The 130,878-nt window shown below is 38.6% G+C and overlaps 5 protein-coding genes across 11 annotated transcripts in view; 3 read left to right on the forward strand and 2 right to left on the reverse strand.

Moving 5' to 3' along the window:
• Positions 1 to 30,223: 30,223 nt before the first annotated feature.
• Positions 30,224 to 32,321, reverse strand: LOC136750013 (protein NATD1). Its single transcript, XM_066704720.1, has 3 exons — positions 32,081 to 32,321; positions 31,716 to 31,834; positions 30,224 to 31,330 (listed from the first exon to the last, which is right to left on the reverse strand). Exons 1-3 carry the CDS (start codon positions 32,271 to 32,273, stop codon positions 31,214 to 31,216), a joined length of 429 nt encoding a protein of 142 aa, XP_066560817.1. The 5' UTR covers positions 32,274 to 32,321; the 3' UTR covers positions 30,224 to 31,213.
• A 4,834-nt stretch (positions 32,322 to 37,155) lies between these two features.
• On the reverse strand, positions 37,156 to 44,612 carry dhrs7cb (dehydrogenase/reductase (SDR family) member 7Cb). The gene is made up of 7 exons (XM_066704719.1): positions 44,473 to 44,612; positions 42,621 to 42,777; positions 41,783 to 41,895; positions 40,236 to 40,446; positions 39,836 to 39,928; positions 38,934 to 39,089; positions 37,156 to 38,312 (listed from the first exon to the last, which is right to left on the reverse strand). Exons 2-7 carry the CDS (start codon positions 42,772 to 42,774, stop codon positions 38,101 to 38,103), a joined length of 939 nt encoding a protein of 312 aa, XP_066560816.1. The 5' UTR covers positions 42,775 to 42,777; positions 44,473 to 44,612; the 3' UTR covers positions 37,156 to 38,100.
• Positions 44,613 to 45,347: 735 nt separating this feature from the next.
• On the forward strand, positions 45,348 to 57,692 carry LOC136750014 (splicing factor U2AF 65 kDa subunit). 3 transcript variants are annotated; one of them, XM_066704722.1, is made up of 11 exons: positions 45,348 to 45,515; positions 46,794 to 46,974; positions 47,541 to 47,629; positions 48,229 to 48,380; positions 48,708 to 48,824; positions 49,302 to 49,440; positions 49,606 to 49,685; positions 53,790 to 53,912; positions 54,608 to 54,694; positions 55,389 to 55,631; positions 55,909 to 57,692. In XM_066704722.1, the coding sequence occupies exons 1-11, from the start codon at positions 45,467 to 45,469 to the stop codon at positions 56,038 to 56,040; spliced, it is 1,392 nt and encodes a 463-aa protein (XP_066560819.1). In that variant the 5' UTR covers positions 45,348 to 45,466; the 3' UTR covers positions 56,041 to 57,692. The 3 variants fall into 3 exon arrangements, with proteins under 3 accessions (XP_066560819.1, XP_066560818.1, XP_066560821.1); XM_066704721.1 differs by having other exon boundaries at positions 45,349 to 45,515; positions 47,526 to 47,629; XM_066704724.1 differs by lacking the exon at positions 45,348 to 45,515 and having other exon boundaries at positions 46,885 to 46,974; positions 47,476 to 47,629.
• Positions 57,693 to 58,653: 961 nt separating this feature from the next.
• Positions 58,654 to 121,400, forward strand: mprip (myosin phosphatase Rho interacting protein). Of its 3 annotated transcripts, XM_066704727.1 has the most exons (25): positions 58,654 to 59,706; positions 71,375 to 71,452; positions 72,427 to 72,492; positions 78,230 to 78,381; positions 80,680 to 80,764; positions 81,471 to 81,645; positions 84,664 to 85,120; positions 86,707 to 86,836; positions 90,632 to 90,739; positions 93,205 to 93,261; positions 95,198 to 95,266; positions 95,684 to 95,773; positions 96,533 to 96,642; positions 97,056 to 97,572; positions 98,359 to 98,496; positions 100,439 to 103,264; positions 106,762 to 106,909; positions 107,507 to 107,624; positions 109,781 to 109,940; positions 110,507 to 110,620; positions 111,459 to 111,545; positions 112,112 to 112,274; positions 112,717 to 112,799; positions 114,602 to 114,667; positions 120,396 to 121,400. In XM_066704727.1, exons 1-24 carry the CDS (start codon positions 59,584 to 59,586, stop codon positions 114,632 to 114,634), a joined length of 6,087 nt encoding a protein of 2,028 aa, XP_066560824.1. In that variant the 5' UTR covers positions 58,654 to 59,583; the 3' UTR covers positions 114,635 to 114,667; positions 120,396 to 121,400. The 3 variants fall into 3 exon arrangements, with proteins under 3 accessions (XP_066560824.1, XP_066560822.1, XP_066560823.1); XM_066704725.1 differs by lacking the exon at positions 114,602 to 114,667 and having other exon boundaries at positions 58,655 to 59,706; XM_066704726.1 differs by lacking the exon at positions 114,602 to 114,667 and having other exon boundaries at positions 58,655 to 59,706; positions 84,667 to 85,120.
• Positions 121,401 to 124,228: 2,828 nt separating this feature from the next.
• The window catches only part of LOC136750016 (transcription factor 20), a 16,133-nt gene continuing 9,483 nt past the window's right edge, over positions 124,229 to 130,878 (forward strand). The window contains exons 1-4 of one of the 3 annotated variants that reach the window (XM_066704730.1): positions 124,229 to 124,482; positions 125,255 to 125,325; positions 126,037 to 127,364; positions 127,524 to 128,749. In XM_066704730.1, the coding sequence (XP_066560827.1) occupies positions 125,297 to 125,325; positions 126,037 to 127,364; positions 127,524 to 128,749 (2,583 nt within the window). In that variant the 5' untranslated portion in view covers positions 124,229 to 124,482; positions 125,255 to 125,296. Of the gene's footprint in view, positions 124,483 to 125,254; positions 125,326 to 126,036; positions 128,750 to 130,878 lie in introns of all 3 variants that reach the window. The other 2 variants (XM_066704728.1, XM_066704729.1) reach the window with 2 other exon arrangements.

The raw sequence follows: 130,878 nt of genomic DNA on the forward strand, positions 1-130,878 counted from the left end.
TGTTGCAATCTGAAATACTTGTAGCTCTTCATCTGGCTTTCAGTTTCCGATTTGGTTCAATAATGATGTATCATCTACTTAAAGGAAACACCCCAAATTAGAATGTCTGCAAGTAAAATCTCCCTTTTATCTTCCCCTTCAATTCATCATCCATTCTGCACAGCTTTGTTTAACAGAAAAATCAGTCTGTTTTGGAATGCACCAAAGGACTTGCTTGCTCGATATTTATTACTGCGCCTGTCTTTGTCCTATCAGTGGCTTAAAGTAAATACATATTGATGTACAAAAAACAAAAAACAAAAAAAAACATAGTATGTGGGCAATGCAGCAAGAATGCTAAATAGCCAATACTTTTACTGCAATGCTTTAGATGGATTCAGTGGTATGATTTCTCAAATAGTTGCGTGGTCACAGCATGCCTAACTGAAGATGATCATCAGAAATACCTGCTTATCAGAGACCTCTAATTAACGCTTTTGCACCTTTCTGCTCCTTTCGTTTCTGTGCAATTTCACTCACAGAAACAGCTTAACCAATCAGCATTCTAGGCATACCAGATTTAACCATTCTTTTCCCTATTGTGTATTGAATTTGTCCTCCATTTCAACATAGAAGATGTCCTTCTCCGCCAGGTTAATTCATTTTAAAAATACCATCGAGGTCACAGAGACATGCCTGCATACGATATGTTGTCAAATACAATGCTCGCCCAGTTGTTTATTAAACATGTTCAAAATCAGAACTACAATACTGACAACATGCTTCCTGCTTCAATCCCCTTCTTTATATTTTAACAGGTGAGCGTACTAACAGGGATGAATTGGTGGGGATTGTGCAGCGCAGAGAGACAGACTGCAGGCTAATTTGGAAGGCCTAGCTAATCACCACTAATACTGCATTAGGGCTGCTGTATCATGACTTCATTTCCATTGTGAAAGGTAATCATCTTACTCACGTTGAATTCCGGCAAGAGTGAACACTTCTTTAGTTAAAACGCAGGATTAACACATGGATGATCCTTGAGCCCCCACTTCAAGCAGCTTAAGGAAAAGGTTGTTCCAATCCTTAAGAACTAAAGATGACTGGTGTGTACATTCCAGGTCAAGCCTGCTCTTTGGGAAGCTGGTACGTGTAAAGAGGACACATCTTCATTTGTCGCTTCTTTCCAAAGTGGCAGATTCCTCTGACAGGTGGCGGTCGGAGATTTGTGGCTCGGCTCTTGTGAACTGTCAGTCTATTTTCGATGACATTCGATTGTTAATCGGTTCGGCTCGTTTAGCAGTCACACCTCACATTTGCATTGGACTGTTCATCGAAATTAAGTACCCCATCCTAAAGCAGCCTGTGACAGTGGCCCAGATGAAATACAACGAATCACTGAAGGAAGTACACCACCTTTGGGAGGGAATGTGACAGTCTCCCTGTGCCAGTTTGCAAGTTACAACCATGGGAACAGCTTTAAAGAGGTCAGACTAAATGAGAATTAATCAAGGAGAGAGGAATTTAGGGCCTGATTTTACATAACTTGACCCAAATCCCATACCTACCATGGCTCCAAAAGAAACAAATTAATGGAAAAACATGAAGGTATTTTCTTACTCTTGGGATTGAAGACCATGAAGCTTTGTGTAAAATATTTTAGCTTTTTTAAATTCTAAATAAGCTCAATACAGTAAACATTTTGTGGCCACATTAACTGTATTGTCTGCACTTTTTAGCTCACTGTACCAGGATATATGCTTGTATTTTGTACTGATTGTATTACTGCACTTTGTTATGCTTTGAAATGTTTCTTATGCCATCTGTAAGTGACCCTGGATAAGGGTGTCTGCTAATAAATAAATATTCTTAATATTTGTACACATAGGTATACAAAAAATAATATTAGTAGAAAAAAATGTATCTTTATCCTTACTCTGCTACATAGGAATCATGGCAAAACTTTACACTTTCCAATATCTTGGATTCAAATCTATTGCCTACTCATTATCTTTGTTTTGACATGTGATAAAATATCAGTATCCTAAGAACTTATTTTTGATATCTTTCAGATGTTTGGATTCATGAACAATGCATTCATACACATTTACACATGAAAAGTGTACCTTCGATTATCCGATTCCAAATGTTGATGAGAAAACATTTTTTAGTTGTGGTCTCGGACAGGATATTTATGAGCTGTGACTTATCTACACAGATATCATCAGAACGACACCAGTAAGTATCAAAGAGATAATCCCTCACCGGAAGCATCAAGTTATTAATAGTGCGTTGTTTTTTATGTGTGGTTTTTTTTGTTGGTTGTGTGTTTTTTACTGGTTGTGATTTTAGAGCTACAGAGTAAAAATCTGCTCTATATAAAAGCAGCCATATGAATTTGCATTTCTAGGTCATCCCTTCCGCTATCTTTTCAACAGAAAGAAACGTGCTGTGTCACCCCACAAAGGGCTACATTGTTGCAATGTCCCATAATCAGATTTTCAACCATCTACTATCAATATCAATTTATGAACACTGGTGCCTGAATGGATTGACTTCCCTGATGATCTTTAAATATTTTTTTCTAATATGTATATGTACATATATATACACTCACCTAAAGGATTATTAGGAACACCATACTAATACTGTGTTTGACCCCCTTTCGCCTTCAGAACTGCCGTAATTCTACGTGGCATTGATTCAACAAGGTGCTGAAAGCATTCTTTAGAAATGTTGGCCCATATTGATAGTATAGCATCTTGCAGTTGATGGAGATTTGTGGGATGCACATCCAGGGCACGAAGCTCCCAAAGATGCTCTATTGGGTTGAGATCTGGTGACTGTGGGGGCCAGTTTAGTACAGTGAACTCATTGTCATGTTCAAGAAACCAATTTGAAATGATTCGACCTTTGTGTGCATTATCCTGCCCATCAGAGGATGGGTACATGGTGGTCATAAAGGGATGGACATGGTCAGAAACAATGCTCAGGTAGTCCGTGGCATTTAAACGATGCCCAATTGGCACTAAGGGGCCTAAAGTGTGCCAAGAAAACATCCCCCACACCATTACACCACCACCACCAGCCTGCACAGTGGTAACAAGGCATGATGGATCCATGTTCTCATTCTGTTTACGCCAAATTCTGACTCTACCATCTGAATGTCTCAACAGAAATCGAGACTCATCAGACCAGGCAACATTTTTCCAGTCTTCAACTGTCCAATTTTGGTGAGCTTGTGCAAATTGTAGCCTCTTTTTCCTATTTGTAGTGGAGATGAGTGGTACCCAGTGGGGTCTTCTGCTGTTGTAGCCCATCCGCCTCAAGGTTGTACGTGTTGTGGCTTCACAAATGCTTTGCTGCATACCTCGGTTGTAACGAGTGGTTATTTCAGTCAAAGTTGCTCTTCTATCAGCTTGAATCAGTCGGCCCATTCTCCTCTGACCTCTAGCATCAACAAGGCATTTTCGCCCACAGGACTGCCGCATACTGGATGTTTTTCCCTTTTCACACCATTCTTTGTAAACCCTAGAAATGGTTGTGCGTGAAAATCCCAGTAACTGAACAGATTGGGAAATACTCAGACCAGCCCGTCTGGCACCAACAACCATGCCACGCTCAAAATTGCTTAAATCACCTTTCTTTCCCATTCAGACATTCAGTTTGGAGTTCAGGAGATTGTCTTGACCAGGACCACACCCCTAAATGCATTGAAGCAACTGCCATGTGATTGGTTGGTTAGATAATTGCATTCATGAGAAATTGAACAGGTGTTCCTAATAATCCTTTAGGTGAGTGTATATATATATATATATATATATATATATATATATATATATATATAATGCTAATACAAACAATCAATAACCAGCTATGGATGGTATAATAAAATTGACAGGTACATTAGGATCAGTACATATATAGTATATATATGATTATGAGAGAGCACTGGCCCTTAACATATATTCCCTTATTCTGCTGGGTGTGCCTAACCTTTGTAAAATCCAAATTGAATGTCTAGCATTGCTAAAATGATAACACTATTCCCATAATTATGATATTTCTTAGTCACACATGCAAGTCAAATGGGTTAAACATTTTGAGACCTATGGAGATTTGACTGATATGGGCTCCCGTCTGGAAAACCCAGCTGCATGCTGTCCAATCTGAAATTATGTCAGTGCTCTCAGCCTACGAGTATTTGTCAATTGCACAACACCGTCCCAGTGTAAAAAGCCATGCACAGACATGAGTCCCATGTTTTGAAACATACTGACTGACATAGCACATCCTACTTTTAGTCTGAATTCATACAAGTCCTGAGAGAGGACCAGGCAGAGAGAGGTGGACTCGGAATAATTGCTGAAGGCAAGAAACTGCTATGGGAATTCAAATATTTAAAAAGAAGCAACACCTGAAAGTAACAAATGAAAGAAAGAGCAAAAGTAAAAGTTTGTTTATCTGTGATGAACGGAGACTCACCAGAAACAAAAGTAATATAGCGAAAAGGTTTAATTGGAAATCCAAACAGCTGTGGAAACACGCCGCACTCTGGACTCTGATGTAAATAAAGAATTACAATAATGAATGTGTCGAATATGTCAAAACCACAGTATCCAAAATGGCCAGCGCAGAACATGGCTATTTGTTTACTGGCAGAAATGCAACAAACTAATTCTGTTTGAGCCAGGAGAACTTTCTTTGGAAACTTGTGAAAAAAATAAGTAAAAAATAAACAGTTTACATATATGACCTAGCTTAGTCTTTAAAGGTCCTGTATAAGTTGTTTATTTGCAGGTGGCCATTCAAAACACACAACAGATCTAACCAGGATTCTAAAGCAAAGAAGACAAAATGGGACATATTAAAAACTGTTAAAGAAATATTCATGAATAGGTGAATTATTATTATTATTATTATTATTATTATTATTATTATTATTATTATTATTATTATTTATTAGCAGACGCCCTTATCCAGGACGACTTACAAAATAAGTGCAATACAAAGTGCAAAAATACAGTGCAGTTCAAGGCATAGAACATTACAAATTCCAATTTACATATTACAGTGCAATTCAAACCATAATCCATTTTAAAAAATCCAATTTACACAAGAGTATACTTGGTGCAGTGTGGTGGAGACAGCGGTAGGTGAGGGTCAGTGTTTTGAACTGAATACATGCCGGTATCGGGAGCCAGTGGAGGGAGTAGAGCAGTGGAGTAGCGTGTGCGAATCGTGGCAGAGAGAATACCAGACGAGCTGCAGAGTTCTGGATGAGCTGGAGCAGTTGCAGTAGTTGCAGGCAGACCAGCCAGGAGGGAGGGAGTTCAGGTGGGAGAGGACCAGTGACTGGATGAGCAGCTGAGTCGAGTAGTCGGTGAGGAAGGGTCGGATCCGGCTTATGTTGCTCAGGAAGAATCTGCAGATGCGTGTCAGCATGGTGATGTGCTGAGTGTAGGAGAGCGCAGGATTGAGGGTGACTCCTAGGTTCTTAGCAGAAGAAAAGGGAGAGAGTGTGTCATAGATTCCAAGGGGGAGATCAGATTTGGAGAGGCTGAGCTTGAGGTGGTGCGAGTGCATCCAAGCAGAGATAAGCAGGAAGAGATGTGAGAGGGGATGAGGGTGTTGGATGAGGGAAAAGACAGGAAGATCTGGGCATCATCTGTGTAAAAATGGTAAGAGAAACCATGGGATGCGATGAGGGGGCCCAGGGAGTGAGTGTAGAGAGAGAACAGGAGCGGGCCCAGGACGGAGCCTTGGGGAACGCCTGTGAGGAGAGGTTTGGGGGTGTATAAAGAACCTCGCAATGTCACTTGGTAGGACCGGTCGTTGAGGTAGGAGGAGAACCAGGTGAGAGCAGTCCCAGAGTGGAGGATGGCGTGATCGACAGTGTCAAATGCTGCCCAGATCAAGGAGGATGAGGACTGAGGAGAGGGAGGCCTCCCGAGCACAGCTGAGGGAGTCAGTGACTGCCAGGAGAGCCGTCTCAGTGGAGTGAGCTGTGGAGTGAATTAATTCATATTTATTTAATAGTTTTTAATATGCCCCATTTTATCCATATTCTTTCACTTTCTGTTGATGGGGCAATGAATGGGGCAATGATACTTGATACTTGATACTTTTGTAATATACCTTTAATTTCAGGGCTGCAGGAGGGGGATATCTGCAGGAGACAGCCTGGTATTTATCTCCGATAGTTATCAAGATTGAATCTGGACTCCCCTTTGATTTTCCACTTAATTTCGCTGAGTGTTCCCACAAGGTTGCTTCGCATTCGCACGATCACTGATCCGCTGATGCTCTGGGCTTGAGAAACACTCTGTGCCGACTGCATCGTGCGTTTCTGCACAGCCCTGTTGAGTATTACCTGCTACATGTCTGACCTGATTTTTTTTTTTTTTACTGATCCAACCACATCTGGTATCATTGCTTAATAAGACCCCGTGCATTGTAAATATTTGGGATTACAGACCACTTTAGGAAGAAGAGACATTATGTCAAAGCCGTCTGTTATTGCTGGTAATTCTGTCTGCATTTGTTCTCCAAATTTACCACCATGAGATTAATGAACAGGACATGTGGAGCTATAATCTGGGCACTGTCTTTCCTAGATTTACCTTTTTACTGAATCACATGTCTCAACATATACAGCTGTGGAAAAAATTAAGAAACCACTCCAAGTTCAGAAATCAATGTTAAGTGGTCTCTTTATTTTTTCCAGAGCTGTATATATATATATATATATATATATATATATATATATATATATATATATATATATATATATATATGCCGCATCCTCCTCCCTATGTTTCTGTGGGGATGGAAGCAAAACATTGGATTATTAAAGCATACACTCAATGTCCATTGTGTATTTGGCCTTCCTTTCCTCTGTTCTTTGTCTATGGATTACAAAATAATGTATGATTTGATTGAATATCTATGAACCTGTTATTCACATCAAATTCAACCTTAGCTTGATGCATTTGTTTGCTAGTCACATCCATCTCTGATAGCTACATATATTGGCAAGATATTTTTTACAATTCTACAGCCCCACTATGTACAGATGACTGCCGATGCCACTAGGTGTCTGAAGGGGAGAACAAAAACCTTCCGACACAATGCACAGACACACCAAACAACAATACAGGGGATTAGGAGTGTGTTCAAATACACACAGACAGATTTGGTAGAATTGAGATTGCAACGCAACAATATTAACACTAATCCTTTAAGAAGCCCCCCTCCCCCAACAAAAAAAAATCTCAAACCAGAGGGAGTGATGGAGATTTCACGATGAGCTCCCTCAGAACAATTCACAAAGCCAGAAAAGAGCCACAATAACTTCCACCTGTCACCTGTCAGTCAGTTCATGTGCAAGTACACGGTATTGAGATCTTGGTTGGGAGTGGAATATCTCAAGTCATTGCTGTTTCTTCAATTCAGCAACTGAGTTACCAACCAGGGGTGAATAACTCCTGTGTTTGAACACACAGTGAAGCCTGAAATTAAATCTAATGAACACCCAGATAAAATAAACCTTTAGTCTCACATTAAAGGAACACATAAAAAAGCAAGCGGGTGCTGGGGAGACACACGGCGTTTCATGAACACTGCCCATGTAGGTCACCCACGGTGGTGCTGTTTAATTGCCAGGCCCCCTCCCAGAGGCACTGACAACAGCAAATAGCTCAAGACTGATGACCCTTTTCATATTGTTTCGTCCCCAGGGCTTTTTCTTCATTGTTCTTAATTGGAACTGATCAACGTGTGGTCACTCAGCTGGATCAATCCACATCTCATTTGCTTCACTTTTCTCATAATAATGAGTGAATGCAAAACAAAAGCAAAGATAATTCTACCCCCTTTAAAAAAAAAAAAAAAGCACTCGGTGTAGACATACTTCAGGCAATGTCCATGGCTCTAATGGAATTAAACCTAAAAAACCTAAAAAAAAAATTATTTCTTCTGAGACACTGGCCCACTGTATGTATTAACTGTGGCTCCAATAAGTAGCCTATTTCTGGATCAGGTGTACAGCTTATGATATTACTTGTAATACGATTTGCACCTCATTTTGAAGTGACTGATAATTTGGATTTAACCCACGTGTCATTAGTGGTTTCTTATTCTGTTCCCCAGGCCTGCTTTACAGTATCTCAGAGCATTTTTTAATGTATTTCTGAATTATCTTTCTGATCTTATTTTGAAATGGAAATTGTGAATGATAATTAAAAAATAAAAAGGTTCAAAAACAATCCTGGCATGAAATCTAGGTACAGCGTGAAAACAAAGGAGATCTTGTTTCAATCATGAGACAGAGTAAATTACTATACTGAATGGAAAGTATTATATAAAGCAGGTGCAAGTGTATATATGCAAATAGGCTTGTACGAATTCTGAAAGAGAGACACCGTCCTAATCATCTGTAACCACATTCCTGTCCACACTTAGAGGTAGGCATTATCAGTGGTGCTGATAAAAAATAAACTAGTGTTTCATTACATTTCTGTTTTTAAATGACTGGAATATTTGCTGTTTAGAAATGGGTTTCCCAACCAATACAGAGGACTTAGTTTACAGAAATCTTTTTTTTTTCACCCCAAGGCCTACTGCAACTGACACTTTGTGCAATTTGTCACTGAACTCTGGACCCTTCCTATAATTCGTGGAAGATAAATTATGCTTTTGAATCAGTCATTCTTCTCCTATATGTGACAATGATTAGTGAATCAAATACCACTGAAATATCCAGAGGATCTCAGAAAAAATAAACGCAATACATTGTCATCACGTCCACCTTTTGTTGCAATTGCTAGGTTCCATTTCTCCAATAAATGACAAAATAAATACATACAAAACTAAATAAATAAATAAATAAATAAATAAATGGATGGATGGGTTGCCAATTCCAGTCCTGGGGAAACACAGCCCAGCAGGATGTATAGGTCACACATAGATCATTAATTCCCAAAGTCTTGGAACAAAAGTAATTGTTTTATAAATTTAGCAAGTAATTTGTCCAATTGAGTCAAGAGGAGCCAACCCCGGTCCTGGAAGCCAGCAGAGTGGTCATGTTTCTATTTCAAATGATCTCTAAATTACTTACCCAAACAAATCACCTGCTTCAGTGGTCCCAGTGAGGTAATTCCACGTCTTTAGAAATTGATGATTTAGGGGTGAGATTTTAAACTGCAGGATCAAGCCTCTCCAAAATGAGGACTGCGACACCCTGATTTTGCAGTAATAACCATTCAAAACTTTGTTAATGTTTCAGACAATACATAATTATACAAAACTGTTAAATGCGTATTTACAACACATGCAGTACAACTAGCAGTATTCAGTGAGTATTTAGCAGTATGTGTACATCAACCATGCAAACACATATACTAACCACACTGAAGTGGATGAAAACATTCAACAGAAAACCTTGATGACAGATATTGTTTTAGTGTAACTTCCAAATGAAATCTATACAATATTCAGAGTTGTAAAAAAAATCATCCTAACCTTATTGTTACATTGTTTCAAATGGGATTTTCAAGACTGTCTAATGTCAGATTGCAAATATGAGTCAAAATGAGTTAATTCTAACAGCCAGACTGGATGTTATTCACCACAGAAACACTCTTTACAAGAAATGTCCATCAGTACATTCACTTGTAATCTCATTGTTTTCTGGGTTTGCAGACAGAAGGAATGATTCAAGATCGGAGGCCAATTATTTACATTAAAACTACACACTTATATAACACATATCACATGGTTTACTATATAAATACACAGTGTAATGCATGCAGAATCCTGTATTTTAATACCTATTCTTCAGAAATGCCTTTTTAAAACTTTGTACTTTCATTAAGTATGCAATAATTGCAAATACATAAGGAGTGTGACATTATATTAAACAAATAAAATAAACAATACAATTCAACTCAAATATTGTTTTATTTTTGAGTGATGTCTGTTTACACATTCTTTGCTATAAACCCTTTTTTGTGCAAATGTAATGTATTTGTATTAATTACTTTTCACTTTATTTCAAATTGAAACCAAAATGTATACAATGAGCACCAACTGCAACTATCTGACTGAAAGAGGCACTTAATACAGGGCAGGGTAGCCATGTGCTCTTCAGCGGAGACCAGCTGTAGATAATGTTCCTCCTCAGAGACCCTACACCATCTGACAATGCAGTGACATATGCTCGAGAATCCCAATGGGTACCAGTTTTTCTTTTTTTTCCAGTTTTAAGACTCTGCTGTTGAAATCATCAAGCAATGACACTATTTTGTTGGTGCTTTTCTTTGTTTGTTTGTTTGTTTGTTTGCCTTTCTGAAAGTGTTGCATTTTAAATTGAGGCACAACAACATCACAACATCACGGTGCTAAAAAAACATTACACCTCAGCTCCTTGGCATTGTCTCTTTAGGTAATGCACTGCCTGCTTCTCAGTATTCTCTTTCACTGTTGGTTCCCAAACATTTACTTTGATAACCCATTACCTTGATGGATTCCACAGTAAGTAAGTTAAGAGCAATCACAAATTAACCAATAACCATTTCCCATTGCCTCCCTTGTTTTGCTGTTGATTCCAGTTCTTCTTACTAGTTAAAGACACCATTTCCCATTTACCTTTCACGATTTCATCCCCCCTGCATTTTTAAACAATTCCGTGTTTCAATTTGAACAAGCAATGAGAAAGACATTAGGTTTATACATGTAATTCATTAAACGCACAAGGCAACATCAAGATCATCATATCACAAATAGGCTTCCTTATTACCTTAGTCATTAAATGCTGAAAAATAGCATGACTTGATTTCTGTGGGGGGTTGTGAAAGAGGGATTAGTAATGAATACACCAATTCAATACACAATTCTGATTCTATAATGTATATACATGTAAAAGCACAGCTATTCTATATTAATAACTACAAATATGGTATTTTATCAAACCAGGCACAATTAGTAATAATGTATATAGTAAAGGTATCAATAAAAGTTTAAAATGTATATAATTGAATGAGAGATTAGTTATTTAAACTAAATCCCAGAGGATACTTTTAGAACTGTATCAAAATAAATTCAATAAAATATAGAATGAGAGAAAGCATTTTGCACTTCTTTTGCCATTATGTAAGAAGTGATGAAAAAAATACCCTTTTCTTCTGTATGGGTCAATACTGACCTGTGCATCTTGTACAAGAGACAGGGCAGCATCTGCTTAAAAATAATTGACACAAGTATGAATTAAATACCATAAAATATACGGTACGTTTTACATCAAAGGCCGCTTCAGACACACCTGCAAATATTTGAAGCCCGGACTTCCCATTGCCAGGTTGTAACCCACCAATCGATCTCCCTATTCATGTCTTAAACTTCCCCTCTTCCGCTGTTTTAATTTCTGACATCGGGGCAAGCCGAGTCTAAACAGCCCCGCAAGTGTTTGCAAGGATGACAGCTTGTATGTCTAAAGCCCAAGGGAGGCAACGCTCCCGATTGTTAGTAGGTTTTGTTCTTGGCTGACATGCCCCAGTACCGCTTCTTTATGCAGACACTAACAGGTTGTGGATCACTGATCTGGAAAAGAGTGCGGAGCAACTGTCATCTTTTCACTGTCAAACAAAGTTGTACGGAATTCATTTTCTACACATTAATATTAAATGTGACATTTTTCATATTCAACCTTCTTTTTGTATAATGCTCATATATTATGTATTTGTTAAAGCGAATTCATACATGTCTGGAGAGGGGTAAACCCGGGTTCTTTCTTTCTTTCTTTTATAATGTAAAGGAAAGTGTGCACAGGGTTTGTCACTCTCCCACTACACAACATCTAAGTATGGAGTACAGGGCCCTCAAAATAATATTATGATTGTGCCTACAATAGTCAAGTCTTCAAAGATTAATCACATGCACATCGGTTCTGCATTGCCTGAAAAGATAACTTTGTAAGATAGGAAGGTATTCCTTGTAAATTATATTTTCTCCGATAAACAGTACAAAATAAAAAGATCTGGGTATTAAAAATGGAGAATATAGATCCCAGAGTAAACAAATAAACAAACAATGCTCTGATAAAATGTACAACCTTTTTTTATATATAATTATGTATTTATTGGCAACCTATAATCACTAAAGTATACTGCGCTCTAGACAACACAAAGTAAACAAGATCTGCCTTTGATTACATCAGTAGAGGTTTGTAAGTGCACATAGCAAGCACTGCTCTTGATTAACAACTACAAATCATTTTATTAAGAAATACACATTATAGGGCCTTATTAAAAATTTCAATTAAATACAAGACACAAAAGTAAACAAGAAAACAATAGTCCAATCTCAGTTTAGCTATTAATTACTGATACCACTCATACACTTTATAAAGGCCGATTATGGCAGCTCACCATCTGAAAAATCTTTACCAACATAGAAGCCACATCAAAATAGACTTATTCATTCCTTTAGAAGGCCCTGTCACGTAGACAGGCAAATGAGAAAACAACATTGTGACTCGGCAGACTCACAAAGATCGTGTTTCTTTTTCAGATTTTACAATTTCATGACTAGGATCTAGAACATGCACTTGTCTCAACATCTGTCCAAAACAAAAGAATGATAAGGTTTACCACCAAAATGAATGACTACCTGTCAGCATTGATTATTTAGCCACTAGATCCCCCCATGGCTTTAATGTGTTACTCACAGTCCTTTCCAACAAATGCAAATTATGTACAGAGAAATTACTTGGTTTATCATTGGAAGAAAGAGCAGTTTCAACATACAAGGCATTGCACTGCATTCAGATCATCATATCACTATTGTTATTGAAACACATTCACCACCTGATTTATTAAGTTGTATCCATCAAAGATATACATATTTCCAATAACAGTATACTAAAGATATTGCTGAATAATAATTAGGGGAATCTCCTTTTTAAACTACATAATAAAATACTAGTCTAATTGTCAGCCATGCAGGATGCAAGTCCTAACAATGCGAGTATGTCCGTGGCAGCAGATCCATGGGGTCAGCAGAAGCTGTGCAGAGGGCTCGATATGAGACATCAATAGGTTAATAACTCAAAGAACACACAGTGAGATAAACGGTACATCCTGATCTTTGCTGATAATACAGCAGGACTCTCCATAGGACTGTTATAATGAGCGGGTGTCGAGGGAACGGCAGAGATCAATGAGAGCCTGGCTAAAGTCATAGGGGAGAATAATCTCCACTGTTGAACTGGATCAAGAGAGACCTTAAAACAGCAGAAGGTGAAGACATTACAAGAGGTTGCGATGGTATGTGGATTAGGCCAGGCAATTGATGTCCACTCAAGCCAATGGATTCTGTTTCTTCCAAACTGCGGCTTTTTACTAGATTGAGCTGTCCAAGGAATTACACTACACATAGATGTGTACAGTAAATGCACTCACTGCATTACCTGAACCAAGGGAACAATCCTCCCTTTACTGATAATAGATTGTAGCATATGCCTCACAGAGCTGGTTGGTTTGTGCACCATGAGTAATCAGTGCATCAGACAGCAGTGTAGAGGCAGCCATGGTGGGACTCCAGCGTGTCTCTGTGGAGAGAGGAGATCCTTCCAGAAGAACAACCATCTCTGCAGCACTCCACCAATCAGGCATGTATTGTAGTGTGCTCTAGATAACACAAAGTAAACAAGATCTGCCTTTGATTACATCAGTAGAGGTTTGTAAGTGCACATAGCAAGCACTGCTCTTGATTAACAACTACAAATCATTTTATTAAGAAATACACATTATAGGGCCTTATTAAAAATGTCTAATTAAAAATACATGTTTGTTTATTCACAAGAATTTCAATTAAATTTCAATTAAATACAAGACACAAAAGTAAACAAGAAAACAATAGTCCAATCTCAGTTTAGCTATTAATTACTGATACATGTCCACGGTATGGACAAGACCCCATACATTGACCAACACGACCACAGCAAGTCGCAAAGCTAGGAGTGTATCACAGCTGGATCACATCCTTTAGCTTATTTACACTGTATTCACCTGGGATGCTGCAGATCATGATTGCAAGGTCATTAATTGATTGCGAATGAATATGTGCAAGTTCATGACCAGCAACTGGCTCCCTAGGATCCTCAAAAAAGAAAAAAGGATGAGATTCTTGGATCGACGAGCAGCTAAAAACCTTTCATATATTCCTCTATACAGTAAACAAAATAAGATAAGTCAAAAATATGTGGAGCAAACAGGAATCTGAAACATGCTTAAAATAACATGAATCTAACTATATGTTTAATAGGAAATATGTCTAAACTCACATGTTTTGACTTTAAGATGGTGTTTGTAACATGTTGTTTGTTTCAGACACAGAAATATAGCCTGTGCTCACGACTTGTATAACTCCCCACTGTTATATAGCCGTTTAATGTCTGCATCAAATCAGGCACTCCAAAATCACTGCACCCACGCTAAATGTTTTTGAATTGCTAAGGCAGGTAATCCAATTTCTTAAAACAGGGGCATTTTAACATTCTAATTATCCATCGGCAAACATTATAATGACTTTATTACTGATTACGCACTAATTGGCAAGAGCCAGTTCTGAAAGCTGCTGTTCTTCCACACTCCTCCCCGGATGTCTCACTCTCTCTCTTTTTTGCCAACAACCTCACGAGCAGGAGTTAATTTTGTCTTTAATTACTCGCCATATGGCTTTTTTCCCAAATTACTGCTGTTCATTATTCAGCATTCCTCAGGGCAGAGGGTGTGTTCTCGGGCTCAAGCCTCTTCCTCCCTGCGTTCTGTCGCTTCTGGCACGTGTGCCAGGCGCCTTGCTGACTGTGTTGATGTGTGCAGATGCCGCCTCTTCTCACCTGCTCTCCAGTGTCACCCCCACACTGATAATGTCATCACAACACGCCTGCGAACGCATGACCAGATATGCAGATTTTGTTAATGAATGGCACTCTCTCTCATTTTTTTTCTTCTCTTCTTCCAATTCACAAAAGACAGCCCTCTGTTAACTCCTCTAATGAGGTCCTTAAGCACAGCCTTGGTGGTGCAAAATATGGCTCCATTAATGGACAGTCTTGGAATAGAACTTGGAAACTAACCGAATACTTCACACTATTTCCCCCATTTTGTGCTGATTTCCCCTCAATAGAGTCAAAGTTAAAATGACAAAAAACAGTTATAGTCAAAGACAATGTTTTTTCTAGTCAGTGGAAATGCTGAAAAAAAGAAAAAAAAAAAAAAAAAACAACTTCTGATTCCAACATATTATTAGGCAGGTGGTCATAATGTTATGGCTGATCGGTGTATGTTTATACAACCCCATTTAGCCTAGCTAGAATGATGAGAGATTGTATTGTATTTCAGATTGTGAACAAGAAGACTAGGTCCAGAAATTAAACCTGCTAACTCTGGAGTACACCTACAACACCAGCTTGTATGTTACATTAGAAAAGGGAACCACAGAACTGGAAAGACAACTATAATCCTGTGTAAAGTGACTATGGTCACATTCCCCATGGCACCGGATTAAAACTCAAGAGATATACAAGTCCACAGTTTGTTAAAGCTCAAAAAAAGTTGGCAGTTTTCCCAAAAATGAAGAGAAAAGCCATTTGATTAAGAGATGGGGTGGGGGGTAAAAAAAAATATTCTAAGGTTCACAATTACTAGACTTTTTTAGAAAGCTCTCTCGTTTGATATTTCTTAAATCTAAAGCTGTTTAAAATTGACCTTTGCTGCTAGATCATAAATAAAACTACTCCCAACTACTCCCTAGGCACCAATTAGTAATAAGGGTACTTTTTCCTCACCCCCAGCCTCCCCAGGTTTGCAGAAAGGGGTAAAAACAGATGTGGTCTTTGGCCCTGTGTTTATACACAGTTGCTAATCCAAACCTTGGCCCTGCTCCCCTGCAGTTATTTGATCAGTTATGTCTCATGTGTAAAGAGTACTTTGCACTGAATTACTTAAAAAAGCAAACACAATAGAAATCAACAGTATTAAAAAAAGATATTTTGATGTCATGCAATTTGGGGATGAAAAGAAAAAAAAGATTCAGATCTAGCATTAAAAGGAAAACGTGACAGTTTTTCTGACCATTTTAATTTTGTAATGAGAGAATGTTTCTTAGAATGCAATTAGAACTTGATCCAAGACTGCAATATTGAAAATACTCTGCTTTATGGTGTTATAAATAGCATTGGCACTGTTTTCTCCTTGAGGAACAAAGAGAGAACATTACAAAATGTTGTTGTAAGCACTCCCTCCTTTGATTTGGTTGACTGACCACATGTTAATTAAAATTATTTCTTTGGAGTTGGCAGATTAGCTCTCAGAATTCATGAACTACTGTTTTCCAGGACATATAATCCTTATGGATTTGTTTTCCTCTGTTCAATCTTCTCCTGGCTCAAGCCAAATAATTAAAACATAATAATGATTTTATTCAGAGTAATTACTACACCACCATTTACCAGGCACAAAATCACTGCCATTCAGTGAGTGATAAGAACTCACAGCACAATACGTTTGATCAATATTTAATATCTACTGTTTCCAGTCTCACTTAAACTTCATTAATAACACAGGAAATAAGTTTAGAAAAAAATGTATTTTTTAAGGATTTTTTTTTCCAGATTAACTGACTCCTGCTAGCATTTGTCAGAGCTGCGCAGATAATTAAATCAATACTCTAGTTACCAGCATCTAATGACGATAGTGTTGCTATTGGCTAGGACTATTCATCAGAACAGAATGCACTAAAGGTATTTCCAATACCAATCGACAGAGTGAAATATTATTCCCAATTTGTAGTCTTTTTTTTTTTAACATACTCTTTCAAGCTGCGATGGATAGCGATCAGCCTAGCAATGTCTCAATTTCACACTGGGTATTGATGTTTCAATGTTGCCACGCCTTGTAGGACAATATATGACTTTGCAGAGATGTCACATAAGAGTCAATGCTAGGAGTAACTGTTTTAGTAGCTATACTCCCGGGATCTTTTTTTTTTTATTTCCCAGATGGGTACTGTACTTTCTACTACCCTCCTAAACTCAACATGTAGAGGATTCCTCCAAGGACCAATTTTAATGCTTAGTAAGATTCTCAAAAATATGTTATGTATAATTGTCCATCTTTACCATGAATTCACCAACTATTACTCTATTTGAACACATACTGTGACACTTGTTTTTATCTGTAAGCTCGATATAAAAAAACATTTAAATATACAGCATCCTACTGGGTACCAAACAGATATCTAAAAAATTAATAAACAAATCAAATAAATCCCTATGATGTTAATGTTTATATCAATCACGTCAGCGACTTGATCCTGCTAGTGAATAAAAACCAGGGACTGAGGAGTCAATCACATTTCTTATTTAATCTGTGCCCACTGTATGTGAGGATACCAATTTTCACAAGGCAAGAAAATGGAGTTACTGTAGCCACACTGTTTCCCGCAGGATCTAATGGTAGGTATTAATGACAAGTCAATTAGACTCCTGCCACATCTTCTTGTCAGAGTCTGAGTCAGCAGGCACCTGGAAACATAACTCGTACCCAGAGCTTGGTTGCGCTTCCTTGTCCAAATGTGTCCTTCACAGACACTTTTGCAAATTGAACAAGAGTGCCTACATTCCTAGGACAACGATGCATAAGCTGTGAAATCAGGAGGTGCCAGCTGTGAGATTTGAAAATCTTAATTTAGTTCAAACAGAAGGTGCAACTGCTTTCCTCAGCCACAATACCCAATATCTAATGACAGGTTTTTTAATGACCTCCAGGTACAGTTCTTTATCCTCTGTAATGAATTCTGGGCCATTATAGGGTCATTGAAAACATCTCCCCATGACTACTTCTCTAGCAGGTCAATAGCTAATTTGTGTGACTCTGACTTCACACAATAAAAAGCAGAAGATAGTAGTAAATACAGGAGGAGGAATTGTGTATTCTTTGGTTTTTCACATTGGAGACTGAAAGTCATTTTCAGACTGAAAGTTTATCTTGAAAGACTGAACAATATTTCTTGTGATTAACAAGACCTTTTAGTCCTCTTCAGGGCCAAACAAGAGACGTTAATATATGTTGGATTATATTCATCAAGTTTAATTGCTAACAATGGAAGACCTTACCCTATAGCCACGATTGAATGGAACATTTATTTCTCCTGGAAAAAGGGAATGTAATTTTGAAAATCAGTTGTTTTGGAGCTCCTAATGAGATCTTGACAAAAACGATTAAATAGAGAATAAACCAAACAATTCCTTGAACAGATCTTTCTCCACTTTCTATGCTTTTCAATCTTCCATCTGTATTCAGAAACACACAGGTCTTAAGATAAGTTTGAAGAGATCACAGCTGGTGACTCAATTTTATCCCCCCACTGCTTTTTCACATACTAACTTGATATTTTAAAGCCCAGCATACCTTTTGCTTTCCTGTGAAAGCAGTAACAAACCTAGGTTTCATTTGCTCCAAGACAAACTGCTCGAGTTCATGAGCACATTTTGTACAGCACATAACAGTTTAACAGGGCATTAAAAAGCGATCGAGATGTGTAAAGGGCACAGTATACTGCCTGGTGTGTCTTGGAGCAGTAACGTTAGGCAGCCAGCCAAAAATTTTTTTTAAATAACAAATAAAATAGAGGTGAACTGGTCAAAGGGTCAAGGCATTTGCCTGCAGTAATAACTCGGGACCTTCACTGACTCCCAAAGCTGCATTTAATTCCCTGTTTACCAAGAGCACCTTCTGTTTCATTAGCAGCCCCCGCCCACTGCCTATAATCATTAGAATTTAATTTTGGTGAGGGGACTGCTTTGCCTGTGTGCAGTGCAGCCAATCGTTTGAAGAATGAATAACAGTCATTTTTATTAACCTAAAGAGCAAAATACCTAAATACCACCTCCGTGACTGCCACAGCATTAATATTGTTGCATTCAAATAGTATTGGCACTGCTGGCTTTCCACAGTAATTTAATTGAATAACGTTTGTCACAGAGGCTACCATTAAGAAAAAATAAATAATAAATACAAATAATTGTGAAATCGATTTTTTGGATATGCTTTTCAGCTCAATGGTTTCTTTGTGAATTAATCACAGTATTTTTTGGAAACTGAAAATAACGGCCGATTTAAACTTCAGCTCTTGAGAAGGGGTGGCATCATTTACCGCAATTCGATTGTCAGCTGATAAATTAATTGTTTCAGGAATGAGCAAAAATAATATCCATTTGACTTGCATTGTAAGTACCAAAGTATTAGTAGGAAAGAATTCTGGTCTCAGCTGTGGCACTTTAGAAAGCAACATGTCATTTTTGCTATGATACTTTGATTATTTGATAGAGCCTACTACACAGACTTGCCTATATGTTCTCTGAAAGTAGTTGCCTGATGATAGTTTATGTCAGAGTCCTTTCAACTTCCTATTTCTTTTCATTTATTTTAAGTGGATGCTCACAATAAATTCTCAGGTTGCAATTAATTTAGGGGTGGCTTTTATATTGCTTCCCACTTCACCGCATTCCCTTTTACTCCAGCGGCATGGCTGTTCAGACAAGCGCTCCCGTATTATATTGATTACGCATCATATTGGCATCCTTCAGCAAACACATGGGTATGAGCTTACTGAAGCAATCACACAGGCTGCATGCATTTTTAATGAGTCAACCCCTTGGAACAGACAAACCGACAGAACCAAGATACAGAGAGGAAATAAATTCTGACGAGCCAGATCATTGCCTTTCCACAGCAGTGTCTATTTCACAAATACCATTCAAAAGTACTATTGTGGAAGCAAATCAAGAGATGTTTTATATAATCCCAGGTTGAGCCTTGGTTAGGTCACGCTCTCACGTAGAAAACAAGAACTATGTGCTGAAGGACTGCTCACCAACTAAGGCAAGGATCCACTGGCCAGCTGACGTTGGCTATTGAGCCCCAGTCGATTACATTGATTGATAATGACAAGTCTTATCAATACCAGGGAATAATCTGGAGCTTTATTAACATCTCCAATTAGGCAAATAGAGAGGGACGAGATCAATGTGATATGCTCTTCCATGACAGAGAGAAGGACACGCGATGCAATGGGAGTGACTGACAGCTAGCGGAATGAGAACTGTGTAACTGACTGGGCTTAATTAACAGACGTTTTAATCAGTCCTTAACAAACTCCATCATCTGTCTCGTTAAGATGAAGGCATGTACCCCAGCTGCATTTACTGTTTTATTTATGGGTTTATTCAATGCATTTATTGCTCCAGGTCTGAAAATGAACCATCATTTATCAAACTACGTGCCTACCCTTAAAATAATACGCAGAACTAACATATTGAACATATAACAGCACTGAAAATAGGAAACAGGTAGAAGTGAGTTAGGATTATTTTAACACTACTTCTTTCCATTTGAGGTACTAGCACAACAATTCTGTAGATTCTACCTTCAAAAGGTGGTCAGCTATGAGGACATGCCCTTCTAAATTCTGGAAATGTAGATTCTTCACATATTCTGTCCAGATTTTATTTGGATTTTATATTGGCGGTTAATACTTCCTTCTGGGGAGATTACAATAGGACTCACTTTTGTGCCACTGCACTCAATTAAATACAGCATAATCCTTTTTAAAAGACAATTACTTGAATATTACCAGATTTGCAAAGGAACCGTGTAAACAAATGTAGAGACGGACTATTGCTTATGGCAGAATAATAATAGGTCCACAATTCTGAGAAAACAGATGAAGTTCTCCCAGGAGAAAACAGGTGGTTGCGACCTTATTGGATATCCCCATCGTGCTTCCTATTTATACTGCAGGGCCCAACAAGAATCTATCAAAGATTACTGATTGGATCAGAGGTTAGCTTTACTTAAAGAGGATTAGGAATTAGAGGTTTAATGGGAGAGTAACTAAATAAATCCCAAATATTGACAAAGAAGACTCACACAGCACCATTCCAGAGGTTTAAGCTTCACTGCGTTTCTGATGTTTAACAAGAAAATGTGGGAAAAGACACTCAATGCCAGCTTTTTCTTGACATTTGTGTCAAAAAGCAATTTAAACCAAGAGTGATCCCTGCCAAAACCACAAAATGCCAGAGCGGGCGCCGGCTTGCAGAATAAAGTCCAAAGCCTTTGATGTTCAGGGGCTTTAAACCTAATTTGTTATCTCAATCAAACCTTATAGAGCGCAAATTTGTGTCACAACACGCTCACTACACAATCTTCCAGTGTTACCATAGAAAGGAACATCACTTATAGAACGCTAAAAAGGGAAATCCAAGGATTGACATACCTTTGTACGACCACCTAAATGTGTTATGAACTCTACAACTACATCCTTAAAGGTTAAAAACTACAAACTGTAATAAAACAAAAAGAATAACCAAGCAGTTCGCATTACACCCTTCCTACATTCAAAAGGGCACTAGATGACAGTGCAGCATATCACAACATATGTCTACAGTATGAATGCATAGCAAAAAAGTAAGGTCAGCATCTCATTCCCTGGTCCTGCATACTTATATCCCCAAATCATTAAAGGGATGCATATTTGTACAACATGACAGAGAAGGTTTTTAAAGAAATTATATATATATATATATATATACACTCACCTAAAGGATTATCAGGAACACCATACTAATACTGTGTTTGACCCCCTTTCGCCTTCAGAACTGCCTTAATTCTACGTGGCATTGATTCAACAAGGTGCTGAAAGCATTCTTTAGAAATGTTGGCCCATATTGATAGGATAGCATCTTGCAGTTGATGGAGATTTGTGGGATGCACATCCAGGGCACGAAGCTCCCGTTCCACCACATCCCAAAGATGCTCTATTGGGTTGAGATCTGGTGACTGTGGGGGCCAGTTTAGTACAGTGAACTCATTGTCATGTTCAAGAAACCAATTTGAAATGATTCGACCTTTGTGACATGGTGCATTATCCTGCTGGAAGTAGCTATCAGAGGATGGGTACATGGTGGTCATAAAGGGATGGACATGGTCAGAAACAATGCTCAGGTAGGCCGTGGCATTTAAACGATGCCCAATTGGCACTAAGGGGCCTAAAGTGTGCCAAGAAAACATCCCCCACACCATTACACCACCACCACCAGCCTGCACAGTGGTAACAAGGCATGATGGATCCATGTTCTCATTCTGTTTACGCCAAATTCTGACTCTACCATCTGAATGTCTCAACAGAAATCGAGACTCATCAGACCAGGCAACATTTTTCCAGTCTTCAGCTGTCCAATTTTGGTGAACTTGTGCAAATTGTAGCCTCTTTTTCCTATTTGTAGTGGAGATGAGTGGTACCCAGTGGGGTCTTCTGCTGTTGTAGCCCATCTGCCTCAAGGTTGTACGTGTTGTGGCTTCACAAATGCTTTGCTGCATACCTCGGTTGTAACGAGTGGTTATTTCAGTCAAAGTTGCTCTTCTATCAGCTTGAATCAGTCGGCCCATTCTCCTCTGACCTCTAGCATCAACAAGGCATTTTCACCCACAGGACTGCCGCATACTGGATGTTTTTCCCTTTTCACACCATTCTTTGTAAACCCTAGAAATGGTTGTGCGTGAAAATCCCAGTAACTGAGCAGATTGTGAAATACTCAGACCGGCCCGTCTGGCACCAACAACCATGCCACGCTCAAAATTGCTTAAATCACCTTTCTTTCCCATTCAGACATTCAGTTTGGAGTTCAGGAGATTGTCTTGACCAGGACCACACCCCTAAATGCATTGAAGCAACTGCCATGTGATTGGTTGGTTAGATAATTGCATTCATGAGAAATTGAACAGGTGTTCCGAATAATCCTTTAGGTGAGTGTATATATGACTAACCATCCATTAAGCAAAATAAAAAATCCACATTAAGAACAGTTTTATCTCTTCGATGTCCAACCTAAAAAACAAAATACTGTGAAGCAGATTTTCAATATTTAATAACAGAAGTAATGTTAGCTTAATTTTGTTTATAAAGTACATCTACTTATTCCATAATACTAGATCAAATGAAGTATTTATTAATTACAAATTATTTGACCGAGTTCTGGACAAAACTATTATGAAGACATGGTTTCCCCTACCGAAAAAAGATTGGGCAAACTTTGCTACTGAAGTTAACCTCAGTAAATTTGTCCTCTTATAGAAATCTCAAGTGTGATAATCACATTTGAATTGAATTGTACATTAATTAAAATGGGTAGTTATCAACTGACTTCCAAAGCAGTCCTGTTATAGGAGGCTTCAAGCTAATGTTCCCTCAACCTGCCTCCCAAGTTAAATTGTTTTATGATTGATGATGTTCATCCTCAAAGAGCCTCATTCCTCTTGGTGCCATCTGAAGTAGCTTTTGCTTGTCCTTCACTGAAGAGTTGAACTTACTCTGTAAGCTACTGCCCAATCCTGCAATCTGTTGAATACTAAAATAAACTTGGCAGGGTTAGCTGGGAGCTAGTATTAGAAGCTTTTCACTGCTAACGCCTGTAATTAAAGAACAAATCCATGGATAACGTTCGAGCTGGCATAGTAGAAAGACCTCCATCAACAATCACACTATTGACTATTGTTGCGGATAAAGGATGATAATCAACAATGAACATGCACTGACAAAGCATGCTTCTGCAGGCTGTGATGATTATGTGGAGATTAATAATGTTAATGACTGTGATGTTAATATGGGAACTGATAAGGCCTTAACGTTGCATCCTGGCTAAAAAACCTTGCCACTCAGATAATTTATGAATTTGTATAAAAACCTGACAAGTACTTACGCAGATCCAGATAAATAGCACAAAAGCCCATTTAAAAAAGTCTTAGTTTTAAATTTTCTCCCAGTAGCATAGCAATAGCCTTAACAAATGAATAAGGCTCGATTTATTCGATATTGCCCAAGGGCAGGCAAAGCCATTCCACTGGAGAATTAAACAGGCTACATTACCCCTGAATTTTCCCTTAAATGCATAGAAACATTAGATCAAAAGTCATGACACTCACTTTAACAAATCTTGCAAAGCCGAGTAATTAGAGGTATCAAAAGATTAACTATCCAGTAAGTTGATATTGGATAATTACCGTGGAAATGAGTGGGTAAGCAAGAGGAGCAGTGGGTATTTAGAATAGTTTCATTTTCCCAACCTGCCTAGATATTTCCATTCTGTCATATGGGCAATCTGAGCCTCAAAAAACACCTACAGATTAATACAAAAATATTTCACACAGCAAAATGAGATCAAATTAAATGGAGTTGATCAAACACACAAGTGGGACTTCCTGTGCCGCTCTAGTGATCTCTCTTGAAGTTGGACGGATCAGTGTTGTTTTTGCCCTCCTCAGGAGATTATGAAATTGCTGGACTGCATACCATACCTTGACCCACAAAGACAATTTTCCCTTGATTAGAATCAAAGCCCTTAAAGCCACTGTCATTCTGCAGAGAGAAATCTTTTTAAGAAAGATTATTCGGTGCTCAGTGAGGTTTTACAGGGGATTAAAGTGGGCTCCGGCTACTAGATTAAAATGTAATCTGCTAAAAACTTCAACCAATCTTTAAACACGGGCAGAACAATGGCTTTGAATGCGAGCACGCACCACGGTTTGTCTGGACTTCTCACAGGTCGCAGGTCTACGCTGTTCAATAGTTTTACACCATAACGCCACGTCAAAAAGGCTGACTTTTCAGTTCTTTCCTCATAAACACTTTCTTGTATCATTTTAATGACTTTATTCTCACACTGATATGAAATGAGAAATCCCATCAAGCAGAATATGTGAAGCAGGTCCATTAAAAAAAAAAAAAAAATTAGGAAAGACCTCCCAAAGATGCTTCCACAGATCTCACCTTTGACATGGTGTTTGTAATCTTTAGAGATGGATTCTTTGTGCTTCTTTAGTCCATCTCCGGTCTGTTCTTCTTGCAATGCATTTAGCTCATTGCCATTTTAACATTTTCAGTCTTTCCTTTATGTCCTTACTTTCGTGTGATATTGGATCCATTTATGTATTGTTCTATCTCTTGTTATTCCAAGCATACACCTTGTCATGCTTCTTAGTTTGGAGTTTTACATCCATCCATACATGCATATAATATTGATTTCAATTAATAAATGTTCACACACACTCTCAGAAAGAAGGGCTGCTAAATGGGTGAAGCTGATGAAGAGCTGAATGATAGGAAATTAAACCAGGATGTACAAAAGAATCATTAACTTGCACTCCACACACCCCGCATAAATCATGAAGCCATCAATCACCCAGGCCTTTAAATATTAATAGGTGGTGTGCACATCTTCACAAGCAATGTGGCCCATGTTTAATGTTAATGAAGAACATGGAAAAAGTCCACATAACTCCTTAACCTTGATACTGGAGTTCTGTCCTACTGAAAACGGTTATATTGGAATACAGCACAGGGGCAACCATGGTAAATGCCTTGAAACACAGTAAACCACAGTAAGTGCAGAACACCTAAATGACCAAGAGTGTAGATCTGGGTTGAATGTAAACCACCAATCTCAATGCCAGAAAGTGTTTGTGGCCCCAGTGGGTAGAATTTAATTTTCAGACAAACATAGAGCAACTATCTGAAATTCTGGGTTGGTTGAGCATCTAGGTTTAGATGTAATCTTGGGGTTTCATTTTGGCTTTTACCCTATAACTGACTCAACAACACAGAGGTTAGAATTTGGGATAATGGCCATTGCTTCCAAATAAAAAATGACAAAATGAGGTTTATACCCCATATTGCCTTGCCTCCTCTCTTTAATTGGTGGCTGTAACAACATTACAGAACATCATGACTTGCAATTGAATTCTGGCTTCTAGTGACAAGGCTTATTCTGACTTTATTTCTATGTTCTATGCTTTTTAAATTACTACCCAGTGGCCTTTTATGAAATAAACAGATGCCACTGAAAAAAGTCACTAGTGCTGCATTATGCATCAGCAATGCAAGCATTCAAGACATATATTTCAATACATAATTCATACGCATCATTTTAATGAGTCTTTATCATCTGATAAAAAGACCAATACAGTAATATGCCTATCAGATAAAATAGTTACTTAGTAAAGTCAATGTTCATTTAGAATGATCACTCACGTAGCATATTCTATACAATTACCATGTCTTTAATGGAGCCTTTTCCCATAGTTATTAAGGGGCCATTTAACTCCAATTAGCCAGCAATGGTGCTTAGCAAGTGTGTTAGAGTGGAACCCTTAAAAGATAATATCTGCCTGAAGATTTATATGTGTACATTTTAATTTCAGATGATGACATCAGGCTACAGCTATGTAACAAAACACAATACGGTGAGTAGGAAAGCTTAAATATAATCGTGCAAATATAGAGCACTGACAACTTATTTTTTCCATCACCACATTTGCGTTCATTTAAAACATCTTAAATGACAGAAGGATTACATCCCAATGGGGGGAAATGACCCAAAGGATTAATATGCAATAGACAGACAGCTGTATTTCCATCTTTGGCTGCATTAAAACAGGACCCAACCGTCACTGTGATTTGCATAACAACGGTATAACAGGCCTTCATTAAGAACACTACAGTTCATAAAGACCTAGTTATGTATATATATGCTCTGTTTATAATGGGAATGGTATTGTCCAGCCATTGCACAGAAGCCTGCTCTGACTATACAACAGAAACACCGTGGATGTCTATCTGCTGCCTAAAGGAAAGAGTTACAGCTGTTTGCCGCTTTCCCAGATAATACCTAGCTCCAAGCCTCAGCGATATATTCTCAGTTAATCTTTGCGAGATATTTTAAGGGCAGCTCCTACTAATCTTGTGTCTTTTTCCAAGAAAAAGAAAAAAAAAAAGCTTTATTTTTAGAGGCAGTGTACTCACAATAGCAGCTTCTGCAACTTACAAGATGATTTCACCAAATGATGAAGAAGATTTCAAAGATCAAATCCAGGGGTAGAGTTGCTGAAAACCTCATCTCTCACAATCGCCAAAGGTTTTCATTTCCACATTCCCTTGTAGTGCACAGAACCCTTGATCCTTTTCAATTAAGCAAAACTCATTAGCAGAGGACTTTCACTGAAACTATTACAGTGAGGGAAAAAAGTATTTGATCCCCTGCTGATTTTGTACGTTTGCCCACTGACAAAGAAATGATCAGTCTATAATTTTAATGGTAGGTGTATTTTAACAGTGGAGAGACAGAATAACAACAACAAAATCCAGAAAAACGCATTTCAAAAAAGTTATACATTGATTTGCGAAATAAGTATTTGACCCCTTCGACTTAGTACTTGGTGGCAAAACCCTTGTTGGCAATCACAGAGGTCAGACGTTTCTTGTAGTTGGCCACCAGGTTTGCACACATCTCAGGAGGGATTTTGTCCCACTCCTCTTTGCAGATCCTCTCCAAGTCATTAAGGTTTCAAGGCTGATGTTTGGCAACTCGAATCTTCAGCTCCCTCCACAGATTTTCTATGGGATTAAGGTCTGGAGACTGGCTAGGCCACTCCAGGACCTTAATGTGCTTCTTCTTGAGCCACTCCTTTGTTGCCTTGGCTGTGTGTTTTGGGTCAATGTCATGCTGGAATACCCATCCACGACCCATTTTCAATGCCCTGGCTGAGGGAAGGAGGTTCTCACCCAAGATTTGATGGTACATGGCCCCGTCCATCGTCCCTTTGATGCGGTGCAGTTGTCCTGTCCCCTTAGCAGAAAAACACCCCCAAAGCATAATGTTTCCACCTCCATGTTTGACGGTGGGGATGGTGTTCTTGGGGTCATTCCTCCTCCTCCAAACACAGCGAGTTGAGTTGATGCCAAAGAGCTCGATTTTGGTCTCATCTGACCACAACACGTTCACCCAGTTCTCCTCTGAATCATTCAGATGTTCATTGGCAAACTTCAGACGGGCCTGTACATGTGCTTTCTTGAGCAGGGGGACATTGCGGGCGCTGCAGGATTTCAGTCCTTCACGGCGTCGTGTGTTACCAATTGTTTTCTTTGTGACTATGGTCCCAGCTGCCTTGAGATCATTAACAAGATCCTCCCGTGTAGTTCTGGGCTGATTCCTCACCCTTCTCATGATCATTGAAACTCCACGAGGTGAGATCTTGCATGGAGCCCCAGACCGAGGGAGACTCACAGTTATTTTGTGTTTCTTCCATTTGCGAATAATCGCACCAACTGTTGTCACCTTCTCACCAAGCTGCTTGGCGATGGTCTTGTAGCCCATTCCAGCCTTGTGTAGGTCTACAATCTTGTCCCTGACATCCTTGGACAGCTCTTTGGTCTTGGCCATGGTGGAGAGTTTGGAATCTGATTGATTGATTGCTTCTGTGGACAGGTGTCTTTTATATAGGTAACGAGCTGAGATTAGGAGCACTCGCTTTAAGATCTTTAACAGCTCGTTACCTGTATAAAAGACACCTGGGAGCCAGAAATCTTGCTGATTGTTAGGGGATCAAATACTTATTTCCCTCATTAACATGCAAATCAATTTATAACTTTTTTGAAATGCATTTTTCTGGATTGTTTTATTGTTATTCTGTCTCTCACTGTTAAAATACACCTACCATTAAAATTATAGACTGATCATTTCTTTGTCAGTGGGCAAACGTACAAAATCAGCAGGGGATCAAATACTTTTTTCCCTCACTGTACATCATGTATACATTTCCATATGCAACCAGGGAGTTTAAATTCTTATGCTTTTCATTTCTTTAGAGGTATTATTTTGTTTGTTTTGTTTTGCTTTATTGCAAATAGGACCAAACTTTGAAAGAGAGTTCCTTGATTAACTATATACACCCATTTTTTGATTTCCTAGATTTGTTTTAGATTATGTGTATGACGTACACATTTCTTGTTATTCGAATTCATGAATACATTTATTTAAAGAAAATGAGATTATAGGGAGACAAACTCTGACTAACATGCAGCAGTAGCTATTTTATTCACTGATGCTTTATACATTCATTGTAATTTGATTGAACTACACATTAGACAGCAAAGCAATCTGTGACTTACCATAACTGGGATGAGTAATCTGTATGCTATCTGATAGAGAAGCTTTACAAATTCAATTGTACAGCAGTTCAATGATTATTATATTAAATAGGTTTGATTTACCACCAAGAGCCTGTTAAAATAGTGTAATTGGATTAGAGGTTCCAAACTTAAATCATATTTAATTAGGAACACAAAACAGTGCCCTGACAATATTCACAATCAACAACGAGGCTGTGGGATAGCAAAGGTACCAAGACCTTACAGTGTTACTGAAGGTAAAGAAATGTCCAGAACAAAACCGCGATGCGTTCAAATTCAGCCAGTGTTTGCTTTGGAGAATAATCCTACCATCTCACTGTGTTCATCATCTCAAGCAGGTGCCACTCAGTAAGACAATGTTCATTTTAATGACCACATTATAAAGCCATTACATTTCCCTGCATTAGTTCTTATCATTAAGAACCACAAGCCTGTTTCAGGGGCTGTCATAATTAAATCTCCCCTGATCTCTGCTATTTTGGCCTGAAAATGCATTAGCAAAAAATAAATAGAAAAAGCAAATTAAAAATAATACAGGTTAGTGTATATGCAGATCAGGGAAAGTGTGCCCTGACAGCAATATTAATAATAATTACATTGTAGGTATCTAAGTTTTTAAAACTTAACGGCTTGAACACATCACAAAAAGGGTACCATACTGCCACCTTCTGGTGAAGAGTCTCAAAACAGGTCACAAATGGCTGCAGTCGAAAGTAGACACCCTTAATTTGAAATTCATTTGAATCCACCAGGATTACAATTTATTGAAGTGACTTAAAACAAGGGGCTGGATTAAATTAAAACTTTGACCCAACCGCTAATAGCAAACTACAAACCTGTACATATTAGCAGTTACATTTATGATTAGAAGAAAGTGGCATCTTACGCAAAATGAAGCCGCTGAGCAGTTTTGTAGTTTTCTATTAGCAGGTGGGTCAAAGATTTGATTCAATCCAGCCCAAGGTATGTAAACTTTACATGAGTTTCAACTTCAGCTGTTAATGAAACCTGAATGTTGAGAAATAGGTTGCTATTGCAGCATGTATGTTTTTCTAAGTCAAAGTTGCTGAAAAGCTTTCACTTTACTTACATGACCTTTAATTGGATGTATGCTGCTGTGCCAGTCTAGTAGTGTTTATTAATTTGGCAGACAACGCAGTTTAGAAGCATACAATACAATCAATACACAAAGTTTATTTACAGTAACAGGCAAATGCATTAGTACATATACAAAGAGTAAGAGGGGGCAGTTTATTTTGAAAGCAAAGAAAACCTGACAAACTGAGCACACACACAAAATCTCCCTGATATACTCATATTTCAGTAAAGTAGCATGATCTCAATGAACTGATTCCAAATCAATAACACAAACAGAACCAAACCAGGATTTGATTTCAGCAGAAAGAATATTTGTTTTTATAGTAAAACAGATTATTGTCATGTGCTGTAGGCTACTAAAGTGTACTAGGTTTGTATCTAGTCAACATTTAGAAGTGGTGCTCATGAAATATACACAAAATAAAAAATCCGGTTATTAAATCTGAAATGGGGACTTCGGTAATTTGTAGAAATCAAATGTGAGAGACTCACAATCTAGCAATAAACTCTAAGTGTGTGTTTTATTTGTTTGTAATTACAGATAAGTAGTATTTTTAGTTTGTTTGTTCATTTATTTGGCAATTAACTTTTTAAAGTTCATTTCACAGAAAGGCTCAGGGGCTTTCATTTTGAAAACATCTCCCACAAACTGTTACTGTAAAGGGATTCGCTCACCCAAGCTGCTCACAGGTTAAGAGCAGTGCCGGAAATGAATGGCAATCGTTTTAAACATTTGCTGGCCTTGTGGGACTATAAACAGAACATGTTGCAATTTCAGGCTTAGTAAGATGTTAACAACAGCTGGTGATAAAAGGCACTGATTTAAATGTAGTGCCTTCCCTTGGAAATAGGCTTTTTTCCCAGGCATACTTTGCATATTTTTGAAAAATCACTTCACAATTACAATACTTAAGACATTCAAATCCTTTAAAAAAAATAGAAAATAAATAAAAACAAAGTAACACTGCTAATATACAGATAAATCATGACATAGTATCAGAATTACAAGTTGTTTGCATTCATAGATCACACAGATGCATACATCAACTGATCAATCAATTATGTGATCCCTGTATTTAGGCAGTGGGTTTTGCTCTACAAATGTTTTTATATACCAGCAGGATAGCTGTGCTTTTAGGTTTTCTTCAACCACAAAGTCCATGGCAGCCTGGGGTAAAAAAAAAAAAAAAAAAAAAAAAATCTGATTAATATGCATTTTATTACAACTATTTTGGAAGTCTCATGTATGTATGTATGTATGTATGTATAGTATAGTATGATTTAAGCATTGTGCACTATTAGGATATTGTACTAAACAGTCCAATCTCTATGCAGCACTGATTTCAGATCTCATTGTGCATCAGAACCACAAGACTGTATCCTCTGACACACCACTGAGTTGCTGAGATTGTCCCTTTCAGTTTGTATCCTTACAGGGCTCTTGCTGGAAAGCTAGGCGAGGGAACAACTGGAGCTCTCTGGAAGTGTCCAAGGTAGGCTTTTCTGTTTCTGGTAACTAAGCCATTTCTAGGTCGTGTGAATGCGGTCAATACCTTAGCCAGGTGTGCTGCGATGCCTCTGCCTCTGGCCTCCACTGGGACCCGAGTCTTCAGCAGATTGACCCGCCTCTCCCCGGTGAACTCGTAGCACAGCACTGCTTTCTCTGCCACCCCTGTGGAAAGGCAGGCATCAGCGGGGCAGACCGCTTGGAATATGCATGCTGTCGTACACCATCGTATTTGTATGCATGATTTAGTTTAAGAAACTAAGCCGTCTTCACTGACACCTGAATTCATTTATTTCATTAGACACAAACAAGGCCTCCTGCTGCGGTCTCTGCACCGAGCTAAAGTGGGGAAAGCGCCCGTGTGACACCGAGGTCGGTCGGTCGGTCGATCGTTCGGCGCGGCGCTCTTACCCTGTTCCTCCAGGCTTACGGTGAAGCACCGTTTGTGCCGCTCATGGGTCACTTTCGGGTTGCTTTGAAAAGTGGCAACACTGGAACATTTGCAAAGTGGAAACCTCCATAATAGTGTGTATTTGTACCGATTCGCCGTCGATAATAAAGTTTTCGTTGCCATGAAGACGTGTGTACTGGGCAGTAAGATCATCTACACATTTGTCATCCACGAAGTCACCACCAGTCGGTGCTGGAGCTCAAAGCAAGGCATGAGACCAAAGTGTTTTTAATCGGGGAAGAGCCAAGCAAAAGTGTGCTGAACATGACAAACTGTGGCATCCAAGATACCCCTAACAAAGCCAAGGAATGGTGCTGAAAACCCAAGCAGAATTTGAAATGCAGATTCAATCGGCTCCACAGGTGTAATAAAACCTAAAACAACTTATGGAGTTAATAGCTCAGCAATGTAGAGGTGTTGGCATGAAACCCAGAGCACTCAGTCATTCCCAAGGACCAAGCCCCTGTGCTAAAGATAAGCCAATGCATTGAAGCAAAGTAGTGGATATGATGATCTCTCATCAGGACTGACATATTGTGCAAGAGATTTCAGATCAGATACATCAGTAATCCATCCCATCAGGTAAACTGCACCTGTAGTATTAAGACCAGTGTGGTCTAGACTTCAGAAGTGTTTCAGCCCACTATCCTCTGACCGACCTCTTCAAAAACTGAATGAGCACAGATTCAGAACGTTAAAATGTTATTATTATTATTGGTTTGATTTCGAATGTGTTATAAAGTGACCTATTCCAGCATAAAAAGGTTGGGCAGTTACACAGGTTTACACTGACCACACTGAGCCTGCTAAAGGAATCATCCTAGTCAGTCAGTTTTTCAGGATTATGTTTTGCTATCTTTTGAAAAATGAAATGCTTCCTGTGATTCTGTAAGCTGTCTGTCAATAGCAAGTGCTCGTTCCTAAATTGTCCTATGAATATACTTCTCCACACAGGTTTACCCCAAATCCTGCTTATCAATTGCAAACCCAGTACGTAATATATATATATATATATATATATATATATATATATATAAACAATCCTGATTTTGTAAGCCTTTGTCAGAAAAAAATCAGTCAAAGCTTGTTAAACAGATTATTATCTTTATATATACATCTCTATGTGGTTGGTGTATGTGTTTATGTTATTAATGTGTGTGTGTGTGTGTGTGTATTATTGTGCCACCATGTGGAGTAGGACACGATGCCATGGCTCTCAGACAGAAACTGAAAGCAAAATTGAACTCCTCTATGAGTCTACCTAAACACATGAAACATATCCCTCACTACACAAATACTGATAATAAACACACTTAGGACAAACACACTAGCAACCAAACACAGTCCATCATCCAAGGTCAATCCAAAGTTCACAAAGCAAAATCCAAGTATGCAGTCCTTTTTAAGTAGCTGTGGCAGTCGAGCACCCTCCTACCACAAAAGAACACAATCTGGATTTATGAAAGACCCGTGTCATCTATCTGTCTAATAGAAACCTGAAATGTGATCCAAGGATCCTATCCAGTCTGTTTTTAAATGTTCACAAATTTTCAGCTTCTACCACATCGCTGGGGAGTTTGTTCCAGATTGTGACAACTCTCTGTGTGAAGAAGCGTCTCCTGTTTTCCGTCTTGAATGCCTTGAAGCCCAATTTCCATTTGTGTCCCCGGGTGCGTGTGTCCCTGCTGATCTGGAAAAGCTCCTCTGGTTTGATGTAGTCAATGCCTTTCATGATTTTGAAGACTTGGATCAAGTCCCCACGTAGTCTCCTCTGTTCCAGGGTGAAAAGGTTCAGTTCCTCAGTCTCTCAGTAGGACATTCCCTTCAGACCTGGAATAAGTCTGGTTGCTCTCCTCTGAACTGCCTCTAGAGCAGCGATATCTTTCTTGAAGTGTGGAGCCCAGAACTGTACACAGTATCCAGATGAGCTCTAACTAGTGCATTGTCTGAACATTACTGCCCTTGTTCTCAATTCTACACTTTTGACAATATACCCAAACACTCTGTTTCCCCACATTGTTTGGATGGAGAAAGTGAGGAGTCCATGTAGACTCCTGGAGGTGGAGGTCTTTCTCCTGCATTACTTCATCTAGTTCTATTCCTCCCATAGTGTAATTATAGTGGATATTTTTGTTACCTGCATGTATTACCTTGCACTTGTCCACATTGAATTTCATCTGCCAGGTGTCGGCCCACAAATGAATATTATCTAAGTCCCTTTGAATAGCCTGTGCGGCCAAGATTGTATCTGCTGAGCCACCTATTTTAGTATCATCTGCAAATTTGACAAGTTTGCTAACTATCCCTGAGTCCAGATCATTAATATAGATTAGAAAAAGCAAAGGCCCTAGTACTGATCCCTGTGGAACGCCACTAACAACCTCACTCCAGTTAGAAGCAACTCCTCTAATCGACACCCTCTGCTTCCTATACATCAACCAGTTCATAATCCATCTACTTACATTACCCTGAATGCCTCCAGCTTCCAATTTGAGGATCAGTCTTTGTTGTGGAACCTTATCAAAAGTATTTCATATCATATGCTTTCACATGATCTACAGCTGCAGTTGCATGTTCAAAAAATTCTAATAGTAAGACATGGGGCCCGATTAAATCAAAACTTTGACCCACCCGCTAATAGCAAACTACAAACCTGTACATTATAGTGATTAGCGTTTTCTATTAATGGGTGGGTGAAACTTTTGATTTAATCCCAGCCATGATCTGCCTCGTCTAAACCCATGTTGACTATCTCCAAGAATATGGTTTTCATTAAGATTTTCTGTCTAATCATTTTCTCCAACATTTTACAGGTGATGCAGGTGAGACTGATTGGTCTGTAATTTCTTGGCTCAGTTTTGTCCTCTTTCTTGTGGATTGAATGACATTTGCTGTCTTCCAGTCACTTGGCACATCCCCTGTTCTAAGTGTCATTTGGAATAATTGAGTTAGCGGCCTATAAATAATTTCCTTTGTAGAAATTAGACATTTTTAGAAATTCTTAAACAGAAAACATTGGGGACCCCATTGAAAGAAGTCTGCAGCAAATCTAGTGGGTATTTACTAGTTGATTTATTTAAAAATTAAATCTGTATATAGACATACCTTCCGTACATGCTCATGTGCAGATATTCAGGCCCTACTGGAGTGTTTGTTCCAGGTCCATCTAATTTCTTCCATCATGAAAAGTTCACTTAAAACTTAAGTGCTTTCTCATTCCAAAGTACCGATCTGGGAAATGAAAAATCAATCTTGTGTGGAATTAGGTTTGTGCCCGATGTTTTCTGCATCCAAATTGGAAGTGACCTGGCCACATAAGCCCACTTGTTGAAGTGGCATTTAATTGCATTTAATCGTTGCATGCCTTGGGTTTGATATAGATCGATTGATCTGTGCTCTGGCTGTGGGAAGCCTGTGGGACCCTTGCAATTGAGTGATAACTTTATGATGGCTATGAATTGACACTAATGGATTGTCTCCCTTTGAATCTCCCTTTCAGATGCAGGTTTTGGCAGAAGAGCTCCATAGGCAGATATTACTGTTACTGTCTGCTGTAGATGAGCTGGTCCAGTGCCACCCAACTGTGTAGCTTGTTATATTGTAAATATAAATAAATAAAAACCTAGCTACCTGCCTTTTGAATCCACTCAGACATGTACCATATGCTGCTATAATAAAGACTTCTAACTGTTGCTACCTGGACCCTCCCCCTTTCACATTACAGCTCTGTAGGCTAATACATTATACATATACAATTATTGTTCCTCCTCCTATATATAAATGCAATGTTCCCAGCTGCACTATCAATTGCCTTTGGTTTTAAGTTTAATTGTATTGTTGAAAGTGTGGAGTTGGAACAATTATGATCCTTTTTTTTTTTTTTTTTGTATTGCTGCAGTGGCATTTGTAATCTGCATTAGCCTTATATGAATATAAAATATTTTAGCCTTTAAACTAATAAGAATGCAGTACACTGGATGTATTCTAATGTCATGTTTTGTGCACTTTTATTAATGCGTCCAAAGGCAATGTGTTTTGCTGACTGTTGTGAATTGTAATAATTATGGAGACTGCAAATCCAGACGTATAATTGATTTGTTTTCCTTCCTAGTCGGTTCCCTTCACTTGTATTGAGTAGGACAAGTATTTTTAAAATGATTTTGTCTTCAGTGTATTCAGCGTCAGTATTTTTCTGACTTCGCTTCGTGTGTGCGACTAATTGGTTTTATATTAAATGCGTTATTGGCTGTTTAATACGACGTGCGGAATGTAAAAGTTGACCCCTAAGTAATGGAAGAGGAGTAAAGTGGTCAATCAAGACAAAATGTGGAGAAAATGTATTAATATTCAAATTTGGTGATGTTTTTCCATTTGTAGTCACAAGATGTCGCCCTTTCAGTGTTTAAAACCGTTTGTTGACTGTTGCAAAACGGCCATCGCCCAAAAATACGGTTTGTTCTCACTCATGTTTCTGTTGAGTGCTTTTGCAGTTGTCTACTGCATCGTTTTTAGTATAATTGTATCTGCGAGTATTGTTGGTATTAATTGAGCAATGGATGCCATTTGGTGCCTAATCCTTGCTAATTAATGCTTGTTATTATCACTATTTATTAAACCTGATTAAATTACTCGGGTTCAAATTTTTCGGTTCCCAGCCAGATGTCACTCTGGAAACAGATGTTTTAGATGCTAATTGCTGTCAAGTGGGGGGTTTGAAGTCACCAGCTGAGGATCCATCATGACTAGATGTTTCAAAATGAAAATGTCAAAAGGAAAACAGTGTTTATTCATATAAATAACAATAACATTTATTGATAGAGAACATTTTGTAATGAATACAAAAAGCGTTATTAATCTAGTTTCCAAAGTAAGTAGCTTGCAGAATAGTATCATATTTGCTTAGGTACTAGAAAAATAAATAAATCTGCATTCACTTATAGCATCTTTATGTATGTATGTATGTATGTATGTAGGTATGTATGTATACTTTACCCTTTATGTAAATGATAAAATACTATGTAGAAACTGAGAGATATAACAAGGGAAAAGTGCACTTTATTTCAGTGAAGAACAATGATTCATCCTTATTACTCAGTGGCATTAGCTACAATATTATGTGCAGAGACTGCAGGCACAGTTACATTAAAGGATTAACCATCTGACTTTTCCCATATCAAAATTGTATTAAATGTTGCAGCTTTAGTACATTAAGGCTTTTTGACCATGAAAACAACTTCCAAATCCCTCTGTTCAACAATGCAGATTCTGTACTCCCCTCGATTAAAAAAAAAAACAAGACAATATCAGTCAATCACCGGAGAGCTACAAAAAACATCTTGATCTCTCACCATCAGTTTAACTCACGTCTTTTTATCCTAATGGGTTCCACAAGCATTACTAAATACCAGGCTTACTACACAGTCTGTTGGTACACTTAAAAAGAATCAGACTGAGTTTAAACTGGAAGTATTTTTGAGTTTTACTTTTTCAAAAAGCATTTAACCAAAAGAACGCTGATTTGTTTTAATCAGAAATGCACATTTTTTTGGGAAGCATTGGCCAGTGTTGACAGTGGCTATAAGTTATATTGGGATACCATGTTTTTAAGGTTAAACAAATGACAAGAAAATAAGTGACAGAGTCAGTTCAAACAAAAAGGAACAGTAAAAAAAAAAGTTCCATTGGTAGCATTTGAAAGCAACATGGTGTGTCACAATATGTTGTAGCCCACCTCTCCATGAATCTCCTACACCAGCAACATTTACCACAGTCCCTTTCAGCCTTAAAAAGCCTTTTCTCAAGCAGTTTGTTAGTGGAATAGGTGGTTAAGAGTTGTCAATTCAATTCTAAGCAGAAAGGCACAAAGATTAACAGAGACTCACATCTGAAAAAATACTATAAGGAAGCAAGAAGTGAAACAACGGGAAAAGCAGATGTCCAAACAGCCCCCTCTTTTGGCTGGTCTTCACTGCTCCTTCTGCTACTGTGTTTCCTCTTCTACTATGGCTATGTCCTTCACACCGGCCGCCACCACAGCAAAGAACAGACCTGGGAACAGCGACCTGACGTACAGGGCTGCCCGGGGAATGGGGTTGGCCATAAGCACCTCCTTCTTCTTCCTGCTCACTGTTCTCAGAATCTCATCTGCCACCTCTACTGGGTGAACACCATGTGCCAGCTTCCTGAAAAAGACTGTCATTTGCCGGTGTTAAAGACAGAGCATCTCATCGAGATTGACCGAGGTGTGAACCATAACTAGGCTGTGTGGTTTTTGTTTTCACAATACACTCTGAAAAGATTTGTGCTTTCTTCTTAGAAAGGGTTTGTTTGGTTTGCTGTTCTCTTGGAAGAAGCTGTAATTTTGTTAAAACTCAGCTAAGTGGTATCTCTTCCTCAGATTATTTGGAGATTAGATATGAAAGACTTCAACATATTGTCTGATTCCTTACTAAAAATAACATTTGATTAGGGGTTATGAAATGTGACTTTGAATTGCTGGATAAAAGCGGTTGGGTTTATAGAGAGTGATTTTGTTTTCTTTATTTATTTTTTGTTTAATTCTGTCTGTGAATTGTGGTGGTCTTTGTTCTGTTCATTGTAATGCCAGGATTTTAGATGCTACCAATGTTCAACACAATTCTGTCTGTAAACTATATGTGAGGGAGGCAGTGTCAATTGTGTCAGAAGTGTCCAGAAAAATTAACTAGCTGAACCATTCTTGGTGTGTTAGCTTGCACCTTTTTACTGATAAAGGAGGCAAAGCCAAAAAGATACAGTTCATCAGTTCTGTTACTTTTGCTTAATTTAGCTTACATTTCCAGATGGACTTCTCCCAATTGGCTGGCTCAGGTTGCTGATGAAAAGAGCGGATGAAAGTGGGGCTAACAGTGCTGACCGAAATCCCAAACTCCTCCACTTCAGCTCGGAGGCAGTCGAAGAAGGCCTGGGCAGCGTGCTTGGAGGCAGCATCTGCAGCAAAACAAAATCCTCTTTGACTCTGCAGGTGGCATAGAGAGTATGAGAGTAGAGAATTTTGCTGCAATGGTTTTGATTTTCGTCACAGGGTGTGTGAGGGAGCTCTTCCAATTAAAGGATTTATTCCTTCTTCTAAAAACAAGGAGAAAAACAGTGCTCTAGTGTTCTAGAAGAGCACTTGTTACTTTAAAAGGCTTTGTACTGTACAACTAGTGTTCAATCAAATCTAGAAGTGGGTATTTCTGGGATATATGTATTTATTTTAAAAAGTCAAACAAGTATGTTTAATTTTGAAAATCTGAAGTAGCTGAAACATGTCCTGCAAAGAAAGGGGGAAACAAACCTTTTTAAGCTATTGCGTTATACATACAGACTGGAAAAACCTGAATAACTGAGTGGAGTAACATAACGAATGCAGATGCCTCCAAACAGGGCACGAGGGGTCACTGAATGGTTTGATGAGTATGAAAATGATGTGAATGATATGCAATGTCCTTCACAGTCACCAGATCTCAACCCAATTGAACACCTATGAGAGATTTTGGACCGATCTCCACCACCATCAGCAAAACACCAAATGAGGGAATATCTTTTTTAAGAATGGTGTTCCAGATGGCAAGTTTTAGACACCATGCCATACATATACTATGTACTATGCAAAACATTTTATTCTCTCTTCTAGTCCTGTCTTTGTGCTGAAATCTGCATTTGCATTGAGTTACTCTGCAAAAGGAACATACAAGCTGTGCGGAACGGAACAGCCAGTTTTCCCTGAATGCTGTTCACCAGCAACAAGTGGCCAGTTCTTCTAGAGATCATGGAGTGCAGCAGGCCTACAAGAAGAAACCAAAAAAAACAATGTTCATTCACAGGGGTCTTCCAGAAATACCTTTTTCTTCTAAAATACTTTTCTATCCATTATCAATAACCACATCATCCAGTATTGATTCACAGTCAGCCAGAGCCTAACGCAACCATAGAGCCTTTGGGTTGTGGGAGGAAACTGGAGGACTGGACAAAACCCATTCCTTTTACCAAAAAAATAAAACAAATAGAACATAAATATATTTAAACCATGCTCGATAAGTATTCAAACAATTGCTCATAATAAGTACTGTGTATTCAGTGTACAGAATTTACCTTTGGCTAAAGTGATTGGCCCGAAGTAATTTGTATCCATGATCTTTCTATCCATGTCTAGGGACAGTGTCTGCACAGGTGCCTTGACTTTCAAGCTGGCATTGCTGATTAGCACATCTACACAGCCGTAGCACTCCAGGATTTCATTGGTCACCTCAGCGATGCTGCCAATGTCACTGAGGTCTAGAAGGACCAGCTTGGGTGTAAAGGTCTCCAAACATAAACAGAAATACAGTGAGATGAAATGTTATTCTCTTTTGTCTATGTTAAAAATATAAGAACACATAAAAATGCAATGATTCATTTTGTTTTCTTGCAGTTAATCAGACTTGTTTATCATAATTACATTTGTTTTGGTTTTGTTTTACCCGACAAACTGAGTTATCAATATAATTTAGCGCCAGCCCCATCAATCCTTTTTGAAGTATTCATAGAAAAAAGGTTCCCATTTGACTCCATCACTAACCAACCCTGACATTTCTTTGCAGCAGCAGGAAGGAACACTTAAGTTATTTATATCATTCAACTGTGAAGTGTGTGAGCAAACTGACAAAAGGGTTAAATTCAACACAAAATTCTAGCTCTGTTACAGCTTCCAAACACTGCCTGTATATTTTTGATTTTGTTTTTGTTTGGAAGGACTTGTGATCTCAAATGAGATGTAACACCTTCATCAAAATCGTCTTTAATATATATATATATATATATATATATATATATATATATATACAAAAAACTGCAGTTATGTCAGACAATAGACTGTTCCAAGTCTGTTATATTTTTCTGAATTAACTGGTTCAATGCCTTTTTGATATGCTAAAGATTACTGACTGTGTTTTAATGCTCACAATTTACATTCAGAGCTTTATAAATTGTATATACAATGAATTCCTGGGATGCCTAGTTTGACCTTTAGTCCAAACAAGGTGGCTTTAGCTGTGAATGTTTTAGAAATTTCTCAGATCCTTTCAGAATTATTGCTTTACTCTCTCTCGAAAGAGAAAGCTGAACCACAAATGCTGAGTTGTCCTAACCAGTCCACAATCTGCTGCCACATGTGATGTTATTCTCACATAACTTGCTATCTGAGCTTATTGCTTATCAGGAGGGAAAATGGTATCAGTGGAGGGTCAAACAAGAGAGGAAATCCTGACTTTGTTTATCAGATGAAGAGGAAATGTTTATGGAGATATAAGATAGGCTGCAGCTCTGAAAATCCAACATAAAAGGCTTGTGATGGTTGTGCTCAGAATGAATTAATGCCTTTTAGGAAGCGAAAATCTCATCTCACACGAGAGATGTGTTTTTTCTGATCTCCTGTCCAATGTAATTATGGGGCGAGGTAGGGAGGGGAGGCATAGATGTTTTTTGGGATATTCTCTATTTAAATAGTCTCCACTTTGTCAGCATATACAGCTATACATAATATTTTCACAGATGTACATCCAACTAGCATCTCCAAGGCTTACAATGCACTTTTAGGGTTTTAGGGGTTTAAGTTATCTTATGTTGCAGATAAAGTTATAAACAGCTCCCCTTATACTTACCACACTGGGGTCTGCGACACTGTTAAGGGCCTCATAGAGAGTTTCTAACTTTTCCCAGCTTTTACCACAGAGGATAAGCCTGGCTCCTCCCATGTGAAAAACCCTGGAACACTCTGTATAGAAGAGACAGTTATTTATTTAGTTTGGTAAAACAATCAGGCCAAATTATAGCAAGTAGAGTCCTGCCTCCACGAGCCATGCAATTGGCAGTTACACAGAGTGACCGTTGCGGTCTGTTGAATCTCCCTAACACTCCCCTTTTCTATCCATTGTGGTTTTGCCCTTTTTTATTGTTTTGCTTTTTTCAAAGAGTGAGCTGTCATTGTAACCACCACTGATAATACAGAGGTCACTGCCTTGATAACAATCTCAAATTCAGACTGTTTGGCAACTTTCCACCAGAAAAGGTTGGCTTGGCAGGGCACCGTCAGCATTCTACATGCGTGCTTGCGTGTGTAATTGACACGACAAGGGGCGTTGCTAGCTCTCACTAAACTGGTCTTCAACTCTACAACTTCTGCCAGCACGCTACTGCCCTGCCCCGGCCCCAACTGTTTTATGAATAAAATGTTTTAGTCATGTAAATAAAACCAGATGAGTTGATGATCTGATTCTTTTATTATTACAAGATCTAATTTTCTAATAATGTGGCTATGATACGCATTTTCCTGTTTGTAGCAAGCAAAGATAAAGCAAACAAAAACAGTAATAATAATAGAGAAAATAAATCAGGATTTGGCAAGGATTAAAGAATATTGTGAAAATTGATACTTTCATATGAAACAATGTGTCTAAGCTTTGTGAGCCTTTAAAGGCAACAAAACATAAGAGAATTCACCCTTTCCCAATCCAGAGACTGCATCTGTAATCACAACCACTTTGTTCCGCACCACTGACTTGGTCATGAACTTGGCAATCTCATTGTAGAGGTAATACATCCCAGCAACAAGCACCACCAGCACTGGGAAAAGTAGTACAGACATCATCCCCATCTCCTGAAACAGAGACAGAAAACTGTCATGAAAAAGCTGACCTTTTCAAATAGCTGAGTGCATACATACTCGATGAAACAAAAGACTTTTGATTTACAGATATATTCATTGTGGATAGCCCCTGCAAGCACGACAATTACATTTGTATGTATTAATTTGTACTTGTGTATTTGTGTTATACAAATTACACAGGTAACTTGGGAAATATAGCTTATAATTCATAATTTGAATTTGAACATAGTTATTTTAAGTTCCTATGTCAATTGACTATTTTTGAGATTACCATTTCAAATTACTTATTTTCAACTAAGTTTGCACACTAATTCATTATCAATTCCTAATCAATTTCTATCTATCTTTCTATTGATTTACATGCAAGTTAGAGAGATGACAAGGAACATTTTAGCACAATCATATCTTGTAATTCATACTGAAGACCATTTGCTATTTGCTAAACAGTAAAAAGTTAATTAAAGTCAAAGTAACGTAGCAAAAAAATACTTTTCTGACTTTCCTGAGAAAATTCAGGTATCATATTACAAAATTGTTTGCTAAACAATAAATACAAGTACGTATTCAAGATCTAGCCGTTAAACTCTTGACTTGGGGGAAGAACATGCTGTAACCTCAACTGTTTATCTTTGATCTAAAACAAAGCATTGACTCTACAAGTGTAGTCATCTGTAATGAATATTGATGTACACTTTCGCAATGGAAAATTCTTCTCTTGGACTTAAGTGGTTTACATCACAGATCCACGTAATTGGGTAATACTTTGTGTTACCTTCATATAAACAGAATTTAAAGCTTTCTGGTTACTCAGCTACCAAGGGTAATGTAAATGGTAGTGTTCATAAACAGTGAACAGAGAAGACTGTTACACAGTCCAGTTCATTCAGGTATTAATAGCAGAGTGAAAGGTACTATAATTCATTGTTTCCTTTTTAATATGAGGGTTCATGCTGTACATTTTCTTCTGTATATTTTGTATGAAGGTTCACCCACAAGCTTTTTTGTTTCAGGAATTCTTAGGAAGGGAGGCATTTGTAGCACATTATCCACAAATGACGCTGAAAGTGTATTAAGGGATATATAAAAACACTCTAATGTCAAACACAGACCTAAATATATATGAGCAGGTTTGTAGCCTCCCACTCTGGATTCAAACTGGACTGCACAAGCAAGCTTCACACCATGCACACAGCTCAGTATAGTAGAAAGATAAATCCACTATGCCAAAAAACTAGGCCTCCAGATACAGGGATTTATACAAATTATACACAATTATACACAACCCTTTTACATATATATATATATATATATATATATATATATATATATATATATATATATATATAAACACTGAACAAGCTAATCATGAAAATGCATGGTGCAGTGTAACCAAATACTGTGGATGTAAACCTGCTAAATTAAAAAATATATACAGAGAAAATAAAAACGATACCCCTTGTGTTTTTACTAAACTACACAGACTAATATAAAAGCAATATAATTATGAATAAAAGTTAAAAAGCAACAAACATTTCAAAACTTTAGGCTATATCATGAATGGCTTCAAGGGTAACCTTAACCACAATGCTACAAGGTTGACAACATTATAATCCCAAAGCCTTCAGTTTAACTTCAAGTTCACACAGCTATACACCTGTAATCTGGTTTATTTTTAGGATCACTTACGGTGTGCGTAAGAAGCTAAAGCTGGAAGTGATCGAGGCTGTTGTTTTCCAGGGTTAATTTGTTAATCAGTTACAAGCTTTTCTCTCTGGCCATTCGCAGACCCTGTCTGTACAGCAGCCGGCTGGAGCAGCAATGTGGGGGATTTGAGATCTTTTTATAACCTGGAGCTGAGTCAGTCATTTTTCATGCATGTTGTGTTATAGTATCTTTAGCATGATACATGCAGTGAAGGAAAAGAAAAAAAGGCAGGGTGTCATGTTTCCAAGGCCATGCTAATAATAGGATTGTATTTGTGAAATACAGCAACTGTTCACACTGTATGAATTATGCTCTCACATAGTTGAAGAATATGTGCACGTTTGTTTGAAAAACTGACAATGCAATTATGGATGGCAGTATGTTATCCTTAAATCCCAAAATGATTTAACGGTTTATTTAACAGCTTAGTGATAATGAGATAAAAGTTAAAAGAACTTTTCTTGAATTAGGGAACTGTTGAATATTTTAAACAGACTGCAATTCAATGAAGCATTGTTTGTGCATGCCTTAGCAAGTGCAATATATATTGTTTAAAGGAATCAGTCTTTATTTAGCAGATTTGTATACTGGCTTCAGGATAATTTAGGCTACATGAATGGGTAATATTCATTTATTTGGATGTACTCTATTTGTATGAAACTGGCATCCACACATCTAACATACACTCTTCACAGCATATATTATATTCTACTGAAACACGATGAAACGCCTCCAAACACACACACTTTTTCGGACATCGCCAAACGCCGTGCGCAGGAAGTGACGTTTTGCAAGGCGGATGCACAGCTGTGCTCCCACCGCTTTCCCTGGTTGTGATTGGCCCTGCGAGCTGTCACTCTGCGCTAGGAATCGGGACTTCAGGCGTCAGACTCGGAAGGAGTAGGAGACAGTGCGATTGAAAGGTTACCCAAAACCCAGTGTTTCTTGACATACCGCTAACGTCTTCGGTCGAGCAATGTCCGACTTTGAAGAGTTTGAGAAGCAGCTCAGCGAGAATCGACAGGGTGAGTGAAAAGGGATAGGTTGAGCCTGCTGGGTAGAAGGCAGGTTTGTTTATTCTTCTACAACATCAATTAGACTCCGATATTTCGTGTTTCATCAACGAATGCACCAATGTATTGCATGCATTTGACTTAGAAAAGACGAGTAACAGTGGTAATGCTTATAATAAGATCAATTACCTTCATTGGTGCATCATCTCATTTACCAGCACAGAGCAAAAGCACTGACAACCCCAATAAGTAATGTGTGTGTGCAGATTACATCTAATGTATACACTATTTTTTTTAACCCTGTGCAATAACATAGCACCAAATAATGTATGTACATCTGTGTTACCTGGTACCTGGTCTATTGACTCACAAATATAAGGTGTTTTTTTATATAAACATCCCGCTGTATTTAATTAATTTTCCATTCTTATTTATTGATTTACTTCATGTTACTTCATTTTTCTGCTGTTTGTATTTGTCTGGGTTATTTAGAAACAGGTATGTAAATTAAGTGGGGAGGTTGTTACAGAATAAAAGAACTGCATAAAAAAAAATAAACAAATTGGATAAGTGTGCTCAACTGGACTCCAAAGTGGGGAAACAAGCATCTTATTTTATTTTAATCAAGCATGAAAAGCTCATTACAAGCTGTCATGATCTTGGCTTTTTCAGATGAATGACGATTTGCTGCCTGGCAGTTTTTCTCAAACCTTTTTTCCTCTCAAAGAATGCTCTAACATGCCTAGGTCCAGCTGAGAGGCAGTAGCCATTGCACAGCATCCTGAAATACATCATTCACGGTGCCAGACACATGTAGCATGTACACGATGCAATTAAACCAAGCATGATCTGTGTGCGTTCTTGAGTTATTTCTTCAGGTGGGAGGGAGGCGTGTCCCGCTGTATTGTATGTATATGAAATTCACTAATAATGAAGAATCTCTCTTACACTTCAAACCTAAAATAATCAATGAAAACCAGATTGTAATGATGTAGGCATGTCAACCACTGGGACAGTGCTATAGAGTCATTTCCCAGGGCCATCCAGTACAATGCAGTGTTCTCTAATTCTGTATACAAGCAACCCCACATGAAATCAGCTGAGTGGCTTCCTCACCCTAGCCAGGGAGTGATTGCTTTGGAGCTGTGCGTAGGGTTGAGGAAAGATGTGCATTGGCCTGTAATCAAGATGTGGAGAAGGAAGACTGCTGTGTGCATTTGTTTTGGGTTTGTGTTTTTTTTTGTTTTGTTTTCCTTCTTCTCTCCCCCATCCTCTGCTTGGCTTATTTAGAAAGAGAAAAAGAGCGGCACAAAAAAAGAAGCCGGAGCCGGTCACACAGCCGCAGTGAGAAGCACCGCAGCTGGAGCAAAGACCGGGCCAGCCACAGCCGGGACAAGAGGAGCCGCAGCCGAGACCGCAAGAGCAAGAGCAGGGACAGGAGGAGTGGATCCCAGGAGCACAAGAAACATAGGTAAGGAGTGGCATCATAAATTATAATGCAGGGCCAGTAGTTGTCTTGTTTGTTTTGGGTGGAAAGGGATCTGCTAGCACTACAGAGCACACTTTCATTTAGTCTAAAGCAAGAACAGGTCATTCACATCAAAAAGGCAGGTTAAGGAACAGTTATCTGGAATATCTCCATTTTTAATACAGTAAGGCTTCATGTAAACCACCTCCCCTAACCATGGAAGCTTTCCCTCAAAATGTGTCCCAGAAACCCACATTTGTATATCCCTTGGTATGACTGCTGAGCTTAGTTCTTCATTTCAACAAGGATGCATTAAAACTTCAGGACTGAACCCTTAGAAATGTGCTGTTTGGTTGTTGGGATGACTCTGCTTTCATGTTTTTGTTTGCCGCACAAATCCTGTGTGATGTTTTAAAAATGATGTTTTCAGAGACTTTGTACCGTTTTCTATTACAATAAAACCCAAAGTAAAAGCATTTGCGTCTCTCCTTAAAATTGTGTTAGACTGTGTGCCCTGCTTTTTGGAAATGACTGTCGTGTCTGAACTGCTGCAGCTACTCTCCACGCAGGACGCGGAAGAAACGAATGTGCAAATACTGGGATGTTCCCCCTCTGGGCTTTGAACACATAACACCGATGCAGTACAAAGCTATGCAAGGTATGACCAGGGTTTCTGCCCGGGAATTAAGTTTTAATTAGTCAGGTGGTAAGATACAGAGGTAAAAACAAACAAACAAACACACTCACTCACAAACACACAAAGGTTCAAAATCAAATACTCTGACTGATTTGAATTCAGTACTTTGAGAACTTAAATTCTGTTAAGCTTTTGTTGCTTACTATATACCCTGAAGGAAGTACCTGAGAAAAAAGAACAATTAAGACCAAGTGAGAGTGTATGTGAGACTTCTTCTAACTTGTTTACAGCAGGTTAGATCTCATTTTCTGCTGTGTGACGAGTTTCTGTGAGTAGGCAGTGTGCTTTCAAAGGCCCGTATTGTATTGCAAAGCCTTGCAGTGTTAGGAACAGAGCTTGTTGTCCTAAAATTAGATTGATTCTAGGTGCTAATGGTGGGCTAGTTAGACACCCCACACAAAGTAGGCAATCGCACCTGGCTGAGCCTCAAAACCTTTCATTCAAGTGCCAGTTCTGTCATGCTGAAGGAGGCTTGCTGTTTGCATACTGTTGGCTTGGATATTTTTTTTTTTTCTGTTTTCTTTTTGTTTGGCTGAGAACTTGCCCTTTTTTTCTTGCAGCTGCTGGCCAAATCCCAACTTTAGCTCTGTTGGCGACATCCACAACGAGTGGAGTGGCCATAACGCCAACCCAAGTGCCAATAGTGGGCAGCCAGATGACCAGACAGGCCAGGCGTCTATACGTGGGCAATATTCCTTTTGGAGTCACTGAGGTATGTTTCTCAGCCTGTTCAAGTGTTGTTACTGCTGTACTTCCATACAATCAAAACAAGTGTTCAGATTGACAAAGGTCAGAGGTCATGAATTTTTTTAGTTACAATGCCCTGTGTCAGCTTTTATGAATGCACAAATCAAGACACAGAAGGCAGCTAACATTTACAATCACTCTGTCAGTATGTTAATTAAAAATAATAATACAAAAAAAGTTGGATATGCCCTGTTAATGTTGTTTTTTATGTATGTATTATATGGTGAACACATTCTTTCTGTTTCAGTAAAGATAGACAGGAGAAAAGCATTCTATTGTTATTTCTCTTTAGGAGGCTATGGCGGATTTCTTCAACGCTCAAATGCGTCTTGCTGGCCTTTCGCAAGCTCCAAGCAACCCAGTCCTTGCAGTACAGATTAACCAGGATAAAAATTTTGCTTTCCTGGAAGTAAGAATACTTGGACTTTTTTCTGTCTTTCCATGATGTTGGACTTGTAGAATTAGCTGACATTTGGTGATGTCTTCACCATTACTGCCAAAGTAGTGCACTCGGGCAGCACTGTTTCTTGGAAATCATGACATGTCTGTCTCAATGTGATGCACACAAGGAGGTTTTGATCTTGTGTGCTTAGTTGATGGCATTGTACTCACTCCATGAATTAACATCCTTTTTTCACCCTTTTAATATTATTCATAAACACAATAAAATATATCATGTTGCTTGTAAACCAATTTGTGAAAGAATCCAAGTTGATAATAGTGTGCCACTTCTGAAACTTAATATTATCACTGGTTGTATAACCCATTCATATCCATCTTGTGCAAGCACTTCACTGATTTCAGTCACTGCTTGAATTTTGTCAGTGTCATGCAAATGCCTTTGTTTTGGCTCTTTTTTGGCTTTATTTTTTAATTGTGTTTCCAGTTTCGCTCAGTTGATGAGACCACACAGGCCATGGCTTTTGATGGGATAATATTCCAGGGGCAGTCATTAAAAATAAGGCGTCCGCACGATTATCGGCCTTTACCTGGTATTTCAGAGCAACCTTCTTTTCATGTCCCAGGTGGGTACATTTCCATCGTAACTGATAAAAAAACGCTTTGTTTGTTTTTTCTCCACGGAAGCTCTTGTCGTTCTCGGATGGTGCTCGGCAGAACCTGCCATCTTATCTTATCTTGTCATGTCATCAGGAAGACCTGTTCCTTCACACCTGTCTTTTCATTCGTAGGTGTAGTTTCCACCGTGGTCCCGGATTCACCACACAAGCTCTTCATTGGAGGCTTGCCCAACTATCTCAATGATGATCAGGTACTTATTAGTGTAGCACATCAACGGAAAGTAGAGTCCAACATCTGTCTCCTCACTCACGCTCTCACCCGAGATAGACTAGTAAGACAAAATGTAGGAAAAGAGAGATGCTTGCGTTTTTATGATTTACTCATGTGGTGTAGTGTGTTTTGCATGCCCATTGACTGTTCATTATAAACCACGGCTTGGAGAGATGTTCACATAACGTCGACATCAACTATGACTACATTGAATATTCATTTTGCTTTTAGACGTGCAGAGTGAAGCTTTTTTATATATATACATAAAAAAGGCCACAGATTTTGTATTTTGCTTTTGGTGTTGTTGCTTTTGGCAAGTTGATGATCTTTTAAAATGCAAGATGACGTGAAAAGAATGCTCCACCTGTTCTTTCACGTCTGTATCATGTTCCTTTCGAGTAAAAGTTCTGTGATCCAGCAGGTCAGTCCATTAGCCCGTCTTTTCTCTAATCTCTGGAGTCCTGAACTGAAATCTAGAACAGACTAATTATCTAATCGTCTTACTGTGCCCCAGTGGACATTAGGAATGAATAGATTTTAGGAAACATTTTCAAGAGCAACTGCAGCAATTATGCTGATATTACATTTAAGTATTTACATTTTTAAAGAGACTAGTTCATTTTAATGTAAAATTGAATTAATGTTTTAAAGATCAATTTTAAAAGGGCTTTGTCACTGCAGCTGTTATTTTTCTTTCGTCTGTGTAATAGTCCATTTGGTAGAGTTTAAAATGAATCATGTACTCCTCACATTTATTATATTAAAGTTCTAAAGAGTGATGTAGTGATGGCTTACGCAGTCCTATTCTTTATACTTGAGAGATGAGAGGCATATTTACTTTCATCACTTCTTATGGTTTAATAGCTTTAAAATGCAAAACTCTCTAACATCTTGAACACAAGCTTTTTATTTTTTTATTTCCCATTATGCATTGGACAAAACACTCTGCCGCTATTTACAGAAGTACTTTAACATAGTTATCTGAGTAGTGTAATGAAGCAGTATGCACTTTAGGTTGGCGAACTCTCTGACAAACCAATATTTTAAAAGATTGGTACTTTTTGTTTTTTGTTTTAAAGGTTAATACTTCATACCTTATGATTCTACACATTACACCATGTCTGGTTTCATCTAAAAAGAAGCAACCTGCATTATTGACAAAGGCTAACTACGTTGACATAATCTCCTGTAATGAGTTCATATTGCATGGCTATAACTGCTTTGCTACTTTCACTACACAAGGGTGAGGCTTTTTTTTTTTTTGTAACTAACTCTAACCTTTAACTACACATGTATGTTACCATTTAAGATGTGGTTTGCGTGTTATAATAATGGTAAGATACGTGCATTTCTTTTATATGCCTTTCCAAACACATTACACATATGTTTCCTAAGCTGCGAGGCATTCAGAAGTATTGCTCTTTAAAAGGGCTTCAACACTTTGAAAACAGACCTGGTGTAATTGATTGGTTTTCCCATCACCCAAGAAATAGTGCAAAATATTTGTTTGGCAATTGCACAGCTGACATCTAATCAGCTTTTGAGGGCATTGCCCCTAAATTTTTTTTTTTTGTGTTTGATTAATCATTCCAGCCAAACAGTTTGATCAATTCCTTAGCTTATCTAGGTTTAATACATACCATGTAACTGAAAGATGCTGAGTATGGTAAGCACAGAACATTTAACTTTTTAATTCATAATTCTAGAAAATGTCTCATTCTTTGCATTTACACTTGGTTTCTTTACCAAAAAGTAAAATCAATCAATAAAATACAAATAAAAAGACATACACGTAAGTATGTCAGAACCTTAACATTTCCCCACCCAAAAAGAGAGTTGTAAAAGTGGGAATTGTAATTGTTCTGTCGTATTTCTGGTGTTTTACATTTTGGGTTCTGATCAAATCAATGTTACGTCTAAACTGAGATCGAATGAAAACAATATTATTGTACGCTAGTGTTTTTTTTTAATTTTACTTTTTTACTTTTATTTATTTATTATTTTCTTTTGCAGTCACTGCTACTGCTTGATACTCACAGCTCTTTCATTTTTTGTTCCCCCACTTTGTCCCCAGCTAGGGGCCCGTAAGATCGTTAAGTCTTCGCTCATAATTTGTTCAGTAGTACTGATCTACTGCTGCCATGCCAACATGTAAGACAAGGCAAGTAAGAGATTTTGTCCCTCACACGGATACCCTCTTAGCCAGTGGTTTTTCCTCACAGCTCCACTCTTCCTCGTCCTCCTCTTCCGGAGCAATTTCTGGCTTTGAGAGTAAACGAAAGGAATTGGTTTCTTGGTTGAAACAAACAAACAAACAAACAACCAAGGAAAAGGCATAAAATAACGTATGGGCTTTACAAGGGGAATAATCTGTTTTTGCTGCTGCTTTTGGTCTTGGTTTTTTAATAATAATTAAAAGGGTTTAAGAGCAACAAACAGGCTCAAAATGAAGGTAAGAATATGTATCTCAGTTTGCTTTGAATTATATCTATTGTATTTTCATATTGAGGTATTAAAAGTAAACTTTTACCAGTGCCTGTCAGGAACAACGTTTAAATGTACCATGGAATGTTGGTTCTCATTTCCTGCCTCATTGCTTCTTAAATGCCAGGCTCTTTCTGTTGCACAACTTTTGACATTTTAGTGGGAAAGCTTGTGATGTGTTTTATTTTATTTTATTATTATTTCAGGCAATTAAAGAGTGATGACTTAAAGCTGTAACTACAGTTAACATCCAGAAAATATAAATAATACTTTGAATTACCATCACCATTAATGAATTAATTTTATAAATGCCAGATGTATCTAGTTAATCATGTCTAATCATGCACTTTTTATAGAAACCTGATCCCATTCCCACACAAAGATTAGGAAAGCACAGGGTCTACATTTGTGTATTGGATATTTGTTTAAAGTTGTTTTTCCATTTCTGATACTAACCAAACCCAATATTTGATAAAGTGCAAACTCATTCTGTTTTTTAATTAATTACATTTTGTATGCATTTATATAGTGAATGTACACTTGAATGGTGCATAATTTTAATGTTTGAAAAAGATCAGGCGAGAGGCCTTTCGGATCACTCCCTGTCAATTTTGCTGGCTGAATTTTTAAAACGGCAGGTTTTTAGGTTTTCTGGTTTTATTTTTTAGTCTGATTCGTTTAGGACTTGGGGAAATGTGAAAAATTGAGACACGCAAGCAACCAAACTTGCTGAACTTCTCGTCTCTGCTTTCTATATTTTCTCCATGCATAAACTCTTAATCAAACTATCAGGTCAAGCATTATTTAATAGATAATGTGCAGTATATGCATGGCTTATGCTGACAAGGTTTTGTTTAATTTGTCTTACTTTATGGTACTTTATCTAGTTTAAAAATACAAGATCCAAATGTTGCTGTCAGGCTTTCTGGCACATTCTGAGAGTTGGAGCATATTATAAGACATGTTTTAACTGTGTTTCACAATTAATGGTTGCTCCCGTTGGCTCAGATAATTGAATAATGTGGCCTAATAGCCAGATGTTCAAATTTGAAATTGGAAATGTAAAGTAAAATGAGAGAACCTGAACCCCCCTACTGTGGTGTTGCAAAAGTGTTCTCACTAAAGTGTTCTCACTATACACAATTTCCACTCTGTTTAAATGTTTGCAGAAGGTTGTTATTTTCTATGCCTCAGATTCCTGAATATTAAGAAATTTATTTAAACTTGCCTGTCAAATTGTGTACTCTCAGACCCTTCCTTTTGTCTACTTTTTCAACACACATTTCAGTCCATATTAAATTCAGAGAATATATACCCTGTTGGTGTGGAAACTAAACTAAACTTCTTTTAATTGATTTGGTTACCACACTTTGAAATAAATGTGGAGGAAGATTGGGCCCCCATTTTAACACTTACAATGGCATCTCATGTGGCTGCCATTGGGGTTTAATTTATTGAGTGTGGTTTTCTTCAATATGTTGAAAAAGCCCAGTCACTGAAAACTAGAGGCAGAAATAATATACTTGACATGTAAAAGCTGCTATCATGTGACTTCACAGGAAAGCTAATTGCTTTATTTGTCTTTTCATTTGTTGCACAGGTAAAGGAACTCTTGACATCATTTGGCCCACTTAAGGCTTTCAACCTAGTGAAAGACAGCGCCACCTCTTTGTCTAAAGGTTATGCCTTTTGTGAATATGTTGATGTCAGTGTTACTGACCAGGTATGGATGGCAGAATCAACTGGACTTATTTGTACAATGTTTTCTCTAGTGTATTGGAATGAGCATATCAAATTATTTTCAGAAGAAATTTAAGACAATTTTGTATCTGCATATTTCATAGAATACTGAAAACACACCAAATCATGGAAAGTTCCTTTTTGTGAACTTTTTATGTGCATTTTTTTTTAAGGTTTCCACTTTAAGAACTTGTCATTTAATTCTCACTTTTTAGAAAAGATAAACTAGAACTGAGCAATTTTTTGTTATTATTTCACACAACCAGGTATTTGGGTCTGCAAGTGAGTAGTGCTGTCTTATTGAAATATAAATAAAGGTTGTTTCCAAAAATACTTTTCAGAAAAAAGATAACTCTAACCTTCTTTTCCTAAATGAATACTGTATAGATTATGACAAAGTTCTGTTTAACAAATAGAGAGAGAGGGTGAAAGAGGGGGGGAGAAATAAAACAGCTAAGACTGCTCAGTAGTAAAGTTCAAGGACTTTGTGAGTTATCGTATTTTGTTTCTTAATGATCCTGAAAGACATTTAAAGAAACAGGCTAATATTCTAGATTTGTTTCCTTATTATTTTTGTGTTCTTATTCTTGTTGAAGATGCCACCCCAATTGAAAGTCTTTTCATCAAGGCGTCCCAGAATACAAGACTAATTTCTTTCACATTGTATTGCGTTTGCAGGCTGTGGCAGGACTGAATGGCATGCAGCTTGGCGACAAAAAGCTAATCGTTCAGCGGGCAAGTGTGGGGGCTAAAAATGCTAATCCTGTAAGTGTGTAGGTCACCCATTTGTTTCCATTTCACAACCATTTAGAAGCTTTTTGTTCTTTTTCCCCAGATACTAATGCACTTACAGCCATTATTCTTACCTAATAACATACAGCATCTACTGTGCTTGTGCACTAAATACATTAAATAATGGATATGACTAGGATTAAGTATGGGCTGTGTAGCAGGGCAGTTTTACAGTCAGTGACAAAGTGCAACACTCCCTCAAGCTCTCCTTTCGGCAGGCCGATCAGCAGCTTTTGAAAATGTGATGATTCTCTTCCCTCAAGGAGCAGTATATATCCTATTGCCCTTACCTGTTGATTGTCATTCAAAACTAGCTTTTTGTCAGGTGGTTGATTGTATGGAGACTGGGAGCATTAAGGTTCTATTTGCTGGTGGGATGTGATATTGAATTGCAGTCTTTAAGATGCATTTTCTTGCTTTTAAACTGTGTCCCAACACCTGATTTCCTTTCCCTATACACTTACAGCTGTTAAGATCTTTCATGTGTTTTTAGAAGCTAGTTTTACCCCATCGGTTGCTCATAATGTTTGGAACAGAAATGGCAGAGAATGGTATAGAACATGTAAAACCGTGTGTGCAAAATAAAGGCATTCCTTTGCTTGTTTTGCATCTACTTACCTGAGCACCTGTTGTTAAATGCTTCCTCTCGGGGCGGTCTTTATTTCAGACCGCCATTATCGAGGCTCCGGTGACTCTGCAAGTGCCAGGGCTCCAGACACTGCAGAACACTGGGATTCCCACAGAGGTGCTGTGCCTGCTCAACATGGTGATGCCCGAGGAGCTGGTGGACGATGAAGACTACGAGGAGATACTGGAGGACATCCGCGAGGAGTGCTGCAAATACGGCAACGTGCGCTCCATTGAAATCCCACGCCCTGTGGACGGGCTGGAGGTGCCAGGTTGTGGCAAGGTGAGGCAGCTGCTTTATTTCATAACGGGCGAAAGAAGTGTCAACTGGATGGAAGATTGTTGCTCCCAAATGCGGCAAAGTTGGCCACTAATTAATTTACACAACTAACTCTGTATAAAATTGGAAACACAGTTGACAAAGTAATTCATACTTAATTTACACTATGTATTCATTACATTCCTGTCTGCATATTGTGTTATATTGTGTCTTCATAATATTATGTCTGTGTAATTCCCAACAAGAACTCAAAATAAATCCTGTTCTCTTGTCCCCCCAGATCTTTGTGGAGTATGTGTCTGCGTCTGACTGCCAGAAGGCCATGCAAGCGTTAACTGGACGCAAGTTTGCTAACAGGGTGGTTGTTACCAAATACTATGATCCAGATATGTACCACAGACATGAGTTTTGAATCCTGAAAGAGCAGATATACGGACTGTACAAAGTTCCCAACTCTTTTCCAAAGGGGGTTGAGCACTTCACCAGTTGTGTATAGTCATTTTCTTGTACAGTCTTCCGCTTTACTTGCAATACAGCATAGTACTTTTCTTATTTAGTTCTACAGATTTGAAAGGGGGGAAAATAAAAGTATTTTTATGTACTTTTACCATTCTTGTGTTAAATTTTAGCTCAGTTCTAGTTTGATAACCTTAATGTGAAGTGAATTACTTGTAGGGAATAGAATTGAATAACCTGCTAAAAGAAAATTTAAATTGTTTTTCAATGTTGCAATAATAGGTTAATGTTTCTCAGGGTAGAATATAACATGGATATTCTCCTTTGGAAAAAAAACATTACCATAACCTTGCACAACCAGAGTGACTATCTTTATTAATGCAAATATTTGTTTTAACAATGTAAAAATACAAATTCTAAATCTCTGTCCAAGCCAAGCTAAAAACTGCTGTTGTTTTGGTTTTATTTTTCATTTTTGTTAGAGCAGATAGAGCAGAAAGTTGATACTTTAGTTATTGAATGTATTCTGAGTACTCTGTTGAAAAGAGTGTGCTCCACCACTTTTAGTAATTTGACATTATATGTGCCAGTGCTAAATAAAATATCCATGTCAATTCAGTCCTTTTGTAGAATAAGAGGTAGGACCTTTTTATAGGTGCTTTGGAATAGGAAAAGTGTTAAATGCTAAACATACTCCTAGAGTGATTTGTTTATGAAGCAGTATACATTTGTATACTCTGACCCAAATTCCAGACCTATTCTTTTACTCTTGAAAAACTGATTTTAGGATTAACTAATAAGGTGCAGTAAAACAGGCTTCATTTGTAATTCATGCAAATTGTATTGACATGAATGTGTCCAGTTCTCCTGGAACATAAATAATTTTTATGTCAACATATTGAATCCATCAATTTTATAGCTTATGGGAGGATCTTCCTTAAAGCAAATGTACAATTGTCAGACATAAAGGAGTGTTTTTTTGTTGTTGTTGCTGTTTGTTTTTTAAGTGTGGCCTGGTCAAAGTTAGATAAACGGTTATAAGACCAGGTCAGTATGTAAAGTCCTCAATGCATTAAGCCAAATAACATTTGCATGAAAAATCATGAATTGCTGTGATATTAGGGTCTTGCAGGTAAACCTTGACAAAAATACTGTTCAGATATGTGCAATATCTATCACTGACACTAGGGGCAATAGCTATCAAGTGGAGAATTCTTGAGGAAACCTTTTTTGTTTTTAATTTATGAAGAAAGCAGAGTTACTGAGAATGAATTTGTGGACAGTGCGTTACCTATTTAATAACAGCGTAAATGTTTGTAAATATACAGTTTTGAATGTGAGTGCATATCAACCGGTGTTTGGTTTTTCTAATTCCTAATTGCCACTGCCATGCCTTCAAATAAATTATTGCATATTTATGTCTGTTTATGCTTTCATTTTTCATTTCTTGCATCCATGGTGTACCTTGCCTATTTTTTCAAGTAATAGAAAATTGATGTAAATTCAGGAAATCTTCTTTGTCTTATTTCAGTGTGATGTGGTATGTAGTGTTTTAATTTTTTGTACTTTTGTGGACTGATGTTTCAGGTATAAAGAAAAATAAATACATATGCTTTAGTTGTTTCATTTTTACTCAGTGACACTATTTAATTTGTAAACAATATATTATAATGTTCTGGAAAATTGAAGATTTTAACAATTTCAATAATTAAGATTAGAAATATTTGCATAGACACGGTCTTTAATGTTGGCATGCAGGCAGTGTTTAAAATATGTGGACATATAAGCCACTATCCATTGGAGGGAAATAAAGCTTTTGTTACAGTTAATGAGCCCTTACATCCATGATTGTTGCTTGAATAGAATTTAGTGTTCCAGACACTGATTGTTTGCCTGTTTCTTGACTAACAATTTTAATAAGGTATACTTTATATACCTATAATCAATGGATCATTTTACAGATCCTGGAAGAAAAATATTAAAATTGTGTATTTTATGTATAAATTATTCTCATGTTATTCTCATGGACTCTTAACAGACTCTTTAATAACTAATACTTTGTTATACCATGTTCCACAGTTCCAATATATATATATATATATATATAATTAAAACATTTCAGATTGATTTAGTTGATTGACCCCTTATGCCTTACCTGTGAAAAATGTATATTTGTGTACTTTATCCAGTAAAACATTCTTGCAATATGTTACACATGTTGACATTTTTTACATTTTTATTGGCAATTCGTATTCGCTTACACGTTTTTTTATTATTTATTTCTGATTTAGTATTATTTATTTCCATTTCGAGACGGTTTTCTTTATTAAAATGTGTCTGCTCAGTGTGTCTTTGGTCGTGTAGCGCAGATTTCCGCAGTTCTGCGCCGATCAGCCCTGCTCCACCAATGGCATCGAGCGAACTCCGCAGATCTGTGCAGAACTGCGCAAATCTGCGCCACAAGACCGCGGCCTTCAGTCCTCGCGTCGTTACACAGGACGACTACTGCGCTCTCTGCCCTGGCTGTCGTGCCTTTGTCCGAGGGAAGGGTTGTATATGTTTAACCGGCTCTGGGTGAGTCCGGGGATGTGGGAGTCACATGGCCTTTATAATTAACTCCAGCTCTATTATGAAACCGCCGTGACCCCTGTCATTAGCAAAATGGCGTTCGGGAGGACTCTCGCGAGAGGCACTGAAATCCCACCAGCGGATCCGTGAGCGCACGACCCTCCTCCATTGGGAAAGATCGAGCCAGAAAAAAAGAAAACGACAGGACAGGCAGTGGGACGTAGTAGTAACGGGAACAAAAACAAGCGCAAAAAATCATATCGGATCAAATCATCGGGCGGGATCACTCGCCGCCGCTTCCCGGGCACGACACGCTGTAACGGGGACCGGAGCGAGCAGGAGCACTGAAGAGGAAAACAGAAATCCTGAAAGAGAGGGGATTCGCCAGTGGGGATTTCAATAAGAGACAGAAAAAAAACTTCATTAAGAGCAACTGCTGCAATCGGGATCTCAGCCTCTTCTCTTTGGTCTCCTCTGCCAATGGATCGGGGATATCCATTTGTGGTATCCGCAGCGAGTGAGGATTTGGGGACAAGATAAGCAGTTACGGTATTTACTGGTACCCCGGTATCATTATTTATGAGGCGATATATACGCTTTCAGCTGCTCGGCACAGGCCATGGACTGAGCTCCGATCTGCTCTGAAACTGGGAAAGGTAACTGGCGGAGAGGCGCTAGTGCAGACTGTCAAAACAGACGAAAACGCGTGGAAATCAGCGCTGGTTAATACTAAGTGGGACATCAGCCCTCATTTGGATCATGCATCTGCTCGCCAAGGCCCTGGCCGCGAATTGGATGAAGCAGTTTTGAAGAAGAAGGGGACGCAGATCTGTCGCTGGCGTCGGATTGCGGGAGCTGCGATCGGGTCTGGGGGGGTCGGTCGGTCGGTCGGGTGGTCGGGTGGTTGGGGGACACAAGAAGAAAATTAAACATGTCTGGCGCAAAGGAGAACCCGTGTAGGAAATTCCAGGCGAACATTTTTAACAAAAGCAAATGCCAGAACTGCTTCAAACCCCGGGAGCTGCATCTGTTGACCGACCAAGACCTGAATCAGGTAAATGCATTTCATTTCTGGGGGCTCCACTGTAGCAAACGAGGTAATTCTCCAGCCCAGGTTCACAGGCAGTGGACACGGCAGCCTCCCAAGTTTCGCAGCGCAGTAAAAAGCTGTCAAGGCAGCAGTAGCTAACTTTGCACAGTGACAGCAGCTATACTACAGAGATAACTAGGTCGGGTAGTTTATCACCCTATTTATTAAAACATATTTTTGTTCCAAAGTAATCATATTTACTAAACACACACTGCGTTTTTACTGTCTATATCTCAATATGTGGTGTTGTTCAGTAAATATGTGGCGCACACGGGATCAGACGAAGGGTGTTACATTTAATTTGATGCAGATGTTTCTTTTCTCTCTCTCTCTCTCTCTCTCTCTCTCTCTCTCTCTCTCTCTCTCTCTCCCCCCCTTTCCTTAATCCAGGGGCATAAATTGATTTCATGTAGCTCAGAAGAAGTAGTCAACCCAGTGTCATACAGATGTGTTGTGTATTCATTGATTGTTGAACTGTAAATTCAATTGGGATTGAAAGTGAGGGACAGGTTAAAGATATTGAGGTTCACTAAAATAGGTTAAGTGTTATTGGAAGAACTGAACCTTAGTAGAATTAGTGTCACACATATGTATTTGTATTGTAGCATTCTTGAGCAAATTATATATGTTTAAATGCAGGATCTGCAAACTAACTAATTATCTTAATAGTAATAAAATATGTTGGGTAGTTGAATGCCTGTTTAGTTAAGGATATTAATAGGTCAGCTGTAAAACTGTATTTTACACACATTAGTGGGTCGGTGTGCTTGTTCATGGGATTCAATATATTGTAGAGTTTGCTGACCCAACTTCAACACTGTACTTCATCATAATTTACTTGAGAAATGACCCACATTTTAAAGGTCTTACTTTGTTTTTATTCAAAGGCATTTTAAGAGGCAACTGATTTTATGGATGTCAGGGAAAGGTGGCATTGCTTTCACAGATTAAGCAAAAAAAAACTATACAAAACGCAACATAAAATATATATGAGCTTAATTAGTTATAAACCACTGTGTTGCTTTTAGCTTTATTTAATGTATTTAATGGTTAGTGCATGAGTATTTCTGTTGATTCCTATTCACAGTCAATCATTTGAAAGCATAACATACAATATTATTGTGCCCACTTTTGAATTCTATTGGTTATCTTTGCCACGGCTGAAGACTATCTGTCTGAGCAGATCTCATCAATTAATTTCTAATTTGATTTGCCTGTAGCTTTTGGAAATGAGTCATACATTGTATAACCCACCTTCTTTATTAGATATTGTAGAAAATTTGGGGGGCTTATGTCTGTGGTATTTCCTTTCAGACCTTCTGTGTAAAGTGTTGTGGAGTATGTTTTCCATAAAGGCTTTTTGAAACACTCAAACCTGATGAGGTTATAATTTTGATAATGAATAATGAACATAACCCACTGGAAAGGAGAATGTGAAGACTTGAATGTGGAAATAAATACAAGCCGTTTTATGTTTCCATACATTAATGCACATCTCCACAGTGACATAACTAATGTGAGTAAAGGAATTCATCTGGAAACAAATCCAAGAGTTTGTACTTTGAGATCCATTACAAACCTTTCTGAAAGACATTTCTTTTCAAGTGGTGTTCAGACAGGAGATTTGCCCATCACAACCAGTGTTTTACACGGGAGTGGAGGCTTTATCTAAAAGAAGAACCCAGATAATCTTCAATGTGATCTAAATTATTAATATGAATAAAGGATGAGGACAATTCTGATTGAAATCACAATAAATTAAATGGGCCAGGTACAGTGGTTAAAAGCTGAGGGGAGAATATGGATATACTGTTCATTTCACTTCCCAGACGAAATGGTTGAAACCAGAGAAAGTTAATAAACAAATTCAGCGTTCATTCCAATGCCTTGTCCATTTCCTTCTGACTTCTACCAATATACCCCCAATGCACTTATGCCCGTTAGTTCCTATCCAATTCTAATTCATTTAATTCAATTCATGGCTTCCTGTGCCCTGCCCTGCTTTAAAAAAAAAAGAGTGCATATAATCTACAACAACTGTCTGTAATAGGTATCCTATTGTATCTGTATCTGCCATGTTGTATTTTTTGTATTGTACTGCTGTAATACCAAAACAAACTGTGGATTAATGGTTTTGCTGACTAACAATAACGCAAGAAGCCGTGTAATAAAAGGCAGCATGAATGGCATTAATTTACAGTGCAAGGATGCAAACTATGTCGTCTGATGCTTACAGAGTGACCTATTCACAGAGCAGTTTATTTGCATAGCTATCTGTCCGCCTATCTTTGAGCTATCTTTTATTTCATTGCCAATGAGCAAGACTGATGTACTGTATCAGCTAGCAGTGCTACATCAGTGTCCAGCTGAAATCAGATTCCAGCAGAAAAAACACCTAAATGGAAATAAATTAATCACACAGTCAATCAAGGACTATTTACATGTTGAGTAAATGAAAGTTCTGAATGAGACAAAGCCGTTCAGCCTGTAACTGCATGTTGTAGTTCTTGCTAATTGATCCCATAGCTTAATCCAGATGGTTCTTTGAAGGATCCCAAAGAAAGCAGCAAGCACATGGCAACGTCAGCATCCTTCTTGTGTACTGCGATCTGAGCGCGATTAGGAAGAGTAACCCTTTCCTGTCCAGATGCAGAACTGAGCTTCAGCAGAGTTGTTGGATTACCTCACTGTCGAAGCCTGTAGCGATAATCGGTATAGTTTTATGGAAAAAATGTGGTAATGAACATGGTGTAATTGAAAGGAAAATATGAACATCCAAGCATACATTTTGGTTGGGCTCTTCTGTATTTTTCTATCTGCGGTGGATAACGGACGTGACGCAAAGAAAGTTTATTGATGCGACTTGTTTTAATTGCTGAAGATAATGGAGGAGAAATTGTAGGACAACCTTCAGTTGTGGGCTGTTCCCATTGAGTTTCATGACGTTCTCTGCTCTTTTTTCCCCATGCTTTATTCCTTAGGCTATGCTTTAAATGAATTAGTTTTAACTTGGTTTGTGTCACTTTATTCTGTCAGACGTCCCCTCACTGAGCCCTTTGTCAAAGAGTGAATCACAGCAACAGAAACAATAATAAGTGTTTGACACAATGTTGAAATGCACAAATCACACCATGTAAAAGGTAAGTTTACATAACTCATGACCAGGAATTGATTTGGGACCTCCTTTTTTTGGAACCACTGGGATATTTGTAAGCCTTTTACAGACATCATCTTTAATGAAGGCAGTAATTCGTTCAAAATAATGCCTCTTGGTTTTGTTGAGAATTTACATCCGGTTTTGTGTGTGTGTCACCGATTCATTTACTGATAACCAGGCTCAGGTGCATTCATGAGAGCTAGTTTCACTTCTACGGCTCAAAGAGCATTGAGTACCATGCACACATTTCAAGAATATACACAATAATTATGAGGAACAGTAAGTAATAATTAACAGCTTAGTTTACAGCTTACCACTTATGAAGGACATGCAAGTTAGACTGCTATGGTGAGCACCTAATCATTATTAAACGTGTGCAATGCTCTCTAATAGGGACCCTGTGAGAGTTACAGAAGTGCCCAGGTTGAGAACCGGTGATTTGAATTGACTGCTCCGAAAGGTATAGGAGCAGGGAAATCCAGAGATCCATCACACCCAATAACCTTGTTCTATGTGCAAACAAAGTGTCCCCCAGTCATAGATGGAAACAACATGTCACTTTTACACATCACACCTAACAGACAGGCCTGTACACCGGTCAGAATGCTGACTGGTTCCACTGGTATGTTGTTGATTGACAGGTTCAGACGTTTGCCAGACGTACATATTGCACTAGGTAATTAAGTCACAAAGAAAGGCCGTCGCATTTGTTGTTTTTTGCTTCCGACTCCATGTCAGTATGGCTGCAGGGTATCCATAATTCTACGTGTGTTAGCTAAGTTTCAGAATGCCTACTAGAATTGCTGCGAAAGGATATGGTTTTCATCACTTAGCAGACAATCGGTTTTGCTTGTATATGTTTAAACCAGAACCTCCTAACTGAAACCTCAAAGGAATCTTACCCATGTCTTGCTGGTAATCATATAATTATACTGCCTTTTTGAGGAGGCAACCATAAGGCCTAGGCCTTAAGCCGTGAACCCCCAGAGATTTATTTTCTCCTATAATATTCTGCCATCCTGTTTGAGTTTTTGTTTTTCTCTCCTCTGTGTCTCATAGTTTATTTTAATTATTTATTGTTTATTTTTTTAATTATATTCAATCTGTAAATCGCTCTGTGACTACCCTGCAAAAGGCGCTATACTAAATTAAAATTGATTGATTGATTGTTGAGGATTGCAGTGTCCTAGTGGCGATGTAAATATTCAAACCTTGTTGTAGAGGTGTTTGAACAACACTGTGGAAAGTTGGCTTCAGAGAAAGACCAAACAGAAGTAGCAATTGACCCCCCTGTTTTCAAATCTGTATGCCATGAAATATCCTGAAAAAAGGCAACACTAATTTGAGCTGTATTTTCATTTATTTTTTCGTTTTAGGTCAAACCAACAATAGCGAACATTTGAATGAATTCTGAATACTGAAAGTCATATAAATATTAGACATTTTAGAAGTAGAAACTAAAGCAAACATTCCTGTTTTTAAAAGATATAATGTGAAAAAATGTTATGATCATTGCGGGGTTTGTCCATAATGTATCCTGTATCGATTTCCTTTTTTAATTTATATTATATATATTCACATTGGATAACTTTTTTTTATTTTTTTATTAACAAATATTTTTAATAAAACAATATCTTAGATGGAATTAGATAGCATTTTTTTCATTGACTTTTTGATTTTTAGTACACAGAATGTTAATAAAGTTGGAAATTGTAGCTTTACTGTAGGCAAACAAAAAAACTCAGACACTTGCCTTTGGAATGTATACGTGAGGATCGGTAAACTTTCCTTGACCAAGACAGCGATAGGCCCACATAGACTTCTATTTGATAAAAAAAATTCCTGCTGTGAGATTAACAAGTCTTTCCAGTCCAAGAATACTTTTTACAAGAAGGGAGACGGCTTTTGTTGTTGTTGTTGTTGCTGTTGTTTTATGTTTTTTTATGTTTTTCTGAACATTTGTTTTTGGCTGTCTTTTGTGAGAATTTAAATGATAAAATAATCTTTGGTCCTTAAGGACTACAGACCAAGGAGTGTTTTGGTTTCTGGGTCATTTGAAGTTGTCTGTTGTATTTTACTCAAGAAAATTAAATTCAAATCATAACTACTTCTCAATATCACTTACCTGTCTTTAATTAATTAATGTCTTTGTTGCTGCCATTTTGATATCTCTAATGCTTCGTACCTTTATAAATCACTTTTTCAACCATTCAAACAAGTTTCTCCAGTTTTGTAAAGTTTCTAAAAGCTCGTTTGAGAACTCACAATGCACATGTACTGTACTGTATCTGGACAGGATCAAGGTTACTGCTGCGCTTCAATCACTTTTGTCTTTTTCTGGCATTTTGCGCTTGTGCTGCAGGAAGACAAATAATACTCCTATTGTACAGCAGTTGGACTTTCAAGGCTTTGCCCCTGACATAATTGTTAGACTCCGGAGACACCTTTTGTTAAGCATCCCTGCAATTAAACATAGTTTAAGCTGTATAGAAAAGCTAGAAAACACTGAGTGAGACTGTAGTTAAAATGGATATTCTGAAAGGGCACTAAAGCAGTTCTGTGTAAAGCTATATCAAGCACTTAAAGGAGGTGTCTGGTGTCTTCAGTTGAGTCCTAAGGTGGCTGGTAGAAGAGTGCTTTATATAAACCAAATTTTTCTGTTAATGTAATTCTTGCTTCTCGCACACTGTGTTGTTTCGTCTGTGTTATCCTTTATGTTCTGCTGCTTCAGCAAAAACAAAAAAGCCTTTCAAAGCATTAGGCGAGTGGGGGAGTGTATCTGTGTTACACACAATTTGTCTTCAATGGGTTTCACAGGGTGGAGAGTTAAGTCCCTTACACACTTCCTGGCAGGCAGCCTTGGGAAGTCTTTTCACTGGTTGTTTTTTCCACCAAACCACATTGAGCATGACTAAGAATTGAACTTTAAGCAGAAACCTTACGAGAGAAGCTTGAATCATAAATAATCATAACTGTATTTGCAAAAGATAATCTAAGTAGGAAATCTGAATGGGATAAGCTGCCATTTTGTAAATATAATCATTGGCTGAAATGTGTAGAGAACCATTATAGCTTAATTAACCTCTTGCACTGCCTTGTTTTTCTTAAGCAGATACTGAAAGTTAAAGTGTGTACGGTGGATGTAAATGTGTAGTGTATTTTGGATTGCTTTTCAGCCTTGTGTTTACAGACTTGTTTCTGAATGTCTGGACCAATTTTGTTGTCACCACACACTCTGGACACTACAAAATTAGAGGCAATGAGATTATTAAATAAACATAGTACAATAAGTAACTACCAATAATGATGACAGGAAAATGAGGTCGTGAAATAGTTTTTTAAATTTAATTAAAAAAAATAATAATAAATAATAAATATCTTCCAGCAGTTATTTCTTATCGTATTATTATACTTTGACTTTATTTTCCTTACATTTCTTAATTTTTTCCCTTTTCCTTTTCTTTTTTCTGTCTTCTTTGTGAGAGACAGAGAGAAAAGAATAGCCTCACAGTAGTAGATCCATTTGCATATTCTGCGTTTCAAAAACACAAAGCATCGCTGGAATTGGTTTTGATGTCAGATGAGGATTTACGTTGAGAGGAAGACTACACTACACTTCTGCAATGCAAATGTTTGCTTCATCTGTCCGCACACATTGGCTGTTAAATTATACTTTTTTAATGTACGCAGTCACAGAATAAAATTTTATCTGAATAAGTCATCTGAAGTGGGATGGTGTCCTTTGGTGACTAGGCCTTATGAAATGCATTTTGAAGCACTTTGGTTTTTAAATTCTTGCGGATGTTACTTTTACTTGTGTGTGCTTGATATTAATTTCAGTATGAGAAACCTCATCAATAATGGATAAATTACAATAAAGACATCAATGAGGAGCCATCTCCGGTATGCAGTGGATTTGATCTGTCTTCTCATTTCAGCATTGCGTATCATTGCATTACAGTAGATTATAGGCAGTGCACAATATAACCCCTATGTTAAATTATGCATTTTTAGGGGAACATGTGAGTGGAATAGTATTGGAGGAATGTAAAGGTAAGGTATGAATTACATGACCAATCTCAGTAATATTTTATAAGGACATGTGAGTCCAGTGAAGGGCATTTAATCTTCATCCTTCGTGTGTGACAGAGGTCCTAAGGTATGTGCCAATGTCGGTTCATGACTTTTCAGTTTGCTTGGATTGGGTCCGTTGTGTTACTGTAAGGCGTCTGCTCTCTGACAAGTATGAATTTTGAAGGAGAGTCCGACTCGCCCACTGGTGTGTTGCATCACAGCCTCCAGACAGCACGTTCTGGCAGGGCCGAGCAGATGAGCCACGATGTTGTGCTGCTTCACTAATCTCTCGCCATGGATTCCCAGGGTTGGGATACTCACTCGGTGATGTAACTGCTGTCCCACTTGGGGAGAACTGGGGTCATTTCCATTGGCAGGGAGGTTAGGATTTGTCCACTTGGAGGAAGTGGAGAGCAGGCCTCCACAGACACTGTGTTTCAGGCTGTACAGCTGGCTGAGGATCACTGCAACCCCATCCCTTTGGGGACATCCACTGTACTAAAACAAAGAGGAGCTTTATTCCATTTCTTTCCTCTTACTTCTTTTTTTTCTTTTTTTTTCTTTTTTTGTCCTCTGATGGGTTCCGACTCGTGTCCGTCCGTGTGTGTTGTGTATTTTTAAAGTGTCGTAGGCGTGTTTCTGTTTGATGAAATTCACAAAGAAAGTGAAAAGAGTTTTTTTTTTTTTTCCTTTTTTCTTCTTCCAGGAAAGGTGCGTGTTTATAAAAATGTGGAACTTTCAGATGTTATATTGGGAATAAATGAAAGGTTTCTTGTTTCTTTCTTTTTTATCATGAAAGTTTTTTCTAATAAATACATTGGAAAGAAATAGACATCCAAACTGAAATCTCTGAAGCCTTTCAGGTATTATTTTAAATATATATTTAGTTAGATAATCTATGACAGAAAGACAAAATCTTTCAAAAGCAAGCGAAACATTTCACTGTAACCTATTGATTTCTTTGACTCTGCATTTCCCTAAAATATGAAGTCTGATATCCAGAGTGCTTTGTGCATGTAGGATGTTTCAGCTACTGTACTGTAATCAAACTCTTCTTGACCAGTCAAAGTAAGCTCTTTAATCTCTGTTTTAATGCTGTCGCGAAGTATTAACTTGCAAGGGGGGAAACATGAAAAATACTTTTGTTTTATTTGTAAGCTGCACAATGAGTTTCTCAAATGCTTGTTATCTAGTGGCCGGTCCAGATTAATTATACAAGCTTATTTAATAAAAATATAATTCGTGCAGCCCTTTCAGAAAGGCCAATCTAGCCCAGTTATGTTTCAGACTTCCAACATTTCCTCTTCTGCCTGCTTTTGGGTTTTTAAAAGGAATAATAAATCTGCTTGAACTGTTCCTCAAGGCTCATTTCTCTTTCTGCCAAGGATGTAAGCTGCAGTCTTGTGTGAAGTTGTTAGATTAAAAACCAGGTCTGCTGAGCTTTGTTTTGTTTCCAGGGTCATTTTACTCGCAACGCGGTGACAATGGTGTTTATACTGCTGGATAAGTATGTCAAGGCAGTTTCGGCCTAAAATGGATGCGAAGTTAAGAAATGCTCCAGCAGTGCTTAGCAAGACTTTCCTGCAGTAGCACGATTGCATCGTCAGTACAGTACAGCAGGAGAATAACAGTCAGATGAAGACAGATGTGCAGGGCATTAACGCACATTAAAGACTGACGATGAGTCTTCCCAACATATCACATTGTAGAAATCAATACAAGTGGGGGTTTGTAACTGCTTTCCCCATAGGATGCAAAGGACCCTCCTTTAGTATGGTGCTGAAACCATGTGGGATGGCAGCTGTATGTAATGGCACAAATAAAAGAACCTGGGAGGGGGTTATCAAGGCTAATTTGATAATAGTGTGGCATCTGTCACCTTATTGATTTCTTTAAACCGTATAATTAAACCCAGCTTGCCTGGCAAATTAAGCTTCATTTGCCATTTCTGAAATGACAAATTACATCCATGTACTCCTTTCATACCCTCCCTATTTGGGACAGATAGTTCACTGACTGTAAACCCTGCCAATGGCCTGGGAAAGATAAAGCAGTTAGGCTACAGTAGAGACATCCGCACTGTAGCTCGTCTCGTTACAAAAAGGTCACTCGGAAACGGGGTCTAATCGAATGAATTACTGTACAAAACCTTGCACCTTGAAATGTAGCTGGTTCTTCGCCCTCTGTGCAAGCATATGCTCTGAATCATAAGGCTTATTGGATGAGCACTGTGGGAAGAGTGGACAATTTATTTTTGGGGATGGACACTTTAAAGCGGTGTGCTGGCCGCTATTGCGGTGCAGCTTGGATTGTGTTATTTTGACGTGTTTCAGATCCGTTCCCCCGGGTTGTACAGCCTCTCGGGGGGCCAGGCTTTATTCCCTGTAGTCATGTGGGTGGCTGGCAGGGGCAGAGGAAGCTTGTGAAAGGAAGTGAGAGTTGGGAAATTGGAGAAGAGTTTCCAGAGGTCACCCGTCCCTGTGTGATTCCACCGCTCTGGGGTCCATTGTCGGTGAGGGCTGCGCAGTGCATCCAGAGGTGAACCGACGTGGTGGTAATGGGCGGTCAAGTGCTCCAGGTTTAGCCCTAGAGGAAATTGAAAGTTAAGCCTGTTGAGGGGGCTGCAAGGTTAAGGAGAATCAACCGAAAAGGAAGTCGGCTCGCAATGTGGAAAGGAAAGCTGAGGGGTGTGCCTGTCCTCTGACAGAGCCCCTGCTTTGGAGCACAGCGCACGCAAATGTCACAGCTGTATCTTTGTGTTTGGTTTTGTTTTGTTTTTGTCAGGGGAAAAGGAAAAATCATACAGCCTTGTAGTCATACATAACCCCTTCCCAATTTAGCATTGTTGTTTTTGTTAACTTGGGAGAGGGTTAGTATGAGCATGGTTTGGACAGAAATCAAGTTATGGACAGTGGGTTTAAAAATATAAATATATTATTATTATTTTTGGGGGAGGTGGCTAATATGATGAAACTGAAGTACATTCTTCTCTTTAATACAATTAGAACAAAAACATTTATCCTATGTAGCCTATAGCAATTGTCCAGAACCAACCACAAGTATTCTTTTTTTACTCTGAAAAATGTTTGGGAGCTCCATTAGAAAAAATGCTATTTTTAAAACTTTACCTAGAAAAGACATCCTGTATATTGGCGGACATTTTGTTCTCAGCATATCGCTCAGGAAAGCAACCATCAGAATAGTAAGAGACATTGAACAGTGGCCCTCATGGCAGTACAGGCTGAAGGGGTTTTCAGAATAGCTATTTTGATAGAAATACTCTACAGGAAGTTGACAAAGGGCAGCACAAACAAAGTGTGAACTTTGTGCAATAGGAACACCTATGACGCTGAGAAGGACAAAGGCTATTAATGAAACTTTAAGGATAGCTGAAGTGTTAGTTGCGTTTCCTGTCTTGTGCATCTCAGCTGACCGAAAATTTTAACATTACTTAAACAAACGCAGATGTTGGCCTCATAGAACTGTAAAGGTGCCTTCAAGCACAAACGTGAAATTACTTAATTTATGATGAACCTGCACTGACTTGGATAAAGTCCTGAGACTGACGAAAATGGATACTGACTGATCTAAAATACAGTGAAGATGATCCATCAGATTTTTTCAAACATTAACACCTGCCTAATCCTTTTTAGATGTACTTTAGTTGCCAAGTTAAGGGACACTTAACTTCAATTTTCTTAAGGGTCTGAAAGTAGTATACAGTAGTAAGACATTGTTATTGTGTAGTGACATTTTTACACTCCTTGGTAGGGGTTCGGTATCTAAATTGCAATCAGTCTTTGAAATTGACATACTTTTCACTTTCCAGCTGAAGAATATTGAAGAGTTGTTTTAGGCCACTTTAAAATCTATAATCTGGCTTTATTGAATTGTCAACAACAAACACGACAGCAGTACATTGTTTTGACTCTAAAGCAAAATAATGGAAATATGAGGATTGACATTTATATGCTGTATCTTCTGCATGATTCAAAAAGCACATCTCGTAATGGGATTTGTCCCCAATGAAAAAAAAATACCTACATGTTTATGGAATGTTAAACACAGGAGGTGAAACATGATCAAAGTTGTCTGTTATGCCTAATAATTACTGCCCTCTCTTTTTCCACCCTATACAATCCCCATAGCTGTATGTTTGAAAATGTGTTGTGCAGTTAATGCTGTTCTTTAAAACACTACCTTGTAAAGTAGTGAATTGATAGTCCTTGATTGTTAGAGGAAAGAGCATTGACTAAATAACAAACACGGACATGCATCCCCTTTGCTGTGAAGGCTTGATTGGAGGTTTTACTGCACTGAAACATCTATACATCTGGACCTCAAATGTTTTTTTTTTTTTTTTTTGATGATTGCCTAAATTGCCCTGGTTTCTCTTTGCAGGCCAAACCTATTTATGGAGGCTGGCTGTGTTTGGCACCCGAGGGAACAGATTTCGACAATCCAATGCAGAGATCAAGGGTAAGAACACGTTTGGGAAATCTGGAAAGGGGAGAAAGAAAGAAAAAAATGTTGAAAGGGGCGCCATCAGCTATCTGTGTACAAGCCACAATGCCGCCGATGCAACGCTTTGTGAAATAGCTACTGCATACCTCAACTCCAAGCCTAATTAAAGATTAACTGTAGAAACTTCATAATAGGATTGTGTTTGAGGCTTGTTTAGGAACTTTAACTTAAAGCAGAAATGAGGATTAGGATCCTGCCACAAATATTGTATATTCCTGGGCATGACTGTTAAATTGTCAGTCACAGTTTGTTTTTGTTTTTTTAATTGTTATTATTTGTTTGTGGAACACAGCAGTAACAAATTGGACAGACCCGTTATTTACAACTGTGCATGTTAGTTTGCTGCCATCTCTACTTGTATTTACACGTATAGTTATGTGGTTACTTTAGTCAGTCAACACAAAAGTGGCAGTATGAAGTGTGCTTATTGTCCCTCAACTAGACATGTTTGCTTCACCAAGAGTCGTTGCCTTATTAAGATATGAAGATTTATTCAATAGATGGCATGCCTAATGCTTTATACCAGAGATAGCAGACAAGAAGCCTACATTTTCTATAAAAACTATACCGCAGAAGAGGATACATGTTTCACAATTAACAAATGCAACTTGTTTCACTGAATGTTACTTTCTTACATTTAGATAAACTCTAATTCCTTAAGTATGATTATGTTACTGCCATTGCAGGTCATCTGGTGACAGAACCTTTTCACCAAGGTGCTGCTATAAGTACATGTTGTTGCTGGCAGAAAAGGCCATGTTGTTCTTTTCTCAATTTATGAAATGCTTCTCCATCCTTTTAAGAAGATCTTTAAGCCTGATAAGATAATTGCACTTCTCAAGTTACATTGTGTTATGAACTTATTCGTTTATCCTTTGTATGTCTTTAATGCACAGTATGACAAACAGAATCTCTGTTTTTTTCTGCAGAAATGGCAGAGAAGATTCTTTGTTTTGTACGAGCACGGCTGTTTGCGCTTTGCTTTGGACGAGTCGGTAAGTCCTTGGTGCTTTTATTGTTTTGTTTCGGCACATGAGAGGGAGTTGACAATCTGCAGGGCAATTCTGAGAAACTTTACTTCTGTGTCCTTATGTATTTCACTGTACCTTTACAATGCTTTGTTGCCATTTTATGATGGCCACTCCCCCACCCCTTCCCAAAGCAAACCTCACACCTCAACATTGATGGCATTTTCAAGTGGTTGGCTTTCGCTGTTGATCTTAACAAACCAATCAGACGAGCGAGTCACTTGAGATAGGGAAAGTCAACGTCGAGCAGAAGTGTTGAGCTCTGGAATGCACGTATACAGTACGCCAAAGTGACCAGGAATGTTTCTGAATTCTGTATTTTGATTGGCTAAGAAGCACATTCCTGCATACGTTCAGAGGGAAGTTGTGCCCAAAAGCCTTTGTCTTTGGTGGAAATGACTGTTCAGTTATTGTTACTCAGTCTTGTATATGTGTATCTATCAGCGTGTATCATGTCATGTGCCAGGGACAGTATCTTGTAGAAGCTGCAGTCCTATACTGATGTCTCCAGGCCCAAATGAAGTTCGGAAAGCAAATAAGGCAAATTGAAGATCACAAAAACAGGTCCATCTTTTTGTAATTTAGATTCGAGTTCATGAATTTAGCAAGATGAACAGACTTTTACACAAACATGAACTTTAAATTGAGCTATGCATAGGTGAAATAGACAGTCTCCTATCTTCTCATCAGTATAAGGGTATTGTTTAATCTTTATGCGTTATGACATTTAAAATACCTCACCTGCTCGTGGATTGTTTTTGTTTAATTTTGTTATTTTTCCCCATGTCACAATACTGGCAGCTTACACACACTAATTCACCTGGCGAGAAATGGAAATAAATCATTGGGAAGAAAAAATAAAAAGCAAAATCAGCTTCAGAGCAGAGTCAGTGTCAGAGTACAGTGAGATGCGAGATGGGTGACCAAATTAGATCGCTGATCTTTCACAAGATTAAGCCGTTTGCATATAAACACGTTGGCCCTCACATTAGCAGGCTGTCACGGCAATTGAGAGAATGGTGCTTTGGATCCTAAGAGCAGATCCGTCTTTTTCTGTTCTGCAGAAGGGGAATCTGGTTGTCAAGAGAGTAATATAGGTGGCGTGGAGCAGTGAAGCCCGTCGGTGTCATCCAACTTTTCCTCCGATTGTAATGGTGATTAAAGTCTGTCAGCTGTATTGTTTTTCTTGCTCTTTGAATCTGTGCTGGGAACACTCGGAGGAAAAGAGACAAATTAGGTCAGGGAAATCATTCTTTTGTGCCCCCAATAATAGTAACTCGTACACATATTAACATTGAGAAAATATGCTGAAGCGTTTAGCTCAGCACTGACTGTGTAGGGACTGGAATGAAAAGGTCCTTAATACAAATAAATGTGGCCAGGGTGCTTATCTTTGTGTTTATTTGCCGTTCTGACGTACAGCTCCACTGTTCCCCAAGCAGAATATTGAATTCTACAAGGAGTGGAGTGTTCAACCCTTTTCTTTTGAGTTGTTCGCACATTTAATTTCATCATCACCACCAAGGTTCACCTCAGTGAGTTTTAAACCGACCTTGAGTTTATGTCAGTTTTTTTTCTGATTTGTGTGTTTGAGTTTGGTTTTGCATCATCGTCAAATATTACGTGAACGACCGGCTTGCCAATTTCATCAGTATTTATGACGGGCCCCAAATGCTGGTCTGTGCTTAACTATTCGGAAGCGAGTCATAACTGGTGATTAATCCATTGCTTGGATTATGGTGCAAAAACTATATTTCTTTCATTGTCTCATTGATGCCAGCACTAATCCACACAATACATGCGAAGGCCACCCTGTAATTAAACAGGCTTTAGCGATGTTGAATTTATACAACCAACCTCTCAACTTTCTTGTATTTAAGTGCTCCTGTTAATTGAGTCATTATTGGCTAATTTCTGGAATATTTAAGAGGAAGTGCACCCACTGCGTATAGAATAAGGGCATACTTCAGTGTCCGTCTGGTTTGCCCATATTTGGTTAAGTGCAGCAGTCTGTTGGTGGCTGCTTTATACTTCGAGAAAATTAGCCTTGAATCATAAAACCACATGGAAATGTAAAATATGCTTGTGATTTACATTCCACAGCCTGTCTGCCATAGTATCTATTTCTGTAAAGTGGATAAGATTAAATTATAGAAAAAGGGCTGAGGTACATCATTTGTGTGTTATTAATGGAATGGATGAATTTAATCTCCCGAGATTAGACAGACATGATGCAGGCTCATAAAAACGAACAGCTCTTGCTGAACTCTATTTGCCATTTTGTCTGCCAGATGCTGAGTAAGATAATGGTGTTTTATCGCAACTTAAGATGTGTCCTTTTTGTTTCTTTTTTTTGGGGGGGGGGTTGGTTTTTGTTTGTTCTGGATGTAATTTTAGGCTCACAAGTAAAGTTGTGGGAAAAGAAAGCCACAACAACAAGAAACTAAAAGTTAGCAGGTTTGTCTTTCAAACCTGTTTTTATTGCCCTCTTGTTGTTGTGGACAAGTCCAAACACGAGAGCTATATAAAACTGTAGCATCAACTTTATGACTTGTTGGCTTGTATTTTCTTCCATTTTATGTAATAATTCCATTCAGTGTTGATTTTAAAAGGGAAAAAAAAGGTACTGCCAGATTCCCAGATTTTTTTATTTTCTTCGGCATTTTGATTTTCCTTTATTAAATCAGTCCAAGTCCCTGATAAGAAAAAGTTGAAATGCTTGAGCTATGAGTATTACATAAGGAGCAGCACTCACATTTAATTCATTACAAGTGCATTACCCACAGAGATGGCAAAAAGCACTTTGCTGCCATTATATTTGTGCATACTTTTCTTCTTTCACAAATACAGTTCAAATGCTGTTGTGTGCCTTTCTCTCTGTGGGAAATGTGTTATTTTTAATCTCAACCTCGTTCTGATTTATAAATAGAAACCCATAAAATCCAGAACAATTCGAGGATACAGACTTTGAGTTTTATTTCAGAATAAATCCACAATAATGTGAAACGTATGAATGGCAAAGGGTTGGCAGCTTCAAAGCCTTTTATTCATTTGCCAAGTTCGATATTGGCACACACTTCCTGTAGCACTGTATTTTACAGTGCATGTTACAGGCTAAGGAACGTAAGGGAAGGGCAAAGAGGATTTTAAAAGCCTATAAAAGATTGTTTCCCAAGCTTTCTTTGATTTTAATATCAGCAGTTTAATGTTGTCTCTGAAAATAATATTCGTATACCTTTAAGGAACCTCTCGATTGTTTGTCTGCTCCTCCTCCGTGTGTCCCAATAAACATTTGTGTTATATAAACAAGTAGGCCTTTTTAAAATGCACAATTATGAAACCTTTAGTAGAAGCGTAGGGGACCAAGGTAAAAAAAAAAAAACACTTCTGACAAGCATCTACGTCAGTGAAGACAAATGGCCTATAAACAAAGACTAACCTAAATAGCCTGACAGTCTGTTGAGACTCTTTTTAGGATTGTTATTTCCCAAAACCAAACAAAATCCATATCCCTGTTACCTATCTTCTCAAGGAGATGGGTGTCTTTTGACCTGCCTAGAAAGGACTGTCCATGTCATTCTTCTGTGTTCTTCTATTTCTTGAACATTGTTTAAAATCTCAAAACTGTGACACTCTTTTCAAAAAGGCCTGCACTTTTATTATTATTATTATTAAATTAATTTATTTTACAAATATGCCGTGTTTTTACTTAATGTCATCTCTATTTGGGCATAAAGAACGAAAGCTCCACCATCTTTTTTTTTTTATGAGGTTTAAAAGCTTCTGCAGTTTATTACTATGACACACAATAATTGCCATATTTGGCAACCCTGAGGGTTTACTGGCAGCTTTTAATAAAGCAGGATCACAGAAATGGCCATAAAAGGCATAAGGAAAAGGAGAGCACCTGTTTTACATCTAGGAGCAACAGAATGTCTGATAACAGCCCAAGCAGAAATTGTTACTATGTCGAAAGGGCCCTATGATTTGTCCACAGTCAGGTATGAAGGAAGCAAACAAAGGCAAGGGTTACATAATGTGCACCTTTCACATATGCAGTAGAAGCCCATATTGCGTACATTGCAGACATAAACAGCGTTTGTTTGTGCTATTCCCTCTCAGGTTTCGAAGACTTGTTCAGTATAAATCCTGGAATGTATTCTGCGTTTGCTTAACTAAATGGGATGGGTTGCTCTTCAATATTTGTTTTTGTAATTTAAACGAGAACGGGTAAACATGCAGTGCTGGGAAGCGTAATGAGAAGCTTTTGGGGCAACCTGTTTTCTCTTTTTTTTCACCTTTGATCTGTCAGCTAATTTTCCTTTAGCGTAGAAAACACTGACTTACCTAGGCCTTTCTTATCTGTTCCACAGGCGCTTGTGTATACAACAAAAGAGGCTTAGCTTAGGATTTCTAGTCTGTGTATCTCCCCTATTCAGTAGAAAAGCACTGGAACCAAATGGATTTCCCTCGTTGCTATGGAAATATTTCGATAACCATGCAATGACCTTACAGTAAAAGGGAGGCAGATAGGTTTGAAGTTGGAAACAGATACCTCTTTTTGGTGGAACAGCTGAAAACGTCTGCCTTCCCTTCAGAATTTCACTACTGTCCTTTGTTAATATGGCATTTTAGCACATCAGCAGGACAAAACACGTTCCAATAAATGGGTCTAAGTCTCTCTCATGGTCTTTCTTGTACCATGAGAGAGAACAAAATGAGAACTATTAAATGCTTCAGGCACCTGAGAGTTAGTACATCCATTATAATTCTGCCCAAGCTGTCAGTCAGATGCTGGCTTCAGATTAGTGGAAAGCATGTTACATTCATGCCTTTTTTTTCTGTTTTACTTCTTCAATAATAGTTAAAATGCAATAAAAGGATTCATGAAAAGGCTCTGCTTCTTCTTGTTCTTTGAGTACTGTGTATTTTTGTTTAATTCTGATGCTCCTTGTTAGGTACTCTAAGGTAGTCGTTATTTGCCACTCATTTGCCATTCATCCTGCATTCCAGTTTAACATATTTTGTGGAATTTGTAGAAAACCGGTTTCTTTTCAAGAGTGCTGAGCAAGCTTTCTGCAATTAAATTGACCATTCTGTTGAAAGAAAGGAAGTTTGCTTTCCTCAAAATTGCTTTAGTATATTCTGTTTTATACCCATCATCCACTCTTGAATGGAATGCATATAATTCCCCCTTGAAATCCTTGCCTTGGATTGAAGGTTAGGACCCAGGCTATGTCATTCAATGTCTATGGTCTGGAGTTTCTAAAGGGAATGTAATATTGCCCAGTATTATTTGAGATACAGTTGGTGGTGGTGCGGGGGCCGGTTTCCCCTGGCTTTCTGTGCTCCACTATTTCTATTCTGGCCTCATTGTGCAAAATCGCTTGATCGTTGTGTATCGGTACTCTTGAGACACTTGTCATTTTACATTGTATTATCAAAAGCAAGGAGACAAGCTGTAGTGGTAGGTTTTGATGAATAATCGCTCATATCTGTTCCACAATCACTCTAGTTCCCAAATCATCTGGAATCCTGGTTTTGTTGCACATTGTGGGTTGACCTAACCACTGAAAAATTTCACCGAAATGTATAGTGAGCATACAATCTGAAATATTTAACGTATTTAACGTCCTGTACAGCTAGATCAAGGGGCTACCATTGAAAGTTTGACTCATTTTGCAATTTTTTCCTCCCTCTCCAGCCCAGCACTCTGCCACAAGGAACTGTTAACATGAATCAGTGCACAGATGTCATTGATGCCGAGCCCAAGACAGGACAGAAGAATGCGCTTTGCATCATAACGCCAGAGCGAGAGTATTTCATCCGTGGCGAAAACAAAGAGATTATCAATGGGTGAGTTGAAATGTGGATCTCTGTTAAACAGTATTAGCAAAGTCATGATCCCTTCATGGGAAATGGCACTTGTGCTTAGGCTGGCTATAAAAAATAAATAAACATCGGCCCCCTTTAATGCATACACTGCTGTTGTCCAACGCATGCTTGTAAAAGGTGTTATGATGGTTGTAGTTGATATATTTTGGAATACAACTCCATCATATGCATTTTTCCAGTGCTCTTTTGGACTACAAGACCAGAGGCTGTAATGTAAGGATAGGGATATGTGTGTTGTAATGGTTATATGCCTGGTTTTACTGCAAACCACTCCTTTTCATGTATTTATTTAAGCTTTTTTCAGCACTCTTGTTTATCAGGTGACTGAATGTTTAATCTCTGTAGCTGGTAGGAAGAGATGTGGTTCCCAGTTGAGTGCCTGAATTTGACATGGCTGTTATCATTCACTCCCTTCACTGATCGTTTGCTGCATTGGTACTGTACTTCCAATATGGCATCTGTATGTTACAACCTGAACCTATTTTTTGCTGCATCAGTACCTGCACTTCAGCACTGCTGCACATTTCTTTTCTTTTATGCAAAATATCCGTTATTTGGGAAACGTGTTGTGGTAGTGTGCTCCACGTGTCAAATGTGCAAATTGACCATTTGGCATAGTCCACTACTGCATCTCCGTTATGTCTTCAACATTTTTCTGTGGATCAGAACTTTAATCTGTCTGGTCGTGTAAATGGAGGAGAGTGTCCTTTTCAGAAAACGTACTTTGCGATTCAGTTTTCAGTTTCCAAATACATCCGTTTTCTTGAAGATACCATGTAAACAAACTGACAAGTGAAAGCCAACACAAATGCCCTCAGCCTTTTAAATCCTCTATTGCATCATTTAAAGATTCTAGTCAGACCGCTTGAAGCTTTCCACCTGAGACCTTGAGTCATCAATCTGTGTTTTTTTCCCTCTCCAATACTGTTGCTGTTCGTTGACAGGCCTCTGTAGGTTTTCGGGTATAGGGAGGGCGATTCTTGATGCATTCAAAATGTTTTTCCTGCTTTAAAACTAGCAGGAAGGAAATGTATATTTGAAACAAACCCCCAGTGATTCTTAATTTTAAATATACAAAAAAATGTACTACTTATGCTGTTTGTCCAGCAATTCTTCCCTTCAGGGCTTCAAACTAGTTGTGAACTCTCATCCACTGTACATAACACCAGAATACAACCTGTTTATATCTGGAGTTTTCTGGAGAAGATTATTGAGGTTTCTAAAAATCCCTTCAGGGTGTAAACTATGCCTTTTTTCATCCTGTGTAGAAAATGAAACATTTGGAAAGAAATGGAATTTGCAGACCTCAAAAGATATGTCATTCAGGTCCATGGTAAAATAACGCCAGTTTGCCAGTGGCCATATACGTTAGTGGTAAAGAAAAGTACTTATTTACAAAATTAGTTATTAAAATGCTTGTTTTCTTTAGCACAAACATCACATTTTGAGAAAATTTTTACTCTACTGTAAGCCTAATCATTTTTTATAGGTTTTGTCAGTTTCAATCAATAATTACAATTGTAAGTATTTGTAATTAGCTACACTTCACCTATAATTATAACTGTGATATAGCATTAACAACCTTTCTAAATGACACTTGGTTTTATATATATATATATATATATATATATATATATATATATATATATATATATATATATATATATACACTGATAATTATGAGCTGTGCAGAAGACCACACTGGATTGTGTGCAGGTAAACAATTAAACTGTTAAACACATTTACATGACTCAATTTGTTTAAACAAATACAAATATGTGCACATTAAAGTTTCTAAATGTGTGCCTGTGATGATGTATTTTATTTTAAATGTACTGTGTAGCTGTTTGTTACTTTCACAAAACATATCACTACAATTGCAACTAGTGTAGTATCATTCAGATGGTAATGGTAAATTAACAGAACACGTCTTCAACATCCAACAGCTGCTTTCGTTGCATTTGAAATGATCCTGCATTATGTGTTTCAGCTGAAGCCCTCATGTAATTAGTATGTGTGTTTGTGTACTCCTACATGATGGTATAATAAAATAGTCCACAGACTTTATTATAGTCCTGTTCAAAAATGCACTGTCTCTGTCATCGTGGTCGGTGCAAAAGGTTGTCATCAGCGTTTCCTTGAAAGGGCTCTATTTCACAATTAATTCATGCTTAAACGTCTCTGCCTGCTGTCCGGCAGGATCCACTGTATCATCCTCTCAATGACTCACTCTGATGTGTCTTGTTTTACAATTACCAGGTGGCATGAACAGCTCGTTGTTTATCCAAGGACCAATAAACAAAATCAGAAGAAGAAACGCAAGGTGGAGCCCACAACATCGCAGGTAACATCCTCTGCATACCGTTTAACACACCATTGCAAGTAACGGCCCCTGCATACCGTTTAATAACACAAAGCAAAGCAAAATGCTTGTTTCTGTCTGACACAGGGACGTTGTGTTTTGCTCTGATGGAAGCTATCCAATGAGTTAATATTTTGTTTCAATATGGGGAGGCGACAGAAATGCAGAGAATGACAAAAACAAATTTTATTGAGGTACCTAATTAGTTCGATCAAGTTCCGTTGATTACAACATGGTTTAACAGTACAGGATAGGCTATATGTTTCTCTTGGGTCTTTCAGGACATGATTTTAATATTAAATAAGAGCTAGATTTTTTTTTTTTTTCCAACCCCTCTTCAAATCATTGTTCGCATTTAGTTTGTGCGACACTGCCACGTAGCTTGAGATCTAATGTGAAAGATGAACAAACCGAAAAACGGCCTCCTCTTCATTTTTTTTTTTTTAATTAAAACAGGTGCTTTTTATAGGCCCTTTGAAATTCCCACTCATTTTGTTTTTTGTTCCCTGCTTTGCATTTGATCTTTGCACAAGCTGTAAGCACTACCCCCTTTTCATTAGTTATTAAACCTTTTTTTTTTTTTTTTCAAGTTTCCTTATTATTATAGACATTAGCTGTTTGTTTTCCATCCAAAAGCAACAGGAAACGTGGTGCTTGCTTATAAAAATAATGTCCCGTCTTTGTTTAGGAGCCTGGTCCAGCAAAGGTGGCTGTGACTGGTTCTGGGATTCCAGAGGCAGAGAAGGTCCCCGATTCCCGGTCAAGCATATGGCAGGAAGAGATCCACACCAGGGAGGTAGAAACAACACAGGCCTGGTCCCCATCAGACAGCAGTTCACTCGGCACAGCTTTGCCTCAAGGGGGTACGTAGGAAGCCTCCTCTCTGCAAACGGGCTTTTATGTCTGACTTTCTCATTTGGTTTCCCGTTCAATTGTCACACTGTCTCGACAAATGTTGGAGAAAGATAATGGGCAAGGATAATATGAAAAAAAATTAAATAAAATCAGACAAGCAGCACTCAGAGGGGATTTGGTTTTGTTCTGTTGTCTTGGAACAAAATCTCCTTTCTTTATTAATTTATTGGGGTTTTTTTTGTGTTCACTTGTTCTTTGTAAAATGATTGCGTCTCCTGGAGTTTCTTTACTTTACAGTTGGGTTTCGAAGCGCAGTTTCTGTTGAGGTTTAAGAGTGAGCACATCAATGTTTTTGTACCAAAACTCTTTGAAAGGAAAGCAGAGCTGTTCAAGGTCCCTTTTCCTTCCTTATGCCATCTCCCACAGCATTGAGACGAGGACAAGGGTGGGGGGGTGCATGTTGATAAGGTACATGCAATGTGCTTATTAAATGAAAACATTCATGACTCACTCAGAAAAGAAGTTCAGGGAACAAAAGGTATTGCTTGTTTCAGAGTTCATTCCATGATTGCCAGTGTTAAAAGAAGCCTTTGGCATTGTATGCATTCACTGAGAATCTTTTTAAAGGATGTAGGCTGAAAATGAATAAAGTTATCATTTAAAAGGACTGTGTAGGTCTTGCAACAGGAAATGCATAGTTTTCAGCTTTGCACCCAACAGTACAGTAGCTGTAGTATACCATACATGTACTTAAAATAATTGAATATAAAATTGAATCTTAAAACATTATCATTTCTCCACTCATTCAGTATTTCATTTCTTGTGTTAACAATATGTGCAGATTAAATTTGTTTTTGAACACCGTAAGTGGTGGTGAAAATCCAACATTTTATTTATCTTTCTCCAGCAATTCTTCTGAGAATCCCTTTCACAGGATTGTTTCCTGGCAGCAAGAAGCTGTTATCGATATTGTTATATCTGAAATGTGGCATAGCTTGGCAAATAATGTTCACCTTTATCTGTGTATGTTTCAGTTGCTGTATTGATGTGTAGCCATGAATGGAGAAGCCAGATAAGCCTGGCCTGAAAGAGCTCCGGGTTGGCAGAGAATTTTAGGCATTTAACGCCAACGGTTCCTTTAAAGAAAATAATAATCAGAATTTGAGGTATTTGTGTAATCTTAGATTGATATTGTTATATGGGGGAACATTATCTTTCTGACATCTTAATCAGAAAATGTCACCTGTAAGTGCTTTATACTGGAAGCCTGCACTTCCAAGTACACGTTCAATCTTTTTATATTGTAACCTATTTTTACTTTTCCAGAGTGGAATTTAGAAATGTTTTGTGCTGCTTTTGGTTGTTGTATTTTAGCAATAAAAATGACACTGATGTTTTTACATAGGTGTTTGTTGTTTTGCCATTCACAAGGAAAGCAAAACTCATGGTCATATCCGTAACACAATTGACACCCTACACGTGCAAGCACAGAACAGTGCCGTGTGCCTTGATGCCTTAGCTTGCCTTGAATCTCTTCACCAGAGATAGTTCAAACTACAATAGTTAAAACTAAGAGTGCCACTCAGTCAAATCTTCCCACGCTGGAAGAATGTCTTGCAATAACAATTGCAAAATGTTATGTCATGGCAGAAAACGTATTGTGGTAGTTCAGAAAATGTATTTTCTAGTTCAGTTTTCAGCTTCCAAATACATCAGTTTTCTTGAAGATGTCATGTTAACATACTGACACATGAAAGCCAACACAAATGCCCTCAGCATAATAAATCCTCTATTGCATCATTAAAGATTCTAGTCAGACTGAAACTTTCCACCTGAAACCTTGAGTCATCAGTCAGTGTTTAGTCTTTTTTTTTTTTTTTCCCCTACTGTTGCTGTTTTTGTTGACAGACCTCTGTATGTTTTCAGGTAGAGGGAGGGCGAGTCTTGATGCATTCAATACGTTTTTCCTGCTTCTAAGACTATCAGTCAGGAGATGTATTTGAAAACAAATTTTAAATTTACAAAAAGCTTCTTATGCTGTTTGTCCAGCAATTCTTCCCTTCAGGGTTTCAGACTATATCTGTTTTCTGGAGAAGATGATTGAGGTTTCTACAAAATTCCTACAGGGTGTACACCTTTTTTAATTATTTATTTGTACTTATTGTGGAAAGTGGAAAACCTTTGCAGAGCTCAAAAAATATGTCAAGCAGGTCCATAGTAAAATAACTCCAGTTTGCATCAGTTGCTTGTTTACTTTAGCATTTACATCACATTTGGAGTAGACAGTGAATGCAAATATTAAATGCATACCCAGACACAATTAAACTACAAGCTACAGCCAAGATACAAAATAGATATGAGTGACAAGACATTTAAGATTGCAGATTTGTAATTGGATTGGCATAAAGAATTGTCAAACTTCCAGAGTATATGGCGTACTTTGGGCCCAATTTCCCAGAATCATTATGGGTGTACATATTTGCTTCAAGGGCTTGCAGAATGTTTGGCTTTGAAAGGTGGCCACTTCTCGTTCCCTCTGGTTTCATATCCAGAAGGGAATTATTTTACGCATGCAAACGCATTCAGAGGGGTGAACTTGAGCACAGAACATCCACCTGCCATTGGACACAACCAATATCGGGCAAAAAAATAAGAAGTGTCTAAACTTGCTTAACTCATTCCTGCTCAGTCAGCTATTCCTATTCCTGCAGCTGTTGGAGAACTATAACTAGAACAGTGCTATGTACTGTTCAACAGGTAGAGACAGATTGATAGATGGTTGATAGATGGATAGATAGGTAGATAATTTGATATTAGTCAGTAAGCAGACTAGAAATACAACTGACAAATAGACATTCAATGATCGTTCAGTCATGTTTTGCCCTTCAAGGAGAATTAATTCCGGATGTAATAAGATTCCACAGTTTTATCACAACTAAGCCTTGCAGTTCGGCTTCTGTAAAGGGCGATTCTTGTGCTTCAGATCCAGCTCTTTAATTTCTCCACTTTTATTTTGTTTCCAACAGCAGAGGTGGCCCCAGTGGATCTGAATTCTGACCACGGCTCTGTCAACGGAGATGAGGTGGACAGGGGTGGGCTGCCTTTCCACGTGCCAGCGAGACATGACATTCAGGTCCTCTCCCCCAGCGGCAGCTCCTCCAGCCGACACAGTGCCGATCATGGGGGCGTCCCTCGCTGCCACTCTCCGGCTCACAGCGACCCCTTCCCCTCCGGCAGCAGCCTGCTTTCCAACGGCTCCCACATCAGTGGCTCCATGAGCTCTCTGGACTCGGACACCAGCGGGAGCACGGTGACCAGCACAGACAGCCACCACGCCGAGCTAAGGGCACAGAGGGCCTCAGCACTGCAAGACACTACTCGCTCCCGGAGGCACGAGATGGAGGCCCGGAAGGCAGAGAAACGCAGCCGAGTGAGGAGCCCAGAGCGACAGGACGGGGAGCCCCTGTTTGGGCCGGAGAAAAGGTAACAATGGCAGATTTTCCCATTCTCAGCTGAACAAACTAACAAACAATAAAACATTGTTCCGTGGTTTTCTTGTCAGTCGGTCAAAAAAGCGGTGTCAGGGTTGTACTTCTCACCTTGGCCAAATGCAATGATCATAATGAAAGAGGCCCTGCAGGGGACAAAAAAAACAACTTGGGTGCTACTGCAAGAGCTGTAGCAGAAAATTGAAGCAGTGGTTCTGAAAATTAAAAAAATAAAATGTATATGTGTTTGTATGTGTGTATGAATTTTGACAATAGGTAATATACACATTTTGAACAAAAGGGATTCTTCTGTGAAATGCAGCTTTGTGTGAAGACATTTGAGATTGTGCGACTTCTTCCTTTTTCTGCAATTTTTTTGACCTTTTATGAATCCTGAAATTTGACTCGGATCTAAACAAACGCAGGACAGTTATTAATAGGGAGGGAGCGCCCTGTACTCTTGCGACTGTACAAAAAAGAGGGCGCAGCAACATGATACAAACTGGACAGCATTTCATAGGAAAGATTTGTAACCAAGAATGTTAATGGAAAGATGTCAAGCTGCATGATTTACTGGGGCCTGCGAAAAAGGTGATCAATATGCGTTTAATGAATGTGTCTCTAGTATTTATGGTACCACAGGATTTTTGCCTAGTGCTGTTCTTATCAGCAAACTTTTTTATTTTTTTGGCAGTTCTTTTTTCATTCCAAGTCCATTTATGTGTTTGTGACTGTAGTTGCCCTTTTCCCAAAGGTCAGGAAATAGGTTTAAAGAGAACCTAGAGAGCACTGGGGAAGCTTGGTCATTTCCATAAAAATAAATATATAAAAGGATCTCAACTGGAATTCATGCTTTGTTAAATTTTTTCCACTATTCTAATCTGTTCCTCTTCAGAATGATACATATTAATAGAAAAGCGAATTAAAAGTGGCTTAAACCTGGCTATTAGAGAGATAAATGGTTCATTTGTTTTAATTTTAGTTTATGGAAACAGTGCCATTCTGTGCCCAGAAGCCAAAAAAGCAGCAAAAGAACTGGCAGTCATGTGAAATAAATACCTCACTGACTGTCTCATTTGTTGCCTTTTAAGGAAGCCTGACACCGCAGTTTGTTCCCCAAATAAGGTCAAAAATTCAAAAAGAGTAATTTAATATTTCCAACTGACTCTCAATAAACTAAATTCTTCTATTCTGACTTAGTTTCACCAACACTCGCTGTGTCCGAATTGGTATTAAATGTATACGAAAATGATAAACATGTAAATAAAAAATATAGATTTAGAGTCCGTTATTTTATGTTCAGTTCTTACAGGACCATGAAAACATACTTTGAATGTCATTATTGCAGTTGCATTACCTCTCTGTTTTTACAGCTGAGAAAAAAATGTATATATCCATTGTATGTTCCGGAGTTTACATTAGGTATTTATATTATCTATTCACCATTTTAAATGGTTGTGAGATGTAATTGTTATTGTTGTTTGTTTTTAAAAGTGTGGATGTCCTGTCCAAACCCACCGCTCTCTCCAAGTACTGACTGAAACATAATGATAGTAATGATGATGAATGCTTCCTTTGCAGTCGTTCCACTGTGATTGAGAAGCTCGAGGCCTTGGAGCTGGAAAACGCTGAGAGGATGGAGGTTGACGAGCAAGCTGGCCAAACCGCCGGCAGACAAGGCAGGAGTGAGACCCGGCGATTCCAGAAAGAGGTATGTTCTTCGCAAAAAGAGCAGAGCACCACGGGGTCATCGCTGTCAATGCTGCATCAGTTGTAACGAGCAACAAACACAAATTCACTGTCTCCTCTCCCAGAATGGTTTACAAAACGACACAGACGTCACTTGAAGAATCTGCTGCAACTAGAAATACTCGTATATATGCTTATTCTGTCTATTTAGATACTCGCGCTGTGTGTGTGGGAATAGGGAATGTTATTTTCACACAGCTCTCAAAATATCCAGTTACTGTGTGTGCCTGATTTCTACAGAATATAATATGAAATATCTCCCTGAGAGAGTGCAAAGCACACTTGAGAGCTGCTCATGTCAGGAGCTCTGAAATTACTGATTTAAACTCATAGGTTGAGAGGAATCCGTTCATCAGACATAACTCCCATCACTGCCCTGAAATCCTGTAAGTGACCCACATGAAGAAAGTGCTAACCACAGCTTAAGGCAGTGGGCCCCAACCTCGGTCCTGGAGGACCCCCGTGTCTGCTGGTGTTTGTTCCATCTGAACTTATGCCTGAACCCTTAATAAAAGTGTTATTTCAACCACATTGCTTGTTTTCAGACCTTAAAGGGGTACAGATCACTCAGGTAAGTAGCTGAAAATGGAGCTAGATTGAAAAACAGCAGACACTGGGGTCCTCCTGGAACAGGGTTAGAAAAAATAGGCTCAGAGTTTAGCTTCTGAGAAAGGGTTGCATAAGACATCTGCTCATTGTGATTCGAGGAACCATGGCAAAGTTCTCTGCAGTTCTGAGAGGCCTACCGTTTAAGTTTTGTTTTTGCAGTTGCTGTTTTTTTATGTGATACATGTAAAATATACCAGTGTGTGTATATATATATATATATATAGTTTTTATATAAATATAACCTAAACGATATGTCAGGAACCCTAAGGCAAATTTCCCAACCCCATACTGTCTCTTTCTCAAGGGTGGTTCTCCTGCTGAGAAAAAAAAAAAAAAAAAAAAAAACTCCCACTGACAACCAGTTATGCAACTGTGCCTGAGGTTAGGTGTAAACTCTGCATTGCTTGCCGAGTGCTAACTTTTTGCAAGACGATTAAAAATAGATGATACTTTGCCAGCATTTGAAGGCTCTTGATGTTACACATCTAGAACACAGCCCTGTGTTCCAGGACTCTTTGAGCAGTAAAGGGTGAAATTTGCTTTGAGCATGCAGCCCACCAGCTGTCATGGAGGAAAAAGCGTGGGGTACTTCTCAATTTAAAGGCTATCAGTCTCTGCAGCCTCCCCCAATGCAAAAGAGCTTGCATTTGAGTCTAGTAAAAGCAGGCCCCATCCTTCTGTTTTTTGTTTGGGTTTCAAATGGAGGTCAGAGGTGTGCATTGAATTAATTTCCATTCTCCATTCTGTGGTCAGATTCCCCTGATAATTCCACTTCCTTTTCCCACCCTATCCTGGGGAAAGCGCTTCTTCAGAAAGAAAAAGGAAAAAAAAAAAAGTGACATTTTCAGCCATGTTAAAATTGGCTTGTTTGTTTAAAGGACAAAGCCAATTCACACCAGTGTCAAAATGTTCCATCCTAGCTCTCCTGACTCAAGTAGGTGACCAAGGTTATGAGTTGGCTGTGTTGTTCTTGCACACGGTTTGAATCTCCCCTGCCTTTGAACTGCCCTTGAGAGGCAAATGCAACCAAGCATTGTACACCTTGAAATAGTACCTTGAAAGAGTTCTGACTTTGGTTAGTTTTAGTTTTTACAGCTCTGTGGTCCTTTAACATACAAAATATTCTACATGGAAAAGGCACTGGTATTTGTCTCAAAAGTGTGAAAAGGGGATTTATTTATTTTTTACTTCAATTAAAAAAGATTGTAGGTTGTACTTTTTTTCCTAAAAGGAAGAATCTGGACAGTAAAGGAAGGGAAAGCAAAGATCTAAATTCCTGTGGTCAGTAGTCCAGGTTGTTGGCACCTATAGACCTGTGAGCCTCTGCATAATCAGCTTTCAGTGTTCAAAAGGTCTCCATTTAGATGCTTCTTTGTCCTAATTAATTTATTTCCTGGTCTTGGAGCTCCGGCTCTCTGAGGGCCTATCGTTCTTTCAAAAGATCTGGCGCTAGCCCAGGGTTGAGCAGCCTTAAGTGAAGCTAAATTGAGAGTCCACACAAAAGAAAACGGGGACTACCTCCTGCTCTTCAAGCTGTTGTTTTGCTGCTAACATAAGACACTGAGTGAGCAGAAAAAGGCTGTGGCCGTCCCTGATTGATGCTGGAGCGCGGTCTTCACACGGGGCTCAACCCAGCCGACGTCGATGACCGACCTTTGAGCCCAATTCTAAATACTGTCTAATAAGTTTGACCCAGGCCTTTATTTATGTCAGACAGGCCACATTTAACAAGTATAGTTCATATTATTCCTGTTATTTAAAACCATCGACCCTTGAATGATTTAAGCTTCTCAGGTTTGCGGTTGGATCATTTTTTTTGTTGTTGTTAGGAAATATACTGGTTACTGCAGTGAGGAGGCCATTTGTAACCTCTTATATTTCTAGTTTTAATTACATTTTTCTTTCATCCCAACTTCTTTCCCTTTTGAAAACCTTCCTTTGGGCATCTTTACAGTCAAGATATTGAAAATATGGCAGAGGCCTAGATAAATACTTTCCACTTCCAGATTTTAGTGTTGAAGATTCCCCAAAAATGTATTTCTCATTTGGTGTGGTTAGTCACGGTTAGAGCCAGGCATACTGTAGTTACCATTGGCAGCACTGGTTTCCTTCGTACTGATAACAAGTGCACCTCAGTTTTGCCCAGAATACCCACTACCTTTCAGTGCTGGGTTTCTGCCAAACAAACATTTTGCTCTTTGTGCTTTGAGCTAATAACTACATGAGAGTAAAGCCCAGAGCAGCAGGTTTTTTTCTGGTGACAGGAGCTGTGTAAAGAGACAGGCTCGAGGAGATGAATTGCTCTAAGATTAGCACATACAGCCCTGCTTAGCATCTTGCTGGAACACATTTTTTGTGTGTGTCTGTATGCGAACACCTGAAATCCTTATTTGTCTTTTCTGTTTCAGCCCAAAAAGCTGGTGTGTGAATATATTTTCTCCTATATCCTAAATCTAAATCAGACAAATAAGAGAGGCCATGTCCAGTTAGATAACAACAAAAAATTATAAGGGAAAAGTTAGTTTGATTTGCCTCAAAAAGGAAACTAAAACCCTGAAGTTTGGAGAACCTTTTTTTTAATGTATGTATAATTAATTCCCTGACAGTAGCAGTTTCTGTCTCCCATCTCATAATTGTAAGGCCATGTAATTATTCTACAACTGCAAGAAAGAACAAAAAAAGTTAAATCTATTAAAATTACTGTTTTGCTTGCTTCACCTAATTGTACCTAATTCAGAAAATACCTTGTCAAATGCAGAGTGTATTTTAAAATTCCTATTCCCTGTGTACAAACAAGCATACCTAGACTTCTTTCTTATTAATGAGTGTGTAGAACGCAGATCCACTCCAAATCCATTGGCACTATAAAGGCAGTTTCAAATGTTCATACTTTTTCCAATCCTTAAGAAATACATATTTGACATAAGAGTGCAGGTTTTTCACCCATTTCTGATTTAATGAATTGCTCAGAGAGTCACTGACATGCTCTTACAGAGCCCAAAGCCAATTATTCATATTTGTGTGTGAAGAGATGCTTAATAGTTAAAGCAGCCTGGTCCATACTTGTTTGTTGTCACCTTACTGCTGACTTTGCTTGCTTCGTTTTGAATTAATTTAGCTGCTTCATGATATAAATAATTTGTTTCAGAATTATGAAAGAGATTCAGCAAGAGGGTCTGATTTCCACCGTTCCACCATCCCTCCCTTAAGAAGAGCAAAATCGCTTGACCGGAGGACTACGGAATCCGTGATGACAGTAAGTGTTTTTATAGCGTCTTTCTTGTTCCCATGTATGACAAGTTAAGGGACCGACCGCAGACGTGGGTGTTGCAAGAGTGTGTTCACATACCATGCAGATAACCTTGAGTGCTGGCTTATCAGTGGATGCTGTGTACGAAAGGTGGGATTGAAAGGTAAAATGCGTCCAAGAACGGAATCCAAGAAAAACATCAGCAGAGCAAAACAATAAAACTCATTTTAGTTTGATTTTCTTGGGGACATTTTTCAGCGCCCTGACAAACTGATTGCTCACTGTGATCCTTTTCTACCACTGGTAACTGCTTCTTTGGTGAAGGTAATTGATTAGTGTGTGTGTTTTGATATTTGACTTCAGTTTTTGATTGGAGCAGTAGGGGTATCTGGCATTTCTCCATGTAGTGTTTAGAGCAGGTTGTGTATGTGTGTGTTTGTATTTAGAGGGCAACCAGAATGTTCCTTTCAAAGAAGGCTTAAAAGGACAGCTTCAGTGCTTTTAAAAAATATACTCTGCATATGATGAATTTACAGAGCTCAATACTTGTGTTCAGGTCTAGTTTGTACTGCTGTCTACAATTTATTTTTTCATTTTTTTTCCTAGGTTGATACTTTTTCATTAAAGTAATATAAACCAGCTATTTTAGAAAAACCTTCTGTAAAATTAAGTGAGCATTTAATGTGGTGATTTATTTTTTTATCTTGAAATAATTGGCATTAAATAATGACTTTTTATGAACTCAAATTACAAGAACAACATTCCTAGCTAGTGATTTCCCTTAATCATAGCACCTCTTTTTCAGATGCAGTGTTGTTATTATAGACAGTCCAAATCAGACTTCATTTAAAAAAAAAAAAAGTCCTGTGATTAAGTTATAATTATATGACAACAGTCTGTCTTCAGCCAGCTGTAATATACAATAATACAAAAATGATGAAAAAGCCATCCATTTCTTCTTGGTAATGAACTAACCAACTTCCCCTGCCCATCTTATTTTCCTGTGGTATCTGTTTTTGAGAACACGGACGCCTTAAACTCCTTCGCCATCCTGGTGGGCTATGTAGACATCTTTCTTCTGCCTCTCAGGTCATTCCCATGTCCTTGGTCTGTTTGGTCCTGACCTTTTGCCTCGGAGTGTCTCACTTGGCATGCCCGTGCGTGTGTGTGTGGATTTCTTAGCCCTAACAGATTCACTTTCACTCACAATCAGCTCACTTGAGATCTTCGGGGTTTGCCCCAGTTGCCATACACTGTGAGTCTGTACGATCCTGCCACATTTTGTGACAATAGAGAGCACAAGCAAAAAACCAGCACTAGCTTTTTACAGCGTTTTTCAGTACATTGTGGAATGGGATGGAAAGCTAAAACTTTAGTATACTTGTTTCCCAAATCTGTCCTGGGGATGTCGTGCCACTCCAAGTCTATGATTCCACCAGCATCTGATTGGTCACTGCTCTTCTCTGCATACAAAACATGCATACCTCTTAATCAGGTGTGTTCATGTTAAAATACACGAATGGATGGCAATCCTTGTATAGGAGTCCCTAGGAGAGATGTGGTGAAACATGCTAAGGCATGTGGTTTGGTCTTTTACATATGACATTATTATTATTAATGTAAATGTTTATATATATTTATTATTATTATTATTATTATTATTATTATTATTATTACCACCACACATGAACTGCTTTGTTGTGTAATTTGTTTCAACTGTATTTTCATGATATTTTAATTTCTGTTTCTTGTGTGAATCTGTTTTATTTCTGGAGTGGAAAAAGATTCTGTGGTGCTAGTGCTTCACTGATTCAACTCCCTGCATTATCTCATCTCACTTTGAAAGGTGTTTGTCAAAGGTGTTTTTGCTTGACGTGAAACGGCCTGGTAATTGGGGGCCTGAGCACAAACAGTCACAGATCCTCGCGCACATTGCATACCGTCTGCTCGTATGCTGTGCTACGTCAGAAATGAAATCGCAGAAAAGTGCAGACATAAATAACCCTGTTATCGCTTCCTGTTGCTTCCAGAAATATATATTTAACTATTCATATATTCTCCTCTTGTTGTGTCCTACTCCCAATGTAAAATTTGCTTCATAAATCAAGCATTGAATGTTGGGGAAGGTGCAGCCATTGAGGTTACTGTGAGGGGTCTATTCGCTTTGTGGTTTGAGATTTCACTGAGAAAGCGTTTCGTACATTTTGGAATCGATGCATTTGTTTACAGGTTTTGTTTGAAGTAAGTATATATAAATATATCCATTATGTAAGTGTCTGTAGTGGCTATAGGTTTCTAGGATAAAATTATCCAGGACAGAATATAGAGAATATGATTTGCTACAACATGAAACATTTGAACTTTATCACAGTTTACCTAGCATAAAGTAAAGAGGAACACTTGTATAGAATGGCACATCAGAATGAGCAAAGTCAAGTCGAATTGCTTACTAATTTGTAATTCTTTTATAGCCGGACTTGCTGAACTTCAAGAAAGGCTGGATGGTCAAACTGGATGAGCAGGGACAGGTGAGTTGTAATGTGGGTGGCTAAGGTTGCTTTAAAATAATGTCCAGTAATCTGTAAGTGGGTAGAGATTCTTTGCTCCAGGTATATTATTTGTTGTCATATACTTTCTCTACAGTGAGCAGTGCATTCAAGAAACTCTTTATTCATTTAGGATAACACTGATCTGTTTCATGACAGAAAGTTGCCAAAGCATTTCACACAAAGACAGAAATACATGACAAAAGTGTGTTTCTTCCTGCTTTAGAGTCAGTGTTTTCCCACTCCTGTATTCTCAGACCCTTTTTTATTGAACTTAAAATAACAAAGCTAAAAAAGTCTATAACATTCCAGTAAACTTGTTTTAATAAGTTAGCAATTTGCTTTTATTGCATGTCCCTTGCGCTTTGTAGCAAACCATTCTCCTGTGGTTGGTAATAGTTGGTACGCTTGTTAATGAAAACGCATTTGAACTGCCCACATCATGGCAAGCTGGCTGCAGATAACTCAAATTTTGGTTTTATTGGTAAAATTTTATATATATATATATATATATATATATATATACACACACTGATGTGAAGTTATGTAATTCAGTGGAGTTCCTTCATATACTCGTGGGCCAAATGATAAACCTAGAATAACTTAATGGCATAATAATAATAATAATCTATCACTCTTCTTACAAAGTACTTGGGTGCTCTAGTAGTGGTTTGAAGTGTGTTTTTTTAGGGCAGTGCTGTTGGTAAATTCATCAAAGCAAAGACTTCTGGTTACTGCCAGTCTGGTCAGCAGAAAGAGCAGTCGCTTCGACACACTTTGAGTGGAGCTCCTTTAAAGTGGAAGGCTTGTCTTTGATTCTGAGGGTCAACCGGTGGGAGTTGAAAGGAGGATACTCCCTTTTTCACCGTGACCTTTTGTTTTGAAGCCTCCTTCCAAATGACAGCCCACCGCAAAAATGAAACAGGGCTTTAATTCTGAAAGAGGCGGCCTACGTGTTAGTCTGAAGTGCCCACTTGCACCGTGCCAGTCAAGAGTACAGCTCCCAAATGTTTCCAATTTCCGAAACCAATTACATTTTCCTTTTTTTTTTTTATGACTGATTAACAACAGCTAAACAAGGGCAAATGCATTTCAGTCTTAGAATTGCTTGTGTTTGCCCAAACAACCTTAGACCTCTTTATCACAATTACTGCTTGATTCAGTAATTATTCTCATTTGGGCACAAAAACAATTCCGTAGTACACTTGAAGAAATGTCTTTCTCAGTTGCCACAGCTCAGATAATGTTCATCTTGCTCTCTAAAGGGCAGTCTTTGAATACTGTGGGAAAATCTTTTAGCAGTTCCCCCTGGGGAAGGCATGTTTGTGTGTGTTAGTAAATCTGCCATCACATGTTATAGACCTCATACTTGAAGAACAGTTCAGGGTATAGATCCAGTTGTCACAGTAACACTTTGAAAGAAGTAATGTGCCTGTATAAATTAATTTGCTGAAACAATTCTTTTTTTTTTTATATAGTTCTTGTTGCTCGAAGCTTAAATATGCAAAAACTGCATGTATACACAGCCTTCATTTAGAAACAATGCCATTGTAAACTAAACAAAGTAGTTTATTTAGTTTCATTTAAATTGTTCATTTAACTAAATTTATCAGTGAAATCTTCTGTTTTTTTTTTTTTAACACTGACTCCGCCTAGAACAAAACTGAACAGATTTCATTTGATTGACTAGAATTTAGTTAATAAAGGTTGTGTAAACCTTGAACTCCCATGACTCAATATTAAAAAAGAGTCATAAGCTGAATCAGTGTTCAGCAAATGCTAAGAAGATATAATTGATAAATAAGTATATTTAATGAGGACTGTTTCTTAAATTGAATGAATCATTTATATGCCCTTGCTTGTGATTGTGTATGCAATTAACAAATGTTTTATTTTATTTATTTTTTAAAATTTCTAGTGGAAAAAGTACTGGTTTGTCCTGACTGACCACAGTTTACGTTACTATAAGGATTCAATTGCTGAAGAGGTCAGTAACAGAGGTTTTCTATTAAAGTAGATGTAACCAATACAACGTTCGGAATTACTGGCCTGTGGCTAAAAACTATGTATACATAAATGCCCCCCCCCCACCCCCATTCTTACTGAGTAATTGTTAAATGGGTTTATTACAAAGCTTTCGCTATGAAGACATAATTGTTCTTACTTTACATTGAGCTGAATCTTGATTCCACATTTGTTTTTCAGAACATTGGATATACATATGTATGCAAAATACTGATGAGTATATACCACTGAATAAAGTAGCTTTATAATCTAATCTTCATAATTGTTATTCTAGAGTAAAAACTGTGTGTGTTTTTCCCTGGAGGATTTGGATTACCATGTTTTTTGGTTTTCTTTGGTTTGTCATTAGTTTTTTTTATGAAAGCATTTTCTTTTTCAGGCGTCAGACCTGGATGGTGAAATAGATTTAACCACCTGTTACAATGTCACTGAGTACCAGGTCCAGAGGAACTACGGCTTCCAAATCCATGTAAGCGGGTCTCGCAAACGGGGAAAAAAATATATATATAAACGATCCCAAATAGAAATGACAAATGCCATGTGTTGTGTGGGCTAAAGGTAGTTCATAAGATAATTAAGGTAGTTAAGATCATAATAACAGGTGTGAAGGGAAATAAAGCCATACTTTTGAGAGGCTGTTTGGGCTTTTGACCATTTTCTGTTTTCTCTGTGGTAATAAGACCAATACTGTAATAACAATACTTACTGGAGTGATCCTTGGTGATAAGGACTATAATTACAGTAGCTGTACAAGTTCTATATTGTTGGCTGCAGCAAGGCTTACAGATGTTTTAGGGGAACACATTTTAGGGAATATCTGTGGCCACTTAGTCAGTTACTTTCTAAATTATTTAACATTATTATATTTTGTGTTCTTTGGGTGATGTGCTGTGTTGTGTTTGTGCCAAATATAAAGCTTTGCATTTAGGCCCTAAAATCCCATTTTAGGTTCGTCAGACCACACAGCACAGCACATTGTTTTGAAAAGCATGAGACTGGAGAGATGTGCTATTTCAGTTTTTATTTTTAATTTCTATACACTTCTAGATAACTTTTTTCACTTGGAAGTTGTAGGGTAGTATGTGTAGATAATTGGAAAAATAAAATAAAACATTTGTAATGCATTGTTCCTGGCTATAAGGCAACAAAAGTGCAAATGTGCAAAGGCTTTGACTGTCTTGCAACATTTTTTAAACTTTTATATTTTTTGGTCCCCCTCCTGCCGCAGACACAAGAATCAGTGTACACACTGTCGGCCATGACTGCAGGAATAAGGAGGAACTGGATCCAGGCGGTTTTGAAGAACGTGCGTCCATCCACCGCTCCTGATGTGGCCAGGTCTGCCTTTGTTACAGTCTTTCAGGATTTTATTATTATTATTATTTTTTGTGTGTTTTATGCCATACTTTTTGTTATTATTTTACTGGAATCAAATACTTCATACTTAATTCTAGCTTTCTTTTGAGGTCGGGGAATTTTTAACATTTTAATACTCAACAATGGCATTTTATCAAATTCAAGTATTTATTGTGGCTTAAAAGGGTGAAGTCATGTTTTCAAAACTTCAGACTTTGCACTGACTTTTGAGGTGTAAACGTTACAGAACATGTCCGAAGTCCAATCCCTTATTCTCGTGAGTTGATTTTGCCTTGCAGACTGAGAGGATATTGGATTACAGTTAATTTTTGAATTCCCTTTAATTGGTGAAATCTGTGTCAGTAGCTAATTAGTTACATTTTCCCATCCTGTAGCCTGCCTGACGACCACGGCTCCTCCACCCCGCTGGACACCCTGCTGAAGCCTGATGTGACGCAGGACTCCCTGTCGTCGGAGGCCTCCTCAGCGGAGAGGGAACCCGGGCAGAAGAAAAGCCGTGCACGCGAGAGGAGGCGAGAAGGGCGCTCGAAAACCTTTGACTGGGCTGAATTCCGGCCGATCGCGCAGGCCCTGGCCCAGCAACGGGCCTGCGAGGCTGACCTGACTGACTTTGAGCGCACCAAGCGGCGAGAGGAGCGGAGGAAGAGATATGAGGTGGTGACGGGCACGCTGGACCCGAACGCCACCAACACCAACAAGATGGATGTCGAGAGCTGCGGCTCATCCAACTCACTGGAGAGACAGCAGAAGGTGCAGGATGAAATTGAACAGCAATGGCAACAGGTGGAACAAACTCCCATCAGGGATGAGCGCCGTGTACCACTCGCCTCCGCCTTACAAGGTAGAGAGACGGCCGAGTTAGAACGACTGTTGGAAAGTTACAAGAAAGGGGTAAGTTTGCAATAAACCCTTTGGCCTCATTTGTTTAGTCTAGGGCAATGCATTGCATGATCCATAGAAATAATATCTCGGTCACTATGTAACTATGTACAACCAAAACCTGAAACAATAGGGCTGTATCACAGATGCAAAGATTATCCCCAGAATTGTACTATCTGCATAGATTTAAAGGATTTGTAGGCCCTGTAATTAATTTAAAAATGATTAATCTTGTCCACAAAAGAAAACGGTGGCAAACTCTAGTACTGCTTCAGCATTTAGGTTAAAGAAACAAACTTAATTTTAAAATAACTTCACTTAAATAGTTTTTTGCAGAGGGGTATTAAGAAAAGGATTTAAGTACGTGAAAGTGTATTAAAATATGGTAAAAAGGAGGATTCCCTTATTGTCTACTGACCCATAGCACAGTAACAATATTCTAAGGGCATTAACTAAGTGAATGGCAGGTAAGTGAAATCATGGGAAAGCATGGAGGGGTATTGTAAACCATGATGCAACACAAAATACATGAATGGAATAGCACATTTAATTTACTGTACTCAATTTTCACAAGGTTTAATAGACTCAGCACATACAAAATTGCTTATAATATTTTGTTCCCAGTTTAATGAAATAGGAAAGCAGCTTTATAAAGTGTTCCAGACATGAAGCACAAAGGGAAATTAGTGGATGTTGTTTGTAATATTTGGCAGGATGTGGGCCAGACTTTGGTGCAAGCCACACTCTTTAAGTTGGCCGTCTAATTGATTTGACTTTAACCTCACACTCCAATTGTAGGTAGAAGAGCTAAAAGCTCAGTTGGAAAGCTGTCATCAACAGCTGACTGATTCAAACCATCGCAAATTGGAACTGGAGGCACAACTTACGACCGCCCTGGAACGTGAACAGCAGATTCGTGCAGGTTATGTTTCTCCGGTAAGTTCACATCCCAGAACCATTCCCTGTCATTACAATGGAGGAGAGAGGTTGGAGGGATAGTGTTCTTTCCATCAAACAGTCTTTGCATGTTTTTTTTTTAAACTGACTACTTACAAAAACAACAACAAGGAATTTCAAAATAGAATAAAAAGCTTGCATGAGACAACTGCATGTTAAGGAAAAAAGAAGTGGAATAATTGTTGAGCTTCTGGCTTCCACTTGTTCGTTTCCTCCTGCCATGTTTATCATAGAAATACAAAGGACGAGTGTTTGTATGGTGGCAGTTGTAATATTTGTGTGCTAAATACAATTAACAAGGAGAATTATTTTATTCATTATATTCAGTCGTCTAACGCTTGGTAGCTGAAAAAGCATGATTTTGTTTGTCTGTTTTTTTTAATGTGTTTTTTGAAATTGCTGTCATATTTTGACCCTCATATTTTCAATAAGTGTGACAAGACAATTGTAACAAGTATTTTGTTCTGTTTATGTCTGCATGCTGTTCAAATGAATCATGTTGTATTAACCACTAGACCGACCATTCATACTATCTTTAACATGTTTAAAATGAGGAAGAACAAGGTACCATGATGGAAGTGAACCTGCTTACATAGATTTCATGCAATATGCCATAGCTGAATGTTATCATTGTTCTCCTCTTGTTTACGACAAGTACAACTTTTCTTTTACTGGATAGAGTTTCATGTTCCAGTTCTTTGTTGTGTAGCAGTTGTTGTTTTTTTGCAGTGAGATAGTAGTGCCCAATTGGCAGAGTGAATGCCTCTGTTTTTAGGCTGACTGTTTTAGTCAAATTGTTGAGTCCTAGATCTTATTGATCTTTGGGGTTATTTCAGCAAGATGTACTTTTAAACATGCCGGATTTGAACTGGAGTGGTGATGAAAGTGATGTTGCAGGTGTGCTTTTTCACAGGCATCTTGGAAAACGTGTGTGAATACCAATATCAAATTTCATTAATTAATTTCATAAGGAAATGGGCTGCAGGGTTATTGATCGTTGACTTGTATTACACTAAAGCGTTTTTAACAGTTTTCATAATGAAAAGAACACATGGCTGGGAATGCACAAGTGTCTTTTTTTCCTTTTTTCTTTTTTATTGTTTTCTGCTCACAATGACAAATTATTTCTGATTGACTTCAAGATAGCAATAATTTGGTGCAGTAGGTGATTTTTCTGCTCCCAGTTACAGTGCATTAAGGAACTTATCCACACTCTTTCAAAAATCTGACGTATGAGACTGATACAATAATTAATATCTGTTCATTCCTATACTGAGGGAACGTTTCAAGTAAAAATGGTTTAAACTAAGTTTGAGTTTTGTCATTTATTTTTGTTTAACTAGTCATTTGATTATGGATTACAGATAACTGTTTTGGATACATAGGTCTTTTTAAAAATGTTTTTAAGAATAAAAAAAATCAGGATTGAGTTTAAAATTCAAAGGTTATAATAATAATAATAATAATAATAATAATAATAGTTTGTTGTCCTAACAGAGGAAATGTAGTAGATCTCAATGGTGTACCTGCTTTACTACCGTATGCTTCCCATTTAAAAGTAAACCACATAATACTAATTTTGCTTTACTTACTTCATAAATTAACTCTAACCATTTTTTATGTGCATGTTCTGTTGTGATTTACTAACGGCAGCCATTAAATCTCTTTTCCCCAGTTCTGTCAATTTTCTTCTTCATTTAGACATAATTTGGAACTGTGTTTACATCTTCCCTTTGTGGACACAATTGTGCCTATTTTGAACTTTAATTTTAAGGCAACCTCAGTTGAGATTTTGAAGTTGGTTACACAGTAGTTTGTTAAATGTAAATGTTCCAGAATAAGAAGCCAACCTTAATCTACAATTAATGAGCGTTTGACTTCTACTGATTGTGTTAACCACTGTCTGGTCCCCTTTTCCAAGCTGGAGTCCCCTTTGGGTCTTGATGCCGAGCTTGAGTCCCAGAAGAAGAGGCAAGATCTGATAAGTTCTCAAGCTCAGAACCTAAAAAAGAAGTACCAAGAAACCAAAGAACTCCTCCAGCAGCAAGAAATCAAAAAGGTCCAGCTAGGACTCTCTCTTTCCACACTGTTGGTCAAAGACCTGTCCCCCACAAAAACCCAGAGTCCCTCCTTTCCAGAAACCCCAAACCGAAACGATGAGCCTAGCCAGGAGACCCAAATGATGAAAAGATTCAGCCTAGTACTGCAAGACAGAGAAGAAAAACTTCAAGAGCTCGAGTGCCTAATCTCGGTTTCCCCTCTAACTGTGAGCGCTCTGGCGAGACTGTTAGTCCATTGCGTTGACAAAAACGAACCAGGAAGCAGTGGAGACAAGACGTGCTGTCAGAAACTGTATGAAACCCTGAAGCTCCAGCGGGAAACTGAAAACGAGTCACTGAAGCGCAATTTGGCCAAGGCGGGGGAAAGCGTCCGCGAGTATGAGACACGTCTGCAGAACATGGAGGGCATGCTGGGGAGGGCGCAGAAGCAAAAGCTAGATAACCTGAAGAGCTGCGTGGCTCTGAGGCAGATGGAAGAGCATGTGGAGCTAAGCGATGCAACAGTTAAGAGGCTGGCCCAGGAGGTTGAGCTGCTGACAACCGAAAATGAGGTGTTGAACCAGCGCTGCCAGGAAATAGTGAATCAGCTGACAGAGGCAGATAGGGAGATCGAGAAGCTGAAGATAGAGCTTTTGAATCAGCAAGGAGGGCAGCAGCACCTGCAGGTAGTTGAGGAGCTGAACAAACTGAAAGCTAAACTGGCAGAAAAGGAGGCAGAGTTCATAGATAGGGATTTTTATGAGAGGGAGCTGAACATAGAATCTCAGAAGCTGCAGGAGGCGTTAATAAGGTTAGAAGTGCTGGGTAGCAGCTTGACAGAGACAGAAAGGAAGCTGCATCTAAAAGAGGCCACTCTGAAAGGCTTGGGTTTCCAGGTGGCTGAAGACAGCGAGACGCAGCTGCTTCTTGAAGAAAAGGAGCGTCTTTTTCAACAACTGGAGGCGACCGAGGCCAAGCTGTTGAAACAAGAGAAGCAACTAAAATGCGTAGAACACTCCTATAGGGAACTGCAGTCCCAGAACAGTGAGCTGAAATTAAAACAGGCAGAGCTGGATGAAGTGTACAGCCAAAGGCTTTTAGAGGCTGAGAGTAAAATTAGAATGCTACAGGTAGAAGTTGAGTGTGGGGGTAGGTCAGCAGGTGGGAAGAAAGCTCGGGATGGTGGCGCAGAAATGATGGAAGATTTTGGAAGTGCTATGTCAGACGAAAAGAAGGTTAAGCAAGTACTAGAACAGATAAAGCTAAAGTCAGCAGCTCTTAGTAAGGTGTCAGAAGTGTTAGAGAAGGTAGATATTAAAGTGAGCAAGGCGCGGAGTGAGTGGGGAAGCTCTGTTAGTGGATCAGGGTTTGTGCCTTCAGAAGGAGAGAGTCTGGAAGTGTATCGGTCGGTTCTTAGAAAGTTACTGCTAGAAGAAGAATTCTGGGGAAATGTGTCGAGCATCTCTGAGGTCAGATCAACTCAGCTGGATGAGAACGAACTTGCAGATAGTTTCTTACAGGAAATGTCAGAGCGCATGTTAGTCGAAAAGAAAATGTTGCTCTGTGCCCATAGGCTTTTCCATCTGTCTGGAGCACAACAGTCTAAGCTGGACTTACAGCTTGCGAAAGATCCCAGCAGAGCCCTTGAAAATGAAGAGGCTGGGAAGATTCAAGGAGAGATGCCAGTGAAATTGGACATCATTGGGAATGTTCAAGGAGAAAATATCACAGAAAACAAGGATGAATTTTTGAATCTGTACAACTGGATCGATAATGACACTGACAACCTAGTCAAGAAAGAACTTATGCATGTCCTTCAGGTAAAGGTATCCTTGTTAAACCAAATTTCTTCCTCCATTCAGTCCTCTTCAAACGACGAGCTGATGTCTTTGGTTTTAAGGCTGTGTGATAGCTTAGAGTTCAGGAGCCAAAAGGAGCCCTGGTTAGCCTGCCTTCAGGATGCAGTCACACAGGCACACTTGTCCTATATCATCTGTAGATTAGACCTTGAGCACAGCAAGCAGCTTCACAAGATAAAAGAAGCCCAGCTGGGACTGAAAACAAATGAAACAACCTGCAAAAACTGTGTAGACTTAAAAAAGGAAAATGAAGACTTCAAGACAAAGCTGGAAAGTGCGCAACAGGAGATTTTAGGCCTGAGAGGACCAAAGAGTGCAGAGAACATGCCAGTAACACACATCCAGATTGAGGGAGAGCCAATCGACTCCTTGGACAAAGCCATACAGCTTCAAGACATGGCTGCCAAGCACAAGAAAGAGCTCCGAGAAGTCAAGGACACCTACGAGCTGGAAGCCGAGAAACTCCGCCAAGAGATCAAAAAGGCAGGGGAGGTCTTGAGGCTAAAGTCAGAGGAGAACGTCAAGGAGATTGACTCCCTGACCGTCTGCATGGAGAACCTGAAGAAGAAGCACGAGATGGAGATGAAGAGGCAACAGGAGCAGAATTTGACTGAACGGAACAGCCTGGAAGAACAGTTTGTGAAGAAGTTGGAGAAGACAAAGCAAGAAGGCCAGGGTGACGGCCACCCAGAAGAGAACAAGCCCCATAACATGCTGGTGCTGAAAGAACGCATTGAAGAGCTGGAGTCTCAGATTAGCACCATGTCCGAAGAAATTAAACAGCGTGAAAGCGAAGGAGATATGTCGTCTCTCCAGCAGAAATATGACAAACACCTGGAAAACCTGAAGGTGGAATTGTTATTGTCTCTGCTTTCTCCGTGTTGCCTTGTAACTCCGTGTGATATCCCCTAATATAGAGCTCCGCTTCTGTAACCAACAATCCTCTAGTGTTTGCATGATGTTTAACCCTGTATAATGCATGTGGTCCTTGATGTTTTTTAATGTGCACTGAGGAACCCATTTTCTCTTTTTATGTTGTTGATATCAGCGCTTTTCTTTCCAGTATCTGCAAGTACTATGGCTCTAGGAGAAAACTTTTCAGTTGATTCCTAAAGCAGACACACATCAGATGTGCATCAGTCATCCTCATCTATTTAGATTTTGTTTTAATTAGAATATTTTTTTATACTATATATACTATAGTTAAATATACTATAGTTAAAGCGTTCTATGCATTGTACTATTTTATGGATTATTTTTAACACTTTAACACTTGCTGTGTTGTTTATGAAATGGGTTCCACAGAATCAATATAGTATGCTTCATAGTGTTGTTTGTTGTACATCTGTTTTTTTGTCCTTTGCTAAGCAGACGTTGAAAAATATAGAGTCGAACCCTGATTCGGCAACATTACATAAAGAGAAACGGATGATCTAAATCGGTGATGCTCAAGGGTTATCCTGGAGGATATTTTGAGTTTTATTTAGTATGCTTTTAATGACTAAATTAATCTTCAGTCATGCAGTATTTTAAGTTACCAATTAAGCTCCCAGGACCAGGACTATATCACTAGTCTAAATTACTGGAGCATTGTAAAAGCAATGTCACCATCATTCATTCAGAGAATGTATATCGTTGTGTTGTTGTCTCATCATGGGTTCAGCTGTATGTATTTCAAATTGACACTATTGTACTAAAACGTGCACATTTTCACCCTCCTTCTGTAGCTGTTGTCTTCCTGTCACTAATTTGTGGAAAAACTTCCTTCCTAACTGAAATACAACATAACTAACCTAGAAATGACTACTTACCTCAATGACTGAATTGGCAGTAATAGCAGGCCTGTTTTAATGCTGAATTTCAAGTAATGAAAGGAAAGAGCCACTGTGAACACATACTGTTTAACACTGAATTGTTTAGCACCTTCAGCTGTATGTTTTTAGTCCAGGTTGTGTAATACTTTGTAGCTATTCTAGGCATTTGTTTAACGAACGGAGAAAGATAGATAGAAAGTTTCTTTTTTTTGACAGGGTAAGTCAAGTTCCTAACTGTGTCTTGCCACTTTAAACTACTTGATTGTTTCCCATTTGAAACAGTCACTTAAGAATCCATAAAGCTGATTTTTTATTAGTCTTAATAGATCTTTAATAATTCTCTATACAATGGCAAACCCTAAATCAAGTGTAGGTATGTCCAGCTGATGTTTAAGCTTCATTTGAATTTGAGTCACTCACTATGTGTTAAGGCTATTACAAATGTATTTATGTATAGCTGTGTAGTTTTTGTAAAACATAATCTTTAGACAGATTCAGTATTAATGGAGAATAACTGAACTAAAGTAAAATATGTAGCAATTTAGGGGAGAACCACAAAAACCCTCAGTATTCCATCCTTGGTAATTATGGGTGACAACAGATGCTGGCATCCTAAACAGCACTTCCACTCCACAGAATTGTCACCTCTAGCTTGTGGAGATGCACACTTTGTTGGGATTTTATTGGAATTTAGTTGATTTGTCTGGTGTCTGTTTTTTATTCCAAGTTTCAAATGTTGTTGAAACCAAGTTGTTGGCTTTTCAGAAATATTCCTGAAATTTAACTTTGAATTGATTACAGCTTGTTGGTAGAAAATACTGCTGTCCTTGTAGTTTGCACATGCATGACTTTCCACTCTCCATAAACCATACTTTTATTTAAAGTAGTACATTTTTACAGAATATGTTGTTTTTATCAAGTCCTGTCTAGTTAAATCTGAGTTGAATATATTCATAAGCTATGTTGGGATATGTATTCCTTCTGCAGTCTGAACTCAAGGACTTTTGCTGGACTTTTTTTATGTACAATATACAGTATTAGTATAGAGCACATATTTATTGAATATGCTGCTGCTTGAACCTTGCAATGAAGAATTGTTTTCCTGCACTATTCAAATATCATGTTCTTTACTTGTTAAACAGAGCAGACGGATGTAACCGTACCAGATAAACAAAAAATATTATTGGAAAAGTAGCACAAAACAAGTGGTGCTCTTATATTTCATGATGTCTTGAAACATGCTTCCGTTTTAAAAGATTCTCATAAAGAAATGTTTAAAAATGTCATATTAATTCATGGTACTATCCGCTTTCACTGATGACAGGTTTCAGATTTTGTATTTGCCCCTTTAAAAAAAAATAACATTACTGCGTAATAACTACAATTCTATATCCATGAACGGAAACACACACAACCTGAACACAGAGATGTGGCAGATAGAGACGCTTTATGTAAACAAACTGCAGGTGTAGCAGTGGTGTTTAGACAGGAAACCAGCTATAAGACAGTTACTGGGGGGTAGTAAAATAAGTTGCTGTTGTATAGTCCCTGATCTAGAATGTTCCAGGCTTGGGAATTAGAACTATCAAAACAGTTGTGGTATGGTTGATTTGTCAGAGAATTGTATAGTATGTTACTGGAGACTCAATGACATGCTTTGTAAATGCTTTGACTAAATAAATTTGCCTTGGCACAGTTGGAAGGCCATTAAAATAAATCTAATAACATCATTTTAATAGCAATTTAGTTCTCTGCAGTGCTTATTTCCCTTTCTTCAACATTACCCAAAAACTGACTGGGAAAGAATTTAAATAAAGGTGTACTTTATGAATGACTGATATGCAATCTTGTCATGAAGAAAAGGCACACTGCGTTACCATTTACAACTGCTTTACGACATGGTAGATTAAACAATATTATTATCGGGGACTCATAACACGCTAGGTTTTGTTTGACTTGTTTGGGCAATGCTTTATGGGCTAGGTAGGTGGGAATGAAATAAAAGAACAATAATTAAGTACGCAAGAATATAAAATGCTCTTTTGGTTTAAGTGGTTTGTGAGTTTTATATATTTGCTGCCTAGGAGACATTAAGTTAATTTGTAAACATCTGAGCTGATTCTCTGCATTCCAGGAAAGATGATGAAATTAAGCAGATTGATTTTATACATGTTAATAGTTGTTAGAAAGACTATAGAAGCACTCCCCCAGACGCACACAAATTAATGTTTTCCAAAATGACTGTGTGGATGCCCTAGCTTTGTCACAATCTCTTTGTAAGGATTTTCATTAAAGGAATAATAAATACTGCAGATTATCTCCCACATATTAAACCCTTTCACCATCTACATGATTTAATGTATTTATTTTGGGCTTGTTATATCGTATTTAGTTTTATTTTTTAGGTGAATGTGGTGCGTTGAACACTCTGTGCACATTTGTGGTGGTGTTTTTGTGGATTTGGAAGCTAACTTGCCTGATGGGAATGAACATGGAATTAAACTCAAATGGTTTTTTTGTTTGTCCCTGTAGGCCACATGTGAGCGTGGTTTTGCTGCAATGGAAGAGTCCCACCAGAAAGTGATTGAAGAACTACAGAGGAAGCATCAGCGGGAGTTGGAGAACCTGCATGATGAGAAAGAGAGACTTCTGGCCGAAGAAACGGCTGCTACAATTGCGGGTGAGGGGAGATGCTTGGGCCAACTCTAGAAACATTAATAACCAGAGCTGGTGCGACAGTTTTGACAATAATATATACGGGGTGGAATGTGGAATGGTGTTGAAACATGTTTATCTTGCTGTGTTGACATTTAAGTCAATGTTTCCAGTACCAGTACGATAATACTGGTGTCTTCTAGAAGCAGTACCTTCAACCAAAAGCCAGGCAGTACCAACTTAAACCTTTTCTTTATCCTCAACTAAATACGATGAGATCAAGGTATGCCTCGTTCTCATCTTTTCTTGGTGTGAACATCCAGATCTGGCTTCAGATAAAGCCAGCGTTGTCTTCAGACAGGTTTTAACCACAAAGCTTGCAGCAATAAACAGTGTTGGAGAATTAAAGACATGTGTTTTACCAAGTCAGGCCTCTGATATAGTTCATGAGAAGTGCCTTCTTTTTCCTGTTGGGTTTAACTGTCCTTGGGAGGAATGTACCTGTTTAACGTAGCTTAGGCGACACAGAATACCCAGAAACTTGAAGGTGGTCTTTTGCAACAGATGGTTCCAATTCTCAGAAAGCTGTTCTTCTTGTTTTGTTTTGTTGTTTCTGTTCCAGCCATCGAAGCCATGAAAAACGCACATCGCACAGAGCTTGAGAGGGAACTAGACAAAGCTCGCAAGGCAAACAACAACACTGAAAATGCTGACATCGAAGAAATTCGCAGGCAACATGAGTAAGTATCCTCCTCGGTCAGTCTTAAGTGTCCTCCTCCGCCCAGAAGTGGAGCACTAGAAGACATCTGCCATTCCTATCGTCTGTCCTAATCAACCCAGCTTTTGTAGGCAGAACTCGCACTTCCCTCGACATCAGTTCAGCCATATTTCATGAACAAAGACCTGGCAGTCAGAATTACTGAAGTAAAGCAAACAATACACTGTTCTTCTTAATAATACTTGAACGCCTTTGATGTGGGATATAGTCAGTGACCATAGCAGCTTGTGCAATTAGAAAGCTTTATACTGGGGGTGGCAAACTAAAAAGCCTCAGAAAACACAGATAGCTTAACCTGATTCAATGCGTGAGCTTCATAAAACTAAAACTATTTTATGTTGACGTACACAGCTGCTCACTTGTTAATCATTTAGCCTAGGACCTTCTCCAACTGCGAAGGGGTATGAGTTTAGCGTTTTAACGATTCGTAATTAATGAAGTGTGGTTTTATTCTCGCCTGGTCAATAAATTAAATAATTCACGTAGGTTTCTCCGCGTAAATCTCCGGTAATATGACGGGGTCTTTACAGTTTCTTCACTTACTAATTTCAATTCATCCCTGAGCATAAACGTACGGGCAGGTTTCCTTGTTATTTTAAGAAATTAGGAGTGGAAAGCAAACCGTACAAGATCCTTTCTGGAATTCAGTGCAGAATGAACCGGAGGATTTAGGTGAAAGGTCAGAGCTCGTGTGTATGCCTGCACTGTGGTGCCAGTTTTAGCCAGTCCTGAACAAAGTAGCTCATCGGCGAACTCGACTGACCTGGAAGTGCAAAGCTGCTTGTGCCACTGCCAATCTGGTGAGCTCCGCATAATCAGCGACTCAAAGTCATTCTTGGCTCCCTTTTCGTCTAGCCATTCAATATCCTAAACTTTTACCCCTTTGAGACTTTGATTTAAAATTAAAATCAGAAAAGTTAAATTGTAAGTACAGACACACCCTGAGTTACAAACATCCAACTTCTAAACATTCATCCATACAACCAAAGCTCCATTAGATATTCAGTTTTTTGTTTTTTTTATAATTCAGCCATACGAACACCACCCAGCATGTGGCTGTCACTCTCAGGAACTACTTGCATCAGCATAGCCTAATCAAAAACGGTTTAATATTCAATGTTATTGTTTTTCTGTTTTGTTTAATTATTAGTATTACAACCATATTGGTTTTAACTTTTTTTACATTACAAATGTAAAGTATTTCAGCTACAATATGGATTAAATAGGCTTTTGTGGGCTAGTCTGAGGACCTTACCACCATTTGTAACATTGTTTATATGTGAAAATGAATTCCTTGCAAACAGACTCTTGGAACACAACCCATTTGTAAGTTGGGGACTTCCTGTACAAGGAAATCAGAGATTTCTTACCAAGGTTTTAAGCATGGCGGGTTTAACCCTTTGTGTGTCTGCTCAGCTGGGTTGTTGACATGTTTTAATATTTTAATCTTAAACCTTATTGGTCAGGGATGGGATTCTACAGTCTTTTCTGCATCTAGTGTGTCTGCCTCCAGGAGTGATGGGTAGGGTTAACAGGTGCAGGAGACATGATTTTCAGTAATCCATAGAGCACTGCTTTACAGAATCAGTCATGTTACATCACTGACAAGTGTGTCACTGACACAACAAGTGTCCCACACCTTATTTTATAAGAAACAGATGAGATCTGGAAGCTGCTTTGTTTTCTTCTAACCTGTCTCAGACATCCCATTTCCAGGGAATTGCCTGTTGTTTTTTAGCCATGTTTCCACAGCCGCCTTTCCCAGAAACTATTTATAAGAGTTATTCAGTGTAACCCACAGACTGTATCCAGCGTGGAAATAAAGAAACTTGACCCACGGAATGTCCCCTTGTTTGTTTAGTTAAGTTAAGTTTCTTGGTTCAAGAATACTTGTGTAGTCTTGAGTGACTTCACAGATCCTACTCGAACACAACTGACATAACTACGCTGTGGCAGAGAGGCTTTCGAAGCAAATCTGGAAAAGAAAACTAATTTTTCTCGCACTGCTGTGGTCTTTAGAAAGACATTTTAATTGTCTCCTGGAAAGGCAGGTTTTGAGGAGAGAAGTGGAAAGTGTGTACTCTCTGAACAATGCTGCTCTTTGTCCTTGACTCACAGAGAGGAGTTAGCATCCTTTCAACGGGAGATTGAAGTCCTCTCAGAGCAGTACTCGCAGAAGTGTCTGGAGAATGCCCACCTCGCCCAGGCTCTGGAGGCGGAGCGACAGGCTCTCAGGCAGTGCCAACGCGAGAATCAGGAGCTCAATTCGCACAACCAGGTGCTGTACCCTGCCGTGTTGTGGAACCTGGCCCCTTGACACTTCATGTTCTACTTTGGATGCATTCATATTGTAGCGATATAGGCTTTTTGCTACGTGGGTTCATCAACAAATAAGACAGACAGGTTGTAGTCCTTACATTTAACAGTCCCAGATCACTACAATATAATACAATACAGCTTCACAATTATAAGCAAAAACGTATAATTTCCTTACTGGTATTAAGGTAGCATTGTGATTTTGGGTTATATTGTCTTTTTCTCAATGCCACATAGTGACACATGCTGGGAGTTACCCTGTCCCCTTGAAACTGTTCTCTATCAAGAGTTTCAGGGGCTGGGGCTGCTCCCTCCATGAAGGATTTATTGATTTTATTCATCTCAAAGCCCAAAACAAAGCACCACACTGACACAGCACATAGAAATGAAGACGTGTTTTTTCTGACAGACCAAATTAGTTATCGGCAGTCAGTCATACACTGAAGTGACTCAGCTTTTCTTAGCTCTTGAAACAAAATACGAGGTGTCTCTCTGAAACTGAAAACGCCAATTTTGTGGATGTTGCAGGAACTGAATAATTGCCTGGCTGCTGAAATAACGAAGCTGAGATCAATGGTCACCAGTGAGGATGGCATCGACACCTGTACCTTAATACACGGCAAGGAGGTGTATGAGCTTGAGGTGAGGGTACAGGCATGAGAGACAGACCGGTTTCTGCCATTTTATCAGTGTTGCCAGCTGGAGTGTTGATGAGTGCGCACTAGGAAATGTAGATTTTTGCCAAGCATGTACAAATGTATTCTTTGTTGGCTTGTCCATATTTCAGACAGTTGAATTTAAAAGAATTAAGCTGACTGCACATAAAAACAAGCTAGGAACATTAACATCTGGAGTAAAAGCATATCATTTTCTTTTTTGGTGTGCTTTATTTGTGTGCTGAACAAATGGCAGTCAAATCATTGGTTTTGCATTGAGAGTTATTCAAAAGTGTTTGGGTTTGTCACCTGTGCAGTACAGGGATATTTGCCAAAGTGCACACTGTGGCTGAAAATTATACTTTTACTGGAAAAAGTATGATCCAAATTATTAATGTAATTAAGTGTAGCATGCAGTGGTCTGAAAACTGAGAATTACTTTTATGTTCTGTATTTCCATGTTGGATTTCTGAGTTTTCCATTGGTTTTCCTTGTGACTCCCAATGATTAGCCACTAGGTGTCAGCCTTGCCAAATCAACAAAGTCTCGGCATGTGGTCTGCGTAGCTCTTCCCTGAAAACCCTGAAGGGATGAATTGGAGTTTACATTACTGTGTTTGTCAGGACATTTGACATGTCATGGGAGGCTATCATGTCTTACTCTTGTGACCCTTTCACCTAAGGCTGTTTAGTTTAAAAATATATACAGTGTAAATATACAAGCTATTTTCATTATTTACCTTCCTGCTTACTGAATAAACATTACCCGTGTGGTAAGTTAGAAGCTTGTTCTTAGTAATGGTTTTTGCTTCTATTCTTTTCCAGGTTATGTTGCGGGTGAAGGAATCCGAAGTTCAGTATCTGAAGCAGGAGATAAATTCCCTTAAAGATGAACTGCAGGCTGCTCAAAGAGTAAGTAACAATAGAAAAGTATTCAGCTATATTTTTAGTCAGGGCCTTCCATGGAAGTCAGCTATACACAATAGTTAGTACCTTCCCTTAAGTCTGTTGTCTTTCCTCAAAAATAAATGTAATAAGTAAAAATAACAAATCCAAAGATCAGTGTAAATGGAAATAAAACAGAATTGCTAATAAAGTAGAGGTCCAAATGCAGTTTATTCACTTGGCATCCAGACCGCAAGTTCAATAGCTACAATAACCATTTTATTTACAATTCTTGGAAAATTATATACATGTGTGTATATATGGATATGTCTATTTATATACTGCTCATACAGTCATAATCCAGAAATTCATAATGTCCCTGGTGTGATTTCTTGTGTAATGTGTGAAAATCCAATATTATAACCCGATAACAACATTAAGTAAACACAGATATAGTTGTAGTAAGATAAGCTTTAATATGTAAGATGGAGGCTTGAGATTGTCATTCAAATTTAATTATGAACTATGAAATAATAATAATAATAATAATGTCAACAGTATTAAAAGCATTAAGAGAATTGATTTCCTTTCAGGACAAGAAGTATGCAACTGATAAATATAAAGACATTTACACCGAACTCAGTATTGTGAAGGCCAAAGGAGAGAGGGATCTGTGTCGCCTCAGGGAGCAGTTACAGTTGGCCCACGAGGCGCTGGGGGAGCCCTCAATGGATGACGTGGATCGTAGTGGCTATGGTACAAATCCTTTCTAATGCTGACCTTTGTCCTTGCTCAGGAAATTGAAATTTAGATGGGGATATATGTATACACTACGTGTTTTAATGTTTAAATGGCTTACTTTGGCAAGCTATGCCATCAAAGCCATAGTTTTAATTAATTGCACAATTATCCTATATAATCTAAATGTTAATCCTTTTTTTAAATATTTTAAACACTTGCGTTATTGAACCTCTAGTTCATGCTTTGCACAACATATACTCTACGCCAACTATACACATCTGAAGCAGCTTCAGTGTTTTCCATTCTCTAAATGTGTAAGTTATGGCAGTTACTGGACTACTTTTTTGTAACACTTTTTATAAACCCTCGGCCAGTTACGTTAAAGAAAGTGAAAGTACGATCCTGAAGCTTTCTTGCCGAATCGGATAAAGATCAAAGTTTCTGATCCTTTTGTCAGATATCATGAAGTCGAAAAGCAACCCAGACATCCTCAAGATGGCAGCAGCAGCGAAACGCTCAGAGAGGACATTGAGGTCAAAGGTAAGCATTTCTGTACAGTACGGACCTCCTAGAGTGTTTTTTTTTAAATCAAAAACAAAACAAAAAAGCTGAAGTTACAGGGCAAGAGGTTATGCTTTCTAGAACTGAACAGCAAATGAACACTGTGCAAATCACCACAGAACATTCTTGAACCTTGCATTGCCAAGTGCAGGAAGGGTAGGCAAGAAAAATCACAAGCCTTGAATCACTTCCAGCAGGCTTTGCCCTTCAGACAGTATCCTGTTGAGAATGGTAAACATGAGATCTGTACTCCTTTACAACAGATTGACCACCGCACGGCTTCGTAGACTCTTTACATAAAATGCATATTCGTCCAGCCTTTACAGTTTATTGGGGTAACTCTGCCCCTAGTGACACTCAGGACATGGGACATTTGTTCATTTTTATGGAGTACTGGACAGATTTTGTTTTATTATTATGATGGGAAAATGCAGCTCACTAGTATGATATAGTTCCATAACAATGCAAGCCTACAAAAGCACATTTGTTTTTAAATGAAGGAACGCATCTGCACAGTCTGACCTTAGACAACGCCCTGGAACACATGGAGTCAATAGCTGTTGGAGGTAGCAAGGCCACATTGCCAAATCATTTTTCTGTCCAGTACCTTCATATACAGAATTATACCAAGATTAAATGCCTGTTTTTCAGTTTTAGATGTATAATGGGATTTTACTCTTCCATACTAATTGATACAACACTGGTTTATGTGAACCTAACCAATTCAGGTTGGGGTGTGTATGTGTGTGTTACAGCAGCTTAGAAGGAGGATATTGGTGGATTTTTATAAACCTAGTTCTGGTAACAGGAAGGCGGATTAGTGACCTTCTTTGTCAGACTCAGGGATGCTTATTTCTTCTGTTTCGGGAGCCAACTGTCTTAAACATCTGACGGGATTATTCGTTGCTGCTTAAAGTGAAACAGTTGTTCTTGAGCAAGATTCCTTTGTATTTCTTCTCGGAATACTGAAGTAGAAGACTGGCTTATTTTTATATTATTATATCATATTATATTATATTTTAAGCAGTGTTACAAATCATTTTGATTTGGCATTAATCCAAAAGCATGTATGGACTGCACTGTTACATTAAGTCTTAGTATTTACATGTTCAGTTATGTACTAAGATCTAATAGCAATTGGTATCTGGAATTCAAAATGTTTATTCCCCAAGTTTAGCACAGTTTACAGTAACTGTGAAGGTGAAATGTATGAAAAATGTGAAGTACTTAACAGGTTGTTCCAGAAAAAAATTGTTAGTAAACGTAAGGGTCTTTTTTTATTAATGAAACCTGGATTATATAATAAAGGCTTCTTGAAATGTTTAACAAATAAAGCAGATGCAGGAAAACTTGATTACATACAATTTGGCCACTTTTATAGATATCAGCAGGCCATAAACAACGTACATGTAAACATTGAAAAGTGTGTTCTGATTAAAAGATAAAATCTATTAAGTCCTGTAAAAGTTTTATGTTTCTTGAAACTTCACGTCAAAGATGTATATAACTGTCACGTATTTCGTTTTTTGTCATGATGCCAGAGCAAGAACAGAGAGACACTTGATTTGTGATGATTTTGTCATAAGATTAGCATCTCTTTTATGCTGAATGACACCAAAAACGCATTCAGTTTAGTTAGTGGGCATTTTAATTTGGCTACCCGTATTACATTTGACAGCTGCACAAGAGGAAAAGCTTGGTAAATGCAGTGTTTTTATCCCACAGTAATGTAGCTGTTGATTCTTAACACACCCTGGTACGTTTCCTCCCTTTGTCTTCAGTCTGTGAGTCGCGACATGCCCTGGGATAGCTAAAGCTGGCTGAAGACCTAATGACACCTCCTTTAGGTAAACCTTCTGAAAAGATGCATTCCCTTTAGGAAGATCCATGCTTGTTAAAGATTCCTTTGCTTATAAAATGCTGCTTTCCCATGGAGGTGTGTACATAGTTTTTATTTCTTTGTTTTTCCCAAAATACCACTGGCTTTCTCCTCTCTTTTTTTTTTAATCCACTTAATTCACAAGAATTAAGTGACATGCATATTTTATAATGGCTGTTGAAAAGACCACCTAAAAAACCTAACAAACTTATGCGCCGTTGAGAAACCTGGGCGATTCCTTAACAAATCTCCCAATGTGTTGCACCCTTCCATGTCTGATTTACACCAAACTTTGTGCTTATGGTTGTTTCAAGAACAAAAGCCAGGTGCCTGAAAAAAAAAAAGAACTACGTTTGATGTAAGTCATAAACAGTAGAGTTTAACATCTAGTTTATTTAGGGCAATTCGTCACAGAATAACCCAATTTAGACATCTCGATATAAATGGGGGTGACTTTTTTGGAGTACTTGATACAGGGAATTTGACCATAATTAACTAACATATACAATAAATAAAAGCACAATTATGACCCCGTTCATTATGCACACTTGCACAGCAGTGTCAAGAATGAATGCCATTGTGCATATCCGTAATCTCAGTTTCATTAACTTCTTAATTGTTGATGGAGGAAATGTTTTGTCCAGGGCTTACCTTACTGAGATACTGAGTCTATAACAGTGATCATGAATATTAAATATATTGCACACTTCAAGTTTCCAAAATGTAGGTGCCACTGAAGTTACGAGGCATCCAATTCAGTATTTATCTGGACGGGCAGGTTTCCTTCATGGTTTATTTGGTGATGGGGCATTTGCGCACCTTTTTGGGCTTTTGCTGTGTTTTTGTAACCAAAATACCAGCTTGGGTACCCCCTAAACAGATCATCCTAACTTCTTCAATAGAGTATCCATCCAGGAAAAATGTACAGTAGCAGCTGTAATACTTTAATTGATCAACTAAATCAAAGAGTCGGAGCGTCTTGCGTGTTCTTTTTATCCTAACGTTTCCTGCCCTGTTGAAGAGGTGATGATCTGTTTGGGGAAGCCAGGATATTTAACAAGCACAGGGTACTGGTGTGGTTATGGGACCCTTAAACTGTAACATTTGGAGATACTAACTAACTTGCATGTGTTTGAAGGGCTGTCCATGGTGTATTGTTTGTAAAAGCATTTCAAAGGAAGATATGCAGGAAAAAGGTATGGTACAACAGTCACTTACTGCAAGCAATATTATTATCCATTGTTTCCTCCACTGCATTGTGGCCAACATACTTGTGGCTGTCAAAGCAACTTAAAATGTCAAGAAAAATACCATTGAAAATCTTCTCATAGGCAGACGTTTAAGAGATTATATCTGACATACATTTTAATTAGCTCTAAATTATATCACCCTTATTTACTGAAGGGTTATGGCTGACATTTGGGGACAATCCAACAGGAAATTATTGTGCGTGTGCGTTTGCATGCGCATGTGTGCGTGTGTGTCTTCCACAAAGCAATATTTCCACAGGTATATCAATTATGCAAAGTGCCTAGGAAAGCACACTTCTGTTTGCAAGCTAGTCTCTAGATTTCCTTGGAGAATGTTTTTGTGCTCAATTTCATCCTCTTGAAAGATACGAGGAAGAAATGAAAATCTGACATTTAAATTCATAAAGGATACGAAAAATCAACCACAAAAGCCATGCTGTTAGTGTGATATCCTGTGCATTACAGCTGCTTCAAAACACTTTAGCAAAGATTTAAATACATTCATCAATATATAGATGCATACATATGTGCATATACAGACACATATTATATGAAAATGAACCTGCGTAACACAAAATGTTTAACAGATTTGTTTAATCTAAGAAAATGTAAGTAGGTCAATGGATTCTCAAATGTTGTCTAACATGTCAGGTATGAGATATTATGGCAAAATCAAAAGAAAAGTTAAAATGAGATGGAGTATATTTGGACGAAACACCACGCTATTGAAAGGAAATTACCCATTTGCCTGAAGAGAAAAGTAATTGATTAATGCATATTACCAGTGATAATGTATTGTTATGAAACCTGCTCACTTCATGCAAAAATGTTACAGAAACTACAGACGACACAAAGAATCATGGACAGTGTGTGGTTGTTATAACAAAAAGAGCTAGAAAACAAACTAAATGGATCCAAAAACAAATGAATAAATGTGAAATGTAAAATTGCAATGGACTGGATTGCAAAAAGAACAGATCAAAGATGGACAAAGAGAAATTGAAAAATTGAAGTTGAGCACACGGGATGGGAAAAGGCGATCATAAACTTTGCAGATATGAAAAAGAGAAGTTCTAGATAGAACATGGACAAAACTTAGGGAGGCCTTCTGACAAAGAAATTATCAGTCTATAATTTTAATGGTAGGTGTATTTTAACAGTGAGAGACAGAATAACAACAAAAAAATCCAGAAAAACACATTTCAAAAAAGTTATGAATTGATTTGCATGTTAATGAGGGAAATAAGTATTTGACCCCTTTGACTTAGTACTTGGTGGCAAAACCCTTGTTGGCAATCACAGAGGTCAGACGTTTCTTGTAGTTGGCCACCAGGTTTGCACAAATCTCAGGAGGGATTTTGTCCCAATCCTCTTTGCAGATCCTCTCAAAGTCATTAAGGTTTCGAGGCTGACGTTTGGCAACTCGAACCTTCAGCTCCCTCCACAGATTTTCTATGGGATTAAGGTCTGGAGACTGGCTTGGCCACTCCAGGACCTTAATGTGCTTCTTCTTGAGCCACTCCTTTGTTGCCTTGGCTGTGTGTTTTGGGTCATTGTCATGCTTGAATACCCATCCACGACCCATTTTCAATGCCCTGGCTGAGGGAAGGAGGTTCTCACCCAAGATTTGACGGTACATGGCCCCGTCCATCGTCCCTTTGATGCGGTGCAGTTGTCCTGTCCCCTTAGCAGAAAAACACCCCCAAAGCATAATGTTTCCACCTCCATGTTTGACGGTGGGGATGGTGTTCTTGGGGTCATTCCTCCTCCTCCAAACATGGCGAGTTGAGTTGATGCCAAAGAGCTCGATTTTGGTCTCATCTGACCACAACACTTTCACCCAGTTCTCCTCTGAATCATTCAGATGTTCATTGACAAACTTCAGACGGGCCTGTACATGTGCTTTCTTGAGCAGGGGGACCTTGCAGGCGCTGCAGGATTTCAGTCCTTCACGGCGTAGTGTGTTACCAATTGTTTTCTTCGTGACTATGGTCCCAGCTGCCTTCTGGATTTTTTTGTTGTTATTCTGTCTCTCACTGTTAAAATACACCTACCATTAAAATTATAGACTGATCATTTATTTGTGGGCAAACGTACAAAATCAGCAGGGGATCAAATACTTTTTTTCCCTCACTGTGTGTGTGAGTGTGTGTGTGTGTGTGTGTATATATATATATACACACACATACACAGTACTGTTCAAAAGTTTTAGGCAGGTATGAAAAAATGCTGTAAAGTAAGAATGCCTTTAAAAATAGACATGTGAATAGATTATATTTATCAATTAACATAATGCATAGTGAGTGAACAGAAGAAAAATCCACATCAAATCAATATTTGGTGTGACCACCCTTTGCCTTCAAAACAGCATCAGTTCTTCTAGGTTCACTTGCACACAGTTTTTGAAGGAACTCGGCAGGTAGGTTGGCCCAAACATCTTGGAGAACTAACCACAGTTCTTCTGTGGATTTAGGCAGCCTCAGTTGCTTCTCTCTCTTCATGTAATCCCAGACAGACTCGATGATGTTGAGATCAGGGCTCTGTGGGGGCCAAACCATCACTTCCAGGACTCCTTGTTCTTCTTTACACTGAAGATAGTTCTTAATGACTGTCACTGTATGTTTGAGGTCATTGTCATGCTGCAGAATATATTTGGGGCCAATCAGATCTGCCTGTACTTCTCAGCACTGAGGAGACCATTCTTTCTGACCAAATCCCCAACTCCATTTGCTGAAATGCAGCCCCAAACTTGCAAGGAACCTCCACCATGCTTCACTGTTGCCTGCAGACACTTATTCATGTACCGCTCTCCAGCCCTTCGGCCAACAAACTACCTTCTGCTACAGCCAAATATTTCACATTCTGACTCATCAGTCCAGAGCACCTGCTGCCATTTTTCTGCACCCCAGTTCCTGTGTTTTCATGCATAGTTGAGTCGCTTGGCCTTGTTGCCACATCGGAGGTATGGCTTTTTGGCCGCAAGTCTTCCATGAAGGCCACTTCTGACCAGACTTCTCCGGACAGTAGATGGGTGTACCAGGGTCCCACTGTTTTCTGCCAATTCTGAGCTGATGGCACTGATGGACATCTTCCGTTTGCGAAGGGAAGTAAGCATGATGTGTCTTTCATCTGCTGCAGTAAGTTTCCTTGGCCGACCACTGCATCTACGGTCCTCAACGTTGCCCATTCAATGGTGCTTCTTCAAAAGAGCTTGGACAGCACATCTGGAAACCCCTGTCTGCCTTGAAATGTCTGCCTGGGAGAGACCTTGCTGATGCAGTATAACTACCCTGTTGCTGTGCTCAGTCTTGCCATGATGTATGACTTTTGACAGTAAACTGTCTTCAGCAGCCTCACCTTGTTAGCTGAGTTTGGCTGTTCCTCACCCAGTTTTATTCCTCCTACACAGCTGTTTCTGTTTCACTTAATGATTGTGTTTCAACCTACATATTGAATTGATGATCATTAGCACCTTTTTGGTATAATTGTTTAATCATACACCTGACTATAGGCCTACAAGATCCCTGACTTTGTGCAAGTGTACCTAGAAGAATTGATGCTGTTTTGAAGGCAAAGGTGGTCACACCAAATATGGATTTGATGTAGATTTTCCTTGTGTTCACTCACTTTGCATTTAGTTAATTGATAAATATAATCTATTAACGTGTCTATTTTTGATAGCATTTTTACTTTACAGCATTTTTTCACACCTGCCAAAAACATTTGCACGATACTGTATACAGCTCTGGAAGAAATTAAGAGTTCACTACAAGTTCAGAAAGCAATGTTAAGTGGTCTCTTAATTTTAGTGGTAACTGTATATATACATAATGTCCATGCTAGTTTCTACTCTGGTAGTCTGCTGGGGGAAGTTAAATATTTCAAGAGTGTGATGCACACATGAAGAGCAACACAATTCCTTGTACAGTACAGTGGCAGCCTCTAAGATACAAACACCTCTTCAGTATCTCCTGGTAGTGTCTTTGCTCTATCCAGTTGTATCTTGGGGGTTGTCCTTTGATTTGATTTCTTTTAAGCAGACCAGATTTTCATTTTTTAATTTATTTTTCTTAATCCTGCCTGTAGCGCTGGTTGTGTTTTATGTTTCATAATCCTATGCTCCAAACAGCATAGAGGAAAGTAGACAATAAACACAGGCTGCACCCCATACCCCTAACCACCTTACAACCAAAAACAAAAACATGTGACTCCCCGTTAATGCACATGTCAAAAGAACACAAAAATCAAACCATACATATGAATTCTGGAGATGCATTGCAGTTGTTTGTATCCCACGAGATGACTGGCATGCTTGCTGTTAGTATTAAGGAAGCAGTGTAACTGTGTGACTGCCTTGCAACCTTCGGTTTAACAAACTTCAGAAAATTTAGCCTTTTATGTGCAAACACTCTAACCTTTATTTTATTGTCTTCTGCTTCTTTCCAGAGTCTCAAGGAAGGTCTGACTGCTGAGCAGAGGCTCCATCTGTTCGACAACAAAGAGACAAAAGAGTTTTAACACCATTAAGACTATGAGCCTTGCTGCATGTTTATAGAGACACTATATTTTAGCCCAGTACTTAATCATCTAGAAATACAATGCTACACTGGTTACACAAGTCTTATTTTTAACACGGTATTAAGGTTTGATTTTATGTCTAGAAATTTGCATTCCATGCACTACAGTTACTGTGACTTTAGATCGCTATATCTCACTGTAAATATTCTGTATTTTTTATGGAGCATCTATCATGCTTATTCTAAACACTACTGTATAAGCTACGGTTTTAAACCTGCTCATCGTTCATGTAAATAGCCAAAGGAATAAGTCCAATTACAATGTGTCGCATCACAACTTGATGATCGGATATAATTTCAGAACAACTGTAGCGCTGTTATTGCCTTCGGGGTTTGTATGTGACGTGTTGATATGCACACATTTTAAAGCGTCGCCTCGGTTTCCCTGACCATTTCAGTGCAAATGTTTGCTTGCTTATCAGGACAGAATAAAATAACATTTGCCTGCATCATTTTACAAGTTTAAACCTGGCTTGGCTTAACCATGCTTGTTAGCCTGTATAGTTCTGGTTTTGTAAATGGTGCATCAGCATCTTGCTGTAAGTTAAAACAAAAAAACAAAAAACATAATAATAATATTAATAATATTAAGGACCAATGAAGGCAATGGCTAAATTGACATGGATGGGAATGGCTGTTATTATTTTTTTTCCATTATGTAATCGTAATGGTTCGCTCAGCTGTATGGGAGTACAAAGGTTTTAAGTTGGTTATTTTTGTAGTGTTGTCCAGTGGCAGTTTCCTTTGTATTTATTTAAATGTTTGGACTTTTTTGTCTGAAGTTTCATTTCCCTGTACTCTGTCATTGTAAATACACAGCAAATGTACACCAACTGACTCCAGGTTTATTAGCAATAAATATTTTTGCACCATGTCTGATTTGAGTTGTCTTTGTAATTCTTTGATTGTTGGTTTGTTTGTTTTTCTGTGAACGCCTCCGAAATGGAGCGCTCTGATAAGGCTGTGCATGCAATATTTGACTGGGCTCACAAGTCCACCACGACTACGCACAACTCCATTGTTTTTATTCCCCTCTCATCCCATCATATAACTTGAATGAGAGGGAGATGCCTAAGTATCCTCTGTTGAGAATCTCTCAAACTAGATGATGCTGCTAGTGGATATTTTGCTATAGAGGAATTAATGCAACCCTAATTATTTTCACCAGGCCCCTGAGGTGCAGTGCACTGAAGGATAAAAGAAGACTGATGTGGAAACTTTTATCAACAGGCCGTTTCTTTAACTCATCTGCCAGGCTGCTGTATATACCCTGGGAGCTCACTTTGCAAAGCTTGCATGCAGTGCTGATAGCACCAGCCTTTTTAGTTTTTTCTTCCAAGGAAGTAATGCACTGGATAGCATTAGACTTGAGTGAAGACCTAACATGTATTTCCAAATGTATTTCTCCTCTTATCACATGAAAACACAACCCTTTTTTTTTCTGCATTTATGACAAATTACAGCCATCGCAATTGTTTGTGAAGAGTCCTGCAACTTCATTGCCTATCCCAGGATGATAGTCTGTGGAAGTGACAACCCATATTCCAGTGGGTGAAATGACATTTTTCAAGATCACTGTTTTGCAGCCCACACATTGACTGCTCTGGTTTGCTTGCCACGTGAAAGCAAAAACTATGCTGCTACATATTGCTTTCACCTTAACATTCAGATTTTAGGATTATGATTATAATTTTTAAGAAGGCTGACCACAATGACTGATACATTTATTGAGCTTCTATATAAAATAATGAATCCAGTCGTTAGTACACAAAAACTGAAGAAAACTGAAAGGACCACGTCTTTCAAGGTGCTTTATTTCACTGACCAAGTGCAAGATTTTTAAATAAAATGAAAAGAAAATCATGTTGGGAAATGTGCATCTTAAATGCAACTTATCTTTTGTTTTATTTTCACCTCATCGAAAAGATCCATTGCACATTCATGCCCTGCCCATTAATGCAGAACTCTTGTTTGCTTATGATGTTATTTAATGTATTCACACCCTTCTTTTGAAACAATAATCCGCCTTCAAATACTATATAGATAGATACACATTCAAGATGGGAAGATGAAATCAAAAACATTGCAGGCGTGACATGAAAAAGAGGAAGCTGTAGACTGAATCAAGTGGAAACATCCTGGGGAGGCCTTCATCCAGCTGTGGACCCATGGATGGTGATTGTGTCAAACGTTTACATACATCCTGTCTTTTTCTCTAGGCTGAATCCGTGTTTAACAAAAAATGAAATTATATAATTGAATAAAAAGGTTCTTTAATTAACTATTTATTAAACTAAACACATCAAGGATTATCTTCGTTTCAGTCAGGGTGTGAATACTTACATACACTACGTAGTTGATAACTATATAAAACATGTTTTTCAGTCTTGCATATCCAGTAAGAACACAACACGGCCATCATGTTACGTTGTTCTTAAATTACAGTACCTACCTAAACAATAACTAGCATATCAATCCATATTTTGCCAAACAATTGATTGCATATATAAAATAATGTACCGTGCATTGTCAGCTGTTTGGGTTTATTTTATTTATGAAGACATCATGCAATGCTCTTCGCGTTGATCCAGTATCTTGGCAGAAAGAGCCTCTAGGATTATTTACAGCAAATATTCTCCATCTTAATAAACCATCCTACCCGTGCTGATTTCATTCAGGTACATTTAACTCACTTAGGATGCTGCAGGCATTTACTCTACTTCTTGAACACAAGTATTTTCTTTTTCTGCCACACAAAGCCATCTATTGTTATTAACTGGCCGAGAGTAGCTGTAAAAAATGTCTAAAAACTGTCATTGATCTTCATCTGAGCACAAAAGAACTAAGATTAAGTCTCTGCTTCATTACACGCGTTTTGTCCAGAACAATAAATACATACAAATAAATAAATAAAGTAAAACTCACGACGTCAGTGTATCCGACATTAAACTACGATTACTTTGCATTGTATTATGAGTTATTTGCTTATTATTATTATTATTATTATTATTATTATTATTATTATTATTATTATTTATTTGTAGTATTTAGTATTGCATTATAATCAAAATGCTTTAGGATACCCCGAATTCTGTATCACTGTTTTACGTTATGTACCCAGCCTATTGCAGAACAGCATGTATGGACAAGGATACTGAATAGCCACACACTGATACACCAAATATCGCGGATACATTCATATCCCAATCTAAACACGAAATTAATCCATAACCACTGCGATCGCCCTTCCTCTTCAAAGACTCCATCTCCCAGAATGCAGTGCTCTCGGCAGGATGACATGACGGGAATTGAAGTTCACAGCCGTCCACATTGTCTGCTTTTGGGCATCATGCACTGGCACTAGAAGCGCTTAAAGGTTGGGCAGAGTGGCAGATGTGGCACATCAATAGGGACTCATCCAGCATTACCTGGCCTATCCCTATCCGCGTACCCAATCAGAAAAGTACTCTGGGCGTGATGCAATGATTTATGAATTTTGCATATGAAATAGTACCTCTGATATGCAGTAGCTATATTATCAGCCTCCCCACACCCAGCCTTTATCTGCCATCATGCGGTTAAACACGCCCGCACCGCTCTGCCCGGGTGAAGTCACATGGGTGCGCACATTGATAGAATTATAATAAAAGCTCGCTGACCCCGCCCCTTTGTGTATGTCTCCCATGATGCCCCTCTGTAGCGACCAGCTGACTGCTGCTCTTGAAGTGCAGCTCCGCGCTCGGGTTGCACTGGAGCTGTAAAAGTACGCCGTTTTCCCCTTTCTCTCCTTTTCCTGCTCCGAGCTGCGGAGATCCGCCGAACAGCGAGCGGTCGTGTGCGGACGGTCGGGAGGGGACGGGACCTCGATGGAGAAGTGGGCTGCCCCCGATGCCTGTCTAAATTGTGCGTTTTAGAGCCCCCCCCCCCCTCCCCTCTCCTCTCCCCTGCTCGTTTCGGTAAGTTTCTCGTTTCAGACAACACACACACAAGCTGCTTCTTTTGTTTCAGCTGCGAAGGGCCTAGTGTAGCAGCCCTGGCCTAGCCGACAACAGACCGGAGACAGAGGCAGAGAGAGGCAGGCAGAGAGGCGGGCATTCATGTGTCAGCCTCAGGGATGCCGGGTGTCCCCTTTGGACGTCGCATGTCGCAATTTAGCTCCTTTCATCGGTTTGCCATGTAATGCGCAGTGTGTCCAAGAAACACTACCTTTAAGAAGTAGCGTTTAAAATGTCATTTAAAATAAGAAAGGTTGACGGTACATCGTACTTTTAAGTTCCATGTATTGTCAGCTGTCCGGGAGTTCTACACTGTACTAAAATACGTACATCATTATTATTATTATTATGATGATGATGTTTATTATTATTATTATTATTATTATTATTATTATTATGCAATATCAATATAATAGTATTTAATATTAGTGGCTTTCCATCCTTGCAATCCAGGACGTATTCGCAGTCTTTGTTGAAGCTACTTTTTTGTTGCGTTCAAGAGTTCACGGCTGTTTAATATTAACTGAAGGTATAATTAGGAAGGTCAGATCTAATAAAATGCATTTAAAAATAAAAACTGTACACACTACTTACAAACCTGATTTACTACAAACCACAACGGGAAAACTATGCATTGTACGTGAAGAGTGTGAAGATGTGTAAGGATATGCCAGTTCTTTTGTTTTCAGTTGTTGTAAAGGGAAATTGCATCATATCACCTTTACCATTGCAGGACAGTGTTGTGGGCCTGCTTTGAGAGCATCCGATCAGGGGGATGTATTGTTGGATTTGTTTTACACCCAGGTACATTTATTGTCTATTTTAGTGTTACTGTGACACAATATCGATCTAGGCCTGGTCGGTGTGATGAATATATACATAATTCATAAGATCAAAGAGAGTAGGATATTTCATGAAGAGAGGAATTTGCTTAGTACTTCTGTGGCTGATTTAGATTGAAATATTGTTTCTTCCAAGAACAAATATCGGCACCCCACGTTTTCCCCATTACCTGAAGCCCTTTAGGTGTGTATGATCATCTAACTTACTGATCTGGTCTTCATTTGCATCAAGATATGGATGGAAAAGACACTTTTATTGATGGGTGTATATATATATATATATATATATATATATATATATATATATATATATATATATATATATATATTATTATTATTATTATTATATATATATATTTTTTTTTTTTTTTGCAGTAACATAAGTTGATGGAAAGTACCCTAACATTCATTAAATTAATTAAAATTATGAAATAAAAAAAATGAAAAGTACAGAATTATCATTAATAATAATTACTAGCTTGAGATTGTTTTGACAGTTTTTATTGGGGAGTCAAGTCACTACACTACATGTCAACTGTGCCATTCTAAAAGCCTAAACTCTGGTCTAGTGCGATTGCATTCATTTCTAAACACCTGGAAATCAAAATCTCTATTGTCAATGTATTTTAGGCTTTTAACAACTATCTTTCTCTTGATCCTTCCTGTTTTTCAGAATTGATATGGAACCCCCAACTCCCAACCAGTCAGATGGTTTACATCCTCAACCAGACCTTGCCCCCTGCAGTCTCTCTACAGTCTATGACCTAACAAGGAAACGAAAGGAAAACCTGCTGAGAAACAATTCAGTGGAAACCATGCATGTCGTCAGCGCACCCAGCTGGTACATCAACCCGGGCAACAAGGGAATCTTCCAGGAGAACAACTCCGACCACACTGCCCACCAGAACGAAAAAATTCAGCCAGACGATGCCTTTTCGAATACTACGGTCACCCTGTCTTATGTGAGCAGGTCTCACGTGTTTACTTCCCAAGACTCCCTGTCGCAACTTCCACTGTGTGTGCCGTCTGTGAACAAAAAACTCTCCTGTCACTCCCCTCCATACAGCCCGGACATGGTCTCCTCCCAGTACGAGCCGGCAGCGAAAGAGAACTGGGAAGCCAACGAAGGCCTTTGTGTGGAGGTGGATCGCCCGTTTCTACAGAATAACACGAGACCTGGGGTGGCAGCACAGTCGGAACTGAACAGGCTAGAGGAGAGTGGTACCCAGGGTCCTCATCCAACTGAGAGCATAAAGGCAGCCTGTCTTATGGAGGAGGCTTTTGGGCAGAATGGGAAGTTGGTCACAAGTTCATGGGGTGCAGAGAAACCTGAGCTTGCAGAAAGCACACTCACTCCTGGAAGAAATGAGGGGAGCCATATGCAAAATGGTACTGACAGCTACTTCCAGGATACAGGACTGTGTGAGGAGAAAGCGATAGAGAGCCCCCCTGTGGAAAGCACTGAGGAGGGAAAAAAAACTTGTGACTCTGAGGTGCTGGTTGTGATTTCAAGAACCGAGGAACCTTTAGACTTACAGGACAGTCCCAGTAGTCGGAATGTGTTGTGCAGTCCTGCCAATGGGGGATATGATAGTCCTTTAGAAGAGAACTGGTCTCCTGCTACCTCACAGGACAAATTGGAAGAGATTTCCGTCTTCCCCCACACACTAAATTCTCCCAGTTTTGAGAATTCTTCATTAGATGAAGCTGCTGACACAACATTTGTTACAGTAGGAGAAGATGTTTTAGTTGATTCTGCTGTGACTGGATCTACTGTAACATGTCTTGAAGACACCAGTGCTTTGCAGGACAGCTGTAGCAAGGGCAGTGATGTAACGGAAGGGTTTGTCATTTGCAATGGAATACAAGTGTTGCCAACCAGCGCATCAGAGCCTCCTGTGGAATGGTCAGTCCCATGTGATGGCCTGTCTGAAGCATGTTCAGAAATCGAGGGAAAGGCATGTAACACCCAGGAAGCATCTGTTGATATCCTGCCAAATGGTAATGCTTTAACTGAGGAAAGAACTTTTGAAAGGAAGAAACTTCCTCCTCGTTCTAGGAGAGGAAGGAGATTAGAGGAGATTGTGCAGAACATCACCCCCACTAGGTATAGAGCTTCTGCTAATTTTCATTCCACTAAACTGTTTTCCGTTTCTGCAGCACAGGATGTAGGAACGCATCAGGAAGACCAGGTAAGTTTACACGAGGAAGTCTTGGAATCTGGGAGCAGCCAAGACAGCCAAGAGAAAGTATCTGGTTCAGAAGAAGAGCCCAGTTTAAAGGCAACAGTCTTGCAGACGGACAGTTCTGATGGTTCAGACGGGTCCAGAAGCAAGAAGTCTACCTCAGGTCAAAAAAACAGAAATGTCTCCCTGCACAGCAGTTCATCTCCTGAGTCCCCAGTGCTCACACCTAAATGCGTGAAGAAAAGGCAGCAACTTGATGCAAGTCCACCAAAATGCTCCCCGGAAAAAAAGAACCTCAGAGCCTCGTCCAAGCTGAAATTGTGTCAGAAGAGCCCCACAAAGCAGCCAAAAAGTTCCCCGGGCAGCACAAAAGCAGCCACCGGAAAGAAAACGCGGACCACCAAACGAAAGCGAAAGAAACGCAAAGTGGAGCAGTCCTCTCCGTTTGCACCGAACGAGCCTGAAATCAAACTCAAGTATGTGAATTTTAAAGAGGAGAAAAGGGACAGTAAAGTGGACAGCTTCTCCCCTTACGTCCGGCTGGAGTTAAAGGAATACGCCACTTGCACCGTTATCAACTACCCAGAGGAGGAAAAGGCACGACTTAAGAATGGAAAGGCCCAGGTTGGCCCAGCATTTGCAACTGGGTCTGTTCCCACAACCTCTTGCCTGCTGCCCGGACGCTTAAACACCGAGAGCAAGCGGCGCGGCCACCTCATCTGCTGCCTCTGTGGCCGGTCAGCCAACACCATGGACCTGGGAGATCTGCATGGACCCTACTATCCCAAAGGATTCAAACCTTCCCCCAAACGACATGCAGATGTGCAGAGTTCGAAGGAAGAGGACTACAGTGACTCTGACTCATCCTGTAGCGGCAGAGGCAAAAAACTGAGCCAGGCCGGGCTGTCAGTGGAAGCCACAAGCAGGCCCGTCCGGCAGTGTCAGGCTGCCAAACGGGAGCCTTCTCTGCTGGGAATGGGCCACAGGTGGCCTAGTGACAGGGACTGCTTGCGGAGTCCCGTCGCAAAAAAACCAAAGACGGACTCCAGCGCAGAAGACTGGTTCAGCCCCCCCCTGGTTCCGTTGGATAGCTGTGAATACTGGGTGCATGAGGAGTGTGCCATCTGGTCCGCAGGCGTCTATCTAGTGCGAGGAAAGCTGTATGGATTAGAAGAAGGTGCAAAACTCGCGCAAGAAACGGTAAGAGTTATTGTAAAACTGAATAATGGTTGAATTTAGCGTTACATCAACTGGGTTGTTGAAACAAACAAACAAAAAAGTTTGGGAGGTTTTTAAAAGGACTAAAAACAGTGATGGTGTATACAGACCGGTAAGTGGGCAATTGGAAATGATCTGGCTGTATTTGAAGCCACTGGGAGACATGGTCAACAAATATTCAAAAGGTAATTTATTATCATTTAAACGAGCGCTACATCTACAGTAAGCCTATGTGCAACATCCTGGGAGGATATTATTAAAATTATTTCATGCTATTTAAATGCTAGGAGAAAAAAAAATAATGTAATGATCGTAACAAAACAAAATCAAAAAGTAATGTCTCTAGTTCTTCAAAACAACCTTAACACTGAACGTGATTTTTATGATTTTTACATTGCCTTTTCACCATGCAGTGCCAGTGCCCTCATTTGTATGAACGTACACAGGATTGCTCTAATGCAACTGAGGCAGAGACCCCACATTTTCATAATTTATGACATGTCCGTCCCCGTCCGTCCCCGTCCCCCCGCTGGGCAGAGTTTTTAGCCAGTTGCATCTATTTCACCTTTGACGTCTGTGAGCTCATTTGCTTTGCCAGCTTCTGCCAGATGCAGAAATCTGTCGCCAAGTGTTTGATGTAGAAAGGCACCTGCTGTTTTTATTGTCTTAAGTCAATACATATGTGCACACCAGTTGTACAATGACATACTCCATCCACAGGAATCACTATTCAAGTGGGGATTAACCTAGTTATATACAAACATTAGACATTATTTGATTGCACTGATTTACGTGTTATTCTTTAGATTCTTTACAGTGACACCTTGCATTTCTCTGCTTGTGATGTAGAGCTAAGCATACAGATAATGCTAGCAGAGGAAAAGGAAACCGTATTAACATTCAAGAGAAAAAGAAGTGTATTTCTCTCGACCGCAAAGAAGCTATGAACTTTTATGGTACCAGTAGCTTTATTGCTTAGACAAAATCTTCACGTGTGCACACTATAAGACCTTTGTGTGTAAGATTGAGACTCCTGAAGGACAAGCTGTAATATGTTTTAAATGTTTTTGACACTCTTGTTGAATCGGGTAACAAATCCGCTCGTTCAAGGGTTTTGTAGCTCTAGGGGGCATGCACTTCAGTCATACTTTAATGAGCACTTTTGTTATTTATTAATTCAGCTCTTAAAAGTGTTGCTGAGGGAACAGAAAGGGAGAATGCCTCCAAGGCCTTTTGTTGTATTCTTTTCCACTCTGTAAACTTGACTTAATCATCCTGCTTTCATGGTCTTTCTCCTGATTTATTTATTGATTTGTAATTTGGTTTTTAAACAAATTGCTGGAATATGCATGCTGGAACAGGACATTACCCACATCTTAGGATGCAAAAAATATTCCAACATAGAAGAATGTGTTAGTTTTCCCTATGAACCCTATACCCACGTGCTCCGCTTTGTTAATGCCGCCTGTTTTCCATCTTTATAGACTGCTTCAACAGCTACCTATAGATGATGATTCAATGTTTACTTGTCTCTGAGTAATCCAATGTTGATTAACTACCTCTGCTTTGTACAAGGTTGTACTTGCATTAGAAGTCATGATTTTCATTGCCTTTCAGATGTTAAAGTTATATTACAGGCTTTGACTAAAGCTAAAGGTGCCATGAAGTAAATCAAATGGCATTTCTTTAGAGGACAGAAGCTATGGTATAAACATATCCTTTACAGCAAATTAGGGATGTAGCCTTACTTGTTTTTTATATTTTACTTTTACAACAACTAAGATGTATGTACATTTAAACCATAAAATCTCCTCTTCCCAATAATAGTAAGGGAAAATTCATTTTTAAGGTATGTTATATAGTTCACATTTAGTTTGCAGCACTCGGTGTGGTCTCAGTCTTTCATGTTTCGCCGTCATTACAGTAAGACTAGATCAAACTTTTAGAAAAATAGTTCGTCACAAATTTGGCATCTAAAGCAAGAAGGCTACTGTGAAGGAAATTCACTATTACCTAAATGTTTACGATGAGAATCTTATCAATTAAGGACTGTCTAATTGCTCGCCTGTGCCTAGTCACATTACAATGGTGAGTATTAGTCTGTCGGTTAA

Source organism: Amia ocellicauda, chromosome 5 (genome assembly GCF_036373705.1).
Source record: "Amia ocellicauda isolate fAmiCal2 chromosome 5, fAmiCal2.hap1, whole genome shotgun sequence".
NCBI classification, from domain to species: domain Eukaryota; kingdom Metazoa; phylum Chordata; class Actinopteri; order Amiiformes; family Amiidae; genus Amia; species Amia ocellicauda.

Excerpts from the sequence above, each read along its gene's own strand:
- LOC136750014 (XM_066704721.1), top strand. The coding sequence starts at position 45,467 with ATGTCCGACTTTGAAGAGTTTGAGAAGCAGCTCAGCGAGAATCGACAG. Across the intron at positions 45,516-46,793 it reads GCTCAGCGAGAATCGACAGG|AAAGAGAAAAAGAGCGGCAC; the intron begins GTGAGTGAAAAG and ends TGGCTTATTTAG. Across the intron at positions 53,913-54,607 it reads ATGTCAGTGTTACTGACCAG|GCTGTGGCAGGACTGAATGG; the intron begins GTATGGATGGCA and ends TTGCGTTTGCAG.
- LOC136750013 (XM_066704720.1), bottom strand. The coding sequence starts at position 32,273 with ATGATCTTACTGCCCAGTACACACGTCTTCATGGCAACGAAAACTTTA. Across the intron at positions 31,835-32,080 it reads CGTAAGCCTGGAGGAACAGG|GGGTGGCAGAGAAAGCAGTG; the intron begins GTAAGAGCGCCG and ends GCCTTTCCACAG. Across the intron at positions 31,331-31,715 it reads TCGCAGCACACCTGGCTAAG|GCTGCCATGGACTTTGTGGT; the intron begins GTATTGACCGCA and ends TTTTTACCCCAG.
- dhrs7cb (XM_066704719.1), bottom strand. The coding sequence starts at position 42,774 with ATGGGGATGATGTCTGTACTACTTTTCCCAGTGCTGGTGGTGCTTGTT. Across the intron at positions 39,929-40,235 it reads GCCAATCACTTTAGCCAAAG|GCCTGCTGCACTCCATGATC; the intron begins GTAAATTCTGTA and ends TTCTTCTTGTAG. Across the intron at positions 39,090-39,835 it reads TGTTCCGTTCCGCACAGCTT|ATGCTGCCTCCAAGCACGCT; the intron begins GTATGTTCCTTT and ends GTTTTGCTGCAG.
- mprip (XM_066704725.1), top strand. The coding sequence starts at position 59,584 with ATGTCTGGCGCAAAGGAGAACCCGTGTAGGAAATTCCAGGCGAACATT. Across the intron at positions 93,262-95,197 it reads AACTGGATGAGCAGGGACAG|TGGAAAAAGTACTGGTTTGT; the intron begins GTGAGTTGTAAT and ends TAAAATTTCTAG. Across the intron at positions 110,621-111,458 it reads AGGAGGTGTATGAGCTTGAG|GTTATGTTGCGGGTGAAGGA; the intron begins GTGAGGGTACAG and ends ATTCTTTTCCAG.